This window comes from Rhamphochromis sp. 'chilingali' (assembly GCF_963969265.1).
Source record: "Rhamphochromis sp. 'chilingali' genome assembly, chromosome: 4".
Lineage (NCBI taxonomy): Eukaryota > Metazoa > Chordata > Actinopteri > Cichliformes > Cichlidae > Rhamphochromis > Rhamphochromis sp. 'chilingali'.
Window position 1 is genome coordinate 40,185,255 of NC_137948.1, and position 123,734 is coordinate 40,308,988.

The 123,734-nt window shown below is 40.7% G+C and overlaps 2 protein-coding genes and 2 long non-coding RNA genes across 7 annotated transcripts; all 4 read right to left on the reverse strand.

Moving 5' to 3' along the window:
• Positions 1-6,044: 6,044 nt before the first annotated feature.
• On the reverse strand, positions 6,045-61,422 carry ttbk1a (tau tubulin kinase 1a). Of its 3 annotated transcripts, none has more exons than XM_080879454.1 (17): positions 61,326-61,422; positions 52,893-53,051; positions 51,836-51,983; positions 49,649-49,722; positions 48,667-48,807; positions 48,048-48,152; positions 45,542-45,634; positions 40,053-40,118; positions 39,374-39,466; positions 36,095-36,220; positions 35,860-36,014; positions 35,429-35,633; positions 33,972-34,144; positions 32,935-33,275; positions 29,754-29,935; positions 7,478-8,886; positions 6,045-7,372 (listed from the first exon to the last, which is right to left on the reverse strand). In XM_080879454.1, the coding sequence occupies exons 1-17, from the start codon at positions 61,395-61,397 to the stop codon at positions 6,961-6,963; spliced, it is 3,954 nt and encodes a 1,317-aa protein (XP_080735580.1). In that variant the 5' UTR covers positions 61,398-61,422; the 3' UTR covers positions 6,045-6,960. The 3 variants fall into 3 exon arrangements, with proteins under 3 accessions (XP_080735580.1, XP_080735582.1, XP_080735581.1); XM_080879456.1 differs by lacking the exon at positions 61,326-61,422 and adding an exon at positions 58,145-58,742; XM_080879455.1 differs by lacking the exon at positions 45,542-45,634.
• Positions 61,423-63,670: 2,248 nt separating this feature from the next.
• On the reverse strand, positions 63,671-94,911 carry tpcn3 (two pore segment channel 3). The gene is made up of 19 exons (XM_080881649.1): positions 94,535-94,911; positions 92,665-92,747; positions 91,979-92,093; positions 88,989-89,117; positions 88,040-88,156; positions 86,611-86,729; positions 85,730-85,831; positions 84,517-84,643; positions 83,038-83,245; positions 76,703-76,847; positions 76,422-76,607; positions 73,374-73,438; positions 72,538-72,625; positions 72,304-72,373; positions 71,571-71,790; positions 71,239-71,329; positions 67,871-67,984; positions 64,324-64,439; positions 63,671-64,084 (listed from the first exon to the last, which is right to left on the reverse strand). The coding sequence occupies exons 1-19, from the start codon at positions 94,622-94,624 to the stop codon at positions 63,951-63,953; spliced, it is 2,319 nt and encodes a 772-aa protein (XP_080737775.1). The 5' UTR covers positions 94,625-94,911; the 3' UTR covers positions 63,671-63,950.
• A 3,236-nt stretch (positions 94,912-98,147) lies between these two features.
• Positions 98,148-106,564, reverse strand: LOC308395265. Of its 2 annotated transcripts, none has more exons than XR_013971359.1 (3): positions 106,407-106,564; positions 105,568-105,807; positions 98,148-98,595 (listed from the first exon to the last, which is right to left on the reverse strand). It is a non-coding gene; the product is annotated as an uncharacterized lncRNA (long non-coding RNA). The 2 variants fall into 2 exon arrangements; XR_013971360.1 differs by having other exon boundaries at positions 106,305-106,420.
• An 11,021-nt stretch (positions 106,565-117,585) lies between these two features.
• Positions 117,586-118,306, reverse strand: LOC308395282. The gene is made up of 3 exons (XR_013971368.1): positions 118,088-118,306; positions 117,884-118,001; positions 117,586-117,753 (listed from the first exon to the last, which is right to left on the reverse strand). It is a non-coding gene; the product is annotated as an uncharacterized lncRNA (long non-coding RNA).
• Between the last annotated feature and the right edge of the window lie 5,428 nt (positions 118,307-123,734).

Consider the following 123,734-nt stretch of genomic DNA (forward strand, 5'->3'; position numbering starts at 1 on the left):
GCATTTGTGTCTCATCCACTGTGAATGTGTTGCAGATACAGGTGTTTTATGTTAATAACACAGCTTTCCAACAGCTGCAAAGTTGTCATATTTTCAACTGTTGTCAGGAGAACATTTTGAGAAATTCATATAAATACAGTGGCTTTATAGCCAGAATTATCCTTACAGTATTTAAAGGATGCCGTTTTTATCATTGAATTGTTACCTTTCATGAGGTCAGGTTATGTATTTTAAAGCGGGAGCTATGAACAATCGTCTTATTGACTGTAGCAATACGAGATTTGCACTTATTTCCAAAGTTATAATTATATTGCAAAATTGAAGAACAACACATCTACATTTAACACATGCACCCAGCAGGCTATTTTCAACACGGACATGCAGGGAAGCAGGGAGGTCTTCTTAACTCCTTTTCCTGCATCATGTCTGTTAGATTTGTATTGTTGATTGTCATTTATGCTTAGAAATATTTACTCATATATGCTTAGAAGTATATAATCATTGGTGGATTGAAAGAATGCTTCATCCTAAAGAGGTCTGTATTAACTTTGTGTAGCTGTAGAAGGGAGTGCATACATTCCCCAGAGTGTCCTGGCATAGATCACACTCCCTAGGAGAGTTTATCTTTTCTTGTTGATTTATGGTATAGCAAGCACACGCATATCTGTTTAAGTATAAGAGCCTTTTGTTAGATGGAGTTAGACGTCCTGGCACTAGCCTTGGGGAGTCTTCACAGGGTCACATCTTGACCTCACACAGATCACACACACACACACACACACACACACACACACACACACACACACAAACACACACACACACACACACACAACAGGCAAGGTACTCTTTGTGTGTATGTAGACGTCACATGTTAGTGAACTTATGCATATTCATGTAACCTCAATAAAAGGGCAGTGTACGGGAGAACGGACGAGAGCAACTGGGGCCAAGCGAAGGAACGGCGTTTGTCCGGTTCTCTCCCGTGCACGAGTACCATGAAGAAGTTTGCCTACTTGCGTCTTGCTTGCAGTGTAATTATATTGTCTTAACGTTCCAGCGGATGGGTTCAGGATACAAACCCATCAATGTCTGTCATTGGGGCTCGCTGGTGATCTGGTGATGGGTTCAACGCGTCCTGGGATCACTCCGTCCTATAGGGGGGCACCTGTCTATCCACACTTCAGTGGGTGGGGTGGATGTGGATGGATTTGTGTCTCTGAAGTTTCTCTCTGTGTGTGTGTGTGTATAGACAATAATATGAATAATAAAATTGATAAACAAAAAAATAAAAACATTAACAAGATGAGCTTACAGAGACTACAGCAGGGGTCGGCAACCTTTCTGATCATGAGTGCCATCTAAAATTTAATCTAAAAGTCAATGTGCCATATGATTGCATTAGCAATAAATGTAATAACGCTCTATATGAACAGTTACACACTATATAGAACCACTTTATAGAATTATATTTGTTCGCAGATGTTGGCAGCTATCAGCGAATAGTTTTCAGCTATTTTGAAACAAAAAGACTTTTTATCCATAACAGCAAATGAACTGTACAACATTCAGTGTCCAGCATTCAGACGGCTACCCGTCTGAATGCTCTCATGTCATTGAGAGCATTCTCTCACTCTTCATGTGAGAGAAAATCTGCTCACACAGATATGTAGAACCAAATACTGTCAATAAGGCCTCTGCAATGTTCTGAAGACAGTTAAACTCGTCAGGTAGTGACGTTCAGCAGGTGAAAATGCAGCTCCATGAACACGCACAGCTGTGGATTCCAGCTGTGTTCGTAGTTCTGCAAACTTTGACCCCCACAGACTGGAGCTTTTCAGTTCAATCAGCTGCATTTTGATTTCCTCTGTGTCCAGCCAGTTAATGCAAGACAAATCCAGCTTTTCATTAAAGCTTTCTGGTTTGATTAAAAAAGAAAACATTGGTCCATACACCTGAAAGTCCCTAAAACACATTATGAATTTTGTCTCGAGTCTATGGATGTATCCGTGTATTTCCGCGGTGCTGATGCTGCACTGAGCGAACAGCTCCTGAAGCATTTGAAGTGTCGGAATGTGGAAATTTTAACATCGCTTGAAAAAACTGCCAGCTAGCAACGTCCCTCTCACCAGTAAGCAAAGTTATCTGTAGCCAAATACAAGTTGAATCTGGTAGTTGGGGTTGTTAGCTATAATATCATCATTAATCGGAAGGTTGCCGGTTCGAGCCCCGGCTTGGACAGTCTCGGTTGTTGTGTCCTTGGGCAAGACACCCGTTGCCTACTGGTGGTGGTCAGAGGGCCCGGTGGCGCCAGTGTCCGGCAGCCTCGCCTCTGTCAGTGCCCCAGGGTGGCTGTGGCTACATTGTAGCTTGCCATCACCAGTGTGTGAATGTGTGTGTGAATGGGTGGATGACTGAATGTGTAAAGCGCTTTGGGGTCCTTAGGGACTAGAAAAGCGCTATACAAATACAGGCCATTTACCATTTACCATTAAGAAGCAGCACAACAAATGTGTCTATGCAAGCCAATTTGCGATGTGTACCGCTGGCCCAGCCATTTATTTTTTAATGCACCTTCGCAGAATTCCCTGCGTGTCGTGCCCAGGGCTGGACTGGGACAAAAAATCGGCCCGGGCATTTTGACTAGAGACCAGCCCACCGGGTATTATAGGAAAAGCCATAAAGCCTTTGAATGAAAACAAACGCTGTTGTGACAGTGATGTACTGTATTGTTTCTATACTTTCTATACATTTTATATCAGATAAAAACTTTGGTTGTAAGATTCAGATAACTATTTATTAAAAGCTAGAAATTTGAAATGAGAATAAGAAAGAAAAGTATTTCTTTGTTCCCCCCTTTCCCAGGCTACCTGGCCCCCTGGCAACACTTTGCTAGACCCGCCTCTGCTGCACAGTTACCAGCCGTCAGCTACAAAGGATCCTGGTATTATTATTGGCTACGTTCACACTGCAGGCGAAAGCACATCAAATCCGACTTTTTTGACCCTATGCGACCCATATCCGATCATGACAGTGTGAACAGCACAAATCCGATATTTTCAAATCCAATCTGGGTCACTTTGTATGTGGTACTGAATCCGATACATATCTGATGTTTTAGAAAGCGACTACTGTTTCAATGGTCATGTCGCATTAAATCCGTCTTTTACGTCACTGACACAAGACAGACGCCAATTATCAGCGCCCAAGTAGACATCGTGAACGCTTCCTGGCCATCCAGTGAAACTGTTGGGAAGACAACGTTGGAGGAACATGAACATTTTATTTGTACTGTATAATCTACAGATTCTGACAGAAATCTGCAACTATCCTTTGAAGCACCGCTCCTCTCTAAAACTGCAGTAAGGATCATTATTAGGCCATATGTAAATAACAAAATAACTTTATAACTTAAAGCAAAATTGGGAAATGTAAAGTCCGAAACAAGTCTTTATATTAAGGCCATCAGTCAAACAATACTGTTCGGTCTGGGTCTAAACAGAGCGCGTTGTGTGTGACGTCTTCTTTTGCGCATGCGGGCGCTTTGAGGGTTCACGCCAGAGCGCGTTGGCTGTCACATTTTATTTGTAGTGTGAACAAGCAGACAAAAAAATTGGATTTGAGCAAAAAATCGGAATTGAGCATTAAGACCTGCAGTGTGAACGTAGCCATTGTCTCTCAGAAACAGTTCATAAGTATGGCGTTATTTGTGTGCCACTATACTGATATCAGCTGATGTTCTTTCTGGCGCAAAGTGGGCGATAAACAAATCGTCACTCTGCGTTTCTCCGCCACTGCATCGTTTGAGTTTTGAACAAAATGCATTCTGGGATATAGCATTTCGTCATTGCGAGCTGATTGGAGACCAAAACAGCCAATGAGATCAAGTCTCTGATTGGTTGGTTTTGTGGCACAAATATAACGGTGTACAGAAAGAAAAGGTCATACCGTCTTACCTGAAGTTCAGTTCACCTGATACTCGAAGCAGCGGCTGCCTGGGGTCTCTCCTCCTCCTGCCTCCCCTTTCCCTCATCCACCTGCTGGCCTCTGTGGAAGCTCCGCCATAGCCACCACCAAACAACTGAGTTACTTTTACACATCGGCCAGCATCTGGCCAATCCACCACCTTTCATTGTTTATACCGTTACAAAAACAATAAAAAAAACCCCAAAACAAACAAACAAAAAAAACCCATCGCCCCATAAAAACGAAAAATCACCATCGCTGTTGTGCCAAAAAGTGATTTCCAATGTTTCTGTGTATTTTTTATGTGTAATATCTTTACGTATGTTGGTAAATAGACTTCGGTGAACAGGGTTTACAAAGGGGTTATATATAGAATTAAAAATTATCTGTTTTTCAAGTATCTTTATAACTCTGTGTTATTGTACTCACATTATAACCAATCCGGTCCTTTATCCCCACTTAAAATATTTTTACTGAACTATTGTAATATTTGCTGCCATTTCTGCTGTCCTCTTGGCCAACTTACTCTTAAAAAAGACTATTTTAATATTAATGAGATTTTTAAATTTTTTTTTTTTTTGCATAAATAAAGGTTATATAAAAGTCACGGCCAAAAACTGATTTTTTTGGCCGGCTTCTACCTTGTTACACGAATGTTGTTTGTGGCTCAAGATGACTTTATGTCATCCATGAGGGATGCATTTGACATATGTTTCACATATTATAGCCCAACGAGTTACTTATAGCAGTTTAAATATGAGCAATCAGTTTTTGGCAAATACCGGAAATCAGTTTTTGGCAGACAATCACTTTTTGGCACAACACCTGGCCAGTCCAGCTATGGTCGTGCCATCAGTTAACCCATCCCATCAGTCAGCAAGCCGACCCCTGGGCTACAGTGTTCCTCTTGTGAAAGCAAATATATTTGGCACAACAAAGTATTCAGACCATTATTATGCTTGTGGCAACTGCTGGACAGGACAAAACAAAAAAAAAGATTCCCTGACTAATACTGTCAGGGCCTACAGCTTCGCCTTGGTGTAGTCACTTGGTCAGTTGTCTCCTCACTTGGTCAGCCATCACAGTGAAGGGGAAACTTGAGAGGAAGGTGGGGGGTTCTGGGTACCCAAGCTCTGTGTGGAGGAGGGTTGAGGAGGTGTTAATATTGGCACTGTGTGAGGAGAGGCAACATGGGGGTCCACTACTGAACCTGTTGAAAAACAGCCGCTTGTCTGCGACTGTAAACTGATGGGAGATCAACATGCACGGCCAGCAGCCACTGGTCTGCTTTCACTGCTCTGAGATTAGTCATTAGCCGCGACTGGTTGTGGAGAGCTAAGGAAGACAGGAAAAAAGACATGCTGTGGAAGAGATAACAAAGGAGTTTCCCCTTGCTAACCACCTTGGGCAACATATGTGATGTAGAGGAAATGTGTGGAAAAGTATAGTTTTAGTATATCAGCAAGGAAAACTTTAACAATGATGGAGACTCTAACCATTTCCAGTCTAATAAAAGATGCATGTTGAGCAGGTGCAGGTTGAGCAGCACTTTTAGATTTGCATCTTATAGAATATCTGAATGTAATACACTTAACTGTTTTGCCAAAATAATATCAGTTGAATTAAATGGCTTGACCATGATAAGTTTTCATTCATATTTGAATTCTCCCTTCAGGTATTAACAGTTAACTATGTCACATGATGATCAAGCCATTTAATGCAGCTGATATTTTTCTTACTAATCTTTTAATACACTTTTTTTTCAGAGGTCCTCACAGGAAGCATCAATATGCTTTAGTATGATGCTACTCAATTAAACAGTATTTCAAATGAGCTCAACCTTAAACTCTGCAAAAATAACATTAATCCGCTTAACACAGATGGGGAACATTTTTCTGCAGATGAACTACTTTTACTTTTGATAATTTATGCAAAAATCATCTCTGTTTGCCTTTCTGTTAAAGTCATTGCACGCCACTGTGATGGATATATGTCAGTTCTGAATGTTAGTTACAGATACCAGGGAGAAAAGAATGACAAGACCCTCTGCCACATGATCAAAACTTTACTTCACGCCTCAGTCCCAGAGATTCCATATACACAGTCCAGACTTGTATTGCCAACAGAATTAAAGCAGGTATAACATCTTCTCATGCTTAACCCTGTTTTTCTCATGCATAAAAACCAGGCATAATGCCAACAAATTGGAACCAAAGATTAAAGACTTCATTTACATTTTGCTTGCCAAGATAAAAATAAAGATGTCTTTATGGGAAATGATTCGATTATGTACAATTCAAAGCATAAACAAACTAAAACACCAATATATAATAGAATGATTAAAGCATGGCCATTATCACACCATAAGGAGTAGGCAAGCATTTGAGCGATATATGTTCACGTTCAGCTCTTCACTTTATCCGCAGTCATAATGAATATAGATTAGGAGTCTCACATTATCACAGTAAGGGTATTCAAACAAGTCCAATTTAATCTTTTTTTTTCTTTAGCCAATAGGCAAAGGGTACAGATTTTTGTACATGTTGTGTTTCCTCTACAGATTCAATGTTTCTCTGATATACTTTACCATGCAATGTGAACCAAATAGGATATTGTCAGTTCAAGAGTAATATACCCATGGAAAGCCAGGAGTAGTGTATTAGGTGTATCAGGTGAAAGTGTCTGAAACTGGACTTGTTGGAATAAGGATTCTCAGCTTCAGACAGCAGTTTCATTAGGGACTAACCAGGGAGCAGCAGACGTATCCATAGCACCATGGCAGTAATGCTCTTGTATGACAATAAGATAAATGGAAGCCCAGGTAGTCAGTTCAATAAGCTGTCCTTGGAAAAAAAAATGTATGTATGTATATAGTAAATGAACTGAAAGAAGTCAATGTGGCATCACAGTCTAATATGGAATAAGGTGAAAACCTTTGAGGCATAGCTGGTCCAAAGACTGATTATTCACAAATACTTGGAGATAAGCGTCTTTGTATTATCTAGCAAGGGCCACCTTCTCTCTAGAATTTGCTTTCCCCTTAGCTGTACTAGCTGTTTTTGGCCTGGTCCTAGCGGGCATGGTGGTAGAAGAGGACTGAGTGGTGGCTTCTTGCGAGGCGCTGCGTCGCATGATGGTTGTAGTCCTGGGTGGCAGCATGGGGACAGTTGGGGCTCGTACCGAGAGGGGCTGCCTAGATGAACATACTCTCTGAGGGGAGGGACTGTCAGTCCTACAGTGGGATGAGCTAAGGCTGCGTCTGGTTCCAAACAAGACTCGTAGGGGCATTCGAGGGCTGCCAGATGGAGCAGGGACAGTTGAGGGACGGGGACATGTTAAGGAGGACCCAGGAGAAATAGGCCTAAATTTTGGGGGGGTAACTAGAGTGCTTAGTCCAATTTTCTGATTCCTGTGAAGAGAACATAAAAATGTGAAAAATTATTTTACTTTAAAAATATGTATCAAACTGCTTAAATTGTTGTGGGTACACTATAAGAAAGAAACTAAATCATACCCATTATTTAAGCGAGGAGTAGGAGCAGCACTACCAAGCCCGCCTGAAGACCGCTTTATGGGGGTAACTGGCCTGGGGATCTTGCTCCTGCACTCTTTGAAGCCTTGCTCTTCAGTTGTTTTAAGACGAGAGCTCCACCTGGACTCATCTGATGTATGCGTGTCTTCCTCTGAGCCTGCAGTGGACAGGGTTTCTGACGGTCTTCGACGCTCATCGTCCCCCGAAGACAGCGATGATGATGTACCAGAAAGCATTCTCCTCCTCATCCAGCGAGTGTGTTGCTTCTGGACTAGCAGGTGGGCCAAATCCAGCTGCCTGGCACGATGCTGAAGCCGGACCCGAGCCGAGAGAGATAAGGACTGCTCTGAGCCTGAATCCTCCTCCATAGAAATGAGCACTGGAATTCGGCTTCGGATTCTGGGCTTGATGGCAGAGAGTACTTTTGATTCTGCTGTCTGAAGTTTGGCAGGGTCTTCACTTGGTGGTGGTTGTTTTGTAAGTTCCTGTGACCGATCTTTATGTATGTCAGTTGGTGACATTGCTTCTGGAACAGGCTCCAAAGACTGGGCCAGCTCAGTAGATGGACCATTCTCAGTTTTGGGGTATTTGTCTATTTGAGTTTGGTCTTCCACTGAGTCCTTTGGATACTCTTCTATCATTGGTGCTCCCTCCACCTTCTTATGGGTGTCAGCATCTATATCGGATTTATTCATGATGGGAAAGACTTCCCGGTCACCCTCCTTGGAAGACATAACATTGAGGTGTGATGTCTCGGCAATATGAATGAAAGTACGCTCAACTTTGGTGAAGGGGGGTGAACCAGGAGCAATGGGTGTGGAAGGCCTCAGGTCTGATCTGAGAGCTGGGGACAAACGGCCAGTCTCTGAAGGTTCAGGCTGTATTGCATCCCCAACTAGAAGGCGGTCATTACGGGATGTTAGAGCACATGGTGTAGCCAACTCACCATCCAGAACGTGATCGCCGCCAGAAGGAGACTTGCGAGTGTCTCCTGGGGAGAATAGAACAAGGGTTTTGGATGCATCCTCTAGGTCTGGGTCTGCATCAGCAGCGGAGGCATGCTCCTTCTGGCCCCTCTGGTCCTCAGCCATCAGTGTTGAAGGCGCAGCATCCTGGCTACGTTCAGTACTCTTCTGACTCACCTCACTGTTGGACTCACTCTTTGTAACGTCGTCATCCTTTGGCCCTGGGGTTTCTGGAACTTCTTCGTCTGGTGTGGCAAAACTCCGCCGCTGAGGCAAAGTACCAGTCAGCATGACAGTTAGAAAGTCAGCCCTCTTGGCCTGCAGCTGAGGAAGGATGTGAAAATGCTCTTTCTCGTCACTCTGGCCTTTTGTCCGATAGTCTGGAGAGGGAGGCGACAAACCACTCTGCTCTGAAGGCGATAACACCTAGAAGCAATGCAATAACATTTTGTATTACCGATGAGTCAACTCAAAGACTTCACCCAGCTCTGTACAGAAATATCATAAAAGGCCTTTACTAGTGAAACATTTTTAGCAGTTTTAACAATGCATGAGCACAATGTCGAGCACTCATTAGAAGCTTATTTAATATTAACATACGTAGCCTTTAAAACAATATCAGGGTGGAATGGGAGAACAGTCACAATAAGTGTCTCAGCCTATAAATGAGAAAAAAGAAAATCTGATGGCAAAAACTTCCGGTGTGATGACACTAAAAACTCGTTCATTGACGATTTTTCTAGAGTTAAATACACAAATGAGTGGGGAAGGAATTACAGGAGGACAGAGTCCGTCTCTAAAGTAGCGCGCATGAAGCCAGCCTCAAGCTGCGCAGACGAGGCTTTAACACGGGGACACCAGCAGCGGCGTTGGAGGAAGACGCTGCAGTATTTCGCCTGCTCAAGATACTACGATGGCAATGGGTGGCCCGCCCCCAGCAACAGAACCGACCCTCGACAGCGCAGAGAGTAAAAGAAAGGCAGAGGGAGTTTCAAAGACGTGAAGATAATTGATATAGATGATATAAGGCCATTCTTATATCACGTGTGACGTCACAGTCTCTTCAACTCATTAGAACAGAGGAGCGGCACCAGCAGCAGGAGTAAAGATGTTGGACAGTTAGGATGGAGGCAGTTTTACAGCTTGCCAAACAGGCAAAAATTAACCAGAAGCAATTCTAAAAAGATGAGTTTTCAGTTGTTTTTTTAAAAGCCACTACAGTCCACAGTTTTTAGGCTCAGAGGGAGACAGTTCCACAGTCTAGGGGCCACAGTGGCAAAAGCTCTGTCACCCTTAGTTCTCATCTTAGTGTGATGCATAGCAAGTAAGCCCTGATCAGATGATCTCGGTGACCTGCTAGGGACATAGGGCTATAGAAGATCAGGAATGTAAGCTGGTGCCAGTCCATGCAAAGCTCTAAAAGTCAAAACCAGGATCTTAAAATGGAAGCCAGTGTAAATGACATAGCAACAATGTCGCATGTGAATATTTAGAGGACTTGGTCAGAAGCCTAGCTGCAGCGTTTTGCACAACCTGCAGATGTTCCACATGTACAGACACATAAACAGTGAGTTACAATAGTGTATATTGTAGATCAATACAATAGATGCATACAACTGGGTGGCTGTAGCTCAGGAGGTAGAGCAGGTCACCTACTGATCAGAAGGTCGGTGGTTCGATCCCTGGCTCCTCCAGTCTGCATGTCAAGTATCCTTGGGCAAGATACTAACCCCAACTTGCTCTCTGATGCATCGGAGTATGAATGTGTGAATGTTGTTAGAAAGCACTAAGTGTAGATAAAGTGCTTGTGAGAATTTGGGTGAATGAGGCATGTTGTATAGAGTGCTTTGAGTACTCTGTGAGAGTAGGAAAGCGCTATAATCAGTCCATTTACAAGCAATGTGTCATAAGCCAGTGGCTAGAATTAAAATAAATGGAAACTTGACAGACAGCTTTGAGCTCACCTGAGCAGGGGTTTCAACCTTAAATGGCACAGCTGGCTCTGACATTTCATTGGAGGGCCACTTTACTGTTCAAGTAGTACAAAAAACCGAATAAACAAACAAACTAGAAAACACCCAAAAATGTAGTGGGTTTTTTTTGGTTTGTTTTTTTCAATTTCAAATATTGTATAACAAAATAAAACTGCAAATGTGAACACAATTTTTTTCTCACTCTTAACTAACTGAAGCATTTCATTGAACTACCAAATAAACAAATTACTATTCTCTTTCTGGCCAGACACAAGTGCACGCATTAGTTTTTGACTGCTAGTGAAAACTGTTTTCTTTACAAATAACTCTCTCAAATAACACAGCCAATCCCTCAACATGTTTCTACTCTCTGCTCATGTTACCTTCATATTAAATAAGTTTTTGCTTTTAAAATAACTTATTTTAACATTGCACTCAACAACGGACAAATCCTCCCTAACAAAAAACATAACTTCAAGGGCCAAATTGTGTAGTCCAAGTATGGGTTGGTGTTTGAGGACCCTGCTCCAGAGCAACACGTCAGGGGTGCTGTTTAAGCCCCTCCCTATTGACATTATTTATTGAGCCTCTGGCTCAATATATAACAAAGCGATGAGTTGAAAGGGGTTAGCAGTGGAAGAACAAAGTGTAGGTCTCTTCGTAGATGATGTAATAATATACCTCTAAAACCCAGATCATACATTCTTAAAGCTCTGGACTATTCTAGAAGAGTTTGGAGGAAAATGTAATATTTCTAAGACTCAAATATTGTGCATAAACTACAAACCCATTGAATTTATCAGACATAAATACAAACTTAAATGGGATTCAGAAAATTAAAAATATTACGAATCTAACTAAACACAATATATGAGACCATTTATAGTAGGATTACGAAAGGATTTAACAAAATGGACACCCTTAGTTATGGATCTCAATTCAAGAATAGAGGTAATACCCAGATTGTTGTATTTATTCCTTTCACTACCAATTCATATCCCTGATGCTCAATTTGCCAAATGGAACAAACAAATGAGTAGATTTATTTAGAAGGGGTAAAAACCGAGGGTAAAACTGAAAACTCTCCAACTAGAAAAGGGAAGAGGAGGACTGACTATTCCAAGAGAGTATTATCAGATAGCCCAGCTGACATGCACTGGAAACATATTGAGCTCAATGATGGAGTGAGTTGCCCTCAGACAAAATGTACACACATTTCAGGGACCAAAATCCCATTGTTGCAACAACATTAAAGGTCTGGTGGGATCTGGTAATCAAATACAAAATCGAAGGAGATTGTAAAATGCTGATTTGGCCCTCACATTCTCCAGAATTCAGAACTGGTCAACTGGATAACACATTCACGAAATGGAGAGACGGTGAAATCACAGCAGTATGTACGTTAACAGACGGGAAAGTGTTTAAGTCCTTCAAAAAGAAGAGTTTGAGCTGGATAATTCTGACTTATTTAGGTATCTTCATTTGAGACACTGAGAGCAGAAACTCTGTCTCTCAAGAGGGCATTGAGCTAATAGAAATGGTTACTGTGGAAGAAGAAGTTACCGTCAAAGGTTGTGTCAAAAATGTAAAAATGCTTCCAAAAATGTAACAGAAATTATTCATTGTGGATAACACAAAAATGGGAATCAGAACTGAAGATTAACCTTTCAGGGGATAAGCTGCCTGTTACAACACACTTCTACTTGCTGTGGACAATGGAGAGAATCTGGCTGGAAAAATTTGACAAGATTTTTTTTAATCACACCTCACGTCACAAGTAAACAGTTGTGAATCCCACAGCAATGGTGGAGACTGCAGTCATATCAGTGCGAATCACTAACATTTTTTGGAAATGTGAAAAGGTTCAACTTTTCTGGGAATTGTCAAAATACCTGAGGATATCTTAAGTTATAAAATACCTAATGATCTACAGATTTTGTACTTAGGCCTACTACCCGCAGAAGTAATTCACGGTGAGGACCTTTACCTGTTCAAACTGATGCCTGTACAAACATTATTACAAGAAACTGGCTTTAAAGTGATCCTTTGCGATTGAAACAATGGCGAGACGTCATGGAGCAAATTTCCACAATGAAAAAAACAACTTATTGCTTAAGTAGTGCTGTCAGCGTTAATCTCGTTAAAATCTCATTAAAGTGACATTAACACCATAACACAGCAAATCTCTGTTAGCGAGTTGACACGGATCGCCCCGTGCGTCAATGCGTTATCGTGGTTAGCTCGTTAACACTGTGCAGCCCCACGTTAACTCGCTAACGGAGATTTGCCGCGTTAATGTGGTAATGGCGTTAACGTCATTTTAACGAGATTAACACTGACAGGTGATGTCTTTTTCAGGGAAGGCTTTACATATTACAGCAACACAATGTTAAGGTAAACAGTGCATCTATTACAACAGCTTTGTAGTAGAAGAGGCCAGCTGTTTAACTGACCTGCATGCAGTCCACGCCTTTCACCACCTAAAAACATTGGGATCATCACAAAACAAAAAAAAATACAAGGGGAAGCTAAAAGCTTGTAATGGGCTCTCCCTAAGAAGCAAAGACAGCATAAACTGGTACATTTTTCCCAAAACCCATTTTAATGTCATTTTGGTTGAACACAAGCTTTTCAAGATTGTCTAGATTACATAAATTGATATAAAAGGCACAAAAATGCATTGCAGAGTTCATCCTTAGATAGCACACAGTTTGATATTCAGGTGATTTTTCAAGTGTTTCCCTCGTTCAATCTTTAACATACAGCTTGGACATACATACTGAACCCCAGTTATTATCATGCTTATTAGAGGTTAAATGAAAATTGATTTCTCTTAATTGCTTTCTACATTTCTATATATATCTGTACAGGGTTATTTTTTGGATTTACAAAAGTTTAAAATACATGCTTTACCTGTAAATTATACAAGCAATGCTGTACAATCATATAGTGATAGAAAAAAATGCTTACATATATTGTACATGTGAAAGACACTCACGGATCATCACACTGAACAAATATTGTGAGCATTCAGTCATCTTTTCCTTATCTACAATCTGCTGAGACTACAAAACTGATGAAGGAGCATTCAGGTACAATTTAATATTCTTTTTTTTGCTCTGTTGCTGCTATAGTCAAATTAAAGATGGGTGCCTTGAAGCATAGTTCAGAGCAAAAACTAGAAGCAAAGGGTTACGTTTAAGCCTAGGAAAAGTTTCTGTCTCCTACAACAACAAAAATGTCCTAATTCAAATGCTGACTTAAATTAATTAGTTAATTAATTTTAGTAGCAATAGTTTATAGTATTCTATTGCATACTTTTTTCCCTCTGATCACTAGGTGGGAAAAAGCATATTCCACCAACCAGTTGGTGAATGTTTGCTGGCTATTACCAGCTGAAATTGGTCACAAAGAGCACCAATTTCTGCACCAAAAAACTCAGATTGCTGCAGTTACCCATAGTTTGCATGGAATATGCAGATTTGTCTTCAAACTCTTGCTAGCTAGCTACCAAGCAGTAGAACAGTTGCAGTGAAATTGGAAAAAGTGCAAAGCAAACGAAAAACTTAAACTGTTCAACTTCAAAGGAAAAGTTGTGGTTAAAAGTCCCAACTTTTAATTCAAAGCCAAACAGTTACTGTTTCGTGTTTGGTTGGAATTTCACAGTTTCACTAGCACTGAGCAAGCAGTTAACAAAATCCTCCCTTCCTTGCCAACTACGGCCAACTGCAACAGTCTGCTAGTGTTCAAGGCAATTGCACGATTGATTATCTTCAACTGGCAACAGCAAGCAATCTCCTGCAGCTACACACCAGCGTCACTTAGAATATAGATTTTTTCTAAACTATTAAGGTAGTTAGGAGACACATGCACGAACTTGTCTTGCAGTATCCCCGTGCTTCTAGCTTTTGTACCAAGCTAGGCTAATTGTATCAACAAATCTATGAAAGTGGCATAGTGCTGAAATATACCAACTGGACACCAGTATATACCTCTCTCTATGTATATTCACACTTTTTTTGTTAGTCCTTAAAGAATATCAGGAAGACATTAAATATGCAAACGTATGTATGTATATCTGGAAGGACATATCTCTTTATTTATTTTATAATTTTTTGTGAATCATGCCATATTTTCTATGGTAGACCTTAACAGTTTTAATATGTTTTACTCAATCAACTAATTGCTTTACAACTGCTGTAATTTTATGTAATGAAACAGTTATTCTTCCAGTTAATTATAACTTTAAAAATGTGGAGTTTTCAAAATAAAAAACTATAAACCTCATAATATACATATATGGTTAATCGCAGGTTGTTCCTCCACTAACTGGAGAACACCTAAAATATATTTTCACATAATCACTCAAAAACACTCAAATCAAAAAGACTTGATCCGTGAGTATCTCGTGTAGATGTGAATTATTTACAGAACAATCCCAGACTTCTTTTAGTCAGAGCTGTATACATAATTACTGTACAGTGCTGTTTTTTACAGTTGGCAATGCATGTTGTTCAGATAGCAGATCTCATGCAATGAATGGACACAGTTGGCAAACAGTTTTGGTACAAGATGACACCTGTTGCAGATCACTCTTTTAGACTTGAGGTGTTTTTAGTAGAATAAGCACACTGACATATTTCTACTCCCTGTTTGTAACCAAATGTAGCATTACCTTAATGGTGATACAGGATTGTACTAGTGACAATCCTGTGTGGTAGTTGAATCATTTTGCTTGCATGCAAAATAAAGTTCAAAGTTAGCAGCTAGTCCCGTTCATACATTCTCAAAGTGTTTATGTTGTAATGCTATGGTAATATAAAATATACAGGGTGTCCTGAACTCAGTGTGAAGCAGCATGAAAACAAACTCAGTCTTACCATCAGGCTGGATCTGAATAACTGTCGGCACAGAGATAATGCCTCAAATAGAAGCTAAATAAAAGCGCAAGTGGTGCGTATTTAGTTAATGTAGCCCTTTGTAGCCCTGACATTGCCCGAGCATGTCTTTCATTGCACAACATGGCCATCTTATCTAATGTTCTGTATATTTAAGACTAAAGAGAAAATTGTTCTTTAACAGCAGCATACAACAGACTATATTATATGAGCCATGACATGAATAAAGTGGAGGGTTTCAGAAGGAAAGACATATATACTGTATGTCTTTCCTCCTGAAACCCTCCATGTTTTTTCACATTGGCTCATGTGGTTGGTCAGTTAGCTTCTTAGGGTACCCCAAATAGGGTTTAAAATTCTTAGGACCCTAAACCGTTTTAATTTAGAACTCAAAAACCTTCTTGGATGAGAGGTGAAATATCTTCATGAAACTTTAAGACTTCCACTTGCTTTCTTTCCAAGCTCTTTAGACTACCATGACCCAGATGACTGAAAACCTACACAGACACATTGAGAAGACCAATATTTCTTCCGGTAAAAGCCAGCAGATATCTGGATAACTGATATTTGTGATGGTTAAAAAGCAAATAAAAAGTTACATTATTGTCAGATAAAAGCTGATGATAGTAACCATCACAGACTTATTGCTTGCAGACCTGGCTGAAACTGAATGCTACTCAAACTATAAACAGAAAACAAATAAAAATATTTTTGAAATATTCTATTTCAAAGATCTTTTCCACTGCTCACGAATTCTTTTGTTTATAGAGATAAGAGTTTTTCCAACAAGTTCTCCAAAATGAAAAACCATTTACTTTGTTCGTATTCTCTCTTTTTATCTCTGGTTATCTTTCCAGCGTTGAACCATTTCAATTTCCCAACAAAAAGCACCTCTTCGTCAATCATACCTGGCACTGACACCCTGGCACTGACCTTATAATGTAACTGAAATGTTACGTTTCATCATGTTTGTTTAGAAGATAAAGTGGACCTTTGCATTTTTAAAAAGAAAAATCCCTTATTCTGCTCTACTGGATCTATTATGTGATATTAGGTGCAAAGACAGAGATCTCTGATTCCGTTCCTGGGATCTGAACCACTCACCCAGTTTAGGGGTAAATGCCCTAAGCACTCCACATTTCCTCTTGCTCCTCTCTTAGCCACTGATATTTCTCACTTTGACTTGGTAAAGTTACATTTATCACTATGACCTTCTTCCTCTGTGTGTCCACTACTATGTCCGGATGGTTAGCCATAAGCAGTTTGGCCGTCTGTATCTGGAAGTCCCACAGGATCTTAGACTGGTCATTATACCCCTAGTTACGATATTCCACGTATGCCCTGCCTGCTAGCATTTTCCACCCTGCTGCAATGTGCCTGATTGCCTCAGGGGCATCCCTACACAGCCTGCACCTGAGATCTTGCCTAGTGTTGTAGACCTCAGCCTCTATCGATCTTAGAGCTTGTTCCTGCACTGCCATGATTAGTGCCTATGCTCAGTCCAGCTTTGTCCAGCCATTGGATTTCTCAGTTGTGACCATCTTCCTGATGTACTCCTTGGTCTCCTTTCTTCTGCTTATTGTACAGTCTTGGCGTGCTGGACTTCTGGTGAAACCCTCAATGTATGGTTATGGCTTATTATCCCAGCAGGGTATTTTACAACTGGCAGAGTGGTGGTATTGATTGCTTGGATCTTGTTCTTCTCATTCAGCTTCTCTTAATCTCTGCAGGTATTTGGTGCCTGCAGCTTTCCTGGGGCCTCTTCGTGGTTCCTATTTGCAGGTGGGATTGCAAGGTACTTGCACCTATCCTCAATGTCTGCAATGCTGCCTGCCGTGTGAATGTTAGACAGAAAGCACTTAGAAATAGCAAGGAAAAAATTGCTTGTGTGAATGGGTGAATGAGGCAAGTTGTGTAAAGCGCATTGAGTGCACAGATAGAGTAGAAAAGCGCTATATAAGAACCAGTCCATTCACCATATACTCTTTCTCTCTTTGCTACCATTCGACTATGACATTCTGATGTTGGCGTGGATCAGCGAATCAAGGTCTAATTCACTCCTGGCATGTGGCTTGATGCCATCCATGTACAGGATTTGGCTGACATTGCTTGATTCTTTAGTAGGTATGCGAAGCCAGTCTTGTTAATGGTCTGGCTGATTTCATACCTATGCAGAATAACAGTGGGACAGAGCACCTCCTTGGTAAATACCACACTTAATAGTGGCTTGTGTAATTGGATTGAAGTTGTCCTCTAGTGTTGTTTGCCACATCCCCATTGAATTCCTGATAAAGGCTCTTAGGGTCCTGTTGACCTTATACATTTCTCGGCTTCCAGGATCCATGTGTCAGGTATTGTCATAGGCGGTGCACAGGTTGGTCAGTCTGGTCTTAAGTGACTTGAGTGGCTGCTCTATCAAGCAGAAGCTGGTGTTCTGCACCAGTGGTGTTTCTTCCAATTTCTTTCTGGGCCTCGCTCATATACTGAGCCATGTGTCTGTCCATCTTAGCTGCTATGATACCTGACAAGAGTTTCCGTAAGGCAGGTTATTGGTCGGTAGTTGGACGTACTTGGGCATCAGGACTGTCTGGCTAGCCATTCTGGGTATGTCTCATCCATAAACAGCAACTTAATTTGTGTTGCCAGGCGCTCGTGGCATGCAATTAGCTTCTTCAGCCAGTAAGTGTCAGGGCCGAGTACTGTCCAGCTCTTTGTGCCTGAGACTCTTTCTTGGATATCTGCCACTGTGATAGTTACTGGAAATTGTTCAAGGTTGCTGTGGCCTGCTCTTAGAACCACTAACGACTAAGGATTGTTATTATTTGTTGCATTCGTCTCCCATCTGATCTTCCTGTTTTGCTGTGTCTCCAGACTTGGTGGGGCTGCTCCCATATTGTTCCCCTGTCGCTAAGAGTATACCTTGGATGGTTCAGTAGAGAACATCCAGTTTATTCTCAGGGTTCTATCTCTCTGGTATACCCCTTCAGGCAGTTTGCCAAGTAACCTGTTGGTGTGCAAGTGTTGGTGTGATATCTATCTATGTGTCTATTTACATTAGTACTTCCAACAGAAACCCAACATACAATACATAAAATGTCGTTTTGAATATATTTTAAACTAACAATAAATATAACAGGATTGACTGCATCCTCTGGAAGACCTGGATTTAACTCAAACTCAAACAAGTTTACAAATTTAAATGTAGAATTTAAAACATTTAAGAATTTGAATGAATCTGTTTGAATGAATTCAAAAGGATCATGATGTTAGGAAAAATAGATGTTAAAATATTTCAGTAATGGGCTCACTGACTGGCACTGTTGTGAATGCCCAAAACTCATTCAAAGCACACAAATGCAAATAGCAAAGGACACACGGCAAACGGGCTCCTGACCACAAAACCTTTGAGAACCTTTTCTCATTCCATGGAAATCTGCTACCTCCGTGAATGTGCTTAAATTATAATAAACAGAAAAAGAAAAATGCTAAAAGAAAATCACAGATATGTTGTGTAAAACAAGATTCTGTACAACTAACGTGCACGATTCTTTTGATGGAATAATACATCCAAGCACATTCTGTTTAGCTCAATTTGTCAGCATTTGTGTGCTTGAATGGATCCCGATCACCTAAAAATATGTATCAAAGGAGAGTCAAACAAGAGCTCCAGCAAACACTTCACAAACTGACATGTACTTTTAAATGTTCCAAATGTAAGTTCACTTCTTTTACAGTCTTCTGATACTAATGAGAATTCATTAGAAAAAAGTGCAAAAGTTAAATTTAAAAATGTCATAAAACAGGCTTTAACTTTGTTAGGTCCTATCTGGCAGCCTTCTTCAGCCCTATACATTTTCCAGTTAAGAGGTGGCCCTTAATCTCAAAGAAAACAGTTCAGAAAATTATTTCTTTCAAATAAACTTTTTAGCGTATTAAAACTATAAATAAGACTATAAACTATAAATAATAAATCCATTCAAGAAAAAACAACCTTTTTTTGGTCTTTTTCATGATTTTTGCTTGTTTTGAAAAGGAATCTTTTTATTTTCTTAGGTAGAATATTGTCTTTATTGTAAATTTGTTTACTATGTAGTGGTAGTTGTTAATTTGTAATATAAATTAATGTAAATAAAAAGTGATTTTATACATTTGTAAATTTGTTATTGGTGTTAATTCATTTATGACATGCCAGTGTGTGTTGGTTTCTTTTACTAATTAGTTTCAATTTATTTAGTAACTATTATTTTTTGTGAAATATTTGTCTTTTAGGGACACCGTACTTCTTGGTGTCAGGTGTAGGTGTAATTAGAGGTTAATGCTGAATTCCCTTTCACACCTCGAGAAAGACTTTTATCACATACCCCTCTCTCTTCACACACAGAGTTTAATGAAGCAGAAGCAGAGTGAGATGTTTATATCACTGGTTGAGTAATGGCGAAGATTTGTGAAGTCTTGGTGCAAAACCTTGGTGGGATAACCTGCACTTGTTGATAATCACACTTTCGTTTTAGCAGAAAAGAATTGAAATAAATAAATGCACAGATATTGTAAAGCTTAACAGTCTGTTTGCAGCCCCACTCTGTTTCACGCTCCTCTTCTTCATAGAAGCAAGAAGGATGTATTCAGTTTCACATTATTCACATGAGTCTGCCAGATCTGTGGCATGTGCAACATCAGGTTTGTAGAAGCTTGTTAGAGTTTATTGCATGGAAAATATTCCCCATCTTGAGCATTTTTCTTCTTTTCTTCTGTTCCTCTTCTTACAATTGATAGAGCTACGTGACTGTGAATGTGTGTGTGATACTAAGTGTTTACCAGCTTAGCAGTGCTGCTGTCTGCCAGTAATATGGCTTGTTTTGTTTCATGACCATGCCTGGCTCTTAGTGTGCTGTTTTTATCACGTCTGATTTATCTATGTGTACATTCATTAGAATATTTGTATATGCAGAGCTGGCCAGAAATATCTAATGAACCAAATACAAAGGCAAAGCTGTGTTTTATTTTGGTATTAATAAGTATACTCCTTGTTTTGACACAAGTCAAATGTCTTCCCAGCTCACCAGTGATGCTTCGTAATTTAAGGGCCTTTTGAAGCATTCTACACATTTTATTTAGGGCCAATGAAATTTAAAGATTTATGGATAAATACTAATAAAATAATTAGTATTTTAATAGTTGGTGCTCTTAATCAGAGCAAATGCACCAGAGATGATCTTGACTGTGGAACACAAATGGTGGAAGAAAAGGAAGTGAGAGGCCAAACTGCACCGGGCCCCAAGTTGGTGTGACCAACCCTGCATACAGTATGTGTGTATTGTGTATGTGCCTACTTAACACATGTGTTAATTTAATGTGTTTGAGTCCATCTCTCAGCTGTTGTTCTTGTTCATGAGCTTAGCTAACACGTGCTGCAGCTGTGCCCTCGACATATTCAGAACAGAGTGTCTGCTCCGTGGGCTGCCAGGGGTCGGCAGAGTGCCAGCATGCCGCCGGCGGGTTGAAGTTGCAGTGGCGTTGACGTGTGCTGGGCTGCTCTCAGCTGAGCGGCTCCTCTGGATAAAGTTCCCTCCTCCATGAGGATACTGCTCTGTCTCAAGGGTGGAGGAAGAAAAGACATAGGAGGCCAGCCTCCTCAGTTGGTTGGGCCGTGGTTGGTGCCTGTCCTCCTCCAACTGCAAACAGATCAACCAGAAAGAGGGAAGTGAGGTTAAAAAAGTTTAAATTAATTATTTATTTTAAAAAAACAACAAGCAAACAATAAATTTCAGATTTTCTTACAGCTACAACCCAACATTGGTTTGACTTCCTGCCCTTTTCTCCTACCCCTCCATGACGTTAGACAGGTTAGACAGGAGAAAGCTGATTGATGCTCACTTCTGTCAAAAGCCCTCAGCTTAAATGTTGTGAGAAAAGGTGCTTGGGGAGAGAAGCTGGTGGAGTGCTGGTGTAAACCTGGCACTCTAAAGTTACAGTTATCAGAAACTATTTAGAAGCTATTAGAAACTTAACTGGACATTTACACCAATTGACTAGCTTTTTGGATCAGACTAGCATCCTGGATTAGACTGGGAAAATGACGATGAAGACACTTTCCCCGACAAAGCACTTAAAAGGACACAAAGGCACCAGCACAAGCGCTGCACATACTGTATCTCACTAGTCTGGTCAGTTTGAGCTTTTGTTTTCTGAATGAAAAATTACCATTGGAGGTACAAAAAGAAACAGGGAACACAAAAAAGAGATGAGTCATCAAGCACACAAAACACAAACACACAATGGAGGGAAAAAGGGAGGAAATATGTTTGAACAGAAGAAAAAGGAAGAGGAAGAACAGAAATTCAGTGAGAGAACAGAGGTAAAGGACTATTCCTAAACTGTGCTTACCCCGAAACATCACTTTATTTCTTCTTGTGTTGTCCCAATGGCACCCTCGCTCTTTTCTTTGTCTCCTCAGATGAGTCAAACTTGACATACTGTGTACTTTTAAAGCGATAGGTTGGGGGCAAAGGCGTCAGTAGTTATGTGGGAGCGGGAAAAAGAATTGACGCAGAAAAGACAATGGCAGTCCTCGATGGTTGGCAGCAGACAAGCTTGCTCTGAGTCTAGAGATGACAATCGTCGCGAAAACAAAGGAAAGTCAAAGAAGAGCTCACTAAAAAGCGCTAAAATTAATTTGTGCATACGAATTTTCCACTGACACGGGCTTAAAAGGTATCCTGTTTCACTGCAGATAAAGTGAAATTTCAGTGATGATGTTGCACGTCCAGCCTGTAAACAGCAGCCACCAAGTATGGAGGACCAAACCTGACCTATTTGTAAATAAATAATGGACAACTCAAATGGTCACAAAATTGTAATTCAACTAAAAAAATCAAACGTAGATTTAAATTAATAGAAAATCACATCCATGAAGAAAATCCTGCTAAGGAAAATGAAAATGATGTGAAAATACAAAGTGAGCTTAATGTGAAATTCAGTGATTCCACATTAGTTTTCCACATAACCGGCTCTTCATACGCAGAATTCAGTTCAGTTTTATCTCTAAGGAGAACCAAGCAATTGTTGTGCTCACCTCCCCACCGCCCAACCCCATCCCCCCACCTCTTCCTCTAGTTCTATAGTGCCATTTCCATAGAAATTATTCTTGAGAAATTCCCAAGCACACAAAAACAAACACACACACACAACTAAGAATCCTGTGTCATGAACAGTTCTTGGTTTTCAGAGAATGAACCCATTAGATGATACCATGACATTTCTTCTAGCCCCATTCTCAAGACAAATGTACTAAAACGTATTTAATCTATTTATTTATTAAAATGAAGTTTCATTTCTTTTTGGTCCCTAGTTTGGTCCTCCATAACAAAGTGCTGTTTGTGTTTATGTTTTTATTTGTTTACTTTGACTTGGTCAAAACTTAGCATATATAAACTTAGCATAAAAAATAAGGAAATTTTTGTTTGCTCAAGTATTGCTTTATTGTAACAGCGCTTCCTGGCAATGAATATTATTCTGTTAGATAGCATTGGTTAAGCAGCAGAGTTTAGTATTTGGGTTGCACCCATAGAAAACTAGCCAAATCCCCTCTGCCAATGCCAAACAGCTTATTCTGTTATTGAGTCCTGTTTGGTGCTGTTTTATTGTATTGGGTGATTAAGGCTACGTCCACACGTACACGGGTATTTTTGAAAACTGAGATTTTCCGTTTTCGTTTTAAAAAATAATCCCGTCCACACGTAAACGCAGAAATGAAGGAAAACGCTGCTAGGAACATGCCAAAGCAACAGGTGGCGATATATTCCTAACCGTGTAGAAATGTTGGCCAATCAGAAGTCTAGAAGCCTCGGTGGGAAATAGTAAACAAGGATGGGGCATAGAAGCAGAACCGAGTCATATGTGTGGAGGTACAGTAACTGTGTGTGTATATGTAAGCATTTAAACACTGCAGAGAGTAGAATTAACAGTAACAGTATTGTAGAAATTCATTTCACCGAAACAATAACGTGGCGCACAGGTTGACGTCAAAAAAGGCGCACACCTTTGACGCTGCGTTTTCTCAGTTTTTCTCGTCCACACGTAAATGCAAAAACGGAGTTTTCAAAAATATCCACCCTGGCCGGAGTTTTTAAAAATCTCCGTTTTCAGTGACCACGCCGTTTACGTGTGGACGAATTCATTTAACAAACAGGGGCCTCAGCAGCATGTGGAAGAACCATACATAGCCACAACAGCATGGCACCACCTCTTCCTCATGCCGGTCACCAGCTTGGTTGTGGGATGGTATCCAATTCTTCAACCATCATTTGTTGCAAGTAAGCCAGTGTGGTTGTGTTGGTCATTCTGGCACAAACAGCACACCTAAGCATCAAGGTCAGCACTGCAGGTAGGCCATTCAATCCTCTCCACTCCCAAATTCAAGAAGAAGTCTCTGATAAACCCTGCACTGTAGGGACGAGGTGGACTGTGGAGACATGGGTTTGCTACTGGAATCTCATCTCAATAACACCCACCCACACCATCACATTGCCTCAAGCAAAAACTGTTACCCTATGGGTACAGTCATGGCAGGCCTCCTGGTTGACCTATGGGACTGAAGATTGGCTGCGTGCAGTTTGTTCCGGTATAGAACATATAGAAGACAGCCTACAGTTTGTAAGTGCTGACGGGGTAAGAAAACCGTATTCTTGTGGTATCATCTTCTTGGGACACATATTTTGCAGCCTGTCTCTGACGTCCCTTGATATATGAAACTTGCTCTTTCACTTGGAGATGCCAATAAGCCTCACTCCAAAAAGTGGTTGGTTTTGTGGAACACCAGCTTGAAGTTGCCTTATGACATGTGACCTGATCCAAGTAAATCAAACATGGCATGGTAGAGACAGCTGACAGCTTCACAGAGACAGCTGGTAGAAACCAATGACCGCTGCGGACCACTAGGTCCATGCTCACAGACACTGCTAATCAGGCACCAGATTCTTAGTTACTGGGGTACCAGAACCTCAAAACAAGAGTCAATAGCAGAATAAGCTCTTTGGAAGAGACAATTTAGCAAGTTTTTCATGGGTGTAGCCAACATACTTAGCTCTGCTAAGCCCGAATTTCATTTTCCTCACGCACTTGGCACCATTTAAAGGGGAAATAAACAGGTAGAGGATTGATTACCAAGAAGCAGTATGATAAAGAAATACTAGAACAAACTCACATTTCCTTACTTTTTGTGCCAAGTTTATAATCATAATGTCGTTGGGATCTTAGGTTTCCATACACTCGTCATGTGCACGAATGTCATGGCAATTTTCTGCTTTTAAAAACATGAAATTCTTAGTAAGAAAAATGAAGAAAATTTAGACTTTTCATTCAAATTTCAAATTTCATGCTGGGTTAAGCAAATAGGACAAGCTGTACCACTAAAATAAAAATATCAGTACCATTTGTATAAGAAGGTATTTTGATATTAAAAGGGTATTTGAGAAGGTATTGTATAGGCTAATCTAATTATAATTGAGAAAATAGTCTTATAATCAAATCAATCTGAGGCTAAACAGTAACACATGACAGCCAGTCCTGTTTGGGTATCACCAGGAAATGTCGCACAAAAAGATATCAAAGAGATTCAATCGTGTGTCATAGTCAGGGGTTAAAGTGGGTTGTGTTTTCTGTTTTATAAGTTGTTTTTTTTTGGGGGGGGGGGGGGGCACTCAAACGACTACAGGTGTCCATAAGTTGTGGTTGCTGTACTTTAGCATCTAGCTAGCACTACAAAAGAACATAAAGGGGAACAACATTTTTTAAGTGGCAGGTAATTTCAAATATGGCGCGTCTATCAGCTCAACAAAGATTAGCAAACACACAAATTGTTTGTGTGCAGTTTGATGCACAACATGTTGCTAGCTAAAGGTCCAGCTGGAGGCCGCATTTGTAGGCCGATTATATCACAGCCAGGCGACGAAGGCTGATCCCAATTCGAAGGCTGCTCCAAATGCAGCCGACAAATGCGTCCTTCATTTCCCCAGATATGAAGGATGGGTCGGGTGTATCCTTCATGTCCCAAACTATCCCAGAATTTATAGCGCTACTAAGTTTTAATATTACTCTTTCTAGGTCCCAAAATCAACTTTTAAGATATTTTCAGGCAAGAATGTAGCTGTGTAAACTTCAAATATCTGCTCGATTTATCAAGACATCACATATTTGCAAAAGTGCTCTGACGTTTTCGGAGATGCCTGTTACCCACCAGCTCGATAACTGACTGGGAGGTCAAGACTCACTAGAGCCAGCAAGAACACTGGACTCCTGGCACATTGTTTTCAGACCCCTGCGGTCTTTCGCTACTCAGGTTAAACATGATATATAAGTCACTTAGACAACTTAAAAATGTTATTGTAAGGCTTTTTTATTTGTTTCTGAGTAAATTGGTTTGACTGAGATTTAAGTTTTCACACAGCTGAATAAACGTCAAACAGAAAACTGCTTAAACAGAAGTGTGAGATGGCTGAGAATTTACTCCAACGTCCTGTTATACTTTAGATAACAAGGAGAAGATGGCTGAGTTTATTAAACTTCACCGAGACAGCTGGTGATGCAAATCTGAAGGCTAAACCATCCCATTTCACAGCCTCGCACTTCCAGCCTTATTGGTCTTCGAAGGACCCGGGCCTGCGTAGACGGCAAGGGCCAGGTCCTTCAAAGGATGCGGCTTAGGAATTGGGAAACAGCTATTGGGTCTGTACATACCCAATAGCTGTTTATGTTTTTTCATGTTTTTTCATATTGGACAACAATCTGCAAATTTAATTAAAATTTAATAAATTATCATCTTGTCTTTATTTTTAGTTAGCACAAACCTTAAACACTTCAAGCTGTAAGATAATGATAGTTATATAAGAGCAGATGCTGCTGGTGCAATAACCTGTACGTTTTACGTCCAATGGATGCAAGATCTGATTAGTCGACTAATCGCAAAAATAATCGGTGACTAGTCGACTATCAAAATAATCGTTTGTGGCAGCCCTAACTATTAGTGCAGAGAATGTAAGTTAGCCAGGACCACTCGTGAAACATCTTCTTACATCTGGTTGAATTCAAGTGTATAAATCTGCAAAGAGCAGTTCAGCAGATCACAGTCTCTTCATTAAGAAAATCTATTGGAGCTCTCAACAGAAATTATTGTGAGCTGTGCTTCTTTTCCCCACACTGAACCATCAAAACTGATTTTAGGGTTCCCCCACCCACTGAATCCCACTGTAACCCCTGACTGTACTCATTTCCTGAGTACAAAGAAAGAAAATAGAGCTTGTCTTTTTCTCTGCTCATGTTCTACATAAATAATTCAACCTGACTAAATTATTTGAATTCAAATTCAGACTGAAATAAAGTCTTTATTCCCTGATATAATTTTATTATTACATTAATACATTAATATAGCACAAGGTTCAGTTAGCTTTGCACAGTTGTCCTTCAAAGAGCTACTTTTTACTTCCTTACTTGGAGTACATTTCAGAGCCTGTACTTTTTCACTTTTACTTGAGTAAAGAATTTGAATCACTACTTCAAGAATCTGTACTTCTACTTAAGTACAGAATGTCTGTACTTTTGCCACCTCTGCAGGACACTCACACGACAAAGAAAGGCCTACATTGCCCATCAACAAAACAGTGAAGCAACGGGTTGCAATCAGCTATCAGCACACGCGGCTACAATTAGTGGCTTCTTAGCTAACTATTTTGGACTCAATCTATGAGACATTACAGTGAGCAGAGTGCAACATAAAAATGATCAGACTTTTGAAAAACTTCTCTAACATGACAAAATATATTTTGATTGTGCTTTACATTTGGAAAAGCCTTTTTTTGTTTCACAATTTTTTCTTTTTTTCCCTACACCAAACACGCAAAAATGAAATAATAATATTCAACATACTCAACCATTGCAACAACATTCATCTACATTACAGCTTTCATTCACAAATCTATTGCATTTCACCATGAAGAAAGCACAAGAAAGATGTGTTTTCTTTTTATCACCCTATAACCAGACAAGAACACCATTATTGGTTGCTTCTGCAAAACACACTTTTCAAACGTTATGTCACAAAGCCAGAATTCAGAGATTAGGAAAAGAGCTTGATCATGAAAAATAAACAATCAATTGAAATAATGATAGGGTTACGCAACTAAACATAAAGATTAGGCTATCATAACAGTAAATGCCACCCACACAACACTACAACAACCTTCACACCTTTACTTCCTCCAGTGGGGAATTTTGTCACTGGATGTACAGCTTCAGCTGAAAATGTATTCAATGAGATCAATCTCTGGAAAATCGGCCATTTTTATTCTGGAGTAAATTTCCATCTGTCTACATTCCCCAATCACAATATCACCAGACGTGAGTGTGTGTTTGTGTGAAAAGACATCAATCTGTCTCAAGGACTAGAAAGAGACAAGTCTCACAGCTACACAGTTAAATCTGTGTTTCACGAGTCATAGGCAGTTGTAAAAAACAAACCATCAGTAATATTCTGGGTCAGAATGAAGCTGATTGTGGCAACAGTAATTAGATATCTGAAACAAACTGCAGTTTGTTTAACCATAGTTACTTTACCGTAGTTTACCAATGAACAACAATGCAAAAATGCAAAGAATGACAGACTCCCAATGGAAGTCAGTCTCATAGATTGCGCACAAAATATGGACAAATCTACTGTGACTTTACACAACTCTGCATTTTGAATTTTTGATGTTAGAATTTCAGCTGCTGTCACAAGTGGCCATGTTTGGATAAGATGGTAAATTTTTCAGTTAGCAGCTAATGCTAACAAGGTTGATTTGCCTAGTACAGGTGCACCTCACAGGCAGATACTAATTATTAAAAGACTAAATAAATACTAGAACTTCACTCAACAAACCTGAGAAAACAACACTCAAAGAAAGGTGGTGGTTTTGAGACTATAATATGATTATTAAACAGAATTTAGCCTACAGAAAAAAAGAGAGAGTATTTCAAATCTTGGCATTCGGTGGGAAGAAATGAACTAAGGCACTTGGTATAGACATCCCCTGTCTGTAAAGCATTTTAAAACGTAGCTGTCTTAATTTGACTCACTCTGTAGCTAAATCCTATCAAAATTACTATTGTTTTGATTTCCCAGGTCTGGTGATTTTTTTGATTTTTTCTGTACCAAGCAATGTATTTTCAGCATTGCTTACAAGTATTTAATTTTAAAAATTGGCTAATTAAAATTTGCTAAAAAAAACAATTAGCTATCTAGCCTAAAGACAAGCTGTGAGCAAGCTATCGGAGTTCAGCTTTACTTTAAGGTCAGCATTTAACCTGCCAGAGGATCTTTTGGATGCTGGTAATTGAACAGAACAACTACTGTACATGTGACTGGTGCTCAAGACAGAGCTGCCTCGAATCTGAAAACAAACTCAGGTGTCTGGTGTCTGTTCCCCTCTTATCACCGTGGTCTTTTTAGGACAAGTCCAGCATGACCCGAAATATTTTGCTCATTATCCAAAAAGTACGTGGACTGTCTGATTCTCTGCAATCTATAGACAGATTCCTGCATTATTGTTCTATTGCACTTGAAGTCTGTAGCAGTCCCATGATTACGATATGAAGGATATAGAGAAGAAGAAGGAAAGCACATATTCCTCGTCTTGATTACTTGTTGTTTGATTAGGCATTTCTTAATTTAACTAGTCTGTTTGTGTGTTAACTTTAGATCATATTTTAGTAAGGCGAACACTGATTGAATTAACTAATTGTGATAAAAAAATATATATACTCATCAGTATAAGAATAAAGGTTTTGAGATAAGTTTGAAGAAGGTGGATGGATTGATGGATGGATGGACAGATGGACATAGAGATGGATGGGACAGCTGGATGTTCCAAAAATGGTCTGCCTCAACATGCTCTTTCATGTCTACAAACAGAAAATATTAGTGTCCAATTTCTAAATTCAAGTTTCTTGCTTAATTTATCCAGCAGTTTGTGTTTCTCAGCACCACCACAGTCTGACTTAGTGGCCATTGAATGCCTAAGGGCACCTTTACACTTGTAACAAGTGTTTCCATTCCAACACGTGTTTTTTTCCTGCACAACCAACTTATAAATTGGCACCACTTTAAAGACTCTTAAAGTAAATTGTAAATCATCATCACTGATAAAGAGGGAAGAATATAAATTTGCAAAACCTCTGATCATGCTGGATTTGTCTTTTAAGTTGTATGTTGGCAGGCAGATAAATGAGCCGGAGCGTGCACTATGCCTCGATATGTCAGTGTCTGAGCAGTCAGAATCACATACTGACATCAAAGAATAAACCTCTTTTGCAGTCGTCAAGCCCGCTCATTTGTCCGCAAACATGCCATCAAAGAACTAAACTTGTGTTATTGGCTGGCTGGGTCTCTTACCGGTCTCTGAGGTCCAGTGGGCTCAGACTCTCTCCGGCGAGGACGTCCTGATGGCAGAGAATGACAGGGCGACTGTGCTGGGCTACCACCACTTTTCCTTGATGCCTCCTCCTCTGTTAGCGTTAGCATCCCCCGGCTGCTCTCCCGCGTGTGAGTCTTTGGACGAACTACTGGCTCCGCTCCTGCAAAGGAAACCAAAGACAATTCTGCAGTCAAAACCTCCTTGTGTTTACTTTATGGTAAATGGTAAATGGTCTGTATTTGTGTAGCGCTTTAGTTGGTCCTAAGGACCCCAAAGCACTTTACACTACATTCAGTCATTCACCCATTCACACAGACACAGGCAATGGCAAGCTACAGTGTAGCCACAGCCGCCCTGGGGCACACTGACAGAGGCGAGGCTGCCGGACAGTGGCGCCACCGGGCCCTCTGACCACCACCAGTAGGCAACGGGTGAAGTGTCTTGCCCAAGGACACAACGACCGAGACTGTCGGAGCCGGGGCTCGAACCAGCAACCTTCCGATTACAAGACGAACGCCCAACTCCCTGTTAGTCACTAACAGGCTGCCACAGTCACTTGCAGTTTGCAAGATGCCAACTTGTCTGCAAACATTCACTGAACCATTGAGCGGTAGTGAAAAAGTGTGATGCAAACCAGAAACAGAGAACATTCAATTTCAAAGTAAAAGTTGTGCCTTAAGTTTAAAACGTTTGCTTTGAAGGCAAATGGTCTCAGTTTCTAGTTTGCTTTTATATAATTATGCTTTAATGTATTTTTAAAAAATGAGTTAAAACATCTAGGTATTTAATTTAACTTGAGATTATTGTGCAACCACTGCAAAACTGTCCAGTGTCTTTAAAAAAAGATAACATTAGCGAGCAGTTGAGCAATTTAAGGGTAGCCAGTTAGTCGTAACTTTGTTACAGCGAATGATTCTTCGAGTTATTAATAATAATAATGGATTGCATTTATATAGCGCTTTTTTGGGACCCCTCAAAGCGCTTGGCCCTGGAAGAAGAGGAGCAGGCCAACGAGGAAGAGGAGTTCAAATGAGAGGAGGAAGACGAGCAGGCCAACGAGGAAGAGGAGTTCAAATGAGAGGAGGAAGACGAGCAGGCTAACGAGGAAGAGGAGTTCAAATGAGAGGAGGAAGACGAGCAGGCCAACGAGGAAGAGGAGTTCAAATGAGAGGAGGAAGAGGAGCAGGCCAACGAGGAAGAGGAGTTCAAATGAGAGGAGGAAGAGGAGCAGGCTAACGAGGAAGAGGAGTTCAAATGAGAGGAGGAAGAGGAGCAGGCCAACGAGGAAGAGGAGTTCAAATGAGAGGAGGAAGAGGAGCAGGCCAACGAGGAAGAGGAGTTCAAATGAGAGGAGGAAGACGAGCAGGCTAACGAGGAAGAGGAGTTCAAATGAGAGGAGGAAGACGAGCAGGCCAACGAGGAAGAGGAGTTCAAATGAGAGGAGGAAGAGGAGCAGGCCAACGAGGAAGAGGAGTTCAAATGAGAGGAGGAAGAGGAGCAGGCTAACGAGGAAGAGGAGTTCAAATGAGAGGAGGAAGAGGAGCAGGCCAACGAGGAAGAGGAGTTCAAATGAGAGGAGGAAGAGGAGCAGGCCAACGAGGAAGAGGAGTTCAAATGAGAGGAGGAAGACGAGCAGGCCAACGAGGAAGAGGAGGAGGCCAACATGGGAGAGGAGAAGGTCCAGGAGGGAGAGCAAGACAACCTCGCACCATCATTACGGACTAGATGCGAGCAACAGTCATTGACCATGGCATGACAATGGCTGAAGCAGAACTAAGAGTCCGTCCAAACCTGAGTAGGTTCACCGTGGCCACCATTATCAGGGCATTCAGACAACACAACAGGTATTGTACTCGATTGCTTTCTTTGTCACAATACAGTTTTACAAACCTGTGAAAGTAGTCTAGTGGTTTCAAATCAGTTGTGACTGTATTGTAACACATGTCAATTGACAACACATGTTTCTTTCTTTAGAGTTGAAAGAATGCCACATAGAGGTGGGAGGGTTGCCATATTTGCAGCGGAACAAGAAACCCTCATTGTGGATATGGTTCGTGGGAACAACCTCATCAGACTCCGGGAGATCAGAGACAAAGTCATTGCCGATAATGTCAACTTTGAGAGCATTGACGAGACAATGTTCGGAGGGGCTTGCTGTCCTTGGGTCTTACAACACCCAACGTCTCCTCACCTTCCTAGAGGAGCTAAAAGACATCCTCCTGGACCGCCAACAACACCATCCTGGGCCCGCACATCACATTTATGTGATCATTTGGGACAATGTCCACTTCCACAGAACAAACCAAATCAGAGAGTGATTCACCACCAACAGTGACCACTTTTTAAATGTCTACAATGTTTAAAATGTTAACATTTTTGAAAGCTTCAAGCTGCTCTTTTGGTGTGAATGTTTGAGTTTTGCAGTGGGAAGGTGTGGTTGTGTTTATGTAGCTTTAGAAAAGGGTGTTGTGTTTAGACATTGGGGAACATGGTGGAAACGTTTGTGAAATGTGTTTTAGCATTTGAGAGAAACTGTAATACAATATTTCCCCAAAAGGAATGGCTCTGACTTTCAGGGTGGTATTATGTCACAGACAACAACCCAATTAGATGTTTCATAATTTCCATCAAAACACTTGTTTTATTTGTTGAATTCCCTCATTCTGCCTCTATTTGATAGATTTAGCACTTTAATTAGTCTGGTTTTCATTTTTGTTTTCCTAATAATTCACTAGGTTATTTTTTTTTATTAATGACTGTTGATAAAATGGAGACTTGCTTCCAATCCACTTAGAATTCACCACTTTTAAAGAGACCTATTTTGTCAATAGAACAGGGCTCCTATCCTATCAGCTCCTTGTTGTGTTTGCACATCTCTGTTGCTTGTGGGGCTCGCACACAAGAATTTCACTCGCATGTGCTGTGCCAGTGTGCCTGCACATGTGATGTGACAATAAAAGTGATTTGATTTGATTTGATTTGATTTGATCCTAGGTAACAACCAAACTTATGGAAGATGGCACCAAAGCTAAGGTTTCAGATTAACACTAGCACTGAAACATTTCAAATAGTGCCCTGCTCTGATGAACCAACCATTTTTATTATATTTATCCTGTTCATTTCAGTTTTATGACTAAAAAGCTTCTTTTTATCTCCTACCTCCAGCCCTGAGTCGCCTCCTCTCCTCCTGTTCCTCCAGAGGGCGTAGCTCCTCAGGCTCCTCGTCAGTAGTTCCTGACGTGGTTGGAAGAAAGTCTCGCAGCTCTGCCTCTTTGTCAATGATCACCCACTCTTTGCTATCAAAGTCTTCCTCCTCTGCCAGCGGTACAGAACGAATAAAGGCGTTGCTGTGGGCCTCCTGGTCGACGGATGCCACGGACACTTCCTGACGGCCACTGACCTGACGATCTCCACGGCAGCCGGGGTCAACAGACAGCATCTGAGCCGGCTGGGAGGAGTAGACGTGACGAGATGGAGAACCGAGGATGTCCATCCTAGACCTGGTGGACACACAAACAAATGTGTACAAAATAGAAGGATATGGGACTATGACTCTTCTACAGCTTAACAACCTGGTAAAAATACTTTTTCAACTTTTTGTTTCATTATTCAGTTCAATTTAAAGCTCAGGTTTAAACTTCTTAAGGGTAAAACGAAGTCAATTTTAAATATAGCCCAGACTAGTTGATTTTTCAAAGGAAACATTAAGTCTCGGTTCACCACCGATCCATATCATATAAAACATATGATATACAGAATGTGAAGTCCATTACAAACCTCGGTCAGTTCAGACACGTCCAAGTCAAGTCATGGTAACAGAAACTTTGAAGCCAAGTTTCACATTAAAAAGATTCGGTCTTTGGAGTGTATCCAAATGAATTCTCAACAATCAAAATCAAGCAAAATCTCAGAGCCAAATCCAAGTCATTCAAATCTAGTTGAACCTCTTTTGTACATTTCTGATTTATGTGGATTCAAAAAGTTGAGATCAAATTCTTTTAGAGCAAAGGCCTCATAATTAATTAATTCTAATCTTTGGTGTGATTTTATTTTTCAATAGGCAGGTTGAGTTTGGCTTATGTTTATTTTTTAAACTGGAAAATGTTTTCATATTTGTTGTTTGTTACCAAAAGTAACATGAAATGCTGTCTCTTCACCTAAAACCACCTTTGTTGTTTTCTATACTTTACTGTCACCTCTGTCCATAGGCGTCAGCCCGGCCCTCAGCTGCAGAAAGACGATCAGATTCTGGGCTGTTGACCCGCCGATATCGTAAGGACCGACCCTGTCCTGTTGGGGACTCGGGTCCTACACCTCGTACAGGAGACACTGGACAGGCCCCTCGAATTGCTTCCTCTTCCTGAGCCCCCTGAGGAATGATAAAAAAGTGAGCAACCATTTAAACACTCTCGAAGGCAACTCTAAAACGACTTCCTTAAGTCAACATTGTCTTGATGCATGATCAATCATCCAGGTAAGGAAATGGGTGAGCGAGTTTGGATAAGTGACAAAATGTTTCTCCCACTGAAAATGCTACGTCCAGATGAACAGAATCAACTTTCTGGAATTAAGTCAGAAGCATAAATAACAGCAACCCTAAGCCTAAAAGCTAACGTGATGTTTTGGAGACAAGCAAAAGAAACGTTTTTTGGAGATAAAACTAATACATTTTGATACCAGTGATTCTTTTTTTTTGTACAAGACTTCAAAACTTGCAAGAAGAAAAAATAAGAAAAAAGAAAAATGACATTTTCTGATAGTATATGGGTAGAGTTAAGGGCAGTCACTGATAGTGACTTGGCAGAAGGTTCATGTGAACCAAAATGTCTTAAGACTAAACAACTAACACATTTTAGAATCATCTAAAAGGCTGTAATGACAAAAATATTTTCAGGCAATCCACTTTTTGTTTTTATCAACTAATAATTGCATAAGAATGTTGCTTATGTTTCTAATGAAAAAAGTCCATGTGAAATCTCAGGGATTTCCACAGGACTTCATGCAGTCCTATTAAAAAGTACACTCCCTGATTCAGTAGCAGGTAGAACTACCTTTAGCAGCAATAACTCAAAGTAATTGTTTTCTCTATAGCTTAATCAGTCTCTCAAATTGTCCAGCCATACATCCATTTTCTTCTGCTACCCATGGGCAGAGAAACCTAGACCCCCTCCTCTAGGTTATCCAGGGATACACTGAGGTGTTTCCAGGCAAGACGAGAGAGCTAACCTTGATTATTCACAGTCATTCTGCTGTAGATAATGATCCCAAGCTAGTGTGCTTGGGATCATTATCTGTTGTATGATCCCATTTGGACCAAGTTAAAAAAAAGCCCAAATCATCACCACTCTGCTTGACAGTCAGTGTTTGTACTGACATGCTGTGTTATGGCCCAACCTCCACTTTGGTCATGTCTATCCAATGGACAATGTTCTAGAAGGCTTGTGGTTTGACACAGTTTAGCAAATATAAACTGTGCTACCATTTTTATTTTTCAAGGTTTTCCCCTCCTGTAAATTCTTCCAAACAAGCCACATTTTAAGTCTCCTAATTGTAGTACCTCCTTAGCATGCTAACTAAGGCCTCTAGAGTCTGATTCTGGGGTCGATTTAATGGGACTGTGGCATTACCAAAACCTATAACTGATGGTTCATACCTTGGTTAGGCTGATCCTGAGTCTATTGCGGTTAAAGTCTGTGTCATCCCAGCCTTCTCCAGTCTCTCCAGGATGCTGGACACCGGTTTCCCCAGGGGGTCGGCTCGGTGGAGGTGGAGGAGCATTTTCCTGATCACTGAGATGCTCGTCTTGAACATCGGTGTTCTCCCTCTGTAGGTCTCCAGGAACTGGAGTCACAATGGCTCTATGGACACAGAATATAGCAAATCTTTACATAGATGCTGTTATTTCAGAAATACTTTTGCAATTTACAAAACTTTTTTGTTATGGTATATTAACCAAATTATTTCTAATACAGTCTGCATAGCTTTACAAATCAAAGAAAAATGGCTAGTGGCTGTTAGAGAAACTTCCCTTTTTGGCACTTCTATTTCAGACTTATTTTACAGGAGGTTGCAGCTTGTTCTTACCCCACCATGGCTGCAGTAGGTCGGGTGTTGTGCTGTGGTTGGGTGGAGGCACTGGTTGACAGCGTGACATCACTTCCTCCCTTTTCCCAATCAAAGGGTTCATTCTCTGTAATGATTCGCTCCTTCATACTGTTCTCAAACACTGACATCAGCAGCTGGAAAAAATACACAAATTTATGAATGTGAATCAAAGTCTCAATATTAGACTGCTCCTCTGAACTTTTATTATATCTACCTGGTAATCTGGTTTAGTGTAGTAGTCCAGGGCCAGGACATGGTCCAGAAAGATTTTAAACTCTGAAGGCATGTGTTTGAGCAGCAGCTGATGGTCATAACGCTCTTTAATTTGACCAACTTGTTCCTAAACAGAAAAAAAGACAACAATATATATACATATATACATCCATCCATCTTCATCCGCTTTATCCGAGGCCGGGTTGCGGGGGCAGCAGCCTAAGCAGAGAGGCCCAGACCTCCCTCTCCCCAGGCACCTCCTCCAGCTTATCCGGGGGAACACCAAGGCATTCCCAGGCCAGCCGAGAGATATAATCTCTCCAGCGTGTCCTGGGTCTGCCCCGGGGCCTCACCCAGGAGGCGCCCAGGAGGCATCCTTGTCAGATGCCCGAACCACCTCAGCTGGCTCCTTTCGATGTGGAGCAGCAGCGGCTCTACTCTGAGCCCCTCCCGGATGGCCGAACCTCTCACCCAATCTCTAAGGGAGAGGCCAGCCAAACTTTGGAGAAAGCTCATTTCTGCCGCTTGTACATATATATATATATATATATATATATATATATATATATATATATATATATATATATATATATATATATATATAAAACACCCAGCACGCCCCTGCGGGCGGTTTATCCTTCAAGCTCGGGTCCTCTACCAGAGGCCTGGGAGCTTGAGGGTCCTGCGCAGTATCTTAGCTGTTCCCAGGACTGCGCTCTTCTGGACAGAGATCTCCGATGTTGTTCCTGGGATCTGCTGGAGCCACTCGCCTAGCTTGGGAGTCACCGCACCTAGTGCTCCGATTACCACGGGGACCACCGTTACCTTCACCCTCCACATCCTCTCGAGCTCTTCTCTGAGCCCTTGGTATTTCTCCAGCTTCTCGTGTTCCTTCTTCCTGATATTGCTGTCATTCGGAACCGCTACATCGATCACTACGGCCATCTTCTTCTGTTTGTCTACCACCACTATGTCCGGTTGGTTAGCCACCACCATTTTGTCCGTCTGTATCTGGAAGTCCCACAGGATCTTAGCTCGGTCATTCTCCACCACCCTTGGGGGCATCTCCCATTTTGACCTCGGGACTTCCAGGTTATACTCGGCACAGATGTTCCTGTACACTATGCCGGCCACTTGGTTATGGCGTTCCATGTATGCCTTGCCTGCTAGCATCTTGCACCCTGCTGTTATGTGCTGGATTGTCTCTGGGGCATCTTTACACAGCCTGCACCTGGGGTCTTGCCTGGTGTGATAGACCCCAGCCTCTATGGATCTTGTGCTCAGAGCTTGTTCTTGTGCTGCCATGATTAGTGCCTCTGTGCTGTCTTTCAGTCCAGCTTTGTCCAGCCACTGGTAGGATTTCTGGATATCAGCCACCTCCTCTATCTGCCGGTGGTACATACCGTGCAGGGGCCTGTCCTTCCATGATGGTTCCTCGTCTCCCTCCTCTTTCTTGGGTTTCTGCTGCCTGAGGTATTCACTGAGCACTCGGTCAGTTGGGGCCATCTTCCTAATGTATTCTTGGATGTTCGTTGTCTCATCCTGGACTGTGGTGCTGACACTCACCAGTCCCCGGCCCCCTTCCTTCCGCTTAGCGTACAGCCTCAGGGTGCTGGATTTGGGGTGAAACCCTCCATGCATGGTAAGGAGCTTTCTTGTCTTTATGTCAGTGGCTTCTATCTCCTCCTTTGGCCAGCCTATTACCCCAGCAGGGTACCTGATCACGGGCAGGGCGTACGTGTTGATGGCCCGGATCTTGTTCTTACCATTCAGCTGACTCCTCAGGACTTGCCTGACCCTCTGCAGGTACTTGGTGGTTGCAGCTTTTCTAGCGGCCTCTTCATGGTTCCCATTCGCCTGTGGGATCCCCAAGTACTTGTAACTGTCCTCTATGTCTGCAATGTTGCCTTCTGGTAGTTCAATCCCCTCAGTTCTGACTACCTTCCCTCTCTTTGTTACCATCCGACTACACTTCTCCAGTCCGAACGACATTCCAATGTCATTGCTGTATAGCCTGGTAGTGTGGATCAGTGAATCGATGTCTCGTTCACTCTTGGCATACAGCTTGATGTCATCCATGTACAGGAGGTGGCTGACAACTGCTCCGTTCTGTAGTCGGTATCCGTAGCCAGTCTTGTTAATGATCTCACTGAGGGGGTTCAGGCCTATGCAGAACAGCAGTGGGGACAGAGCATCTCCTTGGTAGATCCCGCACTTGATGGTGACTTGTGCTATGGGCTTGGAGTTGGCCTCTAGTGTTGTACGCCACATCCCCATTGAGTTCCTGATGAAGGCTCTTAGGGTCCCATTGATCTTGTACAATTCTAGGCATTCCCGTATCCAGCTGTGGGGCATTGAGTCATAGGCCTTCTTGTAATCCAACCAGGCAGTGCACAGGTTGGTCAGTCTGGTCTTGCAGTCTCGGCTGATTGTTCTGTCTACCAGTAGCTGGTGTTTTGCGCCTCTGGTATTCTTGCCAATTCCTTTCTGTGTCCCGCTCATGTATTGACCCATGTGCCTGTTCATCTTAGCCGATATGATGCCTGACAGGAGCTTCCATGTAGTACTGAGGCAGGTTATTGGTCGGTAGTTGGAGGGGACCGGTCCCTTCTTGGGGTCCTTGGGGATCAGGACCGTCCGGCCTTCAGTTAGCCATTCCGGGTGTCTCTCGTTAACTAGCAGCTGGTTCATTTGTGCTGCCAGACGCTCGTGGAGTGCAGTCAGCTTCTTCAGCCAGTAGGCGTGAACCATGTCGGGCCCTGGTGCTGTCCAACTCTTCATACTGGAGACCCTTTCTTGGATATCTGCCACTGTGATGGTTACTGGACCCTGTTCAGGGAGGTCGCTGTGGTCAGCCCTCAGATCCTCTAGCCACTGAGCATTGCCGTTATGGGTTGCATCCTTCTCCCATATGCTCTTCCAGTATTGCTCCGTCTCCAGCCTTGGTGGTGCTGTTCTCTTATTGTTCCCTTGCCACTGAGAGTATATATATGTATATATATATATATATATATATATATATATATATATATATATATATATATATATATATATATACATTGATCAAAACAGATCAAATTCTGACTGCTTTTTGGATAATGTAAGCTCACAGACAGACGTTTTTAAAACATAGATGTATTTAAAGAAGCAGGACAAAATGTTAAATATGTTTAACACCTTGTATGATTCATGGAGGCACTACCAAAACAAGTAATAGTAACTAAGGTGGATACAAAGGCTATCTCATCTCATAAAAACTAGAAACAAGAAACCTTCTGACCTTATCCTTGATCTTTCTCCAAGGCAGCTGCCCAACAGCAAACTCCACCAGCATGTAAAACAATGACCAAAGGTCATCATGGCGACCCATTTCCTGGAGGAGCACAACAGGAAGACATTGTTAGCATAACATTCTAAACAGAATGTTCACATTCTGACTTGTGTCATTAAAATCGCTAATTAAGACGGTGTTGTGGGGTGACAGGTAATCTAATGGAATATTTATTGCATTAAGGTTAGGTGTTTCAGTATCAAATCAGACTAGCTTGAGTTGCATTTATCTTTCACAAGTATGAAGCAACTTTTGTAAACAAAATCTGCACATTGGCTGTGTGTTCAGGAGCATAATCATTAAAACTGCAAAAAGGCAAAATTCCTACAAAAATATAAATATAGAACAACGATGGCAATTTGATGTGTATATTTGTTATATTTGTTTATCAATAAAAAGGAGCAGAATGATCTGTCTCATGCACTTGAACTGAGAGCTCTGGGCTAGGGAGTACCAAGGTCCTCTACCACAGTGTGTTCTTCAGTAGATGGTAGAGTGGTAACTTCTACCTCACAAATCCATGTTGCTTCTCCCAGCCTCTTGCACCATTTCTAGGTACAAGAGGCTCACCACCAACTCTGCAGCCAACTCAGAGGTTATACTTTAAAGACAAACAAACAGTACTGACCTTGTTTTTGTGAGCATTGACTGAAGCGTAGCGGACGGTCCCTCTAAAACCTGCCACAGTTCTTGGCTAAAAAGAGGATGCAAAAAAGTCAGCAGTTGCAACAACATGCATCCAGTTCACATCCAGTTACACTAATATGAAAAAGATTGGGAATCTCTCTTATTTTTTTTTTTTGAATTTGTGTTTATCATTGGGTGATTGGCTTCCTTTTAATATATGTCATTCCTTATGGAAAAAGTAGTGATTCAGCAATAACATAAAGTTTATTGGATTAACATACAATATGCATCATAACAAAATTAGACAGATGCATAAATTTGGGCACCCCAATAGACATATATCAACACATAGCATACCCTATGTGTTGGCATGAAAATAAACTGTAAGTATTGTGACAAAATAAATCATTAAAAACATGTAACTTGTAAACAAAACGATCAAGTGGATATATAGCATCAAACATTCAACCCAGTGTCAACATAACTCTGTAGTACAGGAGCTTTAGAAAGAAACAGATGCAATCCTGTTTAACATCAATGTGATCGTTATACACGTGTTTCTGACATCAAAAGAAAAATAAGCAAAATAAGACACAAAGACACCAGCAGACGAACACACTGCATCAGAGAGATCTGCACACGCAAGTATCAATTTACATAATTCCACTTTAATATTATTCAAATTTGTTTTTTGGGCTGTTTTTTATGACCTATTCTTAATAGTAGTGTTAAAATCTGGTTATGCATTTGGATATTATATGTAGATTGCGTAATGCCTTTATCTATGTATATATGTTTATATAAATAACTATATGAGATAAAAAATACATTTTTAAAAAGACACAATTAACTTTTATTCATTTTTATGACTCAACTTTGAGTCTTTAGATTTACATCAATTAATAAATTGCTTTATGTACTTTTCTATCTATACATTTATTGGACAGTTAGTCTAAAGGCACACTGAATTTGTTGTGTAAAACAACATGAAATTCCAAATTTTACGGATCTTCCCATGTAACCCATATACACACCAAACGTGCGTATATGCGTGCGTAAAATTCATCCTCAAAAACAGACAGAAAAAAATGAAGTTGTGATGAAGGGATAACGAACTGGTCCTGATGTTCCTAAACGAGAATAGGAACAAACTGATATTCTGGGTTCATCCAGTTCCCACAAGAGGGCGGCTGCTAGAGAATATTATGGTTTGATCCCAGAATTGGAGCTGCATTCGTACATATTTCAGGATGTCAGAGAGGCAGTTTGAAGTCTTTTTAGCAGATTTGGGAACACAATTGTATCATTTTACTATTACCATATCCTTGTATACTCAGTAAAGGTGCAAGATTTGTGCTATTAGTGCACTTGTTGCCAAATACAGTGATCTTAGTCAGATCTATTCATTGGTATCCCAAAAAATTGGAAAAATCGATTTGGTTTGAAAAAATAAATGCCACAAATTTGTGTTGGTGGTGTTAATGAGTAAGAATACTTGACTTGGTGAGCCTGAAAAATATTCTTGACACATTCAATTTTTGAGATTTCAGACATCCGCTGTGAAAGGGCCTTTAGTCTCACCATAAAAAAGTACTTGCTTCTGCCACACAGAAGCAAGACACCTACTAGCCGATAACTTAATACAGTGACATGAAAAAGCAATTAATTAGAAGGATAACAGAAATAAATGCAAAATGCAGTTTCTAAATTAAGGTGTTTATTGTTAAGAGTCAAAAAAATCCAAACCTACACTACAGGACGAAAGTTTAAGAACACACAAGTTTTTCCAATTTTTTATTGAAAACTATGCAGTGTATTGGCCCGTTGCACTCTGAAATGAAAGCATAGTACAAATAAGCAATTGGAGTTAAAAAAGAAATCATGGAATCAATTTATAGACCAAAATATATTCTAAACTTTGACTCATCAAAGCAGCCACCTTTGGCAGCTATAACAGCTGAACACACCCGTGGCATTCTTTCTACAATAGAAATCAAATATTCTTCAGAAAGTTGTTCCCATATCTGTTGCAGAAGTTCCCATAAATGTGGACCTTGTCTGTTGCTTTGCTTTCACTCTTCCATCCAGTTCATCCCAAACCAGCTCGATGGGGTTCAAATCTGGAGACTGTGCTGCCACTTCATGTTTTCAAGCTCACCATCATGTTATTTCTTCCTGAGGTAGTTCTGGTATGGCTTGGACTTATGTTTTGGGTCATTATCTTGCTGTAGGATGAACCCCTGACCAACTAGGTGTATGCCAGAGGGTACTGCATGGCGCTGCAGAATGCTGCGGTAGCTGTTTTGGTTCAGGGTGCTGACCCTGGATCCAGCAAAACAGCCCCAGATCATCACACTTCCTCCTTCCTTCATTTGGCAGTTGATGCCACACACTGTGGAACCATCCTCACGCTTACTCGACGGTGTACAAAGATCCTGAATGATGAATCAAAGATTTCAAATTTTGATTTATCCCTCCATAATACTTTCTTCCAGTCTTCAGTAGTCCAATGGCGGTGTCCAGGCATGTCCCTTTGTTTTATTCTCACGTCTTAGCAATGGCTCTCTTGCTGCAACTCATCCTGTCAAACCTACAGCTTGAAGTCTTATTTTCACAGTTGAAACTGAGACTTGCTTATACGATCACTATTAAGCTGTGCTCAAAGCTGTTGTCCTGCGAGCCACCTATCAAACAAGCTGTCCTCTGAATCAGTTGTGTCTTTGGGTCTGTCAGACCTCTTGCTGTCAGTTTGTTTCTGAGTGCCTTTGGATGATGAAGGAAACTGTACTCACTGACACCTTGACTTTATTTGCAATTTCTCTGTAGAAAAGACATACTCTTTTAAGTGCTATGATGGTCTGTCTCTCTTCCATTGTTAATTTTCTTTTTCTTGACATCTTTGTGGCAACACACTACTTTTTGCCGTACAATATTGTTCAACTAAAGCTCACAAGGGTATGGTACCACAGTGTGTTCCACCACTGCTTTTATACAGACAGAGGGGGTTGTAAGTAATCTAGAAAAATTACAACACCTGTAGGAATTAGTAGCACCAGCTTTTAAGGCTTGATCAACCTCCATTGCTGCGGAACAGCTTTAAATTGTTAACCCATTTTGTGTTCCCTGAAAAGGGCCTTTTTGTATAATTCTGAAATGTCAGAATAAAAATCTATATCACATCTTTGGAAAGCTAAGTTGAGTTGTTCTAGACATACTGAGCCCTGATTACTGCCACACCTGTTCTCAATCAAGAAATCAATTTAAAAAGGACCTGCCTGATAAAGTGGAGTAGACCAAAAGCTCCCCAAAAGCCAGACATCATGCCACAATCCAAAAAAATCAGGAACAAATGAGAAACAAAGTAACTGAGAGCTCTCAGCCCAGAAAAGGTTTTAAAGCCATTTCTAAAGCTGTGGGACTCCAACCAAACACAGTCAGGGCCATTATCCACAAATGGCAAAAACACGGACCAGTGGTGAACCTTCCCAGGAGTATACAGCCAACCAAAATTACCCCAGAAGCGCAGTGACAACTCATCCAAGAGGTCACAAAAGATCCCAGAACAACATCCAAAGAACTAAAGGCCTCGCTTGCCTCAGTTAAGGTCAGCGTCCATGACTCCACCATAAGAAAGACACTGGGCAGAAATGGCCTTTGTGGCCATTTGAGTTCCAAGACGAAAACCACTGCTAAGCAAAAGGAACACAAAGGCTTGTCTCAGTTTTGCCAGAAAACATGTTGATGATCCCTAAGACTTTTGGGAATATACTCTGTGGACTGATATGACAAATATCTGGCATAAAAGTAATGTAGCATTTCAGAAAAGGAACATCATACCGATAGTAAAATATGGTGGTGATGGTCTGAGGATGTTTTGCTTCCTCAGGATCTGGAAGACTTGCTGTGATAAATGGAAACATTAATTCTGCTGTCTACTAAAATATCCTGAAGGGCAATGTCTGGTCATCTGTTTGTAACCTCAAGGTGAAGCGCACTTGGGTTCTGCCTGCGGGACAATGATCCAAAGCAAACCAGCCAAAACACAAAAGCTTAAGAAAAACAAAATGAAGACTTTGGAATGGCCTAGTCATGACCTCCAGGTAAGATGCTGTGGCATGACCTTAAAAAGGTGGTTCATAGTCGAAAACCCTCCAGTGTGGCTGGAATACAACAGTTGTGCAAAGATGAGTGGGACAGAATTCCTCCACAGTGCTGTAAAAGACTTGATGCCAGTTATCACAATTGCTCGTTGCAGTTGTTGCTGCTAAGAGCAGCCCAACCAAGTTTTCAAGCAGGGCCATTTAGGTTTAGATTTTTTCCCCCTAATAATAAACACCTTCATTTAGATACTGCATTTTATGTTTACTGATGTTATCGTTGTCTTATATATTTTTTTGTTGACGATCTGAAACATTTAAGTGTGACAAAAAGAAGAAAACAGGAAAGGGGCAAACACCTTTTTCACACCACTGTACTTGACAGGTGGATAAAAGTCCATTTAACATTTAAAAATTCAATACAGTGACCATTTTCAAGTTACTTGTTAACAAAAACATAAAGTGAACTACACTCTTTTTTTATGAATGTCTAAGTTTTAAATTATACACATTTAAATAAGTAGAAGTCAACTGTAGAAGTCTGAAACTACCCTGACATTTTTGTTAGCAATTTGCAGAAAGGGACATAGGATTTAGTAGTTCACGTTGTACTATGTGTTGTATTATCAGTTGTTTCAGTCACAACTCCTGGATGGGCCCATTATACTCCTCACTGACTCAATTGTCATCTATGGCAGTCACAAATTTTCTTGGTTTTTTATTTCTCATGATCTAGAACAGGTTGTTTTCTACTCAGAAGATGGAACTCCTGCTGTCTATATGTCAAAGTGTCCTTGGGGAAGATATTGAACCCTCAAATATCACTGACGAGCCCATCAAAGTTTGCATGTATGTGCAAAAATTTGTTATCTACATAAAATCTACATGATATTTTCTCTTTTAATAATGTCCTACCTTACATGGGAGGGAAACTCATGGATAAATACAAGTAGAAATACACAAATTAAAATACCCATAAAAACAGAAATTTCATGATGGCTTCATGACCTACATAAATTTGAAAAAACAATTTATATTGTGTCCTTTTTTAGTTTATAGAACTGACTTACCGTATACTTAGGTTTTTGTCCACCATCTAGGGGTTTTTTTCCCGGACAAAAATCAAATCTGAATTTCACTTTCAAGTACAAGTTGTATAATTTAGTGCCTAAATTCTCTGTGCTGCCAGACCATTTTCTGATAGGGCTTCTAGCACATTCACAGTTCATTACAGTTATTGTAACGATCATGATTATTTTTATATGTGGATTTTAGAAAACTCTTAGTAGACATTATGTCATGTTTGCTCCTTTTCTTTTTTAATTCAGCTTTCACTTTGGTGCGTAGCTTTCGATGTGGCTGTGACCCATCTGTCACTATAGAAACCACTCACATCCCTGGGTAACCATGGAGATGATGGAGAAACAGGAGGCATGCACGTCAAAATCATAAATCCAAAGGAACTGTAAGAAAGACAAACACAACACTGAAACATAAAAAAGGTGAACATAAATCACATTGAACTGATAAGAAGAAAACAAGAAAAAAATCAGAACATAAATCTTTGATAAAAAAAACTGATGGCAGGTGATCAGTAGAGAGCGAACATCATACAAAATTTCACAGTAAAGAGTGACCTGATCCACAAGCAGCTGGACAGGTTGCCTCACTGGACAACCGGTTCATTCTACAGAGGACTTCACTCAACATACTTTAGTTTCCAAATACCGCAAGTGAAAAATTTTGTCACTACGTAGCAACCTCAACAGTCAAGATGAAAAAATAACGCTTGTGCTGATACGTGCAAATTGTAAGAACAGATTCAGGCTGCTGTTTGTATCTGCTGAGCATGTGTTTCATCAGGATATGTTCACTTTCAGATCAAGTGTCAAATTTTTGAAAATTAATGTATGGTAGGTCTGGCTAAAAAAGATGTGATGACAACTTTCTGCTAACAGTCCCACAATGAGTGTTGGACACACAAGAGCTGTTGCAAACAATAATGACACTTTTGAGAAATTACTGAGTGTACTTCATACACTGCATTTGTAAGTAGGTGAAGTCTCAGCTAAGTGTTTTTTGTTGTTGTCTTCTGGGTGTTATGAAACCAGATAGGAGGGGTAGCTCTGACTTAGAAACCAAGAGATACTACAAGCATATGGTAGCAACTTAACAGGTACACCAACCCCCAAATCTGGAAATTATAGGGTACCATGATTTACAAAATTACCATCATGTTGTAGTCAATGAGACTGGTTAAAGAGAGGGGGGTAATGGGGAAAGAAGGAAGCAAGGCAGGAAGATACAGTGGGGGAGGGGTGAATCAAGTGAGAAAGAGCGAGCTCAGATCACTGCACTGAAGCTGACTCAGCTGTAGAATGAGAGAGAGAGACTGGGAGACAAAAGATGATGGGTGGAGAGACTGGAAGTGACAGAGAGAAAGTGCGTGGGGGGGGGGCTAACGTTTCTCACCCAGTGACGCATTTTACAGCATCAAATATTCATTGACTGCTGCAACAGAAGGAACACAACACTGCAGGAGAAGAACAGGGGAGCTGGTTAAAAGATGAATAGGTGAGGAGAGGTAAGGAAGAAGGGCCCATAAAAGGATGAGGAGAGGAGGAAAAGAGAAAAAAATGAAAGTAAGGAGATAAAGTGACGAGGAGCAAGCTGACAGCAAATGGAAGCACTATATATACTCGCTGATCTAAAAATAGCTGTGTTGAGTGTGGTAGAGAGACAAAAAAGCAAGAGAGAACCTAAAAGCAGCAGCTGTGTCTGATCACACTGAAACTACAAATACCAAGAGACCTGATCGATACAAAAGCTGTTTAGAAGCCCAACAACCACTTCTGTCAGTTTACAGCAAACTATCACATGAATCCCTGAGATTTGTTATTGAGTACTGCAAATCATTGATCCGATATTGTACAGACTCACAGGAAATGAGAGAGAATGTACTGCAGTGCAGCAAACACACCCATTTGTCTGCCTGAGTCTGTGCACCTGTGTAGTTTTTTATTATTTACTTTGGTATTTTTTGCAGCTTTAAAGGAAACTATCTCATATTGGTTACTGCTATAGTTTAGGACACTGATATAGCATAGTCTCTGTTATAGTGCGTACACTGTTCACTATTATAGTCTGTTCATAGCACCATACTCCCACTACTGTACATATATTTACCACACATTGATACATCTGTATATCTGTCCGTCTGTATGCTATACAGATCATCTGTACATATCTGTACATATGTATACATAACTACATCTGTACATTTGCTCTCTGTATAGCAACATAAGCATCTGTGTACTTGACTTATTTGTACATAATCTGTTCATAACTATTCCCACCTTTTATACTACCCTTATCGGCATATAATCTGCTCCTATTGCACTCACTGCTCTTGCACTTGTGATTAGATGCATACTGTATTTTGTTACCCTGTATTTATACCTGTGTAATGACAATAAAGTTGAATCCTAACACAGAAAGAAATGACATATGTGTTGTGTGTAGGACCACAATAAGAAATTAAATAACAAAGTTGTAAGAAAACGCTAAAAAAAAAAAAGATACTTGAGAAATTATTTTACTATGTTGTTTAGGTTTAGGTTTGGAGTATACGCAGAGTCAAAATAAGGATATATGTCCTACCTCTGATTATTTTTTTTCCCTAACATCCAATATGCATGAATAATTCTCCATACATTCTCCAAACCTCTAGTGACTTTATTATAATAATTGCTGTTCTTTGAAAAAACACTAGCAAAAACTAGCAAATGAACCTTGAGTTACAAATATTCTCTCCAACAATATCTCCACTGTAATAGATGAGCTTCAGTGCTGTGCTTCAGCTTTTGGTACGGTTCGCTTTCACAGACTAAGTGTCTTACCGGGCGGACCTCTCCTGTGGTATTGGTGTACTGCCTTGCCAGACCAAAGTCCAGCATGTAGCATTTCCTGTAGGTGGAGGGGAGCCGTCCCATTGCAAAGTTTGACTGCAGAAATAAAACACAGTGCATCACTCAACTAGTTTAATCTAAAAGCATCTGCACACAAGAAACGTGAAGGGTATATGGGTCCTCTAACTTTGGTTCTACCTCTGCTCATTTACATAAAAATCTATTCATCCGACATCCTATTAACACCCCTTCTGTTCTGGTTTTATTGGCTTGCTTTGATATTTAGATTACCTAAAGATCTAAAGTATCAAAGTTCACCTGAAACCAGATAGACGTTTTAAATTGAGAAACTTTCAGCTACTTATATTAAATTGTTACCAAATTGCAGACATTTGGACTGTTCTACTGGTATTACAGAAACTGGACCTATATTTGGCCTGCAGAAAACTATAGCTTAGGGGAAAAGCATTCATTACCATTTTGACACATCCGGGCAAGAAAAATCAAAAGTTAATATCAGTAAATAATCTCTACCTAAAATCACTTTTAACTCAGGAACTCAGTCTACAGGAGAAACACAAGGTTGCAGAATTTTTCAAGAAACCTGTACCGGTTTGATGTCGCGGTGCAGAAAGCCCACTGAGTGGATGGCTTCAATGGATTCCAGGATCTGCTTCCCAAGTCTCAGGGTGGTACTCATGGTAAAGGTTCCTCTGGGTTGACTCCTTCGCAGGTCAGCCAGGTTACGACCCTGGGTGAGGGACAGTGACAAGACAGCGGGACTTAATTTCTGCTTGCTTTTAGTCAGGCTGAAATGTGTAAAGATCAGGTTTCAAAAAAGTAATCTAATAATAACGTGGAAAATGCAAAACTGGATATGACTCATAGGAGACACAGTGGCAACAGTAATGAGAAATACACCAGGTTCAAATAAATTGGGACTGTTCTGTGCTGTTATCAGCAAAGGCAACATTAAAAGGTGGTCACCAGTAAATTCATCTGTTTGCATTCTGGCTATGACTTTATTAAAGGTCAATTACACTTATCCTCATTATGTTATGTATTTTTTCTGGTTACATTGCAGGAAGTCATAATACCAAATGCTGAATCCTTGAAGCAGGGGTTATATTAATGTAATTGCACTCCAGCAGGTTCTCTCACCCCAACCGGTCGCAACAGATGGCCCCGCCCCTCCCTGAGCCTGGTTCTGCTGGAGGTTTCTTCCTGTTAAAAGGGAGTTTTTCCTTCCCACTGTCGCCAAAGTGCTTGCTCATAGGCGGTCATATGATTGTTGGGTTTTTCTCTGTATCTATGAAGCGCCTTGAGGCGACTTTTGTTGTGATTTGGCGCTATATAAATAAAATTGAATTGAATTGAATTGAAGGTTTTTTTAAGACTGTAAAACCTATACATTTGGTAGATCTTAACATGACAGCAACATGAAGACTTCCTCCTGGTGTGCTTCCTCAAAGCAGAATTTTTTAAATGCTAAAGCAATAATCTACCTTATTACTGTGTGTTATGTGTCCCTCTACACTGTTATGCTTCCCAGTAAAAGACTGTGGTTGACATGCATCCAGACAGTGACTCACCTGAAGCTGCATGACGACATAGTTGAATTTGTCGTTTCTCCCACAGCCAATAAACTTACAAACATGGTTTTTCCCTGGAAGGGAAAAAGAAGAGAGAGGAGGCTAATAAACACTTTCCTAATGTACCACAACTTCAACGAAACAAATATTGTTCTACTAAACTAATCAGATTTACAAAGACTTATATATTTAGCACCCTGAAAATTACATATTGGATTAAATTCTTTCAGAGATGTATCTATTTTATGTTTCAATAGCCATTTCCTCCACGTTATTTGGGCCAGTTGAGAGATTTACTCTCCCGTGCCTAAAGCTCCTGACCCAGGAGGTGCCCATCTATATCAGATATGCGAGCCACCTTAACTGGCTTCCTTCAATGTGGAGGAATAGTGCCTCTATTTTGAGCCCCTCTCATCCTCTTTGCCAGCCACACTTCGGAGAAAGCTCTAGCCAAAGCTTGCGACCACAGTGGAGGGTAGGAATGCACACTGATCAGTAAATCAACAGCTACGCTTTTATGCTTAATTCCCTCATCACCACAGCAGACCAACGTAAGGCCATTTTTATGCTCGCCACATTGCTTGTGTAGTGGTGTAATTTTCACATCAAATCCTGTGTCGCTAGACACAATAGACACAATGGGTGTATAATCGTGTGTTTACTGAGAATCTTGCACAGAAGCTCAGAGACATACTAACACTAAGGGGAGGACATTCCAACTGTTTAAAAACTTGAGTTTGTGGGTGCTGGTTTAACTCACTGCGACGAGCAGGTGCCTACATGCCGTGCGGCTGGGAGTAGCCTCCCCAGGTTCGAATCTGACCCGCAGCCCTTTGCTGCATGTCTTACCCTCTCTCTCCCCCTCCACTTTCCTGTCACTCTTTACTCTTTCTATCAAATAAACACTGAAAAAATAAATTAAAAACAGAACAACCTGAGTTTGTGGAGAGAACTTTACAAAATAACACTTGACAAAGTCTTGGCTTCTAGTTTTGACTTCTCCTCATCAGTGCGTACGATATTGTCTGAGTGGCAACACCTATTGTTTAGGAGAATACAACAGAGGCTTCCTGCACCTTAATAGCGGGTATAAATGGTTGCATCTGTGCAATGCAGGTGTGGCGGTGAGCAGTGAGAAATATATTTGTGTATGTTTCTCATGGTTTTTTTTAAACCTGCTGTTTACTATTCATATTTAATATCTGCACAGTTAGTGTGGAACACCCAAATTTTGTTGAACATATGCAATCACAATAAAGGGCTGTCCTATTTTTCAGAGATTATAAAAGTGCCAATACACCCTCCACAGTGATCGCTTTGTTAAAAACGCACCATTATCACACGGATGTTTAAGTATTCAGTAGACAATAGTTGTCGCCACTCAGACAATATCACGTCATACATGTTGATAAGGAGGAGCAGAAGTCAAGTGTTTCCACAAACTCAGGTTTTCAAACTGTTGCGTTATCTCTCTGTGTGTCAGTATTTCTTTGAGCTTTGGTGCAGGATTCTGATTAAATAGGCAGGATGATCATACACTTGTGTCTTCAAGCCAGCTGCGACGACTGCAACACAATGCACAAGTTACAAAAATCAAAAAGCCGTCCGACACGCCACAGAGATTGTGTCTCATGACACAGGATGTGATGTGAAAATCGTCTCGCGACACCCACGACACAACTTAAACTGGGGAGGCAATTTGTCCTTGAGCTGAAGTGGGGACCCCACCCTTTCTTGGCTTAGTCTATGGCCTCAGACTTGGAGGGACTAATTCCCATTCCCACCACTTCACCTGCCACTTCAGTGCCAGCTTGTAGATGTACTGGTAACAGTTCACAGAAAATCAGAGGAACAAAGTGAAACACAAGTCCAAGACAACCAAGTGTGAAGCAGAAGAGGGAATGTAGCAGCATACGAGGGTTACAAGACAAAGACTCTTGAAAGGTCACCGCCCTGCTGCTAAAAACACCTTATGTGATGAAGATCAAAGGGGCTCAATCACACTCTGAAAGTTGGACCTAAAAAACATTCTTGAATTCTACTCACTAACAATTCCACAACTGGAAGCTTGTATAAACAACGTCTTTGCAGTCAGTTATGGTTTTCCTAATAATTAAACCTAATCACTTCCGCTGTGGACCACTGGCCCAAAGCAATCAGTGTAGGAGATGGTTTGGCAGCGCTTACCTTGCAGCTTCTTCAGCACTGCCACCTCCATCTTTAGCACCTGTTTGGGCTGCTGGGCTGACTCCACTTTTAGGGCCACATTTTCCCGCGTAAGCAAGTCCAAGGCTTCATAGATCTCCCCAAACCCACCCCCGCCAATCTTCTTTAGCTGGAACACAGGTTGCAGGGCAAAGAGCTCTTAATTATCTTAAAGTAACATACTGTAACCTCCAAAAAGACTTCATTCTTCATTCTTCATTCTTTTTTATCTTTAGTTCATGATGTGTTGGGTCTTTGCAGCTCAGTGGAGACAGTAGATTGATTAGTAAAGTGCAAACAGCCTTCATTTTGCAACCTGACTGGCTGAGACACGAGCAACCTTGTACTTCAGAATCCAAAGGAAGCTCAAACAGAAAATTAAAAAAAAGTTTGTCTTTCCACTAAACCCTCGAGTTTAAATGTTTGAATTCTTTGCCAGTTTAAATGTCAATTTATTTAGCTGAACATGAGGCATCAGTGATTCGACAGTCATCTCATCTTTTTAATATCGTCTATAAAGGATTTGTGTTTTTCTTTGGGATTTCATTTTTTTTTTATCACAACCAGAACAACAGAACATATTCTGATCCTGATACAGACATTTTTGTATGAAAATAAAATCAGAACAAAGGATACAATTTGTTTAAAAATGGTTTACTGTGTATCATGTATCGTTCATACATGGAAAAAGCTTACATTTAAATGATACGTGATGTTTTGCTTCTAATTCTTGCTGGTCTCCTCAGCTCCCAAGTACTAATCAAATAAAATGTAATGCAAAATGCTACATGCATAGTTTAACATTTGCCTTGTACTGCTGAATATAGGATTGGATTCTGTTTTATTTATATTTAAAATTTTGGGGGAAAGAAGGTTTGGATGAAATCAGAATAGATAGCAAACAGTTAACAAATATGCATACCAGCTAAGAAAATATAAATACAAAATTGTATGGGGGAAATCAGACACCCAAATCTTTCAAACGCACTACTGCAGAACGTGAAACTGAACTGGGGGAATGGGAGCTTTCCAGACTCACCACTTTCCATCGATCCTTGACCATGCAGTTTGGAGGCAGGATGTCGGCCTGCTCGGATGTTCCGTTCATGTTGGCGTTGTCCTGGAGGCCAGGGACTAGGCACTGCATCTGCCAGCTAGACAGAACACGAGCAGCTCCCAACTTAAAAGAGCCATTTATCTGTGAGCAGGGAGGATGAGAGGAGAAAAAGGAAGTAAGAAAAGACAGTCAATACTTTATACACACAATGTTGTTACCGGGATTTTCCCAGTCTAACCAGAGCTCTCTGCTGCTGACAGTCATGGCAACATTATTATATTATTCGTATAACAACAGGCATTAGAGGTGGCTGGTTGCCATTAGAAGCCATTCTTCAGCTGGATCAGGGTACAGGTCAGTGGGGTGCGGGGTGCAAGAGGGGTTGGGTATGGCGTGATCTTGAGACCCTGAGAAAAGAAGGCAACTGGACTTTTTAGGTTTGAGAAGATGTTTTACCTCTCCAAGAAGCTTCTTTAGTTCTCTCAGAAGAGAGGGGAAACATCTTTGCAAACCTAAAGCGGTCCAGTTGCCTTGTTTTCTCAAGCTCTGAAGACTACCATGACCTGGATGACTAAGAACCTACACGGACATATGGCGTGATGGTATTTGCAGTAACTGGAGCAAATATCATGTCTGCAGAGGAAGCAGTCTAATGCTCTATTCTTATCCTGACTGCAGCTGCAGGTCAGATGCTGCAACAGCCCAACAGCCAACACCTTGCAATGTTTACTGTAGATCAGAACAAGATGGATTTAATCAACAAAAAATACTAACAACCACGAGTATGGCATGGGAACACTTTTCACTTCAATTTTAAGAAATATGTGCAAACTGCATTACTTTAAGTGGTCTTTTAACATTTGGAGTAATAGACATTTTTAGGTAATAAAAATGAATCTATAAAACTTATCTATTTCACCTTCTGTGTTTAATTCTCTCTCACATACACACATATAGGACTGCCAGAATAATTTATAATGCAGTTACTAATAACATGATTTACTGTTTGGGTCAAAAAACTCTTTTTTTTTCAAAGAAAGTATCCAAGTTGACCTTAGGAAATTAAATAAGGGTTGGCAGTACTGCTCTCAAAAACTCCATAAATCACGCAATTGGAATGAGGTATCTGACAATGCGCCGGATGTGTTTGCGTTTAAGCTTAGCAACAGTTTCATGAGACTAGCAAGATCATAAGGAGCTTGTTGGGCACAAAACAACCTTGGAGTGAGCGCTGCCTGAGAAAACTACTCCAGGAAAAACAAATCCTTACAGATCTTTTTGTCTGTTTGATACAATATCACCTGTTATTGTTGCAAGATTCAACCATGCTTTGATCGTTGCAAATGGGACAGATCTACAAACAGTGCAGGGACTCATCGATGCTGAGTGAATTGTTGCACTGTCAAAGCAGTGAACTGCTTCAGGAGGTGATAAGTCTGAATTAGGCAACACAGTTCATTAACAGTAGTGACTGGAGGATGTGGTTCCCCTGTTAAATATTGTCAGCTCACTGACCATCAGTCTAATAGGCACTGCCAACAACTTAATTCATGTAGTCAGCCATTACCTTAGTGTTCTCCAGCCATTCAACTTGAACAGAACTCTGGCTTTTCTCTGCTTTTATACAGGATATCTGCCATGAATGGTTATCAGCTTTCAGTGGATCCATAGAAGAAATCTTAAGTTCAGAGTGATACATGTGAGTCCCCAAACCATGCTGTTCTGCATGCAATGCCATGGGCTTTCATCAGTGCATGCAGAGCTCAGGCGGACTGCAGATAATAAGGGAGCGTGTCCACTGCATTTTCAGTCAGGCCAACTCTGATAGAAAACTGGACAGACTGGGAAGGTGGGGAGGAGGCTTCTCTGCACCTACAGTGATACAGATCTGTTTAACAGCAGCAGCTGCACAGAGACCAGGCAGCTGGGAGTCACTGTAACACTGGAGAGGTAGGGAAACCTGCTGCAGGCCTCAACAAACTGCTGAGCCGCCAATCACTGCAGAGGGTGGGACCACACAGTCTCCCCGGATACACTGGAATAGTCTTGGACGACAGTAAGCACAGTGCAGAGTAAATGGCCAATCAGAATTGCGATACTATGCATTACGTGTTATTATAGTGCCATAGTCAAATATATTGCTACAGACTATGAGAACAGACAATGTGTAACAAAATCCATTTTGGAAATATACTATCAAAAGCACTATGTGATGCACAGTGGATACAAAGCATAAATTAGTATAGTATTTATGGTATACTTTAGATTTGGTACAATTATCTTAAATATGTAAATTACATTATGCTATATTTATTATATGAAGCTATACCATTATTTTGTCAGATATTGTTGAATGATCTGAATAGGTTACTATCACCAGCCAGTTATCAAATAGTACCATGTAGTACCATCATATGTCATAGATACAACATTGTCTTATGTCTTACTTTTTCGCCGTAGCATTTAACTATTTACATTAACACTAATAATCTGCACTGCGGCATGAAATAAGTGTAAAAGAGAGAACTGTGCTGTTTTCAAGCGTCTCAGCAGCAGATTGGAGAGACAGACCTTTTATTAAACCTCAATCTTTTTTTCTTCCTTCGTCACCTACAGCTCTATTAATCTGCTAGTGGGTGGGACAGGGAGGGGTGCTCTGCCAGAAGCTGGGCTTGCATCATTCCAGTCTGAGTTGGATAAAATTGGTCAGAGCTCACCATAGTTCTGAGCTCCTGGAAAACCTTAAGATTTACAACAAATCCTGAGTGTGGCAAAACCCTTCCTGTTCCTTTGTTAGCCTACAAGCCAAAACAGAGGGTACAGTTAACCAGGAGAGAAGAAGCAGTGAGTGCTGCAGTCTTCTGACCAGACATAATACGAGGGTCGGGCACAAAGGGCCTATATACACCATGTTAACCTTGAAAACTTGAAGCAGCGAAATAATCTAACATGCGAAAAACTGTACTCATTTACCGTGTCAATCTTGTCCCAAGTTCACTTGCTGGTTGCAACAATGTATAGCCATGTATAACAACAGTCATGTTGCTCAGTGGTGGGTTGTTTAATTTTCTCCAACTCCAGCACTTTAAACCCTTCATAGACTAAAAACTTGGAAGCACTTTGTTTTCAGACTCCTACAGTGAAAACAGTGTATAGCCCAGAGTAATTTATCAATGTGCCCCTATAGACAACAGAAAAGGTAGAAACTCCTGTTACAATGTACTTCTTGCTGTGCCAGTTGCAATCACGAGCCTTTGCCTTTGTTTTTTTTAAACAATTTGTTTGGAAAAAGGTTCACACAACTTTTAGCAACTCTATTAGTTCAGAATGGAAATGATGGTGGAACATAGCTAATAAGCTGCTACAGTTTCCTGCATTTTGAACTTCTGCACCTCCAAAGGTCCACCTCACAGAGTCAGTATAACAATTAGCATACACTTTCTTTGCACCTGCAAGGAATTCTATTGATGATGATGTGTCTTTTGTGAGTTTTCTGACAATACAGAATTTTTAAAACTAAGCTTAAAGTATTCAGGTTGACATTAAATCACAGTACAGTTTCATGAGATTAAACAGGACCTTTAGTGTTTCTATGAGCAGATGGTGCTGCAGAAGCATGTCCCAAGTCTAAACAGAGTTACATGACAACATGAAATGAATAATATGAAAAGACTGACTACAGATGCACGATCTGATATCCTCGTGTCGGTGTTGTTCCCACACCATCATAATAAATGTTGTTCCAGGTTCAACATTGCAAGTGACCAATCACCTTGTTGTGACGTCATACTTTTGCGACTATATATATATATATTTTCTTCTTTTTCTTTTAAAGACACTTGTGCATATCACTAGGAGAAGCTTGTTTTGTCAAAGCAGTTTCTCTCCTTTCATCTGTCATGGAGCTCCTTGTATGGTTTGCATCCATCCTTTACATTGCATCTTGTGGCCACAGTCAGCTACTGTCATTGAAAGCTCTGACTGTTTCAAACTCATAGTAAACTTTAGCCGTCTTCATTTTACAGGCATGTCTGTCGCCAGCTGAGCAAGCTGAGAGACCAGCAGCTTCTTTTGGTGATTTGCACATGCTCACTGTGGATAAACCGCTGATCAGTCGATGGGAGAGCAGCTATCAAGGCAAGCTGACACTGGCTCTTTGAGTTTGAGTGCTTGTTGTGTTATGTATGAGTCCTGAGAGGTAAAGACCTGCAAATTGTGGAATAAAGACTAATAAAGATGGTCATTTTAATGAATTACGTTTCAAATAAAGATTTTGCTTTGAAAGTATTTGTTTGTTTCTTGACCTCTGAAGACCAAACAGATTTACCAAAGGCGGTGGCAGCATTACCTGTTTAAGACAAACAAGAAATTTATGTTTTATTACACTACATTAGCAAGGAAAGCTCTGACAGTGATAGAGAGGGATGGCAGCTCTCGCCAAGCCTGGTCTAATAAAACATGCAAAGAGTGCAGGTCTGTTTCTTTTCTCAAGAACTGCCTTTTTTGCTTTTCATATATATTTGGTCTTCACAGAACATCCACTACGAGCATGTGCTTTTCCCCTCTGTGTATCTCTTCTCTGCAGTGCACAGTGACTTTGCCTCCACACCTAGACAAATATAATAATATAACCAACAACTCACAATAATTTCTAATGCAAGCTCCAGTAGATTTTCTTAGTGTACATGCTGTGATCAGCAGACGAGTTGCTCTTTGTGGATTTATACAAGATGTAAGCAGATGCTGCACAGCTATCTCGGCTGACTTCCGTTCCTGTCGCTAACAGCATACTGTAAATTGTCTTTATATTAGTCTTTATATTTATTTTTGTTTTTCATATATATTTGGTCTTCACAGAACAACCACTAGATATATATTCTTTATGCTATGGAAAATAATCCTGGACTAAATGACTTAAACACTGAATGGAGCTTCCGCTTAGGTCTAACCCCCCACTACCACCCCGTTTCCCCCCCCTCTGTATATATCTCTTCTCTGCAGTGCACAGTCATGGATGCTCCGTGCGCATGCGCACCATCACATCCTGCTGATCAATCAATGTGGCCTGGACAAGTTCTGAATTAAATATAAATATAATTACAGTTGTAGAGCCCCCGTCGGTCCTGGTCTAATTACCATCATGCCACTTTCGTTATAGCGTATCTCTGCGAAACACTCACACCCACTGAATGATTTCTGTATGGGCCGAGAGAGCTAGTTCGGATCAGGCCTACCTGGCGCACCGTCCGCTCCTTTTCCGCCTTTTGGGAATCTTCATCTGGGATTTTATTTCGGCACAAAACGTCCTGATCCAGAAAACCCACCGTTCCTCTTACGTGGGGCCAGAATTTGGGCCTCAGGGTTCCGCAGGATTAAATTACCATTTATTTCTTCTACAAAGGTGCCTCATATCAAACCAGACACGGTCCATCCTCAGACCGTTAGTCCCATCCAAGGCAGAGTCCAAAGAATAAATAAATAAATTAATTAATACATTAATTAATTAAAATGAAAAAACAAAAAACAAAAAAAACCCACACATACACACAATAGCAGCCTTTATTTTCGCTCAGAGCCCCGGGAACGCTCAATAAAATCCACGCTGACGTCCGGATCCTCCTCCGATTCTCCGCTGCATCAGCTGAGGAGGAGGAGGAGGAGGATGATGCGGACTGGTCCTCTCTGCCTACTCCTGGATGTGATCCTAAACTCCAACTCAGGACAAAACCAGATCCCGAAACCCGCCTCAGGACAACCCGGCTCGGCTGACAGGGACGGTCTGCAGGTGTCAGGTTCTCCGGCTCCAGGCTGTTTGTCCGCACTGCAGCGCTGCCTTCCCCAGCGTCAAATCATCCCCACCAAACACAACATCCGGCCACTACTTTCAAAATAAAGCTCCTCCTCGTCAACGCTTTCCTCGCGTTAATGAACAAAACGGCAGTTCATTTGATAGCAATTTACATCAGTGCATCGGTGTGTGATGCACTTTTATTCACCATAATGGTTACCAATATACCAAAAACAGATGCTAAACCTTTACAGATGGGTTCTGTTAAAATATTCAAGATATTTGTGTTTTCCAGTTCCAGTGATGGATTTTATGAGCAGGTGTGATAGGTGACAAAAGTACACAAACTCTGCACCTAAGTCAAAGTACAGAGATCTGTGTTAAAAAAAATACTCCAATAAGTTTAAGTGCTGAATCACTGTCTTTACTCAAGTAAAAGTGAAAAAGTACAGGCTCTGAAGTGTACTCAAAGTAAGAAAGCAAAAAGTATCTCCTTGAAGGACAATTCTACCACCTATTTTTTTGCATATGTAATTGGACCTTCTGCTACATTAATATAATACAACTATGATATTAGTACATTAGGCCTCCAGGGCTAGACAGAAATAAGCTTTAGTAGATTTTCTTAGTGTACATGCTGTGATCAGCAGACCAGTTGCTCTTTGTGGATTTACACAGCTGGATTCAACAAGATGTAAGCAGATGCTTCACAGCTAACTCGGCTTACTTCTGTTTCTCTCACTAACAGTATATTGTACATTGTCTTTATACTAGACACAGTATAACGATTGAAATTAGTAAATTAATCTAAGGATTATCAGCTTTAAATGAATCTCTATTTCACTTGATGCAACCCAACTCTGATCATGAGCACCACAGCCACTGTGCATCAGTCCAACACCGAGCTTTACTGTGAATTCATCCCATTAACACAAACTGACCTGTTCATCCGCAACAAAACTACCCAGAACTTTCATGCAACATTTGAATAACACAGAGTTAGTATACCGTAGTTTGTTCTGCAGGATGCTTCACAAAGTGAAAAATACATAATTTATCAAAACACATCATATATAGATCCAATATCTTTCTCCAGCTCTGAGTAAACTTAGCTCTCTCTCTTTTCTCCATAATTTAAAAAAACTTAATGTTCTGTTTAGCAAGGCTTCCAATAATAGATAGGGACCATAAACTCACCAGGGAAATATTTACTGAGCTCATTGTAAACTGTGAGCCAAGAGCCATTTTCTCATCATGTCTTTATGCAACCACAGAAGTCACCCCTACACACACACACACACACACACACACACACACACACACACACACACACACACACACACACACACACACAGGCACATATATATATGTAGACAGAACAGAGTGGAAACTGCAAGCCGGACCTTCTTGTCCAACATCAGTGTCTGACCATCATACCCTTATCGATTAAGAATGGGATGATGGCACTCTTGGTAATATATGTTTGAAAGCGGATGGGCAAATATCTTTGGCAATATTCTGCATATACAGTGTATATACAACAATAATAAAGCACTATTTGACACTCTCTGGCTTTATTATTGCCAGGTGTCTCTTGGAAATGAGATGTTAATCTCAATGAGATTTTTAACTGGATAAATAAAGGAGTAATTATAGAGTGATCAGAGTTCTCCTCACATTGGAGTTGGAGTTGATTAAAAGTGCTGATCTTGCATTTTGGTGGCTGTTCACTGGAACCCTCAGCAGGAGGTTAAGAGAAATGTCAGTGCAAGTGAAGGCAGCAATCAGTAGGCTGAAAAGCCAAAATACACCTTTCAGAGAAATAGCAAAATGTCTGCAGGGCTAAAGTGACAAAGCTCAGAAACAGAAAAAATTAAGGAAGATGGATTATAAAGTGTACAGGGCTATTTTCCATTCTTAGATTCAGCCAAATGCCGCAAAACTATGGAGAGAAATGTCTGTAACCCCTTTGACACATAATTCTCAAATTTTACAGTGCAAATGGATGATAACCATTTCAAACAAAGCGACTACTGTGGGCTTTGGGAAGTGAACTGTTTTCATTTTTGTCATTACAGGAAAAAAACAGAAAAAAGAATAAAGAAAAAAATGAATATAATCATTAGTTGCAGCTCTACACTCATACCGGGTTTATAGTTTGTTTGTGTGTGAGTATAATTAGTACCCGGAGAATATACATTTCAGTCAATGTCTTGTTGTATAATGTTACATTTATTTTGAAAATCAACCTAACGCTGTGACCATACAGGCTGTTATTTTTACAGTCAGTCTTTTATGTATTATCAAACAGTGGCAGTTGAATGAGCGCTGTTTAATCCCACCCTTCTGCTTTTACATATCTGTATATATATATATATATATATATAAACACACACACACACACACATAAAGCTGTGTGTGTGTAGGAACACACACAGTAACGAACGATTACGATTCACTGACCCGACATCCTGCCTGTGGCCTCACACTCTCCCACTAACACTGTCATAGACGCACACACACACACACACACACACACACACACACACAGCCTGATCACACAGTTCATCTGAAAATTTGGTATGCCTTATGTCATTTGATGCTTATGTCAATCCGTTTCTTCTTACCTGAGTATTGTTTTCCGTCCGGACACCAGAGGGCTGAGATAAATCCGTTCCCTCTCCTCCATCTCTCAGCATCAGCACCACATACACGCACACCCCCTTGGCGTCGCCATGTCTAAGCTGCAGTGCCACTCACACCGCCCCCTGCTGTCGCGGAGTTTTTTAGGGATTCAAATTTTTTCTTAATAATCTTTATTTGAATAGAAGTGGCCAATAAGCTCCCATTCCTAAAGACAAAATATTAGAAGCACTTTAAATGTAACAACCAATTCTTCATCCAAAACTGCAACGTTTGTCAATCAATTTTAGTGTATGTAAATTGTAACCTTGTGGACATTTGTTTATGTGTAGTTCAAGCCATAGAATTTGGGTTAAGCTCTCTGACTGGGACATTGTAACACCTCGATTCTTTTTTTCTTTCCATTTAATTGTCGATTTGTTGGTGTGCTTGGGATCATTGTCCTGTTGCATCACCCAATTTCAGTCCAGCTTAAGTGGTTAGATGCACCTAGAATCATCAAGAGTTTATGGCTGACTCATTGACTGCATACTCTTTTTAGAGAGAAGGGGCTTTCTGTTGGCAACCTTGAACTCCGATGACCTTTAACATTTAACATGCTAACTAAGGCCTATAGAATCTGAGATGTACGGTCTGTTTTTTGAGCATCGTACAGTCTGACTTTGGGGTGAATTTACTGGGACAGCCACGCGCCTGCTCCAGACCAGCAAACTAAAGACCACCAAACTTTTATAGGAGGTGCTCACATTTACTAATGATCATTAAATTAAGTGCATTTACAGGACGTGGCTGGCACCTAACCCTCTTAATTCTTATGGAAGCAGTAAGGTTGTACTTATTTTTTCACAGAACTGCATAAAGCACAGCAAAAACTCTTTTTCACAGGACTGAGCTACAAAGTGAACATATTTCTAGCTAATAAATAAACTATGACTCCCTGATTTGTTTTGATGTGAATGTTGGGCTTGAGGACAGATGAAACAATCACCAACCTGTCATCCATTGCAAGACATCACAACAACTTAACACGTTAGGTTTGGCAGGCTAACCATATCGCTAATGGTCATCTCCTACTTTGGAAATAGACTCTTTCCTTTTTCTTTGCAGCAATAAGGAATTATACATTAGGCAGCAAAAGAAAATAGTTCTGGTTGACACTAACTATGGTTCTTATTAATTAGCCTTGCAGGCAGAGCACTTTTTCAAATACCTCATTACGCACTTAGTTGTGAATGTGTGTATTCTGTGGTGGTTACAAATTTGTTAACGCAAATAGAGAACAACACATACAGTAACTTTACATTTGCAGGGGGATGATGAACAGGATATATATCTGTCTATATCTATCTATCTATCCATACTCACTCTCTCTCTCTCTCACACACACACACACACACTCCAAAACAATCCAATCTTTTTTTTTTAATGCAGATGTTAATTATCGTATGTGTGACTGTTCATGAAATGTTTATCTGGGTAGGTCAGAGTACATATACACATAAGAACATATTACAGTAAGAAAGAATGATGAAGTCATTCTTTCTACTTTTCAAGGGGCATCAACATATTTTCCAGCATATTCCAGGGATTAACAGAGGCCTTATTTGCCAATTTTACATATTGCCATCTGTTGTCTGTTTTCACACACATATAATCATTGAGTGACATCGTACTCTTTATCCACAGGGTTTAATATGATGTCTTCCAATCCTTTGCAGCTTAGGGGAAGGCTTCCCATAAGGTTTGGGAGTGTGTTTATGGAAATTTTTGGCCAGTCTTCCAAAAGCACCTTTGTGAGGTCAGACACTGATGCTGGACGAGAAGGCCTGGCTCACAGTCTCCAGTGTAAACATGGCAAAGGTGTTCTTTTGGTTGAGGTCAGAAAGCTGTGCGGTTCAGTCAAGTTCTTCCACACCAGCTTCACTCAGCCATGTCTCCATGGACCTAGTCCTGTGCACTGGTGCACAATCATGTTGAAACAGGAAGGAACCATCCCCCTATTCCCACCCACAAAGTTGCGAGCAGGAAATTTTTGGAAAATGTTTTGGTATGCTGAAATATTAAGAGCTCCTTTCACTGAAACTATGGGATCCCCCCACCCCCTCCAAAAAAAAACAAAAACAAAAACAAATAAATTATCTCCCCTCCTTCTTTACACTTGGTACAAATGTAGTCAGACAAGTAGCAGTCTCCTGGCAATTGAAAACCCAGACCTGTATATCAATTTGGCAAACAGAAAAGTGTGATTCGTCACACATACTTCGCATTATGCTTGTATTGTAAGCCTAGTGACATTTTTTTAAACTGAAAATATGTAAAAAAAATATATATATATATATAGAATATATAACAAAACAAAAAACAAAGGTCTAAAAGCATTTTTGAACAAATCAGGCTTCTGTGCAAGAATTCTTTATGTGAAAATTCTGGTTTTCTTGCATTTTTACACAAAGATACAGGACAGAAATATGAACATTTAACACTAGATAAGACTGATTAGCACCCAATCATATTGTTGACACACTGCACTGGATAAACATCAGATTTCAACATTTCTGAAAGTGTAAAATGACTACAGTTTGTATCCATTCATACATGTTTACAAATGCCTATGCATGGCTGAATAAGGGATTTGCAAAATTCTCGTTGCCCGTAGCTTCAGGATCGTCATTCTCAGCAAAATCTTCAGGGTCCAGATCAGCCTCAAATATCCGCTGTAACAAGGCGTCCACTGTTCGATATCCTGACACAAAACACACACACTTACATAAATATTGTCTCTAACAAACAAGAGCAAGTTTTTATTATTGTCTGTCCTCAAATACTTTGCCCATTTTTACATTTCTTCCTGAAGAGAACAAGAATGCCTGATGTAAAATTAGTGACAATCTATTGAGCAAATGTTCAAATTAAAAGTTAGCCAAAAGTGTTCCTTTTTTTTATCTTTTAAAAATCACCTTCTGTCTCCACTTGTCAACTTACTTTTTGAAGCAATTTTAAACATCAGGGACGGTAAGTCTGGTTTTGCTGACTGGCTGCCTCCCAGGTCATTGTCAATAGTTTCCATAGCGTTCACCAAGTTGTCCTCCATCATCTCCCTGGTTAACAAAAAAATACAGATGATCAGGCAGAAATATGAGAGTGATAATCAGAGATATAAAACAGCATGAAAGATGTGCAAGATAATCATAAGAAGCCATGAAGCCAAGAGTCCATTAGACATTGTGCATAACAGAGGTTGAAAATTAGAGCTTAATTTGGATTTGATTCAAAAAGAGAAGATAAAGAGAGAAATATTTTTTAAACATATTTTTAATCATCTTAGAAAAGATCTTTTTAAAGCTTGGTGCTATGAAGAAAGCACCAAATAGTCAAAAGAAACCCCACTAGATTAAGGTAAAGTATTAAACTTTTTAAACACTGAAGCACAGCAGCATCAGCTTCCATTCATCTTCATAATGCAGCGAGTGACAAGTGTCATTGCAAGCCTTTTTGATTTGCCATTTCAGTAAAATTTGCTCAACCCAGAACATTGAGAGTGCAGAGGACAACGTGACTATAGCGGCAATGATCAACCAAGCTGATCATTTACTTAGTCATTCATTTTCATTTCATGTGCATTTTCTTTGATTTCTTTGGAGAAAAAAAATGAAGTTAAGAGACAGGGACCACATTGTCCAAATGATTTTTAAATAATGTAAATGGACTGATTATTATTTAGTGCTTTTCTACTCTGAGTACTCAAGCGCTCTATACAACATGCCGCATTCACCCATTCACACAAGCACTGTCTTCTACTGCTCACTAACTACCATTCACACACATTCATACTCGCATCGGAGAGCAACTTCGGGTTAATATCTTGCCCAAGAATATTTGGAATGCAGACTGGGGGGAGCCAGGAATCAAACCATCGCCTCCTGAGCTACAGCCAGGAACCAACAGCAAAATTCTAATTGTATTTTGTGCTACAACAAAAGAACTGGCTAAGAGCAAGTCTAAGCACACCAAAAATAAACTGGATCTAAAAAGATATCAAACAAAATTATGAAACATGCAAGTAGCAAAGTCATACTGGAAATGGTGTAGTGCTATTAATGTTAGGTCCAGTTGATATCGTACCACTATAATGGCACAATGAGCTGATTCACTATCACTAGGTTGACCAGTTCTCTTTTTTGGATGGCCAGTGAGCTGATTATCTTTCAGACACGCAGGTGACAAGTACACCTCTAAAACTAGTCAAAATCCACTGCTTGAAGAAAAACATTGCAGACACCATTTGTGTGTGAGCTGATGACACAACATATACAGGATGTTTAAGCTGTTGTGCAATTGTGCTCAGGTACACTACCAGTCAAAAGTTTGGACACACCTTAGTTAATGGTTTTTCTTTGTTTTCATTGATGTCTTCAATGAGAATCTACAAAACTATGAATGAACACATTTGGAATTATGTAGTAAACAAAAAAGTGAAATAACTCAACATGTTTTATATTTTAGATTCTTTAAAATAGCCACCCTTTCCTTTGATTACTACTTTGCACACTGTTGGCACCTGAAATGGTTTTCCAACACTGTTGAAGGAGTTCCCAGAGATGCTGAGCACCTGTTGGCCCTTTTGCCTTTACTCTGCGGTCCATCTCATCCCAAACTTGATTGGGTTTAGGTCAGGTGACTGTGGAGGCCAGGCCATCTGGTGCAGCACTCCATCACTCTCCTTCCTGGTCAAATAGCCCTCACATAGCCTGGAGGTGTGTTTGGGATTATTGTGCTGTTGAAAAATAAATGAACGCAAACCGGATGGGACTGCATGTCGCTGAAGGATGCTGTGGTAGCCATACTGGTTCAGTGTGCCTTCAATTTTGAATAAATCCCCAACAGTGTCACCAAAAGCGTGCCCCCACACCATCACACCTCCTGCTCAATGCTTCACAGTGAGAACCATCAGTTTACCTTTTCTGCATCAAACAAAGACACAGCAGGTGGAACCAAAGATCTCAAATTTGGACTGATCAGACCAAAGCACAGATTTCCACTGGTCTAATGGTCCATGTGTTTTATTGGCACAAATAAATGACTCCTGCTTGTTGCTTTTCCATAGTTGTGGTTTCTTAGCAGCTATTTGAACATAAAAGCCTGATTCAAACATATGTGTCTGCTACTGGAACTCTGTGTGGCTTTTATCTGGGATCCAATTTGAGGTGCGCTGTTAACTTGTGATTTCTGAGGTTAGTGACTTGGACGAATTTATCCGCAACAGCAGAGGGGACTCGGGTGGTCTTCCTTCTATGTTGAATGAGAAGGTGTGTCCAAATTTTTGACTGGTAGTATACATCACTTAAAAAAAAGATTGCTGTGTTTCTCGCCTTTAGTCAGCAGAACTGCTAGGAAACTTGAAAGACTCCATAATTAGAAGCCCTAGTCCTCATGCATACTTTGACATGTGTGAGAGGACAGCAGTCCTGCTGCATTATCAGATTGAACTGATTGGTGTGGCAGTGTACAGAGTATTTTTTGCCAGCAACTCAGCATTTTTGCAGTATTTCTCTCAACCCCCCTAAGAGAACCATAGTCCTAGATGAAGTGTGTGGCAGGAGGAGCCCAGTGTCAGGGAAAACAAGGTGGAACCTTCAAACTCACACCGTCCACACGGTGTTTCAACATACAGAGACACTGAATCGGTGTTTTGAAAACATTTGGAATGACAAGCCTTGAAACAATGGGTCAGTTCAAATTGCCTGACAGAATCAAGATTGGGTAGGATGCTGTGGACTCAGTAGCTGCACAGTAATGTGACATATTGATGGAGCAGTCAAAGGCTCGCTTTGAGAAAGTCCCGCACTTAATGCCATTTGTTGATTCCCAGCTGTTTAAGGAAAGTTTCTGCCACACAATATCTGTCTCTCTCTTTCTCTCACTCTTTGCTAATAGTAGAACATTATTATTCTTAATCAAATATATCACCAAAGTACAAGTCTGATTGATATGTTAAATGTAGTTGAGGAGTGAAAACGACTATTATAGTATATAGTAACAGTTAGCAATAACACACAAAAGAAGAAAATGTTGTGAGGTGATTTTGAAGTTTAAAGTTAAATCCTGTGCTACATGATGTATGTGGAAAAGTCAGACAGCTAGAGAGGATGATGAGGTGTGGCTGCACACTGGGTGGTTAGATGTTAGTCATGTGATTGGACGTCCAATCCAGCCGGTGTGTGTTTGAAGGTTGCACCTTGTTTGGTCACAGCTGACTATCATCTCTTAGTTTGCGACCTTCCTCCAATTTGTTTGGCTCTTCACATATTGCACGTGTTATATTGAAATGGACTGTGTGACAAAACAAATCACACCCATCAATGCTATTTTGCCCCAATTTGTAAATCTGTTTCAAGTGTTGCTATAACAAGGTGGTGCTGTCACGTCCTATCAGGGATGTGACAGTGCAGGTATTGGGGTTGTGAATTATATGTGTTAGCCCAGCCACTCAATATGACCACCACACACCACTCTCTGCAAGGTAACATACTGTGCCACAGCAAGCTCCAGTTCTTCAATCTTCCTCTCCAAAGATGTCTGCAAGTCACTTTTATCCACAGAGTACTCCACAAAGAACGCCTCAAGGACAAACGCCACGAAGATACTGAAAGACAAGAACAATCGCATGCAACATTTAGCAGTTCTTAACCAAATTGTATTACTGCATGTACTCAGAACAACCACTTTATCAGTTTAATATTGAAGACATTTTTCTGAGGCAGAACCGGGACCATTTATATTTCCATGATATCAAAGAACATTTTAGGATTCTAATTTATGATTTTTTAAAATATCACAAGCTTTTTTTTATATCATGCTTGTAAATGCTGGGAAAACCAAGGAGTTGGTGGTGGACTTCCGGGGACGCAGACCCCCCCACACTGACACCGGTGAACATCCAGGGAGTGGACATTGAGATAGTGGACTCTTATAGGTACCTGGGTGTTCACCTGAATAATAAACTGGACTGGAGTCACAACACTGATGCTCTTTACAGGAAGGGTCAGAGCAGACTCTACCTGCTGAGGCGGCTGAGGTCATTTGGAGTCCAGGGAGCGCTTTTAAAGACCTATGACTCTGGTGGCATCTGTCATTTTTTACAGTGTTGTATGTTGGAGCAGCAGTTTATCGGCAGCTGAGAGGAAGAGGTTGGGTAAACTCATCAGGAAGGCCAGCTCTGTTCTGGGATGCACCCTGGACCCAGTGCAGGTGGTGGGAGACAGGAGGACTCTGGCCAAAATAACATCTCTGATGGACAGAGTCTCCCACCCCATGCATGTAAATGTTGCTGAACTGCAGAGCTGCTTCAGTGACAGACTGCTGCGTCCTCGATGCATGAAGGAGCGTTTCCGCAGGTCCTTCCTCCCTGCAGCTGTCAGACTGTACAATCAACACTGCTCCCAACAATCATAGATGTTTATATCTGCGCTGTAACTGCAATAATTTAATCAAATGATTTGCACTACAACCTGGTTTGCCTCTTATCTGTAGTTATCCATCCATCCATCCATCCATCTTCATCCGCTTTATCCGAGGCCGGGTCGCGGGGGCAGAAGCCTAAGCAGAGAGGCCCAGACCTCCCTCTCCCCAGCCACCTCCTCCAGCTTATCCGGGGGAATACCAAGGCGTTCCCAGGCCAGCCGAGAGATATAATCTCTCCAGCGTGTCCTGGGTCTGCCCCAGGGCCTCCTCCCGGTGGGACATGCCCGGAACACCTCACCCAGGAGGCGCCCAGGGGGCATCCTTGTCAGATGCCCGAACCACCTCAGCTGGCTCCTTTCGATGTGGAGCAGCAGCTGCTCTACTCTGAGCCCCTCCCGGATGGCCGAACTTCTCACCCTATCTCTAAGGGAGAGGCCAGCCACCCTTCGGAGGAAGCTCATTTCTGCCGCTTGTATCCGCGGTCTCGTTCTTTCGGTCACTACCCACAGCTCGTGGCCATAGGTGAGGGTAGGGACGTAGATCGACCGGTAAATTGAGAGCTTCGCTTTTACACTCAGCTCCCTCTTCACCACGACGGACCGGTGCAGCGTCCGCATTACTGCAGCTGCAGCCCCAATCCGTCTGTCGATCTCCGGCTCCCTTCTTCCATCACTCGCGAACAAGACCCCGAGATACTTGAACTCCTCCACTTGGGGCAGGAACTCATCCCCGACCCGGAGTGGGCACTCCACCCTTTTCCGGCTGAGAACCATGGCCTCAGATTTGGAGGTGCTGATCCTCATTCCCGCTGCTTCACACTCGGCTGCGAACCGTTCCAGTGCGAGCTGGAGGCCCTCACCCGATGAAGCCAACAGAACCACATCATGTGCAAAAATCAGAGATGAGATTCTGAGGCCACCAAAGCGAAAGCCCTCCGCCACTTGTCTGCGCCTAGAAATCCTGTCCATAAAAATTATGAACAGAACCGGAGCCCATCACCCACCGGGAACGAGTCCGACTTATTGCCGGCAATGCGAACCAAGCTCTTGCAACGGTTGTATAGGGATCGAATGGCCCGTAGCAATGGGCCAGACACCCCATATTCCCGCAACACCTCCCACAGGACACCCCGAGGGACACAGTCGAATGCCTTCTCCAAGTCCACAAAACACATGTAGACTGGTTGGGCAAACTCCCATGCACCCTCAAGTATCCTGGAGAGGATAAAGAGCTGGTCCAGTTTTCTGCGACCAGGACGAAAACCGCATTGTTCCTCCTGTATCCAAGGTTCGACTAGCGGACGAACTCTCCTTTCCAGCACCCTGGCATAGACTTTCCCAGGGAGGCTGAGGAGTGTGATCCCCCTGTAGTTGGAACACACCCTCCGGTCCCCCTTCTTAAAGATGGGGACCACCACCCCGGTCTGCCAGTCCAGGGGTACTGCCCCTGATCTCCACGCAACATTGCAGAGGCGTGTCAACCAGGACAGCCCTACAACGTCCAGAGCCTGTATGTATGATCTGTATGATTTCATCAGTCATCACAAACTAAAGTTTGTCCTCTTAATCTTTGCCCCTTGTTGCTTTGACGGCATAAAAATCCTCATAAACTACAGATAAAATTAACTAAATTATCTGTAGTTAATTTTATTTAATTTAATAACTGTACAGTACTCTGTTTATAGTAACTATTGTCTTTAATTTAATGTTTCTGTTCTGTGTCCTGTTTGTTTGTATATGTGTCTTTCTGGCTGCTGTTACAACCAAATTTCCCCTTGTGGGACAATTAAAGGATTATTCTGTTCTACCAAAAAAGTCACACAAAATCTAAAACGTTGTGTATTATATATGATACACACATCCCACTTTGAAAACCCTCACATTGATACATTAATCCTGTAAGCCTTTACACTGATCATATTCTACTTTGGGGAATTTCAACACAAATGAAACAGTGTTTTGCTAAACCTTTTCCTTACTTTATGGCACTGACACTGCTACAATAGTGGCCACTATTAATAAACATGGCTACTGTTTAAATAAAGGTGTCAGAGTAGGCCGAGTTATCAGCGCAAGATAAAAGGTGAGGTTTAAAGGTGGATAGGAGGATAAAAAGGTGGTTTAAATGGAGTTTTTCACTTAAAGAGAAAGGAGCTAAAATGGATATCTGAAGGACTGCAACAGGTAATTAATATTTTTGAACTGTGAATCAGTGAGTTGCCTACTTCTAGGACTCTGTTTGAGGGGGAAACTCTACTTTTATAGAGTTCTATGATAAAACACCCAGTGCAACTCACCTTCAAGCATCTAGTGGTTAAAATGTGTCAGACGTAAATATAAATAATTATACATATTCTTCTAGATTATGGGAACAGCAGGACTTGTTTTTGTGGCTGACACCACACCAGTGATGAAAGTACGACACCATTAGCCTTACTTGAGAATGACGATGACGACTATGACGTGGAAGAGGACAAAAAAGATCCTGGCCGAAATGTGGGTGACTGTGGCAAAGCCGCTGCTGAGAAGTGGAGTCTTGTTAAGAAATGATAACACAAACAGGAATCAAACCTGGCAACGCAATTATTCTCAAACATTTCATAAATGCAGATGATTTTATTTGCAGTAGAATGAAAGTCACTGAGAAAAAAAAAGGGGGGGGGGGGGAGTTTTTGTAGTTTTGAAGATGTCTTAAAAATTCAAATCGCTGCTGGTAACTGAAAACGAGATTAAACACAGAAAATGCTGAGACATTCAGCTAAAGGATATCATGCCATTGGTTGACCACGGTAAGCTCAACCAGCAGGATGAAGGAGGAGACCACATCATTGAAGTTATTCTTGCAGTAGTTGAGCTTTGCAAAGTCTGTTCCATTCAGCAGAGGATTACCACAATATGCCTTTGCTGGATCGGTGGAGCTCTGTTCATAAAACGTCACCTTCCCTTTAAAGAGCTCCATCCCCACCATGGCAAAAATGTAGTACACCACCTGTGGAGGAACACCACAACGGACAGAACCATCTTCACAAACATAATGTCAGCTTCAGTTTTCAGACCCCTCAGCAGGTTGAGGCTCTGCATAATGCAGCGTTTGTAGGTTGGCTGGTCCTCACTATGTTTTAGAGCAGGTGTGGGCAACTCCAGGCCTCGAGGGCAGGTCTCCTGAAGGTTTTAGATGTGTCCTTGATATAAAACAGCTGATTCAAAGGGCTAAATTAACAACATGTCTTGAAGTTCTCCAGAGGCCTGGTAATGAACTAATCATTTGATTCAGGTGTGATGACCCAGGGTGAGATCTAAAGCCTGCCCGACACTGGCCCTCGAGGCCTGGAGTTGCCCATCCCTGTTTTAGAGTGAAGTCTCTACTGAAGGTTGCCCTCATATTGGTGATGGATCTTTTAAGACAGAACCATCATTAGGGCGGCTAACATCAGCTGTGCTTTGTTTTAGTGTTTGTTAACAAATGCTACTATGACAAACCAGCCTGCTGTCACAAACTCACAATGATAAGCTGTCCAAATGTGAGGATTGCTGGTCCAATCCTGATCAGGGTGTTGATGATTGTACGAAACCTAGCAAGAAAATAGACCTCACTGTTAGTAAAGCAACATGCTTATGCCTTCCTACTGTGACATCCATTTTTCATTTGATGCATCTAAGGATTACTGCAGGATCACCACAAATACAGATGATTTTTATACAAGGATAAATAAATGAATAAGAAATGTAGTTAAACCTTTTGATGCTGTCCACCACCCGTATCAGTCTGAGGACTCGTAGAATGAAAACAATGTCCAAGATTTGTCGGCTGGAGAAATGACTCGCTATAATGCAAACGGAATTAACAAATTAATGAATTAACAAAGACCAATAGCTTGTATCATCCTGTGTTTTAAAATAGTTATTGTGATTGACAGTGACATGAACACTCAAAGTAAACATTCAAAGATGTATCTAAAATGTGAGTAATTAAGTTTTGTTGAATTGTACTATCAACAGTTCAGAGACCAGAACAGCAGGAGCTTTAAAGGCTAACTCATGAAATCCTTTTTGGGGGGAAATTGAGCATTTATACTTTAGTATTTTAGAACTCAATTTTCAAAACTGTTTAAAAAAACAACAACAACAAAAAACAACAACAAACTTGTGAATTTGCATATTCAAAGTTTTAATTTGTATTATATTAGTTAGTCTGCATTTTTTGTTTGTTTGTTTTGTTTGGTTAAAATTGTACTGCACAATTAATGTAGTTGTGGGGGGGGGGGGGGGGGGGGGTGACTACATTACACTTGATGGCGCTACCATGGCGAAATTTGCCTTTATAGCTACACCGTGTAATTTGTTATTGTTGTAGTTGCATGTTTGTTTTCAGTTCAGTGATTTTCTGCCTCTGTTCCCCGACTCCATGCTGGTGTGTACATTCAAAGTGGTGAAACAGATTGCATTAAACAAACAAACAAACAAACAAACAAAAAGTGATGTGCCAGCCAGATGTAAATTTGGCAAGGGTTAAGTTTGACCTTGATTTTGACCCTGTTGGAACAAAGCTTAACATTAATTAGAAACGCTTACATGACTTCATCACAGAGTTTACGATGGTGGCAATAAGAGCAGAGATGACAATGACTGTGTCAAACCTGAAGACAGAAAACAGAAATCAAAAAAAATTCAAACTTTAATTTAGGCAGAAATGCTATGAACGAGGATGCTGAAAACAAAACCCTTTTTTCTTATGGCGTCAGTCTGACACCACCAACGTGTCAAAAACACAAATGTACCATGAATGTAAATAAAACGACCATTTTTCTCAGCATCAGTTAAGTGTGAGAAAATCTTCACGTTGTAAAAGAATCAAAAGATTTTATCTTTTGTATTCTTATCCAAGTATTTCAAATTTAAGGAACATTAAAACTAACAAGCACATGCAGGAGGCTGCAGAGTGTGGAAGCAAACAGAACAAGAAACCATTTGAGCCTAACAAGCAGCTTTCATTCATGGACTGGATCCAGGTCTAGCAATTTATCCAGAAAATATACAAACACAATACTGAATATTTTTTTGACGGAAGTTATCGCAGCTACACTGCTCAGTAGCAAATGTAACACTACTGTAAAAAAGAAATGATAGCATAAGAAACAATGAAGACAAAAACTATTCCAAAAGCTGCAGCAAGAAACCTTCAGAAGGATCAGAGCTTAAAACCCCAGTGGCAACTTTATTAGGTGCACCAAGACGGATCTAAAGACAAACCTATTGTCATTCTACACACACACACACAATAATATCATACCCAATAAAGTGGCCACTAAGTGCAAAAAGTCATGAAAATGAGGCAATTAACTGGCAAATACAGTGAGGAACATAAGTATTTGAACACCCTGCGATTTTGCAAGTTCTCCCACTTAGAAATCATGGAGGGGTTTGACATTCACATTGTAGGTACATTCCCACTGTGAGAGACAGCACTTAGAAACAATTCAGGAAATCACATTGTATGATTTTTAAAGAACTTATTTGTATTGCACTGCTGCACATAAGTATTTGAACACCAGGCAATCAGCAAGAATTCCGGCTCTCAAAGACCTGTTGCTATGCCTTTAAAAAGTCCACCTCTACTCCACTTATTAATCTAAATTAGTAACACCTGTCTGAGCTCTTTAAAGACACCTGTCCACCCCACAGTCAGTCAGACTCCAACTACTACCATGGGCAAGACCAAAGAGCTGAAATGCTTATGTGCAACAGTGCAATACAAATAAATTATTTAAAAAAAAAACAAAACCACAATGTGTTTTCCTGAATTGGTTTTTAAATGCTGTCTCTCACAGTGGCACTACAATGTGAATTTCAAACCCCGCCATGATTTCTAATTGGGAGAACTTGAGTGGAGTGTTCAAATACTGATGTTCCTCACTGTAATATAAACTAAATTTAACTGAAAAAAGTTGGTTTTTTGTTTTGTTTTTTAAATAGAACATTTTTGTACATTGTACCATTTTACCATGTTTTGTTTTGCGCTTTTCTTTTCAGTTTAGTTGTGAGTGGATCTGCCTGCTTTAGGTTTATCAATTACATCAAAAACTAATATTTTCACTTTTTCTGATTAAACCAAACTGAAGTTCATTTGAAGTTCAGAAAAGGTCTACAAATGTGCGCGCATTTGTGGATTGAATTCAATGATGGTGATTTTCAATATAGAAATTTCCCTTGTGTACAAAGACTTTTCAGTCTGTCCAATTCTTGTTGTTCTTAAATAACAAATTGTCACACTGTCCTTTACACACTATTCAAACACAATCAGATTTCCCAGTGTCATCACTTGAAGTTGTCTTTGTAGAATTTCTATTAAACTTTAAGCTTTATATAACTTGCATAACCCAAGTAAGCCAGTTGCTGGTTTTTGTTATATATTATTATTTTTTGTTTTATTATTATATTTCTCATTATTGAGCACTTGTTTAGTTTTACCCTTTATCCTATGTTCGACAACATATTTTGTTTTTATGTCTTGATGCATTCTCAATCATCCAGGAAAGTAAATCTCCAAAAGTTAATTCTGTTCATTTGGACGTAGCGTTTCGTGGGAGAAACGTTTCGTCACTCATCCAAGTGACGACTGAAGAAGTCACTTGGATGAGTGACGAAACGTTTCTCCCACCCCATATGGAAAAGAAATAGTAAAAACATATATGATTTACTCATGAAAGTGGCCACTTTCTCATTACTTTCATATATTTTTTTAGTAAGTATACAAAACATACAAGTTTCATTATATAATTATATAAGGGATCTTATGTGTTTTCACTCTTGTATGCTTTTCATACAAGTTTCATACAAGACAGATAAAAACTTTATAAGATTTATATACATCTTTTCCATATGGGACAAAACGCTACGTCCAGATGAACAGAATCAACTTTTGGAGATATTTTGTTTTTACTTTTGACATTAAACTAAGCTCCATCATTAGGAAAAGTTCACTTCCCAAAGCTTAAAAGAGTAGATAAACAACCCGCTGAGCATCAATGACTTGGTCGAAGCACTTGAAGGCGTATGAAGGTAAAAGAAGCGGCTGATAATGTAAAAGAAACATTAAATCATGTCACATACCTTGTACTTATAATCTGGGATGTAGATAAGCTGTGTGAAATTCATGCAACACAACTTGTTGATCTTAGATTTGATTCACTTAAATACTTCCATTACTTGTTATATTAAAAAATACTCAAAAATACTATACACATATTTTAAGAAATTAAACATTTGACATAACACACAAATACAGTACATGTTAATTTATAAATGTCTACGTAAGGTTTTTGTGTATTAAGCAAGCAGACTTGGATTACACTGTTGGTTTTGATCTGCACAGTGGATTTTTTTTTTGTTTTTTTAAACCATCTGCCTCACTGAAAAAGCTTGATCACACCCATGAATAGATGGTGCTGTGTAATGTCTGGATCTCTGATTCCACATGAACACCTGTTAAAATGTACCTTAAGCTGTCTGTAGATAAATCAGTACTGGGGATTCAGAATCTTTGGTGAGTAAAGACAAAGTGTCAAAAGCACATTAATGACATTATAATGTTATACACTTGTTCTCACGGCATGTTCTCACCAGTTCCAAAAACTGTGTTTGGAGAAGAACACTCTGGGCTCAAACACATACAGCTTCAGCAGAATCTCCAGAATATACAGAGCCAGAAAAACCCACTCTGAATTCGCAATCATTGGATTCTCCTCATCAAGACCGATGAAAACAGCATTCACCAGTATGATCAGGTCATATACCATAACAAAGGCCCTGGAAAAGAACACATATAGTTCTGTGTTTGTAACTACTTACATCAAAATCAGAGGGAAAAAAAAGAAGGTTTCAAAGTTGAATTTGTATCTTACCGGTGTTGGACCAGTTGGCATAGGAGTTTGCTGGGGGCTGACTGGTAGAGGGAAGGGCACAAACTTTGAAGTGGATGAGGTCTTGACTTAATTGTTATTATTTCAATATTCAAGAGGTCAGCAAGCTGGACAAATGCCACCTTACCTGTAAAATAATCATCCTAGAATTGTAATCAAAAACGTTACAAAGATATAAAAACTTAAACTTAGGTCTATTTTAAATGAATCATCTAATGCAGGGGTCGGCAACCCTGGGCACGTGTGCCAGCTCACGCGAAGGGTTAACTCAGACCTTCCCAAAGTGTGGGGCCCGCCCCCTAGGGGGGGCGCAGAGCCATTGCAGGGGGGGGCATGAAGAGGGGGAAAAAAAAAACAACAACACTTGGACACTGCTAGCATGAGGCGCCCACAAACGCAAAGCAGGAGATGAAGCATCGCTGAATATGTTTCCAAACCAACTTCATTCTAAGCCAAAGACTAGAAAATATGGTGAAGCATGTCTTCCCTTTGGTTTCACCTGCACAAGTGCCGAGGTAGGTCTCCCTGCAGGATTGGTTTTCCCTTCGTCAGGAGCACAGCTGGGCTCTTCAAATCACGGACAAACAGTATCCCACATTCTTGATTTTTAGTTCACAAACACTTGTTGTAATGACTAACTACTGACATGTTGGAGATGTTTGCTCTTTATACAGTAAAGTTACAGCGGGATATAAATAATATCAGGCTGATCCTGCCAGGATTTGTTCCCCCAGTTCAAATCAGGGACAAACAGGATCTCACAGCTGTTTATGTTTTTAAACCTATTTTGCACAGAGAGGCGCACAGCTGACGTGAAAAAAGGCACATACCATAAACGTTGCGTGAAGAACTCTGTATTCCTCGTCCACAGGTAAACGGAAAAAAAGAGTTTTAAAAAAAAATTTTTTTCGGTGATTCGAAACGCCGTTTACGTGTGAACGGAGCAGATGCGTTTTCAAAAATACCCGTGTAGGTGCGGACGTAGCGTAAAAGAGTTAGTAGTTTATTTTCTTACTACCTACAGATCACTAAATGTTTGAGGTGTGAAATAAACCGCAATTGAGCAAAATATGGGTGTGTGTGTGTGTGTGTGTGCGCGCGCACACTGTGAGGGGGGGCGCGAACATTTTTCTGTAAAACAAAGGGGGGCCCAGCGGAAAAAGTTTGGGAACCACTGGGTTAACTGATGGCACGACCATAGCTGGGCCCGGTGGGCCGATGGTGATTTTTCGTTTTTATGGGCCGATACTTTTTTGTTTTTTTGTTCTTTTTGTAACGGCATGAACAATGAAAGGTGGTGGATTGGCCACATGCTGGCCGATGCGTAAAAATAACTCAGTTGTTTGGTGGTGGCTATGGCGGAGCTTCCACAGAGGCCAGCAGGTGGATGAGGGAAAGGGGAGGCAGGAGAAGGAGAGACCCGAGGCGGCCGCCGGTCCGAGTGTCAGGTGAACTGAACTTCAGGTAAGACGGTATGACCTGCAGTCTATCTGGGTCAGATATAAACCAAGTTTAGGTGGAGTTTATTTTCGTTATGCTGAATTTTTACAGTCAGTTACAATAACTCGTACAGCGTACTAGCTAGCATGACAGAGTTTCTATACAGCTGGGCGGGTGCTATGATGTTACTGATAGTGAATTTTATTTTATTCATAAAGGTTAGTTAGTAGAGTTGCCAACAGTCCCTTAAAAATGGAATGGTCCCTCGTTCATTGAAAATATTACGCATTTCATATTGAGCTGAGAAGGAACACAGTTTGTCCCGTACTTCAGCTACAATGGAAAAAGACTCAAAGCTGGAGTTATTCTGTGTGTTTACGCTGTCAGCGGTTTCTTCTTCTCTCATTCTCTCACCCTCCCTCTCCTGTTTCTACTTCAATCATGAAACTGATCCATGATCAGCTGATCGGCTTTTCTCTCTTGTTTATCACTTTGTGCCAGAAAGAGGAAACCAGCAGATGTCGCGCTAAACAACAGCAGCACTTTTAAACTTGATCAGCTGTTGTTAGAATTAATTTCATATTAATTTCTAGTATCAGCTGATGTTTGCTGGAGCCACAGCTGTAAAGCTGCTGGTCATGATATGGTTTGGTTATCTGGTGAGATGGAAACATGAAGATGAAACCAGGAGATGTCCTTACTGAACCATCAGAGCTGAACAGGTGATGGAGAAACAGGTTTAACTTTTAGGTGACATGAATGAGTTGAAGGGAAGTTATGAACTGTTTCTGAGAGACAAATAACACCAGGATCCTTTTCTATGTAGCTGACAGCTGGTAACTGTGCAGGGGCGGGTCTAGCAAAGTGTTGCCGGGGGGGGGGGGGGAGGCATTAACAGGGAGAGGTGGGAACAAAGAAATACTTTTCTTTCTTATTCTCATTTCAGATGTCTCGCTTTTAATAAATAATTATCTGAATCTTACAACCAAAGTTTTTATCTGATATAAAATGTATAGAAATCATACCAATGAGACAGTACATCACTGTCACAACAGCGTTTGTTTTCATTCAAAGGCTTTATGGCTTTTCCTATAATACCTGGTGGGCTGGTCTCTAGTCAAAATGCCCGGGCTGATTTTTTTGTCCCAGTCCAGCCCTGGGCACGACACGCAGGGAATTAATTTGAGCAGGTGCATTTAAAAAAAAAAAAAAAAATGGCCGGGCCAGCGGTGTACATCACAAATTAGCTCGCATAGACACATTAGTTGTGCTGCTTCTTAATGATGGTATCTTAGCTAACAACCCCAACTACCAGATTCAACTTGTAATTGGCTAAAAATCACTTTGCCTACTGGTGAGAGGGACGTTGCTAGCTGGCAGTTTTTTCGAGCAATGTTGAAATTTCCACTTTCCAACACTTCAAATGCTTCAGGAGCTGTCTGCTCAGTGCAGCATCAGCACCACGGAAATCCGTAGACTCGAGACAGAATTCACAATGCGTTTTCGGGACTTGCAGGTGTATGGACCAATGTTTTCTTTTCTGATCAAACCAGAAAGCTTTAATGAGCAGCTGGATTTGTCTTGCATTAACTGGCTGGACACAGAGGACATCGAAATGCAGCTGATTGAACTGAAAAGCTCGAGTCTGTGGGGGTCAAAGTTTGCAGAACTACAGACGCAGCTGGAATCCACAGCTGTGCGTGTTCATGGAGCTGCATGTTCACCTGCTGGACAAGTTTAAATGTCTTCAGAACATTGCAGAGGCCTTATTGACAGTATTTGGCTCTGCATATCAGTGTGAGCATATTTTCTCTGACATGAGTGTCCTCAGGTAGCCGTCTGAATGCTGGACACTCGGAGACCTGTGTCTCTGAGTGGGAGACCAGAGATCATATTAACATGTGTGTCTCTGTATTAACAAACATGCCATATTGGCCCAGTTTATTTTTCTTATTACTGTTGTGAGGAGACCATAAATAGCATTTGCATTTTCTGTTGTACAGTTCATTTGCTGTTATGGATAAAAAGTCTTTTTTTGTTTCAAAATAGCTGATAACTATTCGCTGACAGCTGCCAACATCTGTGAACAAATATAATTCTATAAAGTGGTTCTATATAGTCAGTGTTGGGGAGTAACGGAATACATGTACCGCCGTTACGTATTTAGAATACAAAATATGAGTAACTGTATTCCGTTACAGTTACCGTTTAAAAAGGTGGTATTCAGAATACAGTTACTTTGTTGAAATAAATGGATTACACTGCGGTACTTTCCTGTTTCATTTTGTCGCGGGTCAGGACTGTTTGGGTTTTGTTTGACAGCTAAGTTCTGTTGTTCCAGGCGGCAGCGCTACGGTTGCCATGGTTACAGGGCGACGCTCTCTCTCTCTCTGCGACTGTGTGTTTCCTGGGTGAGAGAGCGCCTTTTCGTTGTTGTTGTTGTTGTTGTTGTTGTTGTGCTAAGCTAACAGGCAGAATGCTACAAGCATAGCTCTAAAGAATGTAGCATCATGGGCAGTGTAGTCCGTGTTGCAGGGAGAATGCACTGCCATACACGTTATGGGTCTGTGAGCGCGAGGAGGGAGAAAAAGGGGAGTGGAAAGGTACGAGCTGTCATCGAGGAAAAACGGGAGCTGGAAGCATGTAAATATAATAATAACCACTGCAGCCAAGAAGAGTGCCTGACGAGCCCAGTTGTAAGTAAGCTATTAAGACTCGACTGTACACCGTGTTCGTGTTTTCCTCCGAAACAATAAGTTCCGTTGGAGCAGTCTTTCAACGTCTCTCTCTGTCTCTCGCAAGAAAAGTTGACCCACACAACAAAGTAAAGCTATTTTTCGGCTACGAACCGACAGGGACCCCGCCGTATTAGTCAGATGTCCCTTTACTACAGCTCGGAGTTGCGGACCTTCAGTAATAGTAATAAATCACACAGCAATAGCACATTCACGTTGTTGTAAAAAGCATGATAATATATTAAGTAATCCAAAGTATTCAGAATACGTTACTGTCATTGAGTAACGTAACGGAATACGTTACAGAATACATTTTGGGGCATGTATTCTGTATTCTGTAATGGAATACATTTTAAAAGTAACCTTCCCAACACTGTATATAGTGTGTAACTGTTAATATAGAGCGTTATTACATTTATTGCTAATGCAATCATATGGCACATTGACTTCTGAGGAAATATTATATGGCACTCATGATCAGAAAGGTTGCCGACCCCTGACCTAATGTAACAACCTTCTGTTTGTTAAATGCAGGAATTGCAGTACGCACCGCAAAACTGTTTTCATTTTTCCTTCGAGTATATAGCAGCATTTTTGGAAATTTTTATCCCCTGTGCAAGACTGAAAAATGAAGACAAAATGCCAAAAACTGAAGTAACTAACTGCCACTTGAGGCTTGCTCTGTAAGCAAGACTCCCATGTGAAAATGCAAAGTTTTATAGTTTTAGAAAGGATGTCTAAAGCATAGCACAAAAATGGTTTTCACAGTGAGGAAGAAGAAAACAGAAACAGCAAATTCATGCTATTGCTCAAGTGCAAAGTCACACACACTGCGTGTTCATAAAGCAGAGGTTAAAAACCAAAAAAATAATAATAATAAAATAAAATAAAAACCTGCATAAGAGGCAGTAGTAAATAACTTGATAGAGACAAAATCATTAAAGGAATTCAGGGATAACAACCACACACAGGGAAATATGTATAACTGTAAAGATCAATTAGATTTTTTTTTTTACTTGTTGGGTTGTATAACATCAGATGTTGTGGTTGGTGGAAAAATAGAAATGCTCAATGATAATGCATTTTGACTTCCTTCATGTGGAAGATGAGTGTGAAGACACTGACTCAGCAGAGTATGCAGAGCTGAATGATACTGGACATCTGAACAATGCCTCAGCTTCAAGGATTAGACTGGACTGGTGACAATTTAATGGCCTTTAGGTAGATTTAGGGCATGCAGGCTGTACTCAGTTTACACATGAACACGCAAAACTGTGAGACAACCTGGTCACCTACGGCTCTAAGCAATTAAAATGCATGTACATTTAATCTTATTCATAACCTTACCCTTATTCCAAAGCAAATACAAAATGTTGAGATATTTGTGTAGAATAATAGAAGATGTAATGCAGTTCCATAGTTTATCTGTGACATGCAATCATATTCAGTCGTACAGAGCCAGTTTGGCCTTGAAATGTTGCTAAAATGTAAAGAAGGCAGCATTGCACAGCAGCTTTGTTCATTTGTGCTGAATATTACACTCTTCTCATAGCTTCTTAGCTGTGGATCTGGGAACAAACGAACTATTTTGCCAAGTTGCATAGTGACGCACCAGGAGTTTATTAAAAGCTAGACAGAAATTTTACACTTTGCAATGCCTACAACATTATTGACTTTGCCTACTTGCTTAAATTACAATTTCAGGGGCATTAACCACGAGTTTAATGTTTGTCTTTGTGTTTCTTACTCTTTAAAGGTCACAAATAGTTATTTCAAACTATAGATGACCTTTTAACATTTTTACATGCATACTTTCATCATGTCATTCTCATTATGCCTTTCTCTTCCAACACTGCTCTCTCCTCTTCCTCCTCATCTCCAACCTCATCTCCTTAAATTAAGTCAAAGCTCTAACACATGAAAATGTACATAAATATGCTCAGTTACTCTCCATATTGTCACAATTACTTGTCAGCTGACTAGACATGTGACATGCAGATTAAACAGCTGACAACAAACCGGCTAAAGAAAAATAAATCTCATCCCTTCCATCTTGGGTACTTATAAAGAACTTTACTAAACTCAACTTCCCTAAACGTGTTTTGGATTTAAGGTGTGTATGTTGGTTTGGATATCACTCACCAATGGCCCCTTGGTTCTTGTCATCAGAGACGCTCCATAGCAGCTCTCTGTGAGCATTACTAAGGTTGGGTTGGACCAGTCGGACCAGTTGGTTCCAGCTGGCCTGGGTCACCACTGGCTCGCCGCCCTCCTCCCTTTGCTCCTGTAGGACACCAAATGCTCGCACCATCTTGTGCCTCTTAGCTCTCACTAGCTGCCGTACCTCTTCCTGTTGGAAATGATCATTTTCTTCTTAAATGACATGGAATGTGCAAAGGAAATCTACTGTATTCACAAAAGATGTGACTTAATTTATAGAAAAATAAGTACGTTTAATAAATAATTCCAAGATCCAGGTGCTGCTGTGACAAAGGAACTTTCGGGATACATCTTATTTGATTGAATTGACAAATATTAATCAGATCTGCTTGCCACTTTATATAAGTTGATATAATCTTACATGGCATATAGAGTATTTTGCAAAACCCTTTGCACAGCTTCTCAGGAGGTATGGAAAGTCATTGACTAATCAGACGTTTGGCGGTCAATCCCTGGCTGCTTCAGTCTGCATGTCAAAATACCTTTAGTCAAGATACTGAACCCCAAGTTGTTCTCTGATGTATACATCAGAGTGGCAATGCTTGTGTGAATGTTGCGTGATTTTGTACAATTCTAACGATCCTAAAAGTCAATATTGGCTCCAACGTCCTTTATTCTTTACCACGGCCTGATATTTCCTAGGCAAGCTTCCTTGTAGCTTTCCTGAAGTAGTCTTCATAAACAGTTCTCCAGGCTTCTTGGAGGAAATTCCATTTTATTAATGTTGAGGTCCTGGTTCTAGGGAGGCCAATCCATGACTGCTTGTGTTCCACCATGTGTTTTTCTAAAAATGCATGCTTTTATTGCATTGTCAGTGTTTTCGGGATCATTGCCATACTGAAAAATTAAGCCATCACCAAATAAATGGCCTGCCAGATGGTATTGCAATCAAATCTGACAGTGCATTTTTATGTACATAGTTTCATCAATTTTGACAAGATTCCCAACACCACCGGCTGAAATGCTCAAACTAGGACAGAACCTTTACTGTGATTTACAGATGGCTATAGACACTTACTGTACCCCTCTGCCAACTTCCTCTGAACATACTGATTTAAATTAAAAATTTCATTTTGGATTTATGATACCATAAGACCTGTCCCACTGATTTTCCGTTCAGTTTTTGTGGACTGTGGTATAGCTTAGCCTTTTCTCCTGGTTTCCCTCTCTTAAGAATGACTTCTTTATAGCTACGCTTCCACTGAGACTATTTGTAATAAGGCTTCAGTGAACAGTAGATAAATCAAATGCAGGTCCAGATACATCTCTCAAGTCCTGTGTCAAGTGTGTGTGGGTTTTTTTTAATGCGGAGTGGCTCAAAACTTTTGCACAGTATGGTATTTTTTAAAGAAATTATAAAAATATAGAGAACCTGCACAGGAAACGGTCACATGGCTGTACCTTCAAGTATTTTTTATAGTTGTTGTATACGACAGCCAGGAAGACGGACATGAAGATGTAAGTGTTGATAAGGATGTACACAATGAAGAAGACTGCGAAGAAGAAGTTGGCGTTGTATGCTGGCATCCTGACAATAACAAGCAGAAAAAAAGAAGTCAGGCTAAGATACAAAGACAAATAGATACTAATAGAAAGATACTAGATACTAGAAGAAGAAAAACGGTTAGTGTTCACTTCCTTCTTCTTTTCTGTAAAGCTCAGAGAGTTCCTTCTCAAACCAAGAGGTCAGCGCCAGAAAGAAACACAAGAGTTTGTGTGGTTTGAAGTGCTATCTAAATAACAACACTACTTTTACTTCACAAACAGTTTCAAAATACATTATGTCAAATACACTAATAAAAATCTGAGAATTAGGATTATAACTGAGTTTGGCTGAATTGTGTTATTCATGTCGTCTCCTTGCTGTTCAGACATCACGCCTTATTGATCATATAAACAATTCCAGTATTCAAGGAATACATGCACAACATTGAATGCAACACAAATTACATTCAGTGGGTTTCATCTGAACAAAAATTTTAACAGAAATGAGAAAATCTGCTAATTTTTTTTAATCAACTGTCCTTTTTCAAATATTAATAGTTGGTTCATCTCGCCCTATGACAGCTGGGATGGAATAGTTGGTTCAACGAGATAAGCACTATTAACAACAGTGCTGTTTCTTTCTTTCAGTCAGAGCCACTGAATGATGTATAAGATGATGTGAAGATGTCCAATTTAGATTAAAAAGACAGATCTGGATAAAAATGTGACATTTATGCCAGTTTTATATGTACAGTATGTGAGATAAAGTGCATCTTAATTGCTCTCCAAATATTTAATCATCTATCATTAATCTGTGAATCTATTTTCATCCATGTTTCATAGTCATCTTTGTCTACTTGATTTTGTTGATTGTTTGACAAAATGCACATAAAACTAAAGTGGAATGAACCAACACTACATTCCATTTTGCAATCACACGCAAAATCTGACTTCCACGTATTTTCACAAACTGAATCATCTCAAAGTAAATACTATATAAAGTAACGTCATGCAAACACAATCAGGGATTTAACGTACTTTAGAAAAAGGCATGCTTCATGAAGACTGAAATAATTGTAAATTGCTTGATCTCAAAGAACACAAATTGAGATTTACAATACAAACTTACATGACGTCAGGGCTATTGGCCGTGGTGACGAGGACGTACAAGTCAAACATGATTTCCAGGTAGCTGGTGAAATATGGTGTTCCATTTATGTTCGTCAAACCTCTAGAGAGAGAGAGAGAAAAAATACATACACTTAAAAACTATTGCTAAAACTCAAAAAAGTCCTCTACTTTTTCACTAAAAACAAAACAAAGCAAAAAAACAGAACACATGGCCTCAGTAGAGCCTTTGGGAAAATGTTGACCATTGTCTAACTGCGCCAGGTGGTGTGGCTCTTTGACTGACCAGGAGAACATGTTTGTAAATGTTGCATAAGCTTAAAATCTTTGCTTATTTATATGGATGACATAGCTGGGTGTTTGCACAATTGCCTGTGCAAGCTCATGTTATAAATTACAATTTCACTGGTTGCATCATGCAAGATTTTATTACATAGAGAAAGAAAGAAATCCAGGTAATATATTTGGATTGGATCTCAGATCTTTACATGTATTCAGCTTGTTACAAAATGTCAGAGAATGACCCAGCAAGTCTGTCAAATCTGTTGTCTGTATGCTGCTTACTATTGTCCCTTTTACTCTCATTATTCCAGGCTTCTCACTACACTGCCTGAAAGCTATCATCTGTTACCTACCTGCCCATTATTCGTGTAGAGCGCTTTAGCTTTTGCAGGAAGTGTTTTCAAGTTGCATGGGTCTCAAAGACTCCCAAGTTATATGCAATGTAAATACAGCCTTTTAAAAGATAATAAACAGGCCAAAAAGATGTCACATATATGGAATGAAATAACTTGAATGATTCTAACTGAAAACAAGTTTAAAGAGAATTTGAAAACTGATGTCAAGAGCCAACCTCAGAATACAAAGGTACAGCTTTCTCACCGTTTGCCCAGCAACTTCAGCGCCATGAGGGCGAAGATGAGGATACTGAACATGAAGAGCAGGAAGACGTAGAAAATCTGAGGCAGAGCATTACGGATGCTCCTGAATGCTCTGCGGAGCTGAACACAAAGGAGCACACAGTGACACAGTTTTACATGCAAAAGCTCTTTCCTTATACACTTATCAACAATGTTTTCAAGTACCATTGGCTCGTGAAGTCAAACATTTACATGTTTAACAACATTATGTCTGCCTCAAACACTCCACAAATTCCTAACAGAGAAAAACTAAACATGATCCATTGATCAAACGGCAGAAAATTCATGACAGACAAAACACCACTTTGAGAGCCTTGATCACGTGAACACAAACAAATGCTCAAACTCTGACCAGATGTGAAAACATTTTCAAGTATGACTTAAACTGAATTTAGGACCAAAGCTTTCTACATGTCTGCAAACCACGAGTCACTTGGATTTCTGGGCAATTTGTCATTTACAACATACATGCATAAAACTTCTGTATGAGCCTAATCACCTCCAGGGCTGAGACTGGGAAAAAAACATGCCAAAAAATGTAGTGGTTAGTACTGTTGACACAGCAAGATGGTTCTTGGTTCTACCACTACTATGTTAGGTTAACTGGTGATTCTAAACTGGCCATGGATGTGAGATAGATAGTGTTTGAAGTACATCGAATAAAATATGCCTATCGAGCGGACAAGCATAGCAGCTGTAATGGTCCACTTGTGAAAATAGATTTGTTGGAGATTTTGTTTGACAACAAATCTGACTGCTGCACTGCCGGACAGGACAGGCAAAAAATAAAATAAATAAGTTAATTGTATAAATAATAGAAGTTAGTTTAATAAGACCTAAAAATTCGTTAAATAGAGCCATCTTGTGATGTCTCTGGAATATTTCTTACAGCCAAATCATTAATAATCCCCACAAACACATTATATTTGGTGTCAAAAAACACTGAGCTAATGAAGACGTCATATTTTGAGAATGAACTCCTAACGGGGATGATTTCTTCTTTAACATGTATTCTGATATATGTTATATCTCTTAGTTTTCTTAGTAATTTCTCCTAATCTTCACTGTAGTACACAAAGTTTCTGAGTTTAACCCTAGGAATGTAATCATAGAAAGAAGACACCGAGACAGTCTATAGTAGAGCCATGAAAAATGTAACCAATGACCTACATTTGACTACAGTGCTTATCCTCACTTTACTTTTAGTGCTTCAAGCCTTCCCATATCAGTTCAGCAGAGCTAGTTCTCTCTAAAGGTGGTGCTCATTACAACTGAAATGGATCATCCTCTGGAGAGGATTTAATGAGGAAAAAAACAGAAAAAAATTGAAATGTTCATGGTAATGAAGCTTTCATTACTGACTGTGGATTGTTTAAACATTCAGCCATTACCTGCCGTCCCTCTGTGACGTTGACCAGTAGAAGCGGCCGCAGGACTCTGGACCAGCGAACACCATAATAATTTGCAGCTTTCAATGCTCCATAAATGATCATATCAACCAAAGTGAGCTAGTCAATGCACAAAAGAACAAAGTCATTTAATGGTAAATGGTAAACAGACTGGTTCTTATATAGTGCTTTTCTACTCTGAGCAATCAAAGCGCTTTATACAACTTGCCTCGTTCACCCAGTCGCACAAGCACTTTTTTCTATGCAAGTGCTTCTAACATTCACACACATTGAAAGAATACCAGCTTCAATGCTAGTATTTACTATCTATTTGCATTTCAAAGAGTCAGATGCAGTTCAAGATGCATATGTCAATACTTAAAGTGTTTCCATGACCAAACTAGCTAGATAAGAATAAACAGGATTATTCTAAAATGAAATTATTTGAGCAGTAGTAGAAGGACAGTCTTCTTTGAAATGAAAATGATTTCATATATAATACAAACAAAATAACAACTTATTCCAAATATTCCAGAAAATAAAAAGTTGTGCAAGAAAATTTGTGACTGAGAGCCTCAGAATCACTGAGTCACAAGGAAGCTTTACTACTTTGGTAGTGCTGAGAAAGCAACATCTTAGGCTAAAGGTTGTTTCACAACAAGAGGAAAGCCTTCTCAGCACATCCTGTCTCTGCAGCTCAGCACACGTTAACAGTTTCAGCTTTCAGACCCTAAACCAGGAAGTCCTCTGGGTGCACACTGCACACTCACCAACTGACAGGAATGTATAACCTCTTCCTAAGTACTTAGTCAAAAACATCTTTACAATGACTTGTTCTGGTTCTGTCTGAGTTAGAGGAGCCTTCTTCCAAAATCTTCCAATTAAAAATACATATATACTAATAATGTGTATAAACCCCTCCCACAATAATAATGCAGATTGGCACTCCTACCGTGAGGATGACAATGATGCAGATATTTTTGGGATCTTTCCAGAACTTGTCACGGAGAATCACCTTGGCATAGTGAATGACTCGAATGGTGAAGATGAGCAGACAGAGTATCTCCACCAGCATGGTGGCCTGAAAAACAACATAACACAACACATGACCATACTTCTGATAATAATTTAACTTCTTGGACTTCACAGCAGCTAGTCTATTTCACTGATCTCAGCTGCACTACTGTAATTGCTGTATAGACCATCATACTGTACAATACAATAATTATAGTTTTCCAACTGTTTATTAATACTTGCAATTGTATATCTACAACCTGTATAGTTTTCATATTTTTAAACATATGCATAACCTGTTCATAGCCTGTGCATACTTATAGTATATTCATAACATTCCTTCATACCTTGTACATGTAACATACTATAATAGATCCAAATTCTGTATTATATATTATTACTAAAGCACTTTCTGGATGGATGCAAACTGCATTTCGTTGCCATGTACTTGTGACATGTGCAATGACAATAAAGTTGAATTTTATTCTATTGTATTCTATTCTTCAGGACTGGTAAAATGTTGAATGGCCTGAAAATCTATTCAGTCTTTTTATAATAAAATGCTGAGGTGTAGACAGTAATTAGTATTTCTATTCATACAAGCCACAGAAGATTACATTAGAGTCAGTCAAAGTTAATGGTGTTATTAATTACTTTTACATTACCAGCTATTACTGAACTCCAATTTGGAATTTCAATGATTGCACATTTTACATATAGGTCAAGGGTCAAGTTCAAGGTCAAGTTCATTTATATAGCACATTTCCAAACCGTCCATACTGCACAAAGTGCATAACCATGTAAAATGCCACTGAAACAAATAAGATGTAAAACAATGATGCAGTAAAATATGGAAAAAATAAATAAAGTAAATCAATAAAAACAACTAAAACAACAACTAAGGCTGTTACAACCAAAATGTTTAGGTCAAAGTTTGTTAAAAGCCAGACGATAAAAATGTGTCTTCGGTAACGATTTAAACTGATCACGTGTTTGTGCAGATCTAATGCGGGATCTGCCACAGAGAAGGCTCCGTCGCCATGAGACTGATATAGAAAGACATAGAAAGACTGTAGCTACATCAAAATATAATATATACCCTAATACCACTATCTCCCAGTTTCATAAAAACTATAGCGGTGTGTAGTTGGTAACAAATTACTGCTGATAGAAAAGCAGCTTATTTTAAGTGATTAGAACATTATACTAGAACTAAACATCTTGAGCTGCTGCGTCTCAATCATTATCAAAGATCAGACATATGATAGTGTCTCCATAATAGACCTCATCCATCCAAGCGTATTGACTGTACTTGACTGTAACTCTTGTTGTGCTTTAGACACCTGTTGTGAGCTCGCCGTTCACTCTAGCCAGAACCAGCAGCAGTAAGGCTCACCAAGACTGGGGAGCAGACCAAGAAATACAATTGCCAGGTGCAGTCCAAAATGTTGGAGTTGAAGTCTGTCAAGCTCTGGGAGAAGTCTATTTATATAAAAATGGAAGAGGAATTATTGCTAATTCGCATTGTCAAGGAGTGAAGCCAAAAAAGGTGGCAGTAGATAAACCGTTACTCAAAAAGCCATCTCTAGACCCAGCATTTATAGCTAATTATAGGCCAATCTCAACCTTCCTTTCATATCAAACATCCTTGAAAGAGTAGTTGTCAAACAGCTAACAGATCATCTGCAGAGGAATGGCTTATTTGAAGAGTTTCAGTCAGGTTTCAGAGCTCATCACAGCACAGAAACAGCTTTAGTGAAGGTTACAAATGATCTTCTTATGGCCTCTGACAGTGGACTCATCTCTGTGCTTGTCCTGCTAGACCTCAGTGCAGCGTTCGATACTGTCGACCATAATATCCTATTAGAGCGATTAGAGCACGCTGTAGGTATTACAGGTACTGCTCTGCATTGTTTTGTATCATATCTATCTAATAGACTTCACACATTTTAATGCTTTGCAGATAACACACAGCTTTATCCATCCATGATACCAGATCTCACACACCAATTAGTTAAACTGCAGGAATGTCTTACTCCCGGAAAAGCCTTCAGCTAATCCAAAATGCTGCAGCAAGAGTCCTGACAGGGACTAGAAAGAGAGAGCAGATTTCCCCTCTATTGGCTTCTATTGCATTTAATATTTCTTCTTCAGTCACCTTTCTCACTCACTATGTGTTAACAGACCTCTCTGCATTGAATCATACTCGTTATTAGTCTCTGTCTCTCTTCCACAGCATGTCTTCATCCTGTCTTCCTTCTCTCACCCCAACCGGTCGCAGCAGATGGCCCCGCCCCTCCCTGAGCCTGGTTCTGCTGGAGGTTTCTTCCTGTTAAAAGGGAGTTTTTCCTTCCCACTGTTACCAAAGTGTTTGCTCATAGGGGGTCATATGATTGTTGGGTTTTTCTCTGTATGTATTATTGTAGGGTCTACCTTACAATAAAAAGTGCCTTGAAAAAACTAACAAACAACAACAACAAAAACAAACAAACTAGTAAGAAAGTATGCTAGTTGTTTATTTAAACTGCTATATTTCACTTTTTTGCATTCATTAATTTTGCTACATACTTGCTAAATTTAACATCTGTATAAGTTTAATTACTAGTCAGCCTTTAAACCAAAATGAAACTTAGATTTACAAGAGCCCTCAGAACATCACTTAGTTAGTACTTAGTTTATATCAGAATAACTCTTATAGTGTTTTTTCATAGACTCTGCTTCAATCAGCATGACAGAGGCTCAGATATTTCAGATATATCAGTTCCAATACTGTCTGCATCTCTGAATTTTTCAAAAAGCACTTACGATTGTTTGGACATTTGGCGCTGCTGACAAACCTTTTATTCCTCTCAGCACCCTTAGCCTGCACATTAAAAAGAGAAACTATAAAAACAGGACAGTGTCTCTGTGTGGCAGTTGCAGTCTTACCCATATAGGCAGAGGGTATACAGCTGGATCCTCGAAGATGGCAAGAGACAGATTGACCAGCATGAAGAAGTAGAGGAGTACCTTTAGGGCCCAATGATTATAGAGCATATACAGTCTGAAAATCCACACACAAAGTTGGATATTAGAGCAACTCACACTCATTATTCAATCCAAACTGCATGCTATAACTTAAAGTCCTCACATCCAAATGCATTTCACATTAGGGGGAAGTCATTTCACATCCCTCATAGTTTGCCATAGCAGATTGACTAATAAACAGGAGAAAATGTTGCATTTGCTGGGACAATATATTCTACATGAAAAATTATCCATTCAACAATGTTGATTTAAAGCTGTTATAAAGACTAATATGTATTTATTAAAAGTGAAATATAAAGTTATGACACCTTACAGTAAATATACAGAATAAAAAAAATACCAACCAGTCAGCACAGGCAAAGAAAGTCATCGTAAACAGAGCTAAAAGAAACTGTTCTAGTCTGACATGTTCAAACTGCTGGTCAAAAATTAAGAGGAGACGGAGAGGAGTGAAACATCTTCCAGGCTGAACAGATTAAATATACGTGTGTACAGAAATCAGCACAACAGAAATACAGCAGAGACAGACAAAATAATTATAGAATTTCCACATATTTAATATGGATGGATGGATGTGAAAGCCGCACCTGACAGCCTGAGGTGATGTGTCAAAGTAGACATTTCTGTTGTACTGGGCATCTGACACATAGATGGCAGCCAAGTTAAAATCCTGAAACACACAGAAGGGCATTTAAAGCATTTAAATATTACTCTCAATATAAGAAGATCTGCAAAATAAAAGGTATTTAACGCTGAAAAATTAACAAAAATTAAAACAAATCTACTATCTGATTGTCTTTTTTAGTTACATATAGTTGTTTGTTTCCTTAATTCTCACATTTCCTTTGTCTGTTAGTGGATTGTTTTTTGTTTTTTCGGCCGGCTTGTGCGATACATATATGAATGGTATGAGATCAAGTGTAAACCATCATTATGGTATTATCCATAGGCACACTGGCTAAGGTACAGCATGAATTACAACAGCCTTACCTAAGCCATTTCTCTGTGTGAGATACAGCAGGCAAAATCAGTTTTGACCATGTGACAAACTGTTGCTATTGATAAGAAATTCTCACCAGAGAAACCATCCAATCCACACATGCAAAGAAATCAAAGCACAGATCCCGATAAATTATGTGTAATATAAGAAATGATACAGAAAACATACTGAACACACTAAGAAAGGGGTGTACAAAAAGGCATGGAAAGTCATGACACCAGCTGAATAATATCAGTAAGCAGTCCTGCCACTTGGTTCAAATTGATGTTGGTTCATTCAAACTGATGGCCTATAAAAACATGTCTTATAAGAAACATGGGTAAAACCAATGAGGACTCTCAAGACCTTTGAAGCCTTATTGTTGCAAAACATACTGAAAGCATTGGTTACAGAAGAATTTACAGAAGAAACTACTGAAGGTTCCAGTGAGCACTTTTGAAGCCAATATCCGGAAGTTGAAAGAACATTATTTCACCATAAACCGGCCACGACCAGGTGCTCACTGCAAGATTTCAGACAGAGAAACAAAGGCAAATGATAGTATGCATGTTCAATACATTTTCCACTCTGTCATTTCTCATTATTACACATAATTTATGGTAATCTGTGGTTAGATTTCTTTACATGTGTAGACCGAACTGGTTGTTATTGGCATCTGGTGAGAATTTTACATCAAAAGCACCTTTAGAAATATATTTACTTAGAAAATTGGTGGCACGTTCAATACTTATTTTACCCACTGTAATTATCAGCAGCTTCACCGAAAGGTTGAGGAAATGAAAACAACTTGCAGAAGCACAGACTCAGGGTCAGCAGTGACCTGCTAGACAGAACCTCAGTGATGGATCCTTGGTTCAGGGCCAATATACATCCCAAGCACCAAAAGACTAGTGCACTTAAACACAAAACTGTGTTTGAGGTCAAGTCTATGCTGGCTGATTAATTGGTGACCACAGTGCATGAGCCTGAAGGCTAGCAAAGAATAGTGCAACTGGTAAGAATCACTGGCAAGCAGGTCCTGAGCTGTGACGAGAGAGTTTTAAGGTGATTTACAGTGATTTAATATAGAAGGCAGTTCACTCAAATAGTGGAAGGAACATATAGATTGTTTGTTTCAAGCATTGAACCATCTGTCAAAAATGGTCCGTGAAAAAAAAAGGGTCCCCTTTTTTTTTGTTTTTTAAACAGTCGTCCAAAGCTATCGAATAAAATCTATTTTATTTGTCAATGATTCACTTAATGCACAATAAATTCATCTTTAACAGAGAACTAACTAGGGAAGTTGGAAGCTGTATACTAGTGATGGGTGCTTTATGGGGCTTAAAGGACAAGAGTCCAACAGTTTACTGCAGTCGTGGAATCATTTGCACGTTCTCCAGGCCATCCGCTGACAGAAAACCTGCACAATCACATTATAATCACTTGTAGTTGTGCAGGAGCGTCCAGCTGTGTCATACCTCTTCGCTTTTTGCTGTATTCCCTGTGTTTGAATTTCCTTTTCTTGCAGACGCTTCGGGAATGTTTTCATTCTTCTCTGATTCAGACATCTCTCAACACGACCGACACAAAACGTCCCAAAATGTTTCTTCTAACTTTTTAATGACTCTCGAAATGTCTCCAAACTTTCACTACCAGCTCCTCGGCGTTTCTAAGTGGTGAAAAAAAGAAAAACATATATCCAAACTTAGTTTAAGTCGCACTTTTTGACGTAAACGTCACATCAAGCGTCATCCACGAGATTCGCATCAGAGGATTTCTTTCCAGTGGCATAAAAATGACAACCGCTTGCCATCTATCTCAGCCTACTGATATCTGGTCAGAGCCGCTTCAAGTCTTGCTCCAATAAACCACGACTCTTGCTGACTTCACGGACCAGCGGAATGAATAAGGAGGAAAAAATACAGTGATGTGTAAAACAGGCTGATTACCATTAAACAAAGCAACAACAAACTATCTCATATTCCCTAATAACGAAGTTGCAGATAGCGAGTAAGTAATAGACTTACAAAACGCAAAATGTTACGTTTTAACCAGATTTAGAGTAGTTGACCAAATGTCTCAATGAAAATCAACAATAAATGCATAAAAGGTTGAAGATTTTTTTTAAACTTTGAATAAATAAGTAAAAGGAAAAATCCTATTTTCGTAGCATTGTTGCTACATGTCATTGTTACATGTCCCTTTTTATTCTTGTCCAATTAACCTCTACAATTTAATTTGTTCTATGCTTATTCCTTTGTAGTGGTTTCTATAAAAGAATTATTTTTGGTGCTTTTTTCTTTTATGCCCACCGTTTTCACTGTTGAACTCGTATTACTATGCTGTTGTATTTTTCAGACATTACTCGGAGACAGTAAAAGCACCATGTGGTATCATGTGACTCAGCACGATAACGGAAACTGGGAGAAAGAGTCAGAGGCATTTCAAATAGTGGGAAAATTAGGAGAATATACAGAAATACAAGTTTTTGCGTTATTGTAGGGTCTTCATCCTACAATATAACGTAAGAAAACGTTTTTTTGAACATGCAATTTATTGAAAACAATGCTTAAACTGAAACAGGCTGTTTTACAGATGATCAAAATCTTAGAACCACATGCCTTTAAAATGCCAATTCTGTGCAAAAATGTGGTTTCGTTGTCATTTTCTGTCAGGTAGTCTCACTGTCATAACTTTCTGATGGCAAAGGCAAAAAAAAAGTTCCCTTTTTGAACGTGGTTGGGTTGTTGAACTGCATAAGCACGGTCTCTTGCAGCGTCGCTGCTGAGGTGGGATACAGTAAGACAGTCATTTGGAATTTCTTAAATGATCCTGAGGGTTATGGAACAAAAAAGTCAAGTGGAAGACCCAAAATAATTTCACCAGCACTGAGCCGGAGGATAAAATTGGAGAGAGAGACAATTTTCAAAAAGAGATTTATTGGAATGTTAATCATAGGGTTAATCATTCTTAATTTCGTTGTTCTCGTGACAATGACAATAACGTTTCTGATTCTGATTCTGGGTGTTGTAGTTTGTTGTTGTTTTAGTTTATATGCTTAATTCGTTTTATGTGTGTATTGTATATGAGTGTAGACTTGTATATAGTTAAACATGCATGGATAATATAATGTCAAATTCTGAATATTGATTTATAAACAATGGGATTTGAAAAAAGTGGGTAGGAAAAGAAAAAGTGTAAACTTCATCCTACTGTTTTTCAACCACAAATATTGTGTAGACACATAGTGTAAATAGTGGGAACAGCTCATGCAAGTGGGACCCTAATCTGCCCGATGTACTCTGAGCCCCTCTCAAATGACTGAACTCCTCACCCTGTTTCTAAGGGAGAGGCCAGAAAGCTTATTTTTGCCACTTGTGTCCACTATCTCATTCTTTCAGCCACTATTATAGGTCATAACCTCAGATGAGGGAAATGACATTGATCGACCAGTAAATTAATAGCTTCCCCTTTATGCTCAGCTCTCTCTTCACTACGACAGAATGATTCAGCATCCACATCCCTGCAGATATTGACAGACTGATTGGTGCACTATCTTGCACCCTTCTCTCCTCACCCCTGAAAAAGACCCCAAGATATTTAAACTGCTCCACTTGGCAGCAACTGTTTTAGTGATTTTGTTTTATCCAAATAAAATTGAATTCAATTCAATAAATTAATGATTAATTAATTAAAGAGCACTGACCTTTTTTATGTTTTTAGGAGTGAAGCTTTGTGGATGATCCTTAAGCCTGTTAGCTCATTTCTGCCATTTGTAGTTGAGATGTCATTCTTTCAGTTCATTTTTCAGAGCTTGTGACCACAGGTGATGGTAGATCGATCTGTAAATCGTCAGCTTCCACGCTGAGCTCTCCCTTCATCATAGCAGATGTGTACAGAATCCACATCACAACTAGTATGGTGAAATACTAGTTGTCTCTCAATCTTTAGCTCTTCCTCCTGAGACAGTAACTTGCTCCTGTTGTTCCTCCTTCAGCCCAAAGATCAAAGAGTTGGGGTATTTAACACCCCTAAGTGGGTACTCCATCTTTTCCCAACTGAAGAGCATGGCCTCAGATTTTGAGTTGTTAATTTTCATCCCAGTCACTTCACACGTGTTGCAAACTGCCCCAGTGTGAGCTGGATGTTGTTGATGAAGCTAAAAAAAAAAGATACATCATCCATAAAAAGCTGAGATGAGATCCTGCAACCACCAAACCAGACACTCTTCACCACTTGGCTGCAACTGACCAAAGACGAGAGATGGTTATTTTATACATTTATTTTTTCCAAATAACTGCACTAACAGTTATCACCTAGGTTCTTGCTGATGATCTTGGAGCCCATTCCAGCATGGAGCAAGTCTTCAATTATGTCCCTTCAATCAACAGCTCTTTGGTCCTGCCCATGGTGGTGAGGTGGTTGGAGCAGCAGATATCAATTCAGTGGACATGTGTGCATTATACACATACGCTGAAATCAAAAGTATCTGTAATTGACTGATTGTAGTCAACCTGTACGAATTCTGGCTGGGTTGTAGGGGAACAGATTCCTATTTCACTCAATGACATACAAAACAACCTTTTAATGTATTTTTTAAGATTGTTTTTGTTGATATGTCTCTCTCAATTAAAATGAAGCTACCATAAAATTTATTGCTGTTCATTTTTTGTGAGCAAATTTTAAATTTCTTCAGGGGATCAAATAATTATTCCCCTGACTGGACCACCGGCTTGACATACTCAGTAAGCAAGAAACTTAAGGTAAGGGGAGATTCCAACAGATTTATTTGATATGGATATGAAAACAATCACATTTAATGAAACAATGTTTTTTTCTTAATGACAAGAAACAAATCATTTTGGATACATTTTTAACACAGTATTAATACTGTGGTTTTAAGTGTCTGCCCCAGTTGAAATAAAATTTGACTATTTGTGCTTTAGGTTAAGATAATTCTTGTTAGCAGCACTGACATCTATAATTTTAGGTGTTTAAACTGAATTGGTTAACATGAAGAAATAAATACAATCTCCCAACAATACACTGTGAAGCTGAGTAAGTCCACCCTTTAAATCAACATAAAAAAAGTCTTAATCACGACATTTATTTTATTGAAATATACATTTCCATGTTTTTATTTACTTTAAATCACAACTTGAAACATCAATTTATTTTTAACTAACTCAAGAAAAGTGTCAAACTGTCCAACAAAACTGATTTTTTACAGCAATCGTTTCAAACTTGACATTCTCAAGTGGATGTGGATGGATGTGGATAGAGTACAGTCTTTATCAGTTAATGTGGGGCACAGTCGTCTGGAGGCTGATTTCTATCCTTCCATCATTCCAGGGACTTAAATAAAAATCAGTCTGGTCTCCCTTCAACAGTTTTCTTTTTGACTGCAACCTCAGAGCGCACCACGCTCTTCATAGTTCTCTGCATTATCCATGTAGCCAGGTGGATAGTCACAAAGGCACCAGAGACGGCCCACAGCCAGTTCCTTCTGAGCCAGCTCTGAGGTTTCATGGTGACACCACTGCAGGGGAAGAAGAAAAACAGTATTTACTCACAAACACTTGGTATACAGAAAAACATGGCAGGGAAGCCAAATAAAATTGACCATTTTCACAGTTATTGGGAGGAAGAGTTTGTTTTTAATCAGAATCAGAATCAGAATGGGTTTATTGCCAGATGTTGAGGTTTACAACATTAGGAAATTGCTGCGGTGCTTCAGTGCAGACAATAAGAATTAAAGTGCTATGTAGAAAGAAAGATATGTGCATGAGATATACATGAGATATATACATGAGAATAAGAATTATGAGTGCTACGTAGAAAGATATATACATGAGTGCAGGTGGTGATCAGTGCCAAACATGAAATGATGCAGTGACACAGCGTAGGGTCAATCACAGGTAAACAAAGGGTGTATGTCTCACTTGCTGCGGCACTGGGAAACTGAACCATCTGAACTGTGAGCTGCAAGGAAAAGGTAAGACTGCTGCTGACATGATAAATGCATTTAAAGCCACGATGAGAAAAAAGCCCTGCACTTTCCCTCCAAACAGCCACTTTGTTCTCACTGTTTCGATGATATCACATGTTTTAACGACAGTCCAGCCATACTACAAGTGTGATGACTGCAAAGTGGGGTGTACAAATACAGCTGCTCAGAGGTTGTTTAAGAGAATATTGGGAGCAACAACACTATGAAGTCCAAAGAACACACCAGACAGGTCAGGGATAAAGGTATTCAGAAATTTAAAGGAGGCTTAGGCTACAAAAAGATTTCCCAAGCACTGTTCAAGCGATCATTCAGAAATGGAAGGAGTATGGCACAACTGTAAACCTACCAAGACAAGGCCGTCCACCTAAACTCACAGGCCGAACAAGGAGAGCGCTGATCAGAAATGCAGCCAAGAGGCCCATGGTGACTCTGGACGAGCTGCAGAGATCTACAGCTCAGGTGGGGGAATCTGTCCATAGGACAACTATTAGTCGTGCACTGCACAACGTTGGCCTTTATGGAAGAGTGGCAAGAAGAAAGCCATTGTTAACAGAAAACCATAAGAAGTGCCGTTTGCAGTTTGCCACAAGCCATGTGGGGGACACAGCAAACATGTGGAAGAAGGTGCTCTGGTCAGATGAGACCAACATGGAACTTTTTGGCCAAAATGCAAAACGCTATGTGTGGCAGAAAACTAACACTGCACATCACTCTGAACACACCATCCCCACTGTCAAATATGGTGGTGGCAGCATCATGCTCTGGGGTTGCTTCTCTTCAGCAGGGACAGGGAAGCTGGTCAGAGTTGATGGGAAGATGGATGGAGCCAAATACAGGGCAACCTTGGAAGAAAACCTCTTGGAGTCGGCAAAAGACTTGAGACTGGGGCGGAGGTTCACCTTCCAGCAGGACAACGACCCTGAACATAAAGCCAGGGCAACAATGCAATGGTTTAAAACAAAACACACCCATGTGTTAGAATGGCCCAGTCAAAGTCCAGATCTAAATCCAATCGAGAATCTGTGGCAAGATCTGAAAACTGCTGTTCACAAACGCTGTCCATCTAATCTGACTGAGCTGGAGCTGTTTTGCAAAGAAGAATGGGCAAAGATTTCAGTCTCTAGATGTGCAAAGCTGGTAGAGACAGACCCTAAAACACTGGCAGCTGTAATTGCAGCAAAAGGTGGTTCTACAAAGTATTGACTCAGGGGGCTGAATAATTACGCACACCCCACTTTTCAGTTATTTATTTGTAAAAAATGTTTGGAATCATGTATGATTTTCGTTCCACTTCTCACGTGTACACCACTTTGTGTTGGTCTTTCATGTGGAATTCCAATAAAATTGATTCATGTTTGTGGCTGTAATGTGACAAAATGTGGAAAAGTTCAAGGGGGCCGAATACTTTTGCAAGCCACTGTAACTCTGACACTCATTCTATTTCAATTGATTACATATCAGATGTTTCTAAAAATTGACTGCAGTCCACCTGTGATAAATTCAGTTGATTGGACATGACTGGGAAAGGCACACACTTGTCTATATAAGGTCCCATATGTAACAGTGCACATTGGCGCACAAACCAAGCCGTAAAGTCCAAGGAATTGTCTGTAGACCTCTGAGACAGGATTGTATCGAGGCGCAGATCTGAGGAAAGGTATAGAAAAATTCCTGCATCTGCAAAGGTACTTATATAGATAGCTTGGCTAAGTACTTGCTCAAAGGAGGTCATTTGCTTTATCAGTATTACTGTAGGATATTGCCGAGTTGTTGTAGGTTAGATTTGGTGCCATATAAATACAATTAAATAGAATGTTACATTATCTTGATAGTTTTCATTCTTGAATATCTTCACCTGTTAAATTATAAAAAAAAATCTCTAAGTTTTGAAAATATAAAATAGATGGATAAAACTTTACACTTTGACCACTCAGACCAAAAAATCTATTCCCTGTAAACATTTATTCATTCATTTGGGTGTGACTCTTATCAGCTTTTTGGGCTGAGTTCTAGTGGGGGATGGGATGATGTCTGTGGAAATTTGTGACAGAACTGAGCACGGCAGTTGCACAGCAAACTGAAACTTCCAGGAAACAGGACATTAGAGGACTACCAATAAAAATTATGTCTGACTCCAGTCTATTTACACCTACAGGCGAGCTGCCACTCTTTTACTGATAAGGATATACACATCCTGGACGGTGGTTTGGAGTCAAGGAGGCCATTTACGAAAAAGGGAAAGACGATCTCTGAATCAAGGAGGGGGCCTGAGGGTAAATCTTTCATCATCTTATGATGCTGCCTTGCCAGTAATCAAATAACCTGCTGGAATAATCAGATGGCCAAAGGGGAAACTAAAGCCACTAACATCAAGACAAGAAATCTCCTTCCGTGCATGGAGGGTTAGCCCCAAATCCAGCACCCTGAGACTGTATGCAAAGTGGAAGGAAGATGAGAACTAGTCAGTGTCAGAACTACTATCCAGGATGAGACAACAAAGATTTAGTTTTTTGTTAGTTTGTTTTAGTTTAGTTTAGATGTATTCACTATAGTTTAGTGAATACCTCTTGCAGCAGAATCCCGAGAGAAGAGAAGCAGGAAAAGGAACCATCACGGAAGGATGGGAGCCTGCACGGTATGTGCCACCGTCAGACAGAAGAAGAGACTGACATCCACAAATCCTGTCAGTGGCTGGACAAAGCTGAACTGAAAGACAGCACAGAGACAGCACTAATATGGCAGAATAGGAACAAGACCCCGTAGGCTGTACAGAGATGCTAATGAGAAAATTTCAGCACATAGCAACAAGGTGCAAGATGCTAGCAGGTATGGCATACATAGAACACCATAACCAAATGTCCCCTTAGGGTAGTTGAGAATGACCGAGTTAAGATCCTGTGGGACTTGCAGATACAGACAGAAAAACTGGTGATGGCAAACCAAGAGGAAGACAGCTGTAGTGACAGATGTAGCTATACTGAATGATAGCAGCTCGAGAAGTGCCAAGAGCTGAGAGGAGAGCTCAAGAAGATGTGGAGATTGAAAGCAGCAGTAGTCCTCGTTGCAACTGGAACACTCAGGGCAGTGCCCCCAACACACACCCACCCACACAAATACACTTCTCAAGCCCCCAGAGGTCCTGCGCAGCATCTTTGTTGTCATTCAGTATAGCTATATTTTATCACTACAGCCGTCTTCCTCTGCTTGTCCATCACTACGATGTTAGGCTGTTAGCCATCACCGGTAGGGATGGGTACCGGTATCCGGTGCCATTCTGACATAAACGGTAGTAACCAGACTATCCAAGGATAGTAGGCGGGCCCAGGTAAGTACGTTCTTTTAGAGCAGAGTTACAGATTAAAAATGCCCAAGGCGAAGCGGTCAAAAGTCTTGCTGTACTTCACAGCAAAAGATGCAAACTCAGCAGCCTGCAACAAGTGCTTTAAGGTGATACTGTGCAAAGGAGGTAACTCCTCAAATCTGATGAAAAACCTGGCCCCTAGCCCTGCCAGTGTAGCAGAAATGATGAGGATGATGATGCAGCAGCAGCCGTTCTTCTCTGGGTGAGTAGCTTAATGTTGTTCGTGTGTAATTTATGTTGAGTAGGCTAACCACGTTATTAAATTAATGCACGTAAGGTGAACTAGCAAACACCGTCGTAGTTACATGCGGCTGTCTTGTTATTTGATAGAGTGATACCATATATGCCCTATAGCTGCAGAAAAGGCTAACACTGTTATCTTTTTACAAAAAAAACCCAGCTAAACATGAGAGGTTTTAGGACAAATTTTGTGTTTTCCATTGTTTAAGCACCGGTTCCAACCAAAGGAGGTATGTTGTATCAACAGAAAAGGCTAACTTGGTTATCATTTTGCAGAAAAAAAGAGACTGCTAAAAATAAAAACATAAAAGCTTTTTGGACAAAGTTTGTGTTCTCCATTCTTTAAGCACCGGTTCGAACACTGTTTAAGCACCGGCACCATTTCAAATGTACCGGTTTGGCACTGGTATTGGATAAAACCTAAATGATACCCATCCCTAATCACCTGTTTATCTATCTGTATCTGGAAGACCCACAGGATCTTGGCTTGTGTCCCATTTTGACCTCGGGACTTCCAGGCCATAATCGGCTCAGAAGTTAAAGTATACTATGCCAGATATTTGGTTATGGCGCCTCATGTATGCCCTGCCTGCTAACATCTTGCACCCTGCTGTTATGTGCTGGATTGTCTCTGGGGCATCTTTACACAGCCTGCACTGGGGATCTTGCCTGGTGTGGCAGCCCCCAGCCTCTATGAATCTTGTGCATACAGCTTGTCCTGTGCTGCCATGACTAGTGCCTCTGTGCTGTCCTTCAGTCCAGCTTTGTCCAGCCACTGACAGAGGAAGTGGCTGACATCCAGAAATCCTGTCTGCCGGTGATACATACCACGCAGGGGCCTCTGGCTCCATGACAGATTTTCTACTTGCTCCTTTTTTTCTTTCTTGGGTTTCTGCTGTCTGAGGTATTCACTAAGCACATTGTTCGTTGTGGCCATGATCCTGATGTGAATGTTTATCGTCTCATCCTGGACAGTGGTTCTGTACTGTTTGGCATACAGTCTCAGGGTTCTAGTCTTGGGGTGAAACCCTTTGTCCTTGGTGAGCTGCTTCCTTGTCTTGATGTCAGTGGCGTCTGTCTCCTCCTTTAGCCAGCTTATTATCCCAGTAGGCTACCCAATCCCAGTGTTGATTACCTGGATCTTGTTCTTTCCATTCAGCTGACTTCTCTGGACTTGCCTGACCCTCTGCAGGTACTTGGTAATTGCGCCTCTCTTTACCTTTTGTTACCTTCTGACTACACTTCTCCAGTCCGAAAGACATTCTGATGTTGTTGCTGTAGATCCTCGTGGTGTGGATGAATGAATCAATGTCTGTTTAAGCATACAGCTTGATGTCATCCATGTAGAGGAGGTGGCTGACGATTGCCCCATTCTGTAATTGGTCTCCATAGCCAGTCTTGTCAATGACCTAACTGAGGGGGTTCAGGCCAATGCAGAACAGCAGTTGGAAAAGAGGAACTCCTTGGTAGACCCTGCACTTCATGGTAACTTGTGCTATTGGTTCAAAGTTGGCCTCTAGAAGCTACTAAATGTTTTGCTGTCTCTCTAAATGCTGGGTATCAAAGATTCCATAGGTCCCACATCGTCTTCATGTAACGCCTTCCGCTGGGGTTAATTATGTAGTAGCATGCCAACAGTGCTTTGTTTTCATTTCTTCCCCACTTATGTCTTCCGGTTCCGTTAACCCACTTCTCATCTGTGTGTCATGGTTTCCCAACACCTGACGTGGACCTTGTCCACATCCTGTCTGAGCTGGTATGGCTTCAGTTATCTCTGTCTTTCTCATATCCAAGGTAGCTTGGTTAGCATAGGGAATCTCGCCTAGGGACCCTTACTGGATACAGACACCCAAGAAAACACCATGAAAGGTCAGGTGTGCAGTAGAGTATTAAACTTTGTGTGTAGGGACTTCAGGTTGAACACCCAAGCTGAGGATGTCAAAGAGCTACCGAATGAGGCAGAGCAGTGTGAACACTGGGTGGTAGAGAGGCTGCAGACAGATTGGCCAAGATGATAAACTTTAAATTTCTACTTTTCCAATAGCTTATAGAAATCTATTTATTTTTGTTGTAGCCATCTGGGTAATCAGTTTTATAATGCAGGCAGTAACCGGTCTTTATTTTCACATTACTAACACGACACATTATCCAAAGTTAATTTTTTTTATTTTTCCATTATGCTCTTCTTCTACAATAATTAAAATTATTCAGATATTGTTTTCTATAATTTCGTTCAAAAATATATCTTACCTTCACAACCTATACTGAAATAATCAAAATAACTCATAAAAAACCCTCCAAATTTAATCTTAAAAATGTAACTTATAATTGGGGAAAATAGCTGAAATTTAACAAGTTAACTTTTTCAAGATATGACTTCTTTGCCATTATTTCTGTTGTTGCAGGATGGGATCATAATCTTCCCTGTAGTATCAAATATCAGTTATTTTCTTTGGTACTGGAATTGAGTTAATTTGTAGAGTTGTTCGTTTGTTTTTTAAATTAAACTACAGCCTGTACATACTTATAGTTATAGAATATTCACAACATACTTCATACCGTGTACATTATAACATACCATAATAGACCCATTTCTGTAATATACTCACATATCTATATTATTGCTAATATATATTGTAATATATCTATATCACTAAAGCACTTCTGGATGGATGCAAACTGCATTTCGTTGCCCTGTACCTGTGCATGTGCAATGACAATAAAGTTGAATTCTATTCTATTCTATTCTATTCTAAATTGGAGCACCAACTTGTGAAAATCTGAAAATACAACTAAAGGTAGATGAAGTTTTACAAACCCTTTGTGTGCTCAGTTATACAAACTCTCAAGGGCAGAAAAACTTAGCACGTTTTCTTCAGGTGTTTTTAACAGTTTCATACCTCAGTGCGGGTTACTTGCTCTTGTGAGCAACAGCTGGAGGAGGAGAAGGAAGAGCAGATGCAGGAGGGGAAACGTAGGTAACAATTCCAGGTTCAGGAATATACTCATCTCCGTCTTTGCGTAGCAGTGGGCTTCCCTTCAGATTGTACCAGCCCCAGTGGATCAGCCCCAGACTTGTGCCCATCACAATCAATACTTTGTAGTTACTCCACAAATCCCGCAGACCCATAACTAAGATGCTAAAAAAAAATCCAAAAGATGATCACTACATTCATATAGACAGTTAATATGATTCTTACTTCAAGTAGTAACTAGTCAAATAATATATACTGAAATGGAAGTGGACTTAAAGTACAAGGCAGCATTAAAGGGAAAGTACGCTTATAAGTAATAGTTGAGTGACAATCATTTTCCATCACTGGTCATTCAAAGGTCAAGTGTGCAAAAAAGAAACAAATATCAATTGATCAAAAGACTATACTCTGAGTCTAACTATTTTTGCTGGAAGATCCTGACAAGTCCAGTAAAAAGCAAAGTAAAGCAAGTAAACAAAACTACTGCCTATGTATAGAATTATAGGAACACTGACATTCAATCGATTTCTTATTTAGAACGATACACGTACACCCATGCAAAGGATATTGTAAAGTTTTACTCAATGAGACACCAGCAATGTTACAACGCAATAAGGAACTGATTCATATCTATTATCTTCATATCTATTTAACATGCTCACAGTTTAGTTTAGGAAGCCAGCTCAACCCCATCGATTATCTGTATTGAAATTGCACAAGAAAATTAAAGTTAATCAAAATTAAAATGAACAACACAAACTAACCTGTGGTGACATAAGAGAAGCCCTCACCTTCAGAATTCATCTGTGTTTTCTATGCTGAAGATCACTAAACATGTGCCTGAACGCAATTTACGTTAATTATAAGCATAATTGCTCAAAACCTTAGTGCTAAATACTAACACGCTTATTGTTATTAATTATTGTGTTTTTCATGGAATCCAAATTGAAATAAACACCTTTAAATGTGCCGCTGATGTTATAAATATTTTTTTTACTCAGGCAACACATTGGAAGCCTGAAATAATCATGTGACTGTGTAACCATCGGCTATTGGTTGAGTTTTGCATTCGTAGTGAAAAGTTTTTTTTGTTTGTTTTTTTGAATACGCTTTATTGACAAAGCACAAAATACAAATACAAAATAGCAAACACAATGTCAGGGGGTTTGTATAAAAAAACAAAATAGTGAAAAGGTTTTGATATATGACTGCATCCATAAAACATCGTCATTTCGTAATTATCTCGGTGTATATACAAAAATGTATCGCCTGTACAACATTTGATGCGCTACAGTAGTGGTGGCTAGATGAAGTGTTGTAACCCTTTTGGTGTGTCGCTCAATAGTGACATCTCCTGGATTTAAAAAAATCAGTGCAGGTAACCTGGATAAAGAGTGTGGTGAGAGACTGAGCTATGTTCAATTTTTTTTCTGCCAAATGAGGGATGAATGTTCCTGTTTACATAACAAGCTGATGGTAAAGCGCTGAATGAAAAAAATATGTATATAATGCAAGGGCGTAGATTTGGCATGGATTTGGCATGGATGGAAGGGACGTGTCCCCACCAATATCCAGCGATTATTGAATTGTCCCCACCAATAATTTGATCTCTGCGAGTAAAGAAAAAAAAAAGACCCGATAGAAAGAAAAAACGATCTGTCAACGTCTCATTCACCCAGCGGTGTAGAAAGAGTTATGGCCAATGTGATTGGCTGTGCCTTTCAGGGAGCTCCGTTTCGTTTTTGCAGCGGTAAGCCTCCGCTGCCAGGAGGAGCGGAGGACGGCAGCAAAAAGGAAGATCCTGGATATAAGAAAATATTTTTCAAAGAAACCTGTAAGTCGCTTAAAGTCAAGTTCACTCATAAAATGTGTCCGTCATAATAACGTTACAGGCTATGCTAGGCTTTGGCCCACATCAGTCTAAAATTGTATGTAACCATGAATAACGTGTTTTGGAAACTAACTGCACAACATGCAGCACTATTAGTTCTCTCAGTCTCAGAGCAGCATTTCTAATTTTAATTGAAGCTGTCAGAGAAAACAGCAGCCTCAAGCAGCCAGGATATTAGTTTACAGAGGCTGTTAAAATTATATATCTAACGTTAAAATGTTGGTGACACAATAATTTCATCCTAATGGTACTGACATATTCATAGGGTTAATTTTTGAGACAAAATATCATGGTAGTTATGATTTTGCAAATATTCCACCTTGTAGTGTAGTTTGCACAAATTGTTTTAAAAATGCTCTCACCGTACAAACATTACTGATGAGTCAAGATCTGCACAAATTGACAGAAACACTGAAGCAGCTCCACATTTTATTCTTATTGTCATGTCTGTCCTGTTTGTCAGGTGACAGAAGAACCAACACAAAGCTCAGAGAGCAATGGTGATACAAGATCACAGGTGAAATTGGGGGATGACCTGTTGGTTCATGACTGTATTTGAAGCACATGTGTGACTGCATGTATTTGGAATGTCTCACTGTTATTCATCAGGTGACAGGCAGCTCTGCCATGTTGTAGCTCAGACAGAGGTGAAGAGGCGAGCTCACAGGTGACTGACTGATGATTTGGTGCTGTAGATTAACTAGTATTTATTATCATGACAATTGTCAGCTGCTGATGTAAATTGATTCATTAGTGTTTATTTGACAAAGAATCTGAATTGACACGTCTCACATTTTATATGGCATGAATCAGTGTGTTATTTTATCAGGTGGCAATATGTCCTAGTGCAGTCAGAGGGGAAGAGCCAGGGCCAAAGCTGAGGCACATCAAGCACATAGTAATAATTTTAATCTGAGGATAACACGCATGTACTGAGGCTGAAAGAAGCTTCAGTGCTCTCAGAAGACTAAAAAGATGGGTAAGGTCAACAATGACTCGAATGAGATTAAACAATGCTGCTGTATGCCATGTCCACCAGGAGAGACTGGACAGTATAGATGTATATATAGATATGCCAGCAGTTTACCTCAGTTAACGAGAGGAGAAGGCATGTGTGTGGCCCCTTCACATAGTGGACATTGAGTTGTTGTGTGGGACACTAGTAGTCCATGTCTGTTTCTGTAACAGTAGTTCATGTTTAGAATAAAAAAAATCCCAGCTCACTGATTTGATCGGAGCAACAGTGCCTAAAATGTTGCATAATTTTGCTGAGAGATCTTTTACTTTGTGGTAATCTTAGATGAGTAGCTTTATGGACAAAAACCAGCAGGTCATTCAGTGTTCCCTTAGTGGTAATGTATAAGAGATGTTGGTGTACTACAACTGAAGTAATGTTGTTAATTCCTTAAAGTCATATTCTTTTCGCCCGCTTTGAGACGACCAGGCCCTCAGCTGCCACACCACTTCCACCCGCCCCCAGCACTGGCACACTAACAGTTAGGGAGCACCAAGTGAGGTGTGTTCTAAGGTCAGTGAATCCCAGGAAGGCGGCAGGTCCTGATGGAATACATGGAAAGGTTCTCAGAGCATGTGCTGACGAACTGACCGGAGTCTTCACTGTCATGAATCGCTGTGTGGCAGGCAAGCAGGAGTGGTGGACCCAAAATGCAGAACTCAGACACGGAAGTGAAACTTAAGGCGCAGCTTTATTGCTGGGAAAAACCTCGTACAAACTAAACTCACCAAAAGAAAACCAAAAGTCAGAACAGAGGAACCAAGGACTGAAACACTGGAAAGAAACACTAAACTGGAGCAGGAGACCAAACACTAGGAACATAGAAGCAGAACACACAGCTAGTTGAGGGTACGACGCGACACTGACACAGAGAAACACAGGGCTTAAATACACAGACGGCAGTAATCAAGGGATGAGAGACAGGAGGGGAACACACCTGGGAGAAATCACAGCTGACGAGACAGGGGAAACGTAAACTGAGCACACTCACATATGACACAAACCTTCACAATAAAACAGGAAACTCAGACACATGGAACCAGACAAGACATCGAACTAAACAGACAGATTCACAAACAGATGGGTGACACCATAGACAGAGACAGACTCAAAGGCAGACCAAATATAACACACAGAACTCAAACAATAATAATCATCATCATCATCATCATCATCATCATCATCATCATCATAAACTAGAAAATGATAACTAAAAGCGCTGGGTCACCGACCCAGGACCATGACAGTACCCCCCCCTCAAGGGCTGGCTCCAGACAGCCCAGCAGAAACACAAAAACGGACCAAAACCAAAAAAGAAAAGCACCCGACCAGGGTGGGCGGAGGGGGCCCAGGACGGAGGGACAGAGTCCAAAAAGGCCCAGATGGTCAAGTTCAGGAGGCCGACCATGCGAAAGGCAGTGGCGTGGAAACAGTTCCGGGGGCCGACCGTGCGGACGGCAACAGCGGCGTGGAAACAGTTCCGGGGGCTGACCGTGCGGACGGCAACAGCGGCGTGGAAACAGTTCCGGGGGCCGGCCACGTGGAAGGCAGTGGCGGCGTTCAGGAGGGCGTCCACGGTGGCGGAGAGGCCCAACAAGCGGCCAGGCAGATGACCGACGATGTGGAGGTGGTAGTAGGGGACCTGAAGGCTGCGTGGCCCCTGCAGCCCCAGGTGAAGCGGAGGCTGGACCAGACGAGGATGAAGACGCTGGACCAGACGAGGATGAAGACGCTGGACCAGACGGGGATGCAGAGGCTGGACCAGACGGGGATGCAGAGGCTGGACCAGACGGGGATGCAGAGGCTGGACCAGACGGGGATGCAGAGGCTAGACGAGGATGAAGACGCGGAGGCTGGACCAGACGGGGATGAAGACGCGGAGGCTGGACCAGACGGGGATGAAGACGCGGAGGCTGGACCAGACGGGGATGAAGACGCGGAGGCTGGACCAGACGGGGATGAAGACGCGGAGGCTGGACCAGACGGGGATGAAGACGCGGAGGCTGGACCAGACGGGGATGAAGACGCGGAGGCTGGACCAGACGGGGATGAAGACGCGGAGGCTGGACCAGACGGGGATGAAGACGCGGAGGCTGGACCAGACGGGGATGCAGAGGCTGGACCAGACGGGGATGCAGAGGCTGGACCAGACGGGGATGCAGAGGCTGGACCAGACGGGGATGCAGAGGCTGGACCAGACGGGGATGCAGAGGCTGGACCAGACGGGGATGCAGAGGCTGGACCAGGTGAAGCGGATGAAGCCGAAGCATGCGCTGGACCAGGCGACGCTGAGGATGCTGAATCCGGACCAGGCGACGGCGTGGAGGATGCAGCAGAGGCCGGGCCAGGCAACGGCGTGGAGGATGCAGACGGAGGCGCTGCAGCAGGTGGCGGCATGGATGAAACTGCTGCTGCAGGCGTGGATGAGGCTGCTGGTGGAGCAGCTGGTGGCTGGACGGGCTCCTCGGGCCCCCCAGCTGACGAGGCAGAAGGCTGGACGGGCTCCTCGGGCCCCCCAGCAAAAACAGTCTCAGAACCAGTGGGCACTGGAGCCCCTGGCACACACAGAACAGAACCAGCAGGTGCGGAGACCTCTGGCAGGAACGCAACAGAACCAGCAGGCACACGGGCCTCTGGCAGGAACGCAACAGAACCAGCAGGCGCGGGGACCTCTGGCAGGCACAGATCGGAACCAGCAGGCGCGGGGACCTCTGGCAGGCACAGATCGGAACCAGCAGGCGCGGGGACCTCTGGCAGGCACAGATCGGAACCAGAAGGCACACGGGCCTCTGGCAGGCACAGATCGGAACCAGGCACACGGGCCTCTGGCAGGGACAGAACAGAACCAGGCACACGGGCTTCTGGCAAACACATGGCAGACTGCAGCTGCACAGAGCATTGAGTCTGCTCAGGCAGCAACGGCCGGGTGCGGTCCTCAGCTGGCTTCTTAACCGCCAGGGGTCCAGAGTCTGCTGGGGGCTGAAACCCAGCCTCTGGGGAGGCCCTGGAGTGAATCTCAGTCTCAGAACTGGCCAGCTTTTGAGGACTGATAACAATATTGTTTGGTTTGTCTCTCTGATTAGGATTCAAGGTTGTGGAACAGTTCTGTAAGGGTTGGATAGACATAGCTTGCTGTACCGGAGGTGTAGGGGAAAATGATGGTTGTGAAGTTGGAAACCGAGCTGACGATAAGGCTGATGATTCCTCTACCAACTGAGCTATTGACTGGGCTAAGGATTGAAATAAGGTTTGTAGTAAGTCAGGCTGTGGATGTGACTGTGCTATGGGAAGCGAGGCTGAATGTGGTGGAGGTGGCGACTGAGCTTCGGGCCGGGCGGCTAACAGAGCTTCGGGCCGGGCGGCTAACAGAGCTTCGGGCCGGGCGGCTAACAGAGCTGACATAGCCCCAGAATAAACAGTTCCAGATGAAACAGTCTTAACTCCTGGGTCCGAAGGAGCATCAGAAGCACAGTCTTTTGAACCAAAGTGGAAACGATCGCTCTCAAAATGAATACTGTCATTTTCTGGAACAGGAGGAACAGAAGATCTAGAGTTCATGAAGCTGACGTTAGCGGCCTTGGGGGAAACGGTACGTTTATCCCTCGACACAGAAGGCGAATGTAGGGGGACTTTGTCACTCACCCTAGGCGGTTGGTCGAGAAGAGTCCCAGGCTCCTGCCGGAGCCGTGAGTGCTGGCGGCACGTTCGCTGCTTCCAAGTAGAAGAGGAAGCAGCACTGGCAGAATTTGACAAGGAATGACTCGGCTGTGGCTGCTCCTGCTGTGAAGTGGAAACGCTGGGTGAGTCGGGTGGCACTATAATGATCCCTAACATCTTGTAGAAAGCTTGAGCTGGTGTAAGCTGGTTGCTCGTGGTCTCATAGTAATCCTCCCGGGACCGGCGGGAGCGTTTTCTGTGAGACCGGGGCATCCGGGGGGAAGAAGCAGGTGAGTGGACCGAAGGGTAAGCAGCTAGTGAGGAACGGCAGCACGGAGGCCCTCCAAGCGCTAGCCGGGTCCCGTCAAAGGCTGAGCTGCGCTTCCTCAGTGAGTCTGCTGGATCCATACTGGTCGCGTCGTTCTGTCATGAATCGCTGTGTGGCAGGCAAGCAGGAGTGGTGGACCCAAAATGCAGAACTCAGACACGGAAGTGAAACTTAAGGCGCAGCTTTATTGCTGGGAAAAACCTCGTACAAACTAAACTCACCAAAAGAAAACCAAAAGTCAGAACAGAGGAACCAAGGACTGAAACACTGGAAAGAAACACTAAACTGGAGCAGGAGACCAAACACTAGGAACATAGAAGCAGAACACACAGCTAGTTGAGGGTACGACGCGACACTGACACAGAGAAACACAGGGCTTAAATACACAGACGGCAGTAATCAAGGGATGAGAGACAGGAGGGGAACACACCTGGGAGAAATCACAGCTGACGAGACAGGGGAAACGTAAACTGAGCACACTCACATATGACACAAACCTTCACAATAAAACAGGAAACTCAGACACATGGAACCAGACAAGACATCGAACTAAACAGACAGATTCACAAACAGATGGGTGACACCATAGACAGAGACAGACTCAAAGGCAGACCAAATATAACACACAGAACTCAAACAATAATAATCATCATCATCATCATAAACTAGAAAATGATAACTAAAAGCGCTGGGTCACCGACCCAGGACCATGACATTCACTAAAATCTTCAACCTTTCCTTGTCATCAAACACCGTCCCACCCTGCCTCAAAACCTCCACCATCATCCCCATCGCCAAGAAGACAGCTGTGGCCAGCCCAAATGACTACAGGCCTGTTGCACTTACGCATGTAGTGATGAAGTGCTTTGAGAGACTGGTCTGTCAGCACATCAGGGCCGGTCTGCCTCCCACTCTGGACCCCCACCAATTTGCCTACTAAATCGTTCCACCGAGGACGCTATCACCATAGCGCTCCACACTGCGCTGAGTCACCTGGAGCACAGAGGAAGCTATGTGAGAATGCTCTTTCTGGACTTCAGCTCAGCATTCAATCATATCATCCCGGAGATCCTGGTCCAGAAACTGTCTCACCTGGGACTCTCCACCCCCATCTGCCTCTGGATCAAGGACTTCCTGACAAATAGACCACAGTCTGTCAGACTCGGCCCCCACCGGTCCAGCACCATCACACTCAGCACCGGGTCTCCACAAGGATGTGTTTTGAGTCCCCTCCTGTTTACGCTCTACACATCCGACTGCTCCCCTACCCATCTCTCAAACACCATCATAAAGTTCGCGGATGACACCACAGTGGTTGGACTCATCTCAAGGGGGGAGGAGTCGGACTACAGAGATGAGGTCAACAGACTGACTGAGTGGTGTTCAGTTAACAACCTCCAACTGAACACCACGAAAACTAAAGAACTTATCTTGGACTTCAGGAAGGGCAGAGCAGACACGGCCCCACTTTACATTCACGGGAGCTGTGTGGAGAGGGTACACTCCATGAGGTTTCTGGGCGTGCAGATCTCTGATGACCTCTCCTGGACTGCAAATACCACGGTGGTGGTTAAAAAGGCCCAGCAGCGTCTCCACTTTCTGAGAGTGCTCAGGAGGAACAACCTGGAGGAGAGGCTGCTGGTGACATTTTACAGAGCCACCATAGAGAGCATCCTAACGTACGGCATAACAACATGGTATGCAGGGTGCTCAGCTGCGGACAGGAAAGTACTGCAGAGGGTCATCAACACAGCCCAGAAGATCACTGGCTGCTCTCTGCCCAGCCTGGAGGTCACTGCAAACTCTCGGTACCTCAGCAGAGCTGGCAATATCATCAAGGACCACTCTCACCCCAGCAACCAACTGTTTGAACTATTACCGTCAGGCCGACGGTACAGGTCACATAAAACCAGGACAAACAGATTCAGGGATAGCTTCTTTCCCAGAGCTATCACCGTAGTAAATAAGCACAAAAACAATTGAACCTATTCCATACCGTCACTGTCATTATATTATGCTTCTATTCATACTGTCATTATATTAATGCTGCTATCCTGTATATATTGTACATAATATTGTTTGAGTACTTACGATTGTTTTTTTGTACTTTTTATATTTTACATTTATATTTATTATTGAAACTTGCACCAAGGGAGTGGCACTCCAATTTCGTTGTACTCTGTACAATGACAATAAAGGCTATTCTATTCTATTCTATTCTATTTTATTGTCTTGACTCTATTTTTATTTTTGTATGATACCTGATTTATATGGAATATGGCTGAAGTAAACTAAAGTCTAAAATACTTAAGCAATTTAACATTATACAATTCACATATAAAACTATGAATTGTAATTTTAAATGGTTTAAAAGCATGTAGAATAGCATATGTAGGCAAGTATATTTCTCCTTTTTTTATATCAAGAAGCAAAGACAAAAAGGGGAAAAAAAGAGAAACAGGGCAGGGTTCGGTGGTTGAATCATCCGTCCCCACCGATGCCAAAACCAAATCTACGCCCTTAATATAATGCAATTAATTTGATTATAACAAAATAATATCTTTGAATAATACATGTTTAGTCACAGCTGGATTTCACCCCCATCATATTTGATGCAGGTATAATCATCATCAACACAGTTTTCTTTTTGTTTTTTTCATGGGAAGTCATCAGGTGCTACAACTACATTATTTGGACCATCGTCTGTCTGATAAGGAAAGCACATCAGCATCAGGGCTACCATGACATGTGCCTTTTTTTTTTTTTACAAGAAAGCAGTTAATTAATGACTAATGTTTCATTTAGTATTATCCTACTTATTTTGTATTTGTTGGATTTTTTGTATTTTTCTTCTGCTATCTGTGCCTGAGCTGAGGTAATGCCATCTGCCTGTACAGCTCCTCCATCTAATGCACTGTAAACTCTGCAGTAGTTACACCTTTTTGTACACACTCTTTTCTACTCAGTAATGTTGCTGTCAATTTTCTTGATATTTATTTATAATCATCTCTGTCAATCCTTGATATTTATTAGTGAGTGATTTATATATATGAGCTATTTCTTAAATCTGTAGCATATTGTATTGTTAAATAGTCTAGTCTGTTTCTGTTTCTGTTACTATACTGGAGCAACTGTAACCCACATAATTTCCTTAGGGATTAATATAGTATGCTGATTCTGATTATGAAATTCCACAGGTGGTGAAGCCTTTTATTAACCACATCTTTGAAGATGGGGGGAAGAGACAAGGGGCAATCACTGTGAGAGGAGATTAAAGAGGGTCAAAGGTTTAAAAAACAGCTGTGGAATACTTTTGTTCTGAGTGTATTTAAACCAGGGCTGGGCCGGGCTGGTTACAGAGACTGCTGTCAGCGCCCCGCTGAATGTCTCTCTCCCTGAAGTATGCTCAAGATTTAAAGGTGTTAACTGCTGCTCATTGTGTCTGTAGACTTTGTTAATTACATTTCCATAACTCCTGAAGGTTTTTAATTAAATGGGCTACATAGACAAGCTAGACAAAAACACCACTGTGCATTGTAGGAATGTTAATGTTTGACTTATTTCAGTTTTTTTTCCTGAGCAAATCAAAGTTGATTCTGTTCATCTGGATGTAGCGTTTTTCAGTGAGAGAAACATTTCGTCACTCATCCAAGTGACAATGTTAGCACTAGTGGCTAACATTGGGCTGTAAGGTGAGTTTCTTGATCATTAATATGCAAATTGTCATGGCCATTGATCAACAACCACTGATCAACGATCAATGGACAGGGGGGAACACTGAGTGGGGAGTCAAGGGGGTCATCAACGTGAAATGTGAAAGACCATCTCTGAATCGAGGAGAAGCATTTCTCCCGCTGAAAACGCTACATCCAGATGAACAGGATCAACTTTTTTGGGATCCGTTACTGGATCGTTTTATTTAATTTTAAAGTCTTACTTGGAGAGTAAGACATGTGCTGACATATATTATGTCAGCATATTTTGCTCGTCTTTATTCCTTGGTATGCTGATCTTATTTTTAAGAGCTGACTGTAAATTAAATCTAACATTAAAAATATTTTAATCTAGGAGGACGCATTTTTATCATTGGCATATTGACATGCGGAGCTCCTGAAGACTGCTCCAGAAATGATCAAATTATGTTTTGAGTATTTGTTCAATTCTCATCTGAACAGAAGTTTTCTATTGTAAGAGTTTCTACTAAAATAGAAATAAAAGCATTTAGTTTTAGCATTTTTTCTTTAAAAAAATCTAATTACATGTAACAAGGCGGCCCTTAGCGGCTGGAAACACAGTGAGATGGACCAAGACAAGTGTAGTGGTACAAAAAGTATTTATTTGCTATACAGCTCTCCTTACAACAATTAACTCATCGAGCTTCTTCACAGCACAAATCCACCCCCACAGTATACAATATATCAATTAGAATAAATAAATACATAAATACATTTCACATTTTTATATTAATAAACATTTCACACTTTAATTTTACACCAAACCCAATATTATAAAAAAAAAACCCAAGCACAAAAAGATTCACCACACTCTCTTTATCAATGGTCTCTCCCGGAACCTTTAAATGGTGTCTGGACCACCGGGGAAACATTTGCCCAAACACCTTGAAGAGGACACAGGCAAGAAAGACAAACACTTATTTGTAGTGATGGCAGATGAAGCTTCATGAAGCACTGAAGCTTTTCATCCAATTGGTTCACCCCAGCGCAAAGCGTCTTGAAGCTTCATTTGCTCTAGTAGGACACCTACTGGACGTAAAAATATTAGTTGGCATGAATTTGAAGAGTGTGGCCTTTTGCACACAGCCTGTAAATGTCAACAACAAAAGGAGTGTGTAAAACATCTATATTGTAGTGATGCAGTATACTGTGTATATTTATACTGGCAGTATGGAAAATGATCATTTGGAAATGCTTAAAATGGAAATGATCATTTACTGTGAGGTGAGGTTGGGGTGTGGACAGTGGTGGTGCTTTTGTAACGTTGAGGTATGGACAGCTACACACTGAGGCCTCAGTCCTGCCCACATTTTATTCTGTAAAAACTAAATTTTCACTGCTTTTATGACCTTTTTAGTGGGGAGAACATAGCTAGGATTTAATGATTTAACAAATCTTTTGAATCCTTTGTCCTCCACAATGCTAAATGGCTGGGAGTCCTCAATCACCATGCTAACCAGGTCTTCATCTATTTGAGATTGCTCTGCTGAGGAAAGACAATAAAGACAAAGCACAAATATAAATATCACACACGTAACTTATAACAGCTGTATAATATTGTTATATCATTTAGTAACATTACTGCATGCTGTATTATCATGGCATTTGATGCTCACCTGGTCTTGCTCCACAATCGCTGTTCCCCCTATTCTCATGCAAAGCTCTGTAGTGCCTAAGCATGGATGAGGTGTTGTTGTTATATCCCAGCTCCCTGGCACATAGCAAACACTTCACCTTGTACAAAAGTACAGACAGCTTAACATAAATTGTATTGCACCATCAGTATTATGAAAATACATCTTCTGTAGAAATTTACATACCTTGTTGGGAGATATAAGATCAAAATGTTCCCACACAGGGGAGGACATCCTCCTCTTCTTAGCTGGCTCCATTCTCTCCTGACTTTCTCTCCTCACTCTCATAAACCTCCAAACTGTCTCCAAACTCTCACTAACCGCAACTCTCCATCAAACACCCACATTTTGACTGAAGTCTGAGGGGTTTATCTCTGTCATAGCTCGCGGCAAATGCGAACCACTTCATGAACCAGTCACGTGGTACAGCCGGGCAGCGAGGCTTCGGACGTCATCATTTTCAGCTCCTCCCACAAATGAAGCAAGCCTTCCGCGCATCGCGGAAACGCCCCCTCCATTACTCGACACAAGCTTCGAAGCCTCGATACAGAACGTCACATCACTACTTATTTGCACCACTTTTCCTATATTTCACACACACATTTGAATTAGTTTTCCTTACTGGTGAACCTTAATCACAATCTCAATCACCCTTCTTCTCTTCTGACAGACAACCACCAGGATCTGAAATAAGGCTACCAACTGATTTTAAAGTTCCCAATAAATCGTCAATAAATAATTAAACTTCTTGTGTGCAAATCCATGCTTAAAGTGCAATGCTAAATAAAGTACTTGATGAAGTGCTTTTAATAAAGTGAAAGGTGTGCTCTAAAGTGCTATACAGATAATATAATATAAATAGATTAGATTAGATAGAACTTTATTAATCCCTCGGGTGGGTTCCTCTGGGAAATTCGATTTCCAAAAAAGCACAGCACCGACAGAAGTTACAGAGTTATACACACACACATATATATAAATACAGAGACAATATAAATAAAATATACGAAGGGGATAAATAGAATAAATAGGAATAAAAATACAAGTGAATTGCACATTTCAAGTATTGAGTCTATTGCACCGTTGACTATTTACAAAAGTATTGCACAAAAGGTATTGCACAGTGAGGTGAAGAGGCACTACAGCTTAGTTGTTCCCCCCTCCTTTGTCCTCCTGTTTCCCCTCCCCCTCCCCTCCAGAGAGGAGTTAAACAGTCTGATGGCGTGTGGGACAAAGGAGTTTTTAAGTCTGTTAGTTCTTGTCTTTGGGAGAAGCAACCTGTCACTGAACAGACTCCTCTGGTTGTTTATGGCTGTGTGCAGAGGATGCCTGGCATTGTCCATAATGTCCAGCAGTTTCTTTAGTGTCCTTTTCTCTGCCACTGTCACCAGAGTGTCCAGCTTCATGCCGACCACAGAGCTAGCCCTCCTGATCAGTTTCTCCAGCCTGGATGAGTCCTTCAAATATCAAATAAATGTAGTATGGGTGTCCTCTTCTTTACACATCACGTGTAACTTTGTATATCATGTGTAAATTTTTTTTTTTTTCATAGTTAGATGCCTGGCTGACAACTGTATAAAGCAAAAAACTACACACAATATTCGAAGCACATAGTGCACACTGTGGGAATTTACGACTGTAAAAATTGGTATGATCCGAGCTCAGACACTAAGCGGGGCGGGGCAGCTGCTGCCTGCGAGTGAGCTGTTGGAGAAACGCAGCCAGGCAGAACTGAAGTTCGACCAGGTACCAAAGCAAATCATTCGTACTGTACAAATAATGTAAATATGATGGTTTATCACGAAAGATTGATATCAAACTGATCACTTGACCCATATTACGTTACTTGGTCTTCAAGTGAATCAACAAATGGCGAAATGAAAAGCCGAACAACAACAATGCTGTTTCTTTAGAGAGTCTTAGCTTACATGTGTGTTTATTTCATATTTTCAGTTGTTTCCCTCCACGGCTAAATAAATCAGTTTCAGTAATGCACTGATATACAAGAATGGACATGAGGAGCTTCTTTCAAAGAAAAAACTCTGGTAGATGTTATTTTATATATTATGCTTTGTATGTTGTTCAGTATATTTCTATGCAAAACAAGAGGAATTTCAATACACAGCAGTTTATTCACAGTTGAGACCAGATATTTACACTTTATGGAAAACACAAGAACATTTTTTTACTGTACAACATCAATTTAGAGTAAACTTGTTTTGTTTTGGTTAAATAAATATTGAAATATCTTTTGAATTAGTTAAATGTCAGAATAAAGAGAGACAGAGCTGTCTATTTTTTATCACTTTCATCAAATTTAGGAGTACATATACATTAAGTTTATTGTTAATTAATAAGAAAACTCCAGAGATTCCATTCTGAGCTGAAGACATGGTAAATGGCCTGCATTTGTATAGCGCTTTTCTAGTCCCTAAGGACCCCAAAGCGCTTCACACTACATTCAGTCATTCACCCATTCACACACACATTCACACACTGGCGATGGCAAGCTACATTGTAGCCACAGCTGCCCTGGGGCGCACTGACAGAAGCGAGGCTGCCGGACACAGGCGCCACCGGGCCCTCTGACCACCACCAAGAAGCTTCTGATTGGTTAGTAGAGTCCATGTGAGTAAATTGGTGGCACACCTGTGGATGCATATAAGGCAAAACACAGAGCCTGTTTTTTTGAAATGGGAAAATCAAGAGATGTCAACCAAAACACCAGGAAAAGAATTGTGGAGCTCCATAAGTGTGGCTCAGTTTGAATACAATTTGGTGCCATTTGCAATTAAGAAATATAGACAATTTCTCTCTTTACTCTTAAAGTTAACAAATATGTTTTTTTATATATTTATCAATCTAAAAAAATAAACATTTACTCTGATTTGATGTTACAATTAAAAAAGTGTTTTTATCTGAAGAGTTTGTAAATATCTGGTTTCAACTGTATATTTGATAATTGTCAGCACAAAGAGGGAGAGAGAGGAAGAGAGAGGGAGAGAGAGGGAGATGGAGAATGAGGACAGAACAGAGGTGGAACAAGAGCAGGTGAGACACACATGTTAGTCACATGGTTGTTTACCAAAGTATCACTGTATCACAGGTCCTCATGTATCTCGTACCTAGTGTTTCTTTTTAGGTTTGTTATTTTTCAAATTCTACATTTATTAAGTTATGCAGGCTTGTTTGCACAACAAGGCTAAATAATTATATAAACTTTTCTCAATCTAAATAGTGGACTTTGGTAGAATTTAAAAAAATAAGTGTAGTCCAGGTCTATGATTATTTTTAGTGCTACTATCATCTAGTTCTGATTCTGGTTCTGTCTTGGTTAAGTCCTCAGTAGTCCTGATTTTGAAATGTTGTAGTCCTGTTTTAATTCCGGATCAGTTCTGGGTCTGGTTGAATTGGGGTTTAGTCCTTGTGTCTTGATACAGCCCTGATTTTGTTTTGCCTCGCTGCTTAATTAAAAACCTAGCTTAAGGTGACCTGCATTTGTGATATATTTTTTTCCTATATGAAGTCTTTTTTTTTAACAAAACTCAAAACAGAGCCTATTAATCTTTCAGTCATTTCTACCCCCCCCCCCCAAAAAAAAAAAAAAAAAAATCCCACATGCATACTACCCTTTAGGGCTAAGCCCCGGGTGTTTCAAATGTCTGGCTCCACCTCTGGTGGAAAGTTTTAAATAATATAATGGGTAGAGAGCTCGCTCTGGTGGTGTCACACATCAACATGGATGGAATGTTTATAAGTAAAGCTAAGGATAAGGATATAGAAAATAATTTCGAGAATTACAACAGCAATAAAGTAACAAATTTAAAATCTAATAAGAGCAGAAGCAATCCCACCCCATCACACTGTCCTATACAGGATGTTATCATGAATAATAAGGAATGGCAAGTTTGAGGCAGTGAATGTTGTGACAGTGGAGCGTTTATTAATATCACTTCCTGATGATGCATCCTCAGGTTCTGATAATATAGAAGGTAAACTGCTCTAAGTTGCAGCCAAGTTTCTATCCCTTCCTATGTCACATAGATGTTTGGCATGCAACTTATTTCCACTGCAGTGGAAAGAATTTAAAATAATTCCTACTCCAAAAAATAAGAATGTTGTTTTTAATGGTGTCAATAGGCTACTCAGGATCAGAATCAGAAATACTTTATTAATCCCGAAGAAAATTATGGGTTACAGCAGGCAGCGTGCTGGTTGGCGCATGCGCACTCACAAAAGAACCCTCCAACCAACACACTTTGCACAAACATCACATTGGGGAGACAGGTCAGTGAGTAGGCTGATACAACAAAAGCACACAACATGAGGTAAGAGGAGGAGAAAAAAGCTCCACCCAGACTGATGGGAGAACAGTTTGAGGACAGAAAAAACCCTTTTTTGCGCCACGGACCGGTTTATGCCCGAAAATATTTTCACGGACCGGCCTTTAAGGTGTCGCGGAAAAATACAACAAAATAAAACTAGTACCGGTACCGAAAAATAGAAGAGTTATTCATAACACACATGAAAAGACCCAGGAAAACCGAGTTAACGATAAAAACGATAACAAAATAACGCTGAAAACCGATAAAAACCCTGAAAACCGTAAATTTCACACCTGAGCCTCAACTCTCGCGGCCCGGTACCGGTCCGAGGCCCGGGGGTTGGGGACCGCTGATCTAGATGATGGGAAAGTGGTTGGGGTTGTGTTCTTGGACTTAAGTGCTGCATTTGATTTAATAAATCATGATCTTTTGATTGAGAAACTAAAATGTTATGGATTTTCACCAGCTGCTTTGTGTTGGATGAAAAATTATGTATGCGATGATTCCACCATGTTTTATTCAGCCAGTGACAACTTCGAATTGACCAGCGTATTACAACAAGATTTGCTTGTTTGACTGGATAAGTAAAAACAACATGATTCTAAATGTATCTAAATCTAAATCTATGTTAATTGGAGGTAGAATACATTTAGTCAACATTCCACAACTGAATCTTTCCATAGTCGGATCAGTATTAGAACAGGTCACCCAGATTAAACTACTCGGTGTTACCATAAATCACCACCTTTCATGGTCTCAGCACATGGACTCTGTTATTAAGAAAATGGGACAGGGCATAGCTATGGCTTGGAAATGCTCTTTCTATATCACTTCTTCAATCATGAATGATGTCATTAATGCACTAGTAGATTTCTCGTTTGGCTCTTGACGAAGGCGGTCGCACTTTTCTCCTCTCCCTCCTCCTTATCTTTCCTGCTTGGCTTCGCAATGTCCTTGTTTAGTACCGCCTACTTTTCTACTTTTGCCCTGGAAAACTCTCACGGTCTGTTCTCTAAAACCTAAAAGAGGAATTATGGATTTGATCAACTGGTCCCTGAACGCAATTGACACCCTCTTCTCAATGAGAAGCCTGGGGTGAGCCGAGTGTTCTGAAGGGACGTTCCCTGCTGGATACATGATGGACGGGTTGAAAAACTGGTGAGTCGTGTTCCTGGTGGGACTGTCGATCGAGGACATTGAAGACATCTACCTATTTGGAACCATGATAACAGGGTTCTTGCTGATCGGAGCTGGCTTGGCCCTTTCTTATCTTCTTATCGCAGATTAAAGAAAGCGGAATCAGCTGTTCAAATTCCCACAAGGCTGCCCGCTGTGATGGAAACGATGGGACGGGTCGCAACTTCTCAAAATGGGATCATTGAACGCAGCACGGTAAGATCTTGGAGAAGCTCGAGGCTGTCGTGAGCACTCAGACTATGCTCTCTGAGCAAAAATTGGATAACATCTTGGAGAAGCTCACGGTGGTTGTGAGTACTCAGACTGTGCTT

Coding starts and splice junctions, on each gene's coding strand:
- ttbk1a (XM_080879454.1), bottom strand. CDS start 61,397: ATGCTGAGAGATGGAGGAGAGGGAACGGATTTATCTCAGCCCTCTGGT. Junction 36,015..36,094: donor ACACTAAACCAGATTACCAG/GTAGATATAATA, acceptor TATTTTTTCCAG/CTGCTGATGTCAGTGTTTGA. Junction 29,936..32,934: donor GAGGCGACTCAGGGCTGGAG/GTAGGAGATAAA, acceptor TTTCCTTTGCAG/GAGCGGAGCCAGTAGTTCGT.
- tpcn3 (XM_080881649.1), bottom strand. CDS start 94,624: ATGTCTGAATCAGAGAAGAATGAAAACATTCCCGAAGCGTCTGCAAGA. Junction 73,439..76,421: donor AAACACAGTTTTTGGAACTG/GTGAGAACATGC, acceptor TTCTGTCTTCAG/GTTTGACACAGTCATTGTCA. Junction 64,440..67,870: donor CTGGAGCTTGCTGTGGCACA/GTATGTTACCTT, acceptor TTTGTTAACCAG/GGAGATGATGGAGGACAACT.